Below are 144,179 nucleotides of genomic sequence, written 5' to 3' on the forward strand. Positions count from 1 at the left end.
GTTTCTTCTTAACTATGTGAGTTATACAGTCATGACGCCCACCATGTTTCACAGAGAAGTCCGTCAGTCAGTATTCACAGTAGACGTGAGATTCAGACACTCCACTTCTTTCAATGCATGACCATTCTGTGGTAAATTCCTCTATTTCTGACAAGCCAACCTCACGGAGGAAGGGGGAAATGGTGTGTGAAGTCATGGGGATGAAATTTTTTTAATACAATATACATTACAATATACATTACCTACATAAACATAAAATTAGTCTGTCTATAGAAGTAGGAAAAAGGGAAAATCGAAATATTTATTTATTATAGTTTTCACAACATCAGGTTCAAGTTTTAATCCTGTAAATCGGTAAGCTTCACAGCATATACAACTATAAACAAAAATGTCTGTTTTACATAACATTTGGTGGGGTTTCTACAGGCCAGCAAACGTTTTGGGTTGTTTGCTTGTTTACATATTATTCTGATACAACACGTTGTATATTTGATGACTTTCTGGAGCTCAAAGATGAAACCCTCAGATCCTATAATGCCATGGGACAACTGGTCTGGTTCTTGATCTTTAAATTATGTTAGTTTGGGAACTCCAAGAAAGAGAATTCTGTCATGCTTTCCATGCTCTTTAAGCCTGATATCTGCTATAAGTTGCTGTGTTGCTGCTACTATCATGTATTATGCACTTTCCACTGTATTTAAAGTATTATGGATTTTCTTGTTATTGCATCTTGTATGTGTGATGGTGGTCCACTATGAAAGGTGCTATATAAAATAAAGATTGATTGATAATGAACACTGAACTCAAGACTTTCCACATTTGAATGAATCGACAGAAAATAGCAAAATACAGGCAATTGGCATTTGCAATTTGATCGTAGCACTGCACAGCCAATATGCCCGAACTAACCAAACTCAAAATAGCAACTTCACAGGTCTCACATGCACAAATCCAGACGCTTAGAGATTTGAAACGGCTTTCAATTACTAGACGCTGGCTGGAGTTGCAACAGGAGGCAACTTACAGGTGAAAGGCTTTGGCTCTCTTGACACGCTTGCCATGTTAAAAATCACCCATCTCTTATTTTGTTAAGAAGGTCATTCCGGTATTGCATATTCTCAGTACGTTTGTATCAAGATACCACTAACAAGATTCAGTAAATTGAGAGATTAGGATGCAGTTACACCTAGTTCTGGAATCACCTTCAAAGCCATTTCATCACAGGGAATTTCAGAGCCAAAATGTCACCATATTAGGTTTTAAATCAAAAGAAATCTGCACCAATAGATCTTATACAATTAATATAAGATATGTTGAGTCTTAACAAATTAATTTATTATAGTGCTGGGAGGAACATGGGATTGTCATGTTCGGATATTCGTGTTTTCAAAAAATAATAAAAGACGTTCTATTGCTCAGAACACAGGCAGAGACAAGGGGGGGCGTGGCCCGTGTGTGCGCGCCTTTATTTTATAGCAAGACCTTACAATATGTAACACGTTAAAATAGAAAAATATCCCAGGAGTAAGAATGCGTTGTGTAGGGCTTACGTTACCCCAGTGAATTAACTACAAAAGGATGCAAAATAGCAGTTCAATTTAAACGTTTTGTTTATTCCTGAAATAGTAGATAAAGTTGGCACCGCATTTCATTTATTTTCTACTCTCCCCCAACCCCAACCCCACCTTGCCGTTGTAAAATGAAGGGTCTATTTAAAAACCCACACACACATCCAGCAAGTTGGGCACAGATTAAGCGAGGCAATTCAGAATGACGTGCTTGCCTTTGTCCCATGAGATTAACTCACTCTAAACTAGTGTTCTGCGGTATTTCGGTATATCGAAATATCATAATACAAAAAATTATACAATACTTAATATCGGGGTAAAAAAAAAAAAAAAAAATCGATATCGTTTTTTTTCGATCCCGTCTTTTTTTGGAGATATATCGTCTTTTTATTTTTTTTTTTTTTTTGAGACTTCAAAACAACACTTTATTTGTGTGCTTTAAAAACAATATGAACTTTTTTTGCATACACCGGAAGAAACAGCTGGTTTCTAAAGCCAATTTCACAAGTGTAGTGTGGAACTATTTTGGCTATCCATTAAATGAAAGTGGCACTCCAGTTGAAGGTGGACATCCAAAATGTAGGTGTTTGAAAGAAGTCAAAAACAAGGGAGGAAACGCCACCAATTTATTTAAGCATTTATTTAAGCAGATCGTCACCTGTGTTGAAGTGACGCGACAGCATGTAAGTTACAGTGAAAATAGTTTTACTTTTACTGTAGTTCTTTTGTTTTACATATTGAGATTCTGTAAATTCCATCTCTCCTTCAAAATGTAAATCATGAACCCAATTAGTATTAATATGTTAGTGTGTGTAACAGTATGAAGTTGAAATAGTACAATTTTGTACAATACTATTTAAAAAAAAAAATACTGTGTAAAGATAACGATAGGAATACTCTAAAAGCTGATCAAAATGCCGTTTGTTAGTTCACCAAGATGCAAATATATATTTTGCAGACGTGTCATTAAAACGACTCCATGTTAAAAAATGTTAACACTCTTTACATATTGCTTGGATTTTGCGGTAAACCATTTTTGTGTATGTGTAAAACAATTAGCTTTCATGCTGGAAACAGACTTCTGACTGTTGCAGGTTCAGCACAAAAACATACATTACATACATAGGCTACATAGTTTTTTTCCCCCCATATATAGTTCAAGGCGTACATACGCAGTTCAGCAGGTAAACTATCTGCTCTAATATATAGTTGTAAAAGTCTTTTGTCTAATTTATTTTCTTTGCAAAATTAACATCAACGCTCGCATGATGGTCTGAATAAAATTGCGTAACATTTCCTATGTTTATATAAGTGCACTGGAACATTGTTTTGAAGGAGACGTTTGGCTTGAATAAAATGCAATATAATATTATGTTCTAATAGTGATCAGTACTACAGTATCAAGTTCTATTCCAGAAATATTTCTCATCAGCTGAACATATTTTATAAGATGTATTTGAAGTAATGATTCTCTCTCGATAAAAAGTTTCATTTTTTCATTCCTTAGAGCACTTCTAAGACACTATTGTATATAAACATCTGACCTAGTAATAAAAAGCATGCTTTGAGAAAAGTATGTGTGTTATTTTGTTTTACAGTACTGTAAGTTTTGAAACACCAGTGGGACTGGGTGTTTTTCTTTACACTCATCTAAAACCAGCACAACACGCTTCACCCATAGAGATCACTATGCTTGCGCATAATCTGGTTTGCTTACTTTTTGCTGTCTAAAACTCTTAAATAGACACACAAGAGCTGCTGTAGTCCTGTTTTTATACCGATTCGTTTAATATCTGAGCGTTTTTTTTAAAAACTAAGTGCAAGGTATGTCATTTCTAGCGAACAAACATTTGATTTTTGTATCTGAATACATGTCAAAAATATATACTTGGATATTTGTCCCAGCACTAGTTATTTGTATGCAGACTAACTAGGTTGCCAGATTTAATAAAAAGTACAGCTGGATTTAATATAGAATATTAAACACCTGCTTTGATCATGCCCCAACACCCCTACTTTTGCCATTCTTGCTCCAAAACATAAAACACGCCCCCAGGACACCTGTAGCCAGAGCTTTAGTACCAAAACAAGTAAAATGTATTTAATCTTTACAAGTGCAAACACAACTATATACATACAATAAAATCTACAAAATTAATTATTATTATTGTACAAAATATGTAGTGACAAACAGGTTTTGTTTGTGGCAAGTATTATGCCCATGCAAGTATTCATATTCTCCACATTTAAATGTAAAAAGCTAGCACTGCAGGAGAGTTTATTCCAGGACAGTATGGCATGTACTACCAGGTCTCCAAGTATCACATGAAATAACCAAGTTGATGCAAAACTCTGAAGCCCATTTAGAAGTCTGCATCCAATGTGAATGTTTTCTCTGTTGGTTTGGACATCACTCCCATTCTCTGATACTCTCCTACCCGCTTCTCAAAGAAGTTGGTCTTTCCTTCCAAGGAGATGTTCTCCATAAAATCAAAAGGATTCTCAGCTCTGAAGATCTGCAGGAAAAAAAAGCTTTTAGGAAATAGCCTTTTGCAAGGGTCAAAATAAATTGGTCTGCAATGGAACACTCAAGAAGAGCCTGGTTAAACCATAAATCGAGATGAAATTGAACTATTAAAGCCCCCTTTCGTACTGGCACTCCTACCCGGGTCCCGACCCAGGTTTTGGCTGTCCGGGTCACAATCCCACGTAGTGTGAAACCACGTACCCGGGTCATGCCCGGGTTAACCTGGGTCCCAGCGCAACCCACCTCACTCTCTGACCCGGGTTGAGCGAGATGAAATGCTTGACAGCCGTTTGTGAGCCAACACAATAACAAACAGTTACACCTGCATGAAGGTTTCACTTCTGCAAGAAACACTTCTGTTTAACCATATTTTTGTTGCTTGAGACACACCACGAGCCAGATTGCAGCAGGGCTGTAGAAACATTTGCTTCAAATCAACATTTGGGCCAACGGTTCAATCCAGAGAAGCTTGAAGCGTCTAACAAGCTGCTTCCGGGGCATTGATACCCGCATTGTTTACTTGCGTCACCCAGGTCAACCCTGCTTTACTGGGGCAACAGTGTGGAGTAGTGGTTAGGGCTCTCGACTCCTGACCAGAGGGTCCCAGGTGGGACACTGCTGTTGTACCCTTGATCAAGGTACTTGTATGTAAAAATAATGTGTAAAATAATTTAATTGCATGTAAAAATAATATGATGATATCTTGTAAAAACTGTAAGTCGCCCTGGATAAGGGAGTCTAAGAAATAAATAATAATAATAATAATAATAATAATAATAAAAGCAGAGTGAAATCACATACCCGACCTGCATGACACCGGGTCCTGACCCGGGTAGAGCTTGCCAGTGTGGAAAGGGCATAAGTTTAGAATAAACTTTAAAAGTGCTACAGTCTGTATTCATTTTAAATGAGGCTTTAAAAACTCAAAACATTATTTTGTAGGCTGCTCAAGCAAAGTACAGTGTCAAGACTCATATAAACTTAAATCCAGATGGATTAAACTTATTCCAATTATCCTCATGTCAGTCAAATATAGGACAAGTTAATAAAAAATTACCTTGCTGAAACCCAGCTCCAGCATCAGCCGATCAGCCACAAACTCAATGTACTGTTTCATTAAAGTGCAGTTCATTCCAATCAAGTTCACTGGCAACGAATCTGTTAGAAACTCCTGAAAAAGAAAATAATAAAATCAGTGAAACACAAATCTTTCTGCATCTCCCCCCCCCCCCCCTCCATTGTAAATGCTCTGGCTAAAGGAACAGGAACTTTGTGTGGAAGAACACCACCTTGGCTCCGCTAGCGATTCGTTCACAATGGATACAATACTGTTTCGTAACATGAAAACTAAACTGAATAAGCCATTTTAAATTTAAATCTCTTCAAAAGCGACTCGTCATCACTACAATGGCATGTAAACAAAACTGCAAAACGCCCCGCTGTTTCTCTTGCTACAAAAAAAAAAAAAAAGAACTGGAAATTGTTCGAGCTCTTGAGGAAAAACACCCCACCATACACCTGAATCAGACACAAGTCGCCGAGCAATTTGGTGTCCCTGTCCCCCGTACTTGAGCTGAAACTACTGATGGATTTACCTGTTCTATCCGGACAGCATCCTTGATGATTTCCTTTACTTTTCCTTCCGAGGGTTTATTCACTAGGTGCTTGAACATAAGGCACGCAAAGTCACAGTGCAAACCCTGTAAAAAAAAAAATTAGAGAAACCAATTAAGTCAACAACGGACACTTGAGACAACTGGCAATAAACAGAGGGCTCTAACTGGCCAAAGAGAAAATTGTATAGCAGCAGTGTGGAGTAGTGGTTAGGGCACTGGACTCTTGACCGGAGGGTCGTGGGTTCAATCCCTGGTGGGTGACACTGCTGCTGTACCCTTGAGCAAGGTACTTTACCTAGATTGCTCCAGTAAAAACCCAACTGTATAAGTGGGGAATTGTATGTAAAAATAATGTGATATCTTGTAACAATTGTAAGTCGCCCTGGATAAGGGCGTCTGCTAAGAAATTAATAATAATAATAATAATAATAATAATGTTACAGTATATCGTTAAATACAAACCCAGTACCAGTGTGGATTAAAGGGATAATGGGAGAAATACTGCAAGACATTTTAAAATTGAGCATCAAAATAATTTCATTCACTGCAAGTGCTAAATGGTGCACACGTTGTTCACTGTACTTTTTGCAGGCCAAGTCAAGCTCATGAAAATTTGGGAAAAGGAAAAAATACCAACCCCCCAAATTATGTTTTGTCACAGCAAGTAGAAACCCACCTCATCTCTGCTAATGAGTTCATTAGAAAACGTCAGCCCAGGCATCAACCCTCGTTTCTTCAACCAGAATATCGAAGCAAATGATCCAGAGAAAAAGATTCCTTCAACCGCAGCAAAGGCCACAACACGTTCACCTGAGGCGTAAAGAATTTGTTAACAGCAAGTCAAGTTAAATTAGCTTTTTTCAAATCAGTTAGTTTCACAGTAGTTATAGTCAAGTGAGCAATTAAATACAGGTCATTTCAAGACTAGCAACTCACCATATTGTGCTTCCTCGTTTCCAATCCAGTTCATAGCCCAGTCAGCCTTCTTTCTTACACATGGCAAGGTTTCAATGGCATTAAACAGGTACTCCCTAATGGGGACAAGAGGCAAAAATCAGTTTCTCTTCACCCCCCCCCCAAAAATAATTCACACTTCACTTCATTTTAAAATATAGGTGGTAAACATTTAGTTATTGCAGCCCACCAGTTACACATTTCAGTTTACAGAAAAAAAGCTGCCACGTTTACATGGAAAGACAGAACAGGAATATAATTAATGAATGGACTGAAAAGGGTTAATGCATAAGTTGCTCCAATTTAATATAAACAAAAAAAAAAGTACCTCTCTGTGGGATCTTTGATGTAGGTATCAATAAGCAGACTGTACATTTCAGAGTGGATGTTCTCCATGGCAATCTGGAAACCATAGAAACAACGGGCTTCAGTGACTTGCACTTCCTGGCTGAAGCGTTCCACCTAGCGAGCAAAGAAATGAAATGAGACCAGTTCCAAATGGTTCATGTCACAGGCTGCAGTTACCATTTCAGAAAAGTCTCAAAGCAGCACTTAATACATACCAAATTCTCATTAACTATGCCATCACTCGCAGCAAAGAACGCGAGTACGTGAGAGATGAAGTATCTTTCTTCTTTTCTCAGCGATTCCCAGTGCCCGATGTCTTTGGAGAGGTCAACCTAGTCAATTCAAAAAGTATACCAGAGGTTTTAAATCCAGTCTTCTGCAGCAACACTTATCAATGCAGATTCAGGAGGCGATATACATCAAATATAAGGAACAAACCTCTTCTGCTGTCCAGAAAGAGGCCTTTGCTTTCTTGTACATCTGCCAGATGTCATGGTACTGGATGGGAAAGATGACGAATCTGCGAGGGTTATCTTTCAAGAGAGGCTCTTCCTGGATTGTGTCATTTTTTGACTTTCCCTATACAAAAAAAAAAAAAAAAAAAAAAAAAAAAAGGAAAATTAACTAGTGACATTATGCAAGCCTTAAATATAATTAATAATAATAATAATTTCTCCCCAGGCCTTTTCAGCCGGGCAGGCCGCCCATCAGTGTCAGTCGCCTCCCGGCTGAAAAAACCTGATCCGCCCGTCTTGCAGATGCTACTGTACTGTGCCTTTAACAAGAAGGATTGATTGCGCTTCTAGTGGAACAGATCACTTGCATGTTGGGTGAAAAAAAAAAAAAAAAAAAATCTTGGCACCACTCGACAGCTGTGTTACGTCTTGACAATATTTAACCAAATCAGAGAGTTGAAGGGGCGGGTTTTCTGTGTTAAGCACTTGAGGCACCAAAACGTTAGATAAAAAAAAAAAGACAATGATTGCAGGGTTTTCAAAATAAGCCAGTGATCGGCGCAATCCACCGCCTAATACTATATTTGCGCCGGCTACTTCATTAAAAAAATATTAAGATTATTTTCAGATATTATCATTGTCCATTTTGTCGTATAATTGTACTACAAGTATATATAGTACATATGCACAAAAAAAGCATATTCCTTTTGTTGCAAAATCGTAAAAATATGTACCCAGGTGCTTGTGAGATATTGGGGGTTCATGCATAGAGGCTGTACGAGTAGAAAACGTTCTCATTACGTACTGTTTCATACATGCTAACATTCTGACAATTAAATAGTTCAATATTGAACACTTGATTTGGTATGTTTGTTTATAAATAAGGGTTAAAATTAACTTTTGGGGAGGGGGGCCACAATAAGGTCCTGCAGTGGGCCCCATCTTCCTCTGCCACTGGTGCCAGGATATACCCGTTTTTTGTTTTTTTTTCTTCCCCCCCCAAATACAAAATATCGTTAATATAAAAGTGACTGACTTATTTATGTGCATTAATGCTTGATTATGTCAAGAAACATTTTGCCAGGGCAAGCGCGATACGTTAAAAGCATTGCGAGGGCGCTGTTAAAGTGCTTGACGGGCTCCACAAATGCTCCACTGTTTACTTGTGACATCGTTCCTATCCTTTATATAGTCCTAGAATTTAAAAAGACGCTCGACTCTGCTTAACGTCTTCACTGCGCGCAAAGCATTGCGGTATATTCAGAGAGCTCGGCAGAATTTTTTTTCTAAGCAGTTAATGGAGGCGTAAGAAATTGCTGGTTTTCGGCATGTTAAAGCAAACTTTTGAATTATATTTCACATTTGCCCAAGGTCTTTTGAAGACGGCAATATCAGCAAATTATGACAATATGCAATTATGAAAAATGCTATTTTCTGAGCACTGCCCTGTTCCGCGGCGCATGCGCAGTAAATACAGTTACGGCCGATCGCAGATGTCATCGATGATAATCTCTATCGACAGCTTTCGGGTAACGGGAAATTTAAAAGCTATATCATATTAGATATTGTATTACTATGTGTACGTTAATTGTTTGTGAAATCATTTTATAACAAATACGGATGAACATTACCTATAGTGTTTAAAAAAACAATAACTAATTTGTAAATATAAGTTATGTAATTGTTGCATTTTTGTAAATTTAAAATAATCTGTTATGTACCACTGAAGAGTTATTTGAATAAAATTCGTTTCTCCAAGAATAAATGTTGACTTTATACTTCCCTGCTATTAAAGCACCCGTATTTAATAGCTTATAAACAATAGTGTCAATTAACCTATAAAAATTAAATAAAAATAGTTTAACTTCACTTTACACATAAAACACCGTATATTATGTAATAAATTGTTTAACTGCAATAACCTATTTTTAGATAAATAACTGAAAAGATTGTTACACGGTTTAACTTAATTTCAACTTGCATGCAGTCGTCGCTTCTTTAGAGCGATGTTTCTGCGCATGTGCAACGTAAAGGGTCAGTGCTCAGAAAACAGCATTTCTCATTATTATGTATTGTCAATTTGCTAATGTTGCCGTTTTCTTGGGCAAATGTGAAATCTACTTCAAAAGTTTATTATTTAACATTTCTTACGCCTCCACTGACTGGAGCAATCTAAAGTACCTTGCTACACTGCTGCCCTATACAAAATGCAGAGGTGCTGGATTATTACACACCCGTTTCATGCAACAGTTATGTGATGGTGACCAAACGTGTGTGAGTACAGTTTTGTAAAAAAAAAAAAAAAAGATAAAATGAACAGGTCCATTAAAAATGTATAACGGCGAACAAAAATAGACGTCCATTAAAATGCCCTGAATTTAACGAATAACAATTTTAAATAATTAAGCTAAAAACAAAAAAAAGTTATCTTTCCCAGTCAAATCGTAGTGCATAAATAAACACTAATAATATGTTTCCGTTAAAATTACTCCCGGCTGCACAGAAGATTAAAGTTTAAAGATTATTGCTAGTGTGCCCCCCCGCCCCCAAACAAGCGCGGACTCTGGTGACAATGCCCGGCTGTCTCTTTGGCGCCAAGACAACCCCCTCCACACACAAGCACACCATCGTTTACTTACTTCAGTTTCTTCAAAGATTCTCCTTGCCGTTTTCGATGCTAAAATTCTGGTCGTGTTCATGCTTGGAGGCTGCGATAAAAATAGGCTATATTATACAATCTGCTACATACTAGTATACTACATCCGTTAACATTACGTGATGGCAGCTCAAGTTAATTTCTACAAGATTCCTTATACAAAAAAGTTTACAGAGAACTAAATGTAAAGAGAAAAATACACTTACTGTATTCTCCTTATCAGTCAAAGAAATGTTGGTTATATTTGAAACCATTGCGTTTTCGTTCTTGGAAGACAGAGGAGAGCGAGCAGAAAGCATTTTTTAGAGGATGTAAACAAAAAAAAACTAAACAGGACTGATGTATAAATTGCTATTAAAAAACTGAAAAAATGCGTCTCTTTAACTGAAGTTAAAAGTAAAAAAAACGGCAACTTATAAACCCTATTATCAGTGACCTTTTCTCAATTCCAACAATACTCTGTAGTGAAATGACTTGCTGAATATTTGTGTTCAATTTTATCTCTCAAATCCTTGGCGTCAAAAAAAAGCTGAACCAATCAGAAGGCTACTAGAAGTGACGAAACCGTACAAGAGTTGAAAAACCAAACACACCGTCCAATCATTTTTGTCTTCAGATTGCGGGAAAATTCGAGCTTGTTTTGTAATCTTGAAGAAAAAAACCGCAAAAGAAATGTCGTTTTAATTTAAACAAAACAATACTTACAATATAACAACAACGTAATTGTTTAAAACAAAAGTATGCAATAAATAAAAAGAAATATACACGCTAAACGTTTTAGTAAGCAAGTAAACCATAACCAGTTCACACTAATTCAATAGGACAGAAATAATACGCTTATAAAGTTATTTTAAAGTACTGTATAGGTTAGAATCTATATTCTAGTGTATACATTATCTGTACTAATGAAACTATCCGACTTATCACTGCAGCAACAAGAAAGCAACAGCAATGTATTTATTTATTGAATCGGTACTGGCATTGTTTTAATTTCAGACTGCTTGCTACGTTTAAATAATTGCAGAAGCGTGATCATTTTTTTGTTAACATGTTACTTACTACAAAATTACTCAAGTCAAGAATTTAGGATAGTGAACTAGTAGCTTTTATTATTTTCCAAATATAAAGTGCAAATTTAGGACATGCCCATGTTAAGGAAATTAATCAATTTATAATATACAGCAGTAGTTAGCTGGTCATATTAATATCATTTAATCTGGTTCAAATCTCATTTGCCGCCAGATCTTGAGTAACATATTTTTTGGCGCTCTATTTTTCGATATAGTGAAATCTTCAAGATATAGGAAGTTTTTAGTGCATATACATGTTTTATTTATTTATTTTTCTTTACGATTTTAGTAGTAGCTGATATATCATTCGTTAGTTACACTATAACGGAGGGGGTTGTCTGAATTGCAGATTTACATACAGGATTGCCATTACATTATGTAAGTATTTTCTTGCGCGTTAAAGCTAAAGTAGAACAAAATGCAGGTCCAGTTTCCTTCGTCATTATTAAACGCACATTAATTGGATTAAACAGTCAATATACTTTGTATTAATTAGCTCTTACTGAAGTTATTGTTTTGTTTTCATGGATCTGCACAGAACAAAGGCTGCAGGCGGTAACTTTGCATCAGCTAAAGAACGAAAAGGCCGATTGAGTTTCTTCTTTCACAGTTCTGTGCTCTTTCATTAGAGGTTTATAAGAAATACGGTGTAATATTATTAATAACACTATTAAATTATTACATAATATATTTTTTCTTCAAGCAAACCACAGCACCAACTGGCCATTTAATAATCAACAAACATTTTATTTTTGTCAGGATGGACTTGTTTCACAGGAAGAGTAAAAATGTTGACAGTGACATAAACTGTACCTCCCTCTACCGTTGGGAGGATTAGATGGCAATGGCTTTACATTTTATATATATAATCTCAGTTCCAGTATTTATATAATAAAGATCACAAACTGTAGTGTTAACTAATGATCAGTTTAGTGGTCACTTGTTAAAAGTTGAACAAGTTTGATCCCACCCACCATTGCATTACTTTTGTCTTAGTAGTTTGTTTTTTAAACACAGGACGGGTTATGGGTTTGAGTTGGTGGAGCTAAAAGTTAGTAATGAGATTCAGAAATGTAACTATCTTAATTGCCAGGAAATAGGCTCACAGACAGGACTTGGCTAAGTGAGTCAGTATTGTCACATCAGGCGATACACTCAGCTAAATGAGTGAAAATTACCTATTAACACCCAGAACTCCTCATCTACTGAGCTTTACAGTTCAAGGTAGGTGAATAAATTGAGGGGGTTTTAATTGAACTAAACACTACAGACATGCATACACCCTTATATAAGTTTACCATAATCACAGCAAAGTGTAATGAAGCATAGCAAGGTAAAGCACTATAATAAACACGACAAGCTAGGGTAAACTATCCATTGAAGAACCATGGGAAAAGCATGTGAAAACTGCAAAAAAATACTGTTGTAAACGTTTATAAGGGCTGTGGGGTCACTATAAACCTGGGCTCAACACAGCAAATCAGAACACAAATGAAATATACTTTAATATGTCTGTCTATGGATATTTCTTGTGTTTGTTTTTCAGTCTTTAAAAAGAGAAAAGTAAGACAGGTATACATTCCACTAGTATAACATTTTGAAGCTAAAAATCATCTGTAGAGTTGCCTTGTAGCCTCAAGGACTTGACTGGTTATTTGAATACAGTAATGTATCTGTTTTTTTCTAAGGAGAGTCAGTTATTCAGGGAACAGTGCAACGCAGCAACTTTCTGCCACTGGGTGGTGCTGGTGTTTTCGAAATGAAAACAAATAAGTTTACATTTGGAAATGCATTAGTTGTTTTTCTAAAGAGGGGAACAGAAAACATCATAACGAACAAAGTTTCTCTGGTTAGTCTACATAGCTGCTCTTTGCTGGACTCTTTCCAAAGTTTTTTTTTTTTCTTTTCCCCCAACTAGGCTATTACTATACTATTAGTTTTTGGCCATTTTTATTTTAGTTTTCGTTAACTGAAAAAACACTGATTGAAGTGCAGGAGGTTAGTCAGACAGGATCAGCCTTTTCTGACTGTCTCCTAATGTTGTTTCTATATTATTATTATTATTATTATTATTATTATTATTATTATTATTATTATTATTATTTATTTCTTAGCAGACGCCCTTATCCAGGGCGACTTACAGTTGTAAACAAAAATACATTTCAAGAATCAGAGTACAAGTAATAATACAATTAAGAGCAAGATAAATACAATGACTTTGATTCTAGCAAGTACAAGTATGACAAAATACGATTCAATAACGGAGCAGATAACAGTGTCAGTGATAGTTACATCAGGATATAATTAAATACAAAATACTTATAAACAGAATATAATTAAATACAAAATACTTATAAACAATTCTCTAAATAACCATTGATTTTGCATGTTGTGGAGTTTAGGCCGATGGGTCTAGTTTCCTGATTCCTCCTCATCTGCTAGATACCATTTTTTAAATGAAAATATGTTTGCTATAGCCTGAGAAGCACAATTATGGAATTATTTCACTCACAGACACAAGCCACAGTGCAAATACATCTCTTTCAGCTGTCGCTAAACAACAGAAACCTATGTGGCCAGCCGAGTTTCCTAGCTTAGCGTATAGAGCCTTGTCAAATCAAAATCAAGTTAAACTGCTGAATTAAAAATATCACTAGTTTAGAATTGTAAATCAAGTGCTATTTTTGCTTCAAGATTTATTATTATTATTTATTTCTTAGCAGACGCCCTTAACCAGGGCAACTTACAATTGTTACAAGATACCACATTATTTTTACATACAATTACCCAGTTATACAGTTGGGTTTTTACTGGAGCAATCTAGGTAAAGTACCTTGCTCAAGGGTACAGCAGCAGTGTCCCCCATCTGAGATTGAACCCACGACCCTCCGGTCAAGAGGCCAGAGCCCTAAACACTACTCCACACTGCTGCCTCAGTGATGTCCGCCTGAGCGCACTGCGTGCCTGGCCAGCAGGGTTCGCTGCAGAGTGATGAGGAGAAGCAGTCCCTGCTGGTTTGCCTCCCTAACCTACAGGAGTGCCAGAGCCAATGCAACGCTCCCTTCTGAGTCCTCAGCGAAGAAGAAGTGTTATAATAACTAGAAAGGATGCCGGGCAGAAAAAAAATTAAATGCTTTTATTTCAAGGCAGCTACTTACTTGGTGTAGAATTATCAATAAGAAACCTGTCAGTGGGTCAGCAAAACAGCTAATAGCATACATATATTGAAGCACTTTTTCGGCAGGTTTCACAGACCCGAGATAACATTATTTAGTCCAAGATTAGTGCTAATCGGGCTCTGTGAAACCAGCCATTTGTGTTCAGGGAATATAACTTAATTAAGCTTTTTTGCTTCTGAAAGCCTTTGTATGATGACTTACAGTGCACTCAAACTACTTGTAATTTACACTGGGACAAAGTAGTTAGAAAAAGTCAAGAGCTGTGTACTCTCCTGATAATAGGAAACATGCTCCACGCAGAAACTGGAGTTCTGTTTTAGTAAACCCATTCAAATCGGGTTATACAGTAAAGTATCATCTTAAACAATTAAAACAATTAAAACATTGTCACATTTAAAAAGTTTTTCGTTAAGTATATGGAAAACTACAAAGCGGTGTGTAATTCAATATGTTAACTTAACATGATTTAGCAGGCTTCATTTCACTTCATGAAGAAAAATTAGTTAATTCTATAGGGCGGTGATGCAAAACCTTTGGCCATAACTGTGTGTTCTTGAATTCTAGTATGAAGAAAAATGGCAGGACGGTCCTATTTTAATGATTTAAATAAAGGCAGTATTTTGATCGACTGCTTTTAAGAGGCTCTTGTGCATTTTCTGCATGGGCTTACTTCCAGGAATGGAAAGGAAAGTATTTATAGTAAGGGAGACGGGGGCTAGGAATGTACACAGAGGAGTTGTGTTTCTTGCTGCTGATGGTGTCACATTTTGTTCAGGCGGTTATGATTGGTTTTCCTTTCTTACTCTGTGAGGGACACTGGAACTGGCTACACTATTAAGGCATGGTGCTAGCTGGTCCGTGAGATCTCCCCCTCACAGTCTTATATTAACCTTCTTGAACATTGCTGATCTTTCTTTGTTTATTATGACAACTACTGTCCACATGGTTCTAGGCTAAGACCACCACACTCTTTTCACTTGAAGAAAAGAACAAAACATACTACTCGTGGGGGTTATACACTATACTCAGTTAGAAATGACGTCATGTTTTTTACATTTAACACATTAAACCGTTACTAGTGACCTTCACTCCTGTGAAATTCCCAGAACTGTATAAGCAACTGGAGGCTGCGTTGTACAGGATATCGGCAGGCCGCACGCTTCATAGCCAAGCAGAATGTAACCGTAGCAACCCTGATGTTTTCATCTGGAGGGTTCTATCAGTTTCCGCACCAGTAATGTTTATGACTTAAATTCTTTGTAGCTTTACTGTGCTAAAAAAAAAAATCGTTCACTTGCATTGAAAAAAGGGTTACCTTAGATGCAAAGCATTGAGGCAGAAGTATCTGGAAAGTAAACAGGCAAGGTCATTAAAAAGGTATAGAGAGCATATAAGGATAGATTCCTGGGAGATAATAGGGTTTAAGGCTCCATAAATGAAAGGGGTCAAGTTCAACTGAAACTAGACGTGCTGTTTTATAGCTTTGAAAAGGGTTTCCTGGAGAGTCTTTACAAGCTTGCTGCCTACTGATAAATATTCCTGGGGGGGGAAGGGGGGGCTCTTCAGAGCTACAAATATTAAAAGGCCTCCTAGATTTGTGGACACAGTTCTGTTTTTCCTACAGTTTTCTTTTCTTCTTTAGGTATCTTTTCTATTATCATACAATATAAAAAATACATTATTTAAGGAGGCAAGAAGAATCCACCATTACTTACGATGGGGTTTAAAATAATGACCCTTGAATAAATTTGTCGAAGCAGAAATCACCCCATACACTATTTCTTGTAGTTTGAAATACATTGTTGAAAAAAATAAACAATGTAAGTACTTGTAATACCATTCCCTATGACAGAAACCTAACTGTAACTGAAGCAACCAGGAGAACAGGTTACATGAAAAGGAACTGGGCCATTTTGGCCCAGCAAGCCTACTTATCCCTGTCTCAAAGTCCGTCTTTCTCCCCATATTTACTCTTTCTTAAGAAACCCTTACCATGGTCCTTTCTTTATGACATGGTCGTGATTATTTTGATATTTTAATTTAAGTGTCCTGGGGTTTAATCAACAAGGGCATTGCTAGCAAAGTAAATTCCTTCCCCTAACTCTAGAGCTGTTACAGGGGTTGATATGTTCTGAAGAACAGCATTACAGTGAATAGCAGATCCTTCTCCCCTAATCACTGTGTTACATCACTGTTCTGACCATAGAGCCAATTTAAAAAAGTAAAACTGAGAAAAGAATTATGTTTTAATGAGTTTTACTGAAATGATGAGAGAAAACAGGTAAGAGGAAGAACACACAACCATTCTGATGCACTGTTAAAGTTTTTATTACATCTATTTAAAATATTTAAATAGACTGAATGGAAATATGCAGTCAACTAACAACCCCAGGGAACAGGGAATTGCAGCAAAGTTGTGGGTGGGAGGAAAGCCACAGCAAGCTTTTGATAAAAATGTATGTGAAAAACATTGCCAAATATTTGTCTAATTAGAACGGTTTGGTCTGGAAGACTGTGTATATGCCTCAGCAGAGCCTTTTCAGTGAAAAGCAGTTCATCTGTTTATAAGTTTAGGAGAATAATGAGGGTTACAAGTGCGCCACAACATGATCAGAACTTGACCGCTTAATGAGAATTAATTGTTCGTTTGCATTCCCAACGGTACCACACTTAAAATGTTCTTCATTTTTTGTTCTGTTTTTTCTTTCGCTCAGCATCTTTTAATTCATAAACAGACTGTGCACATGTTTCAGTGCTTTTCATATGCGTATTATATACTGTGGATATAAACTTTGAATTTGATATGTCATTATGAGACCCTCCATTGGAAAGGAATTTTAAAAAGTAAATATTTGCAAAAGAATAATTGAATCTCATAATATACGCAGGAAGGGGGTGTTTTGTTTTTTCTTTGATTTAACCGGAGCTATAAATAGAGCTCTTTCTTTTTCTTTGATTTAACAAGTGCTCTAAATAGAGCTCTTTCTTTTTATCTTTGATTTGATCAGGGTTATAAATAGAGCTCTTTCTTTATCAACCCTACTAAAATGCTCATTAATATTCACCACAGACATAAAGGCTGGAACCATTCTAGAGCCCTAAGTGTTTATTGGTGGGTGGCTTTTGTTGTTCTGTGGCACTGGAAGATGAAAAGTGCAGGTTGTAAATCAGGTCTTTAACTGGACCACCAGCTGCTTTGACAGGGGACTGGGTGAGCCAGAGCTATCCTACCAAGTCATCCGCATTGTGTAACGCAGGGGACCACAAGGAGAAAGCCCCCAAGGCTTAACTCGAGCGAAAACATTGGTAACAGCTAATAAATTGTAATATATATATATATATATATATATATATATATAGAGAGAGAGAGAGAGAGAGAGAGAGAGAGAGAGAGAGAGAGAGATGTACATACACACAGTATGTATGTACAATTACAAATTATTAGCTCTACATTATAATGTTTCATTTTGACGAGAGAAATTGAGACACCAGATGTTTACATGCCTGAAAACATTATTATTATTATTTTGTTTTTTGTAATGTTAAGTTTCCACATTAAAGAGCAAATATAGGGCAATATTCATTTGTAATGGATTCAGGGTTGGTAAGCCATCAGTACGATTACAGAATTTCACCATTTCCAGCATAAAACCAAAAACAGAGTACAGTATTCATTGAGAACATAGAAATTCCCAGTCAATGACAGAGATTTAGCTGAGGACCCTCTGTACTTAAACACAAGCGTTCCACAGCTGAGGTCATGCCTGTGGATGTTCTTTTAACTCTCTCCAGACTCATCACCGCCACATCTGTGAGCTATGAACAACAACATCTGGGTACTCAATCTGAAAAACGCCTTAATCATCCAGAGAGACAGCTTGAGCAAGAAAACGTTTGAGCATTAGTACGGTATACTTAATAACAAGATAATACAATGTTTAAAAAAAATTACAACCAAAAATGACAGCAGGGACAGCCATCTGTTATAAAATTACCCAAACAAATGTAGATATCTTTTTTCACCTCGTTGGATATCACTTTCATCTGTTGAACAGGTCATTCTAATAGTTTACAAAATGAAAGAGGCTGCAAAAGCAGGAAATGGTGGGTGTCTTCTCTATGCAACAGGTTTATTGCTAGGCAACCAGACTGGAGCTTGAAATGAACAGAAAGGTAACCTGGGTACCCAGATATTTGTAACGATTGGTATGCTGTTGGTACCAGGTTTTCTAACCGTGACAACCTATACCAGTAACAGACATTTTAGATAATATTTGATAAGTGTAGGACTTGAAGCAAAGCGGCCATGTGTCAGTGCTAAATGGGCCTACTCCATTATTCCTTTTTGGGATAATTTCTACAAAGAAGACCAGAGCACTGTCATAACATAAAATTAAACAATGACTTCAGTGCTCCTTCCTTTACGACTTAAAGAAACTTGTGTCCTCTTGACCCTACCCTGAACCTGGCCCTGAAAGTGACCTCCCTCTGAAACAGTCAAAGGGTCATCTGTTTCAATGTCCAGTCACTTCTTGGCCTCTTGGAAAGGATGGAAAACAAAGGTGAAAGTGACAGATGTTTTGTCAGGTGTCCACTTGGTCCAAGCCTGACAAAACTCCATACACATACATCCCCTTAAGGCCACCGAATGGAAACGACTTTTATTAATTAATCAGATACTGAACGCCAGTATTGACAGTTGTCTGGACCAACCACTGCCATGGTGAAAAAAAAAACATATTAAAAGCAGGTTTGTTTACCATGGATAAGAACCCCATTGAGTTCTGCATCCTGGGAGGCTGTGTAATGTGTAATCTGCAATGTGTAATGTGTAATGTGCATGAGTCTGTGGTTAAATATCATTATGCAGTCCATTATTTGAGTGAATAAATGCATTATAATTGAACTGCAGACAGGTGGTAGTGGTCCATTTTACAAGCACCCTGGGAGACTTCTTATCCAAACTGTGTTGGTTAAACACTTCATGTATTAAAGTGAATGATTAATCAATCGCTATGGTGACAAAGGTATGTTCTTCTGGCTAGAGCACTACAGCATCTGCTGTAAGTACGTGATATGATTATATTTTAGCCATAATACTGTCAGGCTGCCAAACTAGAGCTCTTCTTTTACTGCCAGTCTCACCCTTAATTTGATTTTCCTGCTGTGGATAATATTATATTACTGGGTTCTCCTCAAAACCAAAGTGCTTTCATAAGCAACTTCAGTGCCAGTTTTCCAAAGATTCCTAGCTTTTTTAAATTGGAAGATCAGATGTTTGGTCATACTATATATATGAATTATGGATGGGTAACTGATAAATACACTAGTGCCACAAGCAGTCACTCCCTTTGTGTGATGACAAAGGGATTACAGTTTTAGAGCACTTCGAAATTTGAATGGGTAATATGCAGTTGTTGATTTACATCCATTTGGTTACCACTTCAGACACTTCAGGCCCAGAATGGGCTTCTTTAAAGACCAGCCTACTTTTACATTTTCGAAATGTTTTCCGATTGGGGTGGCATTATAGGGCAGCAGTGTGGAGTAGTGGTTAGGGCTCTGGCCTCTTGACGAGAGGGTCGTGGGTTCAATCTCAGGTAGGAGACACTGCTGCTGTACCCTTGAGCAAGGTACTTTACCTAGATTGCTCCAGTAAAAACCCAACTGTATAAATGGGTAATTGTATGTAAAAATAATGAGTAAAAAATAATGTAATTGTATGTAAAAAAAATGTGATATCTTGTAACAATTGTAAGTCTCCCTGGATAAGGGCGTCTGCTAAGAAATAAATAATAATATGAGATGAGACAGGGTCTTCAATGGCCACAGAGTAGACAGGTACTCAGTTTAAACAACGTTTGCTTGACAAGTAAAGCTACTCCTATTCCAAGATACAGCATTATGAGAAGCTAACTTTTTATTTTTTATTTTTTTAGGGTTTTAGGCATAATATTCGCACATGTTGGAAAACAACTTAATAACCAACGTCAGTGAAGATGGTCAATACAGATTCTCTTCAGACGTTTCTGTGTACATTCCAACAGTGAAGGTCGACAAACACAGAGGATGGATTGGGTCTGGGTTCTGCCCCAGATGTAATAATGGAACAAGAGCGGAATTCGCTCACTGGTCCTTTGTTGGGAAAGGAGAGCTAAAGAAAGGCTTTGTCGATGATCACTGGGATGCCCCTGATCTGCGCATGGAATGTGCCTCTCTAGCGTCACACAAAGTGTAACTCCAATCAGTCTCCGTCGAAATACCCAGGAGCAATTCAATTAAGAACAAACCAGAAGTGCCCTTTTCAGCCAGGGCAATAAAACGCATCAGTCGAACACAGATGTACAAAATGACCCAGTCATTGTCAGTGACAGGTGGTGTAATGTGAACGCAAGGATGCCTTAAACTTGAGGAATATGCAGGCATTGTAATACATGCTGTCTGCTTTTCTACATGGAATACAACAGAAATCAGGATTATGCTTTTTAAAAGATTAAAAGCATAATTTCCAAAACATGGAAATGAGAAACCCTAGATTAAGGGGGTTAAGTAGCAATTTTGTTTTAGTGTTTTTTTTTTTGTTTTTTTTGGTGTTTTTTGCGGCAAAATTTAATTTGGATCAGTTTGTTCTCAAAGAAAAAAGGACTTTAGAACTTTTGAATATTTCTAACTCTTGTAATTGTTGTTTGAGTTCTTGTTTTCTTCGAGTGTGTTAATATTGAATTTAATAAGTAGCGTGGTCTCTTCACACCTCTGAATACTTATCTGATAAGACAGGGTCTTGAATGGCCACAGAGAGAGGATTATTAGTATGTCATGTTAGTCGAATCCCTGACTTGTAGTCTTTATGTACATATCTTGTAGAAAGTTTCTTAATCACAATAGACAATATAACATATTGAACAGACAGTTAGTGACAGGTTGGCAGTTGTTGTGTTTCATATCCAAGGCTGCACATGTTACTGACACTTCTCAAGGAAAGAAATGCTCAATAGACAGGGACTGTTCTTGAGAATAGAAACTTTGCTATATATTTCCACCACCAGCTTACAGGTATTAGAAGTTGCAATAATTGCAGAATGAGGTACTGCATACAGTACCTCCAGAACAATTTTAACTTTCTTCAGATTTGTCATTCCAAACCAATACATAACCATGGTGGTCCTGTAGAGTATAGAACACCCAAGGCTTCTGATTTTAAATGAAAATGATTACCCATCTTACCGTTGTTTCTATTCACTTTTAATATAGGCTAATGTGCAGAACATACTGAAAGGGGTCATGACCTTAGCTGTAAAACTCAACAAGCACTTGGAATAATGGCAACAACAAACAATGAACCTTTTGAAAAAGATTTAACATCAAATGAATCACTTTTTTATTGTTGTTTGCTAACAGGTCTTCTAAAATGGAAGTTATTTGAAGTACCATGCTTAAGGCTTACTTTAGGTTTATTATTCATATGTTGATTCATATGTCTTATTTATATCTATGTAAATCGATAATTTAACTGCATCACAATCTTAATGTAATCATTATTTTAGCTAACTTTAATACAGAATCATTATACAACGTCAACATTTATCTGATGTTTAATTAGGGTTGTATTGAACACAATCTTAAGTGTACAGCAAGAAAATGGTAGCTCTTTTTCTTGTGGTAAATGAATACACAACTGTTCCTGAATAAAATGGTTAAACATGTTTAAGACATCTCATTTTTGGATAGGGGCGTGCTTCCCGTGGGACGACCACTAGATTCTATTTAGGTTATGTAATCTTTTTTTTTATATATGTGCATTGGAGCACTTTGTTGTGTAAACCTTCTTTTGCGTGAAGGAGACACCGCACTCTCAAGAGTGCAGTCAAACGCCCCCGAGCTGCACAAGCAAGGGCAGCTGAAAGCAGTGTTTTCTTTCCGTCTTCTGCGATACTAACTGAAGAGCGCGGTATGCGGGTCTGTGTAAACAGTGAGGTCTTTTCAGCCAGATGCATCCAGATGGATTGGGAGCACCACGGCAGAGTTTCAGCTTAACTTCAGCGTGAGAACATTTCTTCCAGTTAGCTACTGCTGCTGTGTCAAAAACTATGTTTATCTTTCAACTGTAGACTGTCTTCTGTCTTAGAATAATAGTCAACAAAGTTATTTGGGCAATAAAGTTTGTACCTCGTAATACTTTTTACACTAGTTTTCAAAGGAAAACGTGATGAATGTATTTCTATTTTTTTTATTGTTTTTATTTTATTTTCCTTTGTTCAGTCTTCCCAGTTCTGATGTCAGCCTAAGTGGAGAAGTTACATTTTAACTTACTCAATGTGCGAATCGCCCTTTGGTGGAAGGCAGGGGAATTCAACCACATCTCAGACATCAGAGAAAATGTAACCACCACCAGAATCTCACGCATTGCATTGACTTTGACAACAGCTAAATCACTTATTGTATAATCTCACAGAGGACAACACCATGGGCAGTGGAAGCAGCAGAGAGAAAAAGATTTCATCTGGATTACAAAAAGAAGATCATATGTACATAAATAATAAAGAAAGGAATGGAGGTGACTGTGATCCCAAAGAGGAAAAGCGCTTGTATAAATCCTACAAGATTCAGCAACTTTCCGACTTCAGCAAGTCTAGCAACAGGACTGGCCTGGGCTGCCACAGCGAAGGACACGACTCTGATTTTTCAATCGACGACGATGAAGATGACATAGAAGGGGAACTAGATAGAGTTTTGGCAGAATACGAAAGTCGTGATTTTTACTCGAGCAGAAAACATCAAAATAACTCCTTTCTCAGATCAAACACCTACAGTTTTTGTAATTCAAGACAGGTGTACAAGGAATCTGACTTTAATTCGACGCCTTATATTCAGAAAGTGGACCAGATGAGAACTAACAAACAGACTGCCTTTGGGCTCTTTGGCTCAAAGGACGTACAACACTACGACCGCGTCCAGATGTGTGAAGGCACGGTGGTCAGTCCTTCGGAAAACAACATACCGGTATTTAACAACAGAGACACCTGCAGCCAAAACATGCAGAGAAATGTAAGTGACAAATTAACCAACATAGAGTTGTTAATTCACAAAGTTTCTTAACATCAATTAATCGTATGCCATGTTGATTCTATACTGTCTGTTCACTGGGAAAAATTATTTCTGCATATTGTCCTCCTGCGTTATTTATTACTAGATGTAAAAGTAAGAATCGAGAACGAATTGAATCAGTGGTGTGGCTATAGGCTTATTCACAGATATTTGTTTAGTTACTGTTGTATTTATTAAAAAAACGTTTCTCTATTATTATCAGTTTTCTTATAATTCTCTTAATTTGCCTATTGATACAATAGTTTGTAGCAGTGTTTCGACATGTAAATTGTAACAATTCTGCAGTTCAGGACAGGTTTGTGTATTAATTAAACTGGAATTTATAGCTGACGCTATTTACAGTAGTTAAAAAAAATATGAATGGCTCTTTATCCTCAGTACATTTTTGCTACGCTGTCAGAATTCCTGTCCCATGTACAAGTCTTGTAAAAACAGTTGCCACGCAGCTACCATATGTGTTGCAAAATTAAAATTCTTACATTAAAAATACATTAAACTCATTTTATATAAAACCTAAATATCTACACACTTACACGTACAAATATCTGTAGGCTATTGAAAATCGTAAATATCTCGCAGACCAGTTGTTTAATAAAGGAAACGGTCGACATATTCCGTGCCATGATTCAATTTAAAGACGTAAACAGCATTTTCCCAAGTTCCCAAATTAGATTACTCCATAACGGTTTTTTTTTCTATGATCATTAACAACATAGGGCAGTTTATAATGGAATATATAAATATTTAACCAGTGGTATGCCACAGGGATCAGTATTAGGTTATCTGCTATTCCTAATCTACATTAATGATTTAGAATCTGGTATAGTAAGCAAACTTGTTAAATTTGCAGACGACACAAAAATAGGAGGAGTGGCAAACACCGTTGCAGCAGCAAAGGTCATTCAAAATGATCTAGACAGCATTCAGAACTGGGCAGACATATGGCAAATGACATTTAATAGAGAAAAGTGTAAAGTATTGCATGCAGGCAATAAAAATGTGCATTATAAATATCATATGGGAGATACTGAAATTGAAGAAGGGAACTATGAAAAAGACCTAGGAGTTTATGTTGACTCAGAAATGTCTTCATCTAGACAATGTGGGAAAGCTATAAAAAAGGCCAACAAGATGCTTGGATATATTGTGAAAAGTGTTGAATTTAAATCAAGGGAAGTAATGTTAAAATTTTACAATGCATTAGTAAGACCTCATTTAGAATATTGTGTTCAGTTCTGGTCACGGATATTGCTGCTCTACAAAGAGTGCAAAGAAGAGCGACCAGAATTATCCCGGGTTTAAAAGGCATGTCGTATGCAGACAGGCTAAAAGAATTGAATCTATTCTGGGGTCCAGTTCAAGGGCAGGGCCAATAGAATGTGTGTGGGTTTCTGCACCCTCATTTGCATAAAAGGGTCAGTTTGGGTCACTTTTGTTCCTGGAAGCAGAGTTGCTGTCAGAGCTGTCAACTCTGAACCTGCCAGCGAGAGCAGCATCAATAAAGAGTGTCAGTTTCCCAAGAGCGTCTCCGCTGTCTCTTCTGCCTTGCCGACATGCTACATTGGCGTTAGAAGTGGGATGGAGATCGATCCAGGCAGCATGAAGCAAGAACCGGCAAGATGGAGGAGAGCATCATATTCAAATCGTATTGCATGAAGCAATACGATTAAGGAGGCTGTGTGGTCCAGTGGTTAAAGAAAAGGGCTTGTACCCAGGAGGTCCCCGGTTCAAATCCCACCTCAGCCACTGACTCATTGTGTGACCCTGAGCAAGTCACTTAACCTCCTTGTGCTCCGTCTTTCGGGTGAGACGTAATTGTAAGTGACTCTGCAGCTGATGCATAGTTCACACACCCTAGTCTTTCTGTAAGTTGCCTTGGATAAAGGCGTCTGCTAAATAAACTAATAATAATGAAATTTGATATGGTAAACATTATCTATCAAAATATGCAATTCTGTCCTTATAGAGAATTTTGCAGTCACCTGCACTCTTTCTAGTTTAACCTTGTGGTTAAGTTTCTATTTATTTAATATTTCTTCCTGCTTCACACAGTCCCGCCAGGCTTTATAGGTCTGATTGATGGAAACTATCCTCACAGGAAGTAATTCCCACCCGCGGACAGGTGTGTGCTTTTGGTAACAATTTGGTAACAATACAATCCCTGCCAGTCAGTGTTGCCCTCTCTCTGGGGCAATCATTTTCTGATATGTGACTGAAAACTATGTTGCGTGTGTGTGTGTGTGTATGTTGATTATGTTTCTTTTATTTTTTACCTGTAAACATACTAACGTACCCTCATTATTAATATAAAGGACTCCCAGAAGCAGGGAAAGACCCAAGATTTGAAGAACAACAATTTGGCAGACATGTGAGTACCTTGCTCAACATATTATTCAGTTGCCGCTCAATGTATAAAATCAAGTACATATAATTCATTTAAAAGAAATTCATTCCTCATAACTTCAACACAAATAAATAGCTAGAGAGATAAATAGGAAACAACAAAACATTTGGAATTACCATTTAATCAACACCAGTCTGTCCTCTCTGTGATTACTTAATGTAAAAACTTACGTAAAACAACGGGGATGTTATTGTCTGTAGTGTCGTTCCATGCCAGTAGCCTGGAATAAAACAAAGTATCTATAAATCACACAAAGAAATACATCCGTTAATTATTTATTTGTATTTATTTATTTGCTTTAATGTGTACAACAACCATTTGTTCAACCTTTAAAAGTCTTTCTCTAAAACCATGTGGAAATTGTATTTAATAATGCATGCAATTTATTTTCATCAAGAATATTTTCCTTTTTTTAAGAACCTAGCTTTACTGTTTTATTATTATTATTATTATTATTATTATTATTATTATTATTATTACATAATTGCACATAATTATTTAAAATTATTTTATAGAAACTGACTGTTTTGGGGTGCTTCTGTATAGCTTTCCAAGGATAAAAATAACAGATTACAAATGTCACTGCCATTAAAGTTACAGACTTCCATCCACAGAAGGTGTAATGGAATATCATAACAAGTGGTCCTGCATTGGTCCATGGAAATCCAACTAGCAGTTCACGAGCAGATGGTCTCAATAACAGTTGCTATGGTTTTCTAACTTGTATATTAACAGTAAAGCAGTATATACTATTTTAGGAAGGCATACAATATTATAGGAAGGCGTGCTTCTGTGTTTAGGTTATATGACACTCATGGTGTGACACCCACAGCCTGTTTACTTCCGTCATACACTCCCCTGCAATTACACCTATAATATCACAGAATATTCTACTGCCTTCCTTCTACTCCCTGTCGTTTTCAGATTGCACAGCAGCAGTAAGAATCCAGCCCCAGTTCTCTATGACGGCTTTGAAGAGGAACTCATGTCCAGCATAGAACGAGAGTACAGCTGATAAGCAGATGAAGTCAACATATCAACACAAAGGCACTTTACATTGCATTTGTTCAAAGAGGTGGTGAACTGATTCAAGAAATAACTAAATACAGAATCTGTTTAATGTGTCAAACATGTGATGTTTTGTGTAGGAAAGGCAAGACTCCTTTGGTAATTTGTAATGACAGAATTCTTGACATAGGGCAGGTGTATGACAGCACTGATTCCTGAAAGGTATTGACATTGTTCTGAAGTGAGTTGTGATTATCACTTCTATTCCTTTATTGACTGTTCCTCATGAAATCAGAAATGTGTGCAGTCTTGGATACAGAAGCACCTGCCAACCAAGCGCCTGTTGTAAAGAAGGATCAGATCTGCTGCCTTGCCAGTCAACAATGAAACTGATGTGCAACAGGGATATGCAGCTTTTATAATATGTATATATCTATAACATAATATGCCAGGGATGACATTTGCATAACAAATTCATTAATATTTGTCCATATTGACTGCATGGAAAATATTAATTCCATGGTCTGAAAACTGAGCGAGAACCATTTTATTATGTGCCTCAATCCATTGATATCACAGCACACAAATTAAACATAATGTCGAAACTGAGGGAGAGAATGTTTTTCTAACTCTGCACTCTGGCGTTTGAGTTATTTGAGCCTCTTTCAGTATGCTTCATTTCCTGACTTCGCCCAAAATATCTTAATTGTGCTATGCTAGCCTGAGAAGGCACGCCACTCCACAAAGCCTGAATTATTCAGCTGGAGTTGTGGAGGGAAATCCCAGACGACTCAAATGTCGACCAAGCTGCTGTGTCTGTGTACCTCATTGGCGCCACCTTCTGTATTTTAAAATGAAGTACAACCATTTAGATTTCATTGTATCTATTTGCAGGAAAGCGACAGCTGGTTTATTTCCTATTGATTAATAAAACAAGTTATTCATAAAAATATTATTCATTAAACATTTTTTCAATTTGTAACCAATTTATCAAATGTACTTCTTACAAAAATACATCCCGCTGATATAAGTATGTAATTTAAAGTTTTGTAATCTTTTTTTGAAGCACCATGTCCACTCGTTGTTGTTAGCATGGTTGGAAACGGTTTAGTTTAAGTGTCAGTTATGTTATTACTAATATCAGGAGACTGGTGCAACGAAGTGTTTTAAAACATGAACACTGTTGTCTCTGGGGGTTGTATATAATTGCATTTTTTAAAACCAGTTTCATGAGCTCTGAGGTAGGAATCTCATTGGGCTTGAAAATGTGATAAATGAGAAATCATAAACAAAAAAGTCAGGGCTAACTGCTTTATTGCAAGACCTTCCATTAAATGTGTCAAACCTTTAAAAGGATGTTTAGAAATGCTTTCTTATGCATCCCTAAAGTAAAATGCAGCCTAATGTAATTATTTTATAGTTTCAATAAGATCTATTTAGAGTACCCTGCATTGTTAACATCAGATGTCCACAAAACGACAAAAACTTTCTGTGAAAGTTTGCATTCACTCATTTTTTTAAATAGAAATCCCAATTGATTCAGATATGCAAGACATCCTATGCAAGACATCCTTCTCTTAACAAATATTTTGTGTCTGCTGTTTTCACTGGGCTTTATTATGCGTAATCTAGTTTATAAAACATGTATTCAGTGTGATGATGCGCTATGTAGAAATGTCAATAAAAATTCTGCAATTTACATTGCTTGTTCTACTGTAATGTTTTCCTTTAAATTGATTTATTGCATTGTATATATAAAGGTCAAAGTGAAGGGTGGAGTTGATGTCTCCCAAAGTGTTACCAATATGTAGTCTGGTTGACAAAAATATATAAGCTCTCTTTACAGGGATACTTAAATATAAATAAACACATTTATAGGAGGTCCCATGCGGTTTGATTATGGCTCAAATCACAAGTGGAATTAGTCCACGTTACAAAACCACTGCACAGTTTCACACATTTTTCCATGACTTCTTGAGAGAGGTCAAGTTAATTTAGCACAAATACAAAAAGAAACTAGTCAAATTAATTGTGCCAAGTGGTGCACAAAAGCAGCATTTCAGTAGAATAATCGTAGCATCAGTGGATACAAAGTTTTGGAGTGTGCAGGGTACCAATAGTAAAAGCCTACATACAGCTGGTATACACTGGAAGATACGGTCATTCTGTGAAATGAGCTCACGTTGTGATGAGCAGCAACAGGTGCTGGGTTTATTGTGTTTTAGAAGAAAATAAAAGTAATCAGTAAATAGCCTGTAAGGTTTTAAATATATAGTCAAATGTGTTTCTAGTTTTAAATTTGCATGCAAAAAAGGCTTCATAAGGAACTAGGAGCTCGATATTGACGGATAAAGCAAAACAGAATCAATCCGGAAATGGAAATGCTGATGGAGGAGGAATGTCTCCAATGCACCCACAGTATTGTTCAGGACTCGTGCTTTTATATTGCGTCATAAAATTAACCTCATCATATTGCGTCATCAATTAACCTTTCCAACTATACACTTCCCCATTCAGAGCAATACCTTTGAACTTATTTTGTGCACAAAATGGAATGTGACACTGTGGTATAGCATCTGCTTCGCAAGACAACCAATTACAGTAGCCTACCCTCTCAACACAACTCCACAACCACAGCCTGTGAATCTGGACTCCGATTGGCTGGGTCTTGTTACCGGGTAACAGATGAAAGCCAAAGACCCATCTACCCATTCACTCTCTATACTTGACAACATTTATAACACCTATAGAAAAACCTTACCGTTGCTTAGATCTAGTATAGCAGTACCGAATCACAATATCATGTATATGACTGGTTGATAAATAATTTGATAACAAATAAAATCCACTGACAAAGGTTGAAATGGAAGCACATTGGAATACAGTATATTGTTATTGTTTGGACAGCGACACAGCCAGATGGTTTTCATTAATGATTTAGAAAAGTTAAGCCAGCAACTGATAAGCTAGTATGGTTTTCTACAGAAGCACACTTATTAAACATTGTACAAAAGGATCGAACAGGTATTTGATGGTGCCTATATCAAATTGGTATTATAGCCTTCATTTGCCAGTCAAAGGCAGGGAAGGCCTAATGATAACCGTTTCTCAAGATACTGTTAAAATGTTACTTTCATAATTCTTGTTGCTATGAAATATTACAGCTTTCTTTTGTAAAAATGTTTATTAAATATCATGTAAAGCGATATAGTACATAATCACAGTGAAGGATACAGTCTTTTTACAAATCTTTTACATAATCATAGCATTTTAACATTTGCGTAAAAATATTCCAATTAATAAATGCAATTCAGTACATACTTTCATATAGAGATATACATAGATACATACATTCAGACATTCATACATAAATGAGTACTTCAGACAAAGACTTTGGCAAAAGAGTGCATTCTTTTTTAGAAGATTACTTACAACACAGTAAGCACATTTTTCCTTTAAAAATCGATAAGCAAGTTCAGTGCAAGGTCTGCTTTCCATCAGCTAGTAGCACTCTCTATACAACAAACCGTCAGACTCATATCCGACTGTCATATTTAAGTGGATGGGTTATTTTGAAGCAGGAGCAAACACACCTAGTGGAAGAACATGGTTTGAAGCCGAGTGCTCTGTGGTTATCCTGTTCAGTTTTCCCACTTCAGTTTGCCAGTTCGGAACTCTTTTGGTGGTCATGTGACGGCGAGCATGTTTTGTCAGGTGGTCGCTGCGCATGAAGCGTCGATCACACACGGGGCACACAAACTTCTTCTCTCCGGTGTGAGTCCTGCGGTGGCGTGAAAGCTCATCGGAACGGGCAAACTTTTTATCACAGCCTTCCCAATTACAGCTGAATGGTTTTTCACCTAAAAATAAACAAATACAAAATTACCTAAACAAGGAAAAACCTTTTGTCACATTTTTAATAACCCAACTTAGAACATAACCAGTATACATCTATTAAGGCTTGTACCAGTTTTACTGACATTAAAATATATATTTATTCACGTATTATATACAATACAGATAGATCTAGCATGAAGCAGTACTTACACCCAACCCCGACACCTAGCCTGACCTTCAAACTGATTCGCAGGCCTCCTTCAGCTGTAATTGTACTGTATCTAGTGATATTAACAAGGTGCTGGTATCAAGAACCACCATCTGTTTAGATCATTAACAAGACCCCATGATGCTCCTACTTTTACAGACAAACTTTTCCTCCTTAACTAGTTTTAAAGTGTTGAAATCTATACATGTACTACAAACATCAGCAACTGATTCTGTCTATAGTTATTTCTAATTAACACATTTATGTATACACATTATATATATATATATATATATATATATATATATATATATATATATATATATATATATATAATTTACCTGTGTGAGTGCGAAGATGTGCTTTGAGGTGGGAACTCTTGAAGTAAGTCTTCCTACAACCTGGGAAGTTGCAAACATAATTCCGTCTCCGACAAAATTCCATCTGCGACGTACAGCTGGGACCTGAAGGCAGGAAGACTGGCGCAGGAGCCAGGGGCAGTAACTTTGTGTTCCCAAGGGTCATTACAGTCTGTGGGCACTGAGGAAGCGGTGTAACATGGGATTGTGGAAGGACAAACATGACAGTGCCTTGTGGTACCACTTGGCCTCCCATAAGGAATGGCTGAGAAAAAGGAGACATCTGGGGTAAAATGGGTTTCACCCTACTTGCCTGTGGCTGCGCAGTCTGGATGAAAGTGGGTATCATTCCGGCCTGACTGCCTGCATGGCAGATTACAGGAGGGCTAGCCACAGGAGCAGTAGGCATGGGGCTGGCTGCAATTTTATTTTCAGTTCCCCTGCTATTTTCTGGCATTACTGATGATGGTGCTAGTACAGGCAATGTCTGTTGGTTCTGTTTTTCTGAACAACACATTTCGTTCGCAGCAGGATTTCCCGTACAGTCCTGTACAGTCTTTAAGAAGGTATGTTTGCTGTGCTGCTGGTGCTGCTCTGCTGAAGGAATGTGCTGGCAAGGGGAGCTGTCAGCAGTGTGACGTATTACGCTAGTTGCCATGGCTCTGCAGGGATGGGAGGCAGTCTGTTGCTGGGGTGACTTCACGGCGGAAAAGGCTGTGAAATCTACCGGTGCTGGCCTTGCACAGCCAGATACTGTGCCACTTGATAAACCATTTGAGCATATGCCTGAGTTTGCAATGACAGTTTTTGGTACAAAAAAAGTCAACTGTGAAGATGTAAGGATTGAGGTGGCTGTGGATGCCTCCGCAGAGTTAGGGCTGTGTGGTGGTGTCATACACTAAAAGATAAGAAAATAATAAATAAATTGACCAACAGCAATTTCAGTTTAATGGCTAATTCTCTTTGTTTAGATAAACATACTCAAATCATAAAGTTACATATAATCATAAAGTTAATACATATATGTATTACTTGTATTGTAACACTTGAAATGTATTTGCTTAAGATTGTAAGTCACCCTGGATAAGGGCGTCTGCTAAGAAATAAATAATAATAATAATACTGTGTCAAATATGCAAATGAGTTATCCGGGTCAAGTAGATCCTGGGTGAGTCTTCACAGTGTGCCTAGAATCCACTCAGCTAAAACTGTGCATTTACAACAAGGGTTCTCCTGCACCCCATCCTGGATTCCAGGTATGCTGTATTACTGAAATACAATTTCAACGCATTTGAGCAAGCAGGTCCCTGTTAAATCCCAATGATCACACAGTATGTTTGTAGATATACTATCAAGAGATATTGACACAGCTATAGGAGAGGTGCATTTTATTAAATAGGGCCTGAATGCTCAAACACCTGTACTAAATTGAGGCTAGAGGGTGCAGAACTAGAGTTTCTAACCCTGCAGCTAATCAAGTGTTTTAAAACAAAAGTAACCCAACTTCAGACCTGTATTAGAATTACAAAACTTTCTGAAACTGTTACAATGCAGATATGTGATTTTGAAAGATTGCACTGTACTGTAGTTTCAATATCTCACTGTTACTTACCAGCGATGAACACAAAACAAAGTCCTTATGTAGTTCCACGAGGGTCTCTGTCTGAGTTACTGAGTCACAAGAATCGGAGGCCGGGGTGAGCGGCCTCGCCCTGAACTGGTCCTGCCTGTGCGCCCTCTGACCCCCGGAGCTCATACACAGAAGAGCCTCTACAGCCTCAAAATCATTCTGTTCCAGCGTGCTGCAGGCGGAGCGCTCGCTGTCGTGGCGCTTTCTTTCCATGATAGATTCACAGATATCCATTATGTCAACCTAAACAAAAGAAAATAATGCGTAACCGACTGGTAGTGCAGCTCAAGAGATAAACCTAAAAAAAATGTTTGAATACATTTTCTGTTATAATACTCAAGAATGTACTGCAGTGTACATAGGGCTTTTTAACTGATAAAAAAAACCGATAAAACACCGGAAAAACGCTGGAAATGGTTACTCAATTCATGTTTACGTGACCCCTTTCCCCGTAAAATAAATAAATAAAATACCTCCACAATAAAATAAACTCTTAGTTCTGCTGAGCAATGTCCCTCCTTCCTGACTTGTATCTATCATTGATTCGTTCTGAATACATTAAACCCGCCCCAACTACTGAGTGACAGCACATTCGTACATTTCTATTGGACGACTGTAACACGCTTACGAGATTTAAACTATATTACAGTACGATAGGGAGTATTTAAAACAGAATTACAAATTGTGGTTAAATATAAAAAAAAAATGGCTAAACACGCAATAAAATAACAATATGCCCGTGACCATAAGGATTTCATTGTGGACGACAGCAAAGGAAAGGTACAATTGAAGTGTTTAAATACTGTCGAGATACTATACATATTGTGACAGAAAAGAACGAAAACAATAACGTCATACATTACAGTAGATAAAAAACTAAAGCCCCGAAAAAATAATATTTACATATAACTCGAAAATATCTAAAAATAACCGCCTAAAAATTAAATTAATAAAAACCGAAAAATAGAAGTCCTAAGTATACACCAGACATTTGGAAATAGCTGAAAGCTTTACATTTTTTACAGTAGTATATAATAATGGATTTTTACTGTATCTACACCAAACAATTTCTGTAGCTCAGTAAGTCGTTTTGAGGGCATAGTATTTAGTTCTGTCTTTCAAGGAAGTGACATAGAACCAGCTTTGCTTTTTGTTAAACTGGGACATTCCAAATATTAAAACATGCTGGATGGAAATTAAACAGAACTTTAAAAATATAATTGATGTATCAAATTCTTTCAATCCAAGAAATTGTTTGGGTGACAGATGTGATCAAAGTGGCGACCAAAAAAAAAACCCTATGGTATTATTTTCTTTTTTGTTGGCAAGCTAGGTTATTCTTCGACCATGGATATACTCTCCCCCACCTACTTCTTACAAAGAGTGGAATACAGAACACGCAATCCATTCACAAGAACAGCAGAGCATTAGCAACGCATCTGAGAATGCTTTTTAAAATACGGTCAACATAACCAATCTGTTCATTAAGCAATAACACTGCTAAAAATTTAAAACAAAACTATGTGAAATTATTTTATATAATTATGTTCTCCAAACGTCATACTTCATGAACTGACATGATGATTATTGTATGACAAATGACACCTGAAAAAAAAAAAAAAAACTGGTACATAAACTAGTGCTGTACTAATATTTATGGCTAGTACATAACGGTCCCGTGTTCTCGTGAATAGGTTTAAAACGTCGTGGTGTTGCTGTTCTTGTTTGAAGTACCTTCAGCAAACAGGAAAACTGCTGTAGCTACTCTTGAGTCCAGATCAGGTATAATAGGTCCAGTCTGCAATCCGAGCCACCACAGACAGTGGCTAACACAAGATTATTATAACTGGCACCCTAGTCAAGCTCTGTTTCAGAGTGCGCTGCTAAATGCCGATCTACTTTTACACCACACCCTACAATTTATTCGACAGCACAGAAACCTCCCATTTCAAAATATATGCTGCTGGACTTCAGTGTGACGTCCCAGGGCAAACAACCATGTGAGGCCAACAGGCGTGGATCCATGGGGAAAAAAATAAATAGATCTGGAAATATAGATTTCCAGTATTCACCTCCTGTAACACAAGTAGTTGACTTTACTGAAACCACCCTCACAAATATACGGCAATAACGGTTTTGCCAAACTTAGGCTGGATATGTGCTGTGAATTGCTCTGCTCCATTTGTTTTAACCAAACAGGAAACACATTTCACAATGTGTGGCCACGATTTTAAAAAACGCACATAAACACGATCCGAGCTTTACAGATATTTTTCTTTATATTCCATTCAGCAAAATCTTACTCAAAATGACAATCAACATATACGGTAATATCGCAGGTGTGTGTTTTAGTAGGTTGCATTCGGGACAAAACATTCTAATTATATACATATATATATATATATATATATATATATATATATATATATATATATATATATATATAATGTACAAAAATGACAATATTTAATACAGAAGCGTTTTTTGTTAATCAAAGGTTACAAATGGCAATATAATCTCTGCAAAACTTGACCCGTTACAATTACATAAATCGGCAGTTGTAACGTACAGTAATGTAGTAACAGTTACATTACCTGAAGATCTTTTAGTATCATTTAAAGTAAAAAGCAGGGTAACAATGAAAAACTACAATATAACAACTAGCATTTCCTCTACTGCTAGAGCGGAACAAAAGGCTATTGATGAAATAATATATAATGAAATATGCCATTCATAAAAAATAATAAGCTAATTGCTGCTTACACTCAAATTTGCATGCGATATTACTGTACTTACACAACTCGAGTCTTCCATTTCAGAGCTCTGACAGGGTCAAGCTTTTTAAATAAAAATACACTGTACATTCGCCAAGTTAAAACCAACGCGACCGTCCTACAGTTACACACAATCGGCATTAAACCCTCTGAACCTCAGCTGTGTTAATCACAAAAAAAGAAAAACAAAATATACAGAACCCTAGCGGGTAGCAACACGCCACCAATCAGAACCAAAGGTGTAAAAGCTCTTGACCAATGGGCGAATATATAGCGCGTGATCAGTGCATGATCGCGGGGTGATTGGAGGAAATAGGGTGCGTGGCCCTAGAAGGCGTGTCGGGGGTGTCAGCGGTGTCAGAGTGAACCTGATGAACCAAGAGCATGAAAACTGGGGGAAAGGTCGCAGCGCTGAGGCAGCGAAATCATCACAAATATCTGTCTGTCTCAACGTGCCAGGACAGCACTACATTACAGCAGTACGTGTATGTTTTAGCAGTGTCTAAAAAGCCAACTGCTAAAGTTTTACTCAAATATTTATATGGTCACTTTTTTTTTTCTTGTAAAAGGTAGTGTTCTGTGATACATTTTATGTTATTGTTATTGTAACATTGGCGATTCCATAAAGTTATCATTTACCACCAGTAAAGTGAAATTGCAAAAGCTCGCAGTCTTATTACAAACGGATCTTTAGAAAAGGGAGACAAGAACTTACCTTTACATCCAATGATTTCTTTTTTATTCATGGAACTGCTGCTGTTTAATCAGAGACATTGTTGAAACCCACTCATCAACTCACTGCATTCCCAGTTCCATGTCATAAAAATTCCAGTCACGTGGTGGAAATATAAGACTATAACAGTTGCAGACAAAAGTATTGACACCCTATACTTACTATAATTCAAGAAAACATGTAAAATACAAGTATTTAGTGAACATTAGCCGCTAATGAATACAACTAAGACCAAAATACATATGGGGGTGTTTTAGTAGTTCAGGGACTGGAGACATTCATGTGATTGAAGATTGAATGAATGCAGCATGCATCAAAACATTCTACACAGTACAATGATACCATCTGCTTGTAGGCTGACTAACAGAGTTTATCTTCCAATGCAACAATGACCCAAAGCATACGACTAAATCAACTGTGGAATTTTTGAAGAAAACAAAGATAAAAGTTATTTAGAGGAGAAGGTATACCAGTTATTGTGGCAGATTACTTGAATATATGTTTACTAAACCAATAACTTAACTAGTTGCTCCAATTTGTGTTCTATTACATTCCACAGTAGGTCCCCATCCCCCAGCCTAGAAGCCACTGACATTAGAGCACCCCCAACCATCAAGGAGGTGAGGGGAAGGTCTAGGTGGCAGACACTGGAGATTGTTTTCACCAATAGCCAGCAGGAATGTTTGTCATGGCACTTCATAGGGGGCTAAATCTATCTCTTCATTTATTTATTTATTTATTGTTTTTACCTTTACGATCACATTATGTCCAGATACTTACTGATTACTGCTGATAGAGCCGTTGTCAATTATGGAAGCTTCAGCTAGACTTGAATGCATGCATATCTTATTGTCGTTAGGAAATTATCTCTGCATAATACCTCTACAAAACGAGAAATATGTGAGATTCCAGCTACTTAACTTATCCTATATGTTAATATGTAATGTTCAAATCTGATTACTCACCTTGAACGAGGCGGCCTGCTGCAATAAAAAACTGGCATGCAGCTTTTCAGAGCTATAGATTCACGTGGTAAACAAACACCAAGGAATCATGATTTAATATGGAATAGGAAAGTATTTGTGGACACTGCAGCTTTCATAATTAACTCAATCAAAACAACAACAAAAGCTTTACTTATATAATCTCAACACGGGGTTGGATGCTGTGAGAAACTATATAAAGAAACCAAAGTAAAAAAAAATAATTAAAAAGTTTATTCCATTTGAGATAGTCCTGCCGCTATTGTAATAAGACCCCTTGAAGCAACCACTTAGTCTGGTTAAGGGCCACAGGTTCACCTTGGGATTATTGGACTCAAACAATGGATTGACGAGCACGATGCAGACTTCCTACCTCTCCCTGGAAGGAGGCAGTAATCACAGAGGAACAGTAACAAATGCAACAATTAAAAGAACAAATCCAGAACACAAACGCATTGTGCTATATCGTATTGACAGTGTTATGGCAGGTGTTTCCAATTGACTGTCAGAGTTCTGTCTGCTAAAGTGTATACTCCACACAAGGAGCTTTTTTTTGGCTATAATTTAAAACAGGGAATAATGCACACATATTCCATGGCAGTATATTGCTAATTCTCTTCCTTTACAGATAATGGTATATAAATGTATGCAAGCAGATAACATGAAAAAAAGCATTTTAATTAATTTTAATACCTTACCATCAAATGAGAAAATCAGCATTTATTCATTGTAAGAAAAATGGATGTAACGACCCTGTTAAATTTCAATGCCAATCAATTTATGCCAGCAATGTAAAGACACCACCTGAGACACCACAATTGCCCTAAAAGCAGCAGTTATGCAAGCTGTCAAAGTTGTTGTTGAAAACCTGAAGTGTAACATGACCGTGACCTGCACTTGAACGTGATACTATGAGCAATGCTTGGACAGCTTTAGGCATGCTCCTTGTTTAGTGAGTGGGGTAAACCGAATGAACCTAGCAAAGAAACTAGGGGAAAGGTTACTCTGAACATGCATGCATAAAGGGACTAGTAGAATAAAGGCTGAGGTAAGGCCGGACCGATCAACCTCCAAGGCTGGGAAGTGAGGGACTTCCCCCTAGGGGAAACTAAGGAAGGATAGTGGATGAACGAAGGTCTCCCTTGCTAACTGAGAGGTCAGACTCGGCTGACACTCCGAGGCCACACGGGAAGGCTCGCGATCTATGCAGGAAGAACAAAAGCGCTGGAAAACTGAATGATTTCCATTACACGAGAGTAGATGTTAAAACTTCATGCTGATTTGAACTCGGCTCTCACCAAGATAAGCACCAACTAAGACGTAGCTTTACAGTAAACTAATGTGATCCATCTGTGTCTCCATCCATTTGCGTTTCCTTCCATATGATGATGTAGATATCCTTCTGCATGGTGTTGATGGCTGAAGTGTAAGGCTGGCTCCAGGGATCAGCTTATTTTGCCTCCCCAGCACATCAGCACACACAACGGCTGCAATGCTGGCTCTGGGGATCAACAACAGTGAGGTCTCCCCAGCGCATCAGCATGACAACCATCTGGATTGAGCTAAGTAGGTGTGGCGGAGTGTCCCGCCCCTATGTATTATTATTTGTATTTTTGTTTGCGGCACGGATAAAAGCGCTGCGTCTTTTATTATATATATTTAAAAACCTCGTGAGGATGCATGACTGATCAGCTACTGATTATTTAACTAGCTGACAGTCATGCATCCTTACCAAACGCGTGCAGACTGTGGCCGAGGGGTAATAAGATAATTAACAGCTAGTTAACCCCTCGGCCAGAGTATAAGAATCGGCAGCTGTCCGTGCTGCAAGGGGAGTGTACAGAGGAGAGTTCGGGGAGCGGAGAGAGCGAGTGAGCAGAAATAACGACATTTAAAAACAACTGCTAAACAGCACTTGTTTATTCGTTTGGCCCTTGTGCCTTTTTGTTTTGTGTTTGTTGATTGTTTAAATCTTTTGTTTTGTTTATTTGATTTAATAAATCCACGCTGAATGCTGTTGCATTCAGCTTCACCCGCCCATCCATTGTTTTGGTTTCTGTACTTCCTGGTCCGTGACGTCACCACACCTCACCACTGCGAGCCATCCTGTCACAGTAGGGTACATCTCTGGGGTCTTCAAGTGGGCACCTTCCATCCTCGGTGTTTCGTCGACTAACCCACGACACCTCAAGAGGGCTCGACTGTGATTCTGGCGTCCCAGCATCAGCCCCCTCCATCCCCCACTCAACTCAGCCCAGCTTACTTACCCGTACATCAGCGTTGAGATCCCCAACCAGAATCTTTCCGTCTCAACCACAGCCAGTTGCTGCTCCTCTCTGCTGCTTCAGATAAGTTCTTCACTGTGCGACACAACTCTTGGCCACTGAATCCAACGTCTCTGAGAAACAGGGTTGTAGAGTGTGCCACAAATCCTCGACAACCCACCTCCACTGGGTAAACCCGGACTCTCCATCCTCGCTGTTCTGATTCGGTAGGCTAGTTAAGCATACCGCAGTTTCTTCCTCTCATATGCCTCATCTACAGCATCCTCCCATGGCACTTAACTCAACCAGGTGAACAAGGGGTGCTGATCCAGACCTCAAGACAATATCTGGTCGAAGGTTAGTGGTGGAACCGGTGGAAAAATAAGCCGTTGACCAACATCTGCCAGCATTTTCCAGTCTCCAGCAGCATCCAGTTGTCCTGGCGAGACTTGGTTTTAACATCTTTTCTTGGTGGTTGCTCTCCTGGGCAGAGGAATGTTGTGGAACTGGTGGCAACTTATTGGTCATGTTACGCTTGTCTTCCAATGCTAAGGCCAAACATCACAGCACCTGGTCATGGCGCCAAGTAAACCGTCCTTGGCTAAGAGCCACCTTACATCCTGTCAAAATGTGCCTTAATGTTGCAGGTGATGAACACAAAGGACATGAGGGATCTTCTCCTACCCAGAGGTTTAGGTTCTGTCGTGATGGGAGAACATCATATGTTGACCTGATGAGGAAATTGATCCTGCTCTGTTCCATTGACCATAGGTCTTGCCAGCCAATCTTGCATTGTTCCACACTCTCCCATCTCATCCATTCTCCCTGCTTGGCCTGGGAAACGGCCTTTATGCACCTCATCCTTTCCTCCTGCTTTTTCACCTCGTTGACTACCAGCTTCCTCCGTTGAGCTGGGGCTGCCTTGTGCCATGTAGGAGGAGCTGAACTGAGACCAAGACCCCCTCTTCCATGCTGAACTCCATGATATCACCAATTTGAAGGGCAGCCTTTGCATCTTCCATAGCTTTCTTTGCCGCCCACTTTCTTCCAGTTTTCAACACAGGTGCTGCCTCCCTTACGCATTTGTCGCGTGAATCTACAAATGTCATTTCCAGTCGGACCTTGGCGCACTTAAACTCCTCGGTTAGAGCAGAGACTGGTAGCTGCAGAATTCTTTTACCATAAAGTCCAGCTCTGCTGAGGCAGAGTGGAACTCCCAACCATTTCCTGATGTACGAACTGATTAAAGCTTCCAGCTTCTCTACTGTTGTCAAAGAAACCTCGTACACAGTCAGTGGACACAGCAGCCTCGGCAGTAGACCAAACTGAAAGCACCAAAGTTTTAGTTTGCCTGGTAAAGCGCTGCTGTCTATGCTCTTCAACCCTTCCACTTCTTGTTGTCTAACTTCTCCCACACAAACTGTGTCCTTTAGATCCCCATCGTACCATCTCCCAAGACTTTTCACTGGCTTCTCAGACACTGTTGGTATTGCCTCACCGTTAATGTAGAACATTTTATCTACTACTTTACCTTTAATTATAGAGATGCTCCTTGATTTAGTGGGCTTGAATTGCATTCGTGCCCATTCAATGTTATTGGTTAATTTGCCCAACAACCGATTAGTGCTCCCTGATACCTAATTATTTAAAGTGTTGTAGCTCAAACATAGACCATGTGATCTAGAGAAAACATAGAAGCATGCAGCAGTTTAATCATAGCATTGTATCTGAAATATTTGTGTATCCTATAAAAAAACTAAAAATGGAAAAACAAACAAGATTCTCAGTACAACGAAAGGAAGATCAGTAATACCATTAATAGAGCTGATGGTTAAGCATTGGGTAGCACTCGTCTAAGGAGAATAAGCCCAACAACAATAAATTATGCTATAATACTTCAAGTGCTCGATTGACGTATTACTTGGGAATATCATTTCCAATAACTCAATTTTACCTGGACTATTTTAAGTAAATATTTTGCAGCATTTCAATAAGTAACCTGTGGTGGGTTGTGAAGTGGGAATGCTGGCACCAGCAAGTAAACCAGGCGATCCTTTAGATAGAATGTCAACTCAATTCAGAAAAACAGCAACAGCATTTATGATATCATAAACAGGGTTTATTAAACACAAAATATCTCATCAATGTAAAATTAAAAAAAGCCATATTCAATTGATATAAACATCATTTATATTATACACGCAAAACAAAAGGACATACAACCCATTCACTGTTTTATGACAAATGGTTAAGTACTTTGTGTATAATAAGTATAGCCTTTTACCAAGAAGACTGATATAAAAAAAAACAATGTTTCTATGACCCGAAATATTCATAACAGTGAGACAATGCATGACTGAAGTTACCATTTTGTATGATGTTTAAAAAATCTGTACATGGAACACATTTTGTACCCATTCCTTAACAAAATATTGAGGAGGAGACTGGAGTAAAAAATTGTATAAAACATATATATTTATATTATATATTTAAAATATTGTATTGCACTTACTATACACATAAGAGTGGATACTTCTAGATAGGCTGTAGTAACATGAATCAGACCTCCAGAAATGAGGCAGTAGTAAAAGAGAAACAGATTATGTAACTTTGTAATTTCGGTAATATAAAGACCCTGGCTGGCAACAATTCTGCACACAATTTATGGAAACAGCACACTTAATAACACCATTGACACCTGCATTCCATGATGTTCAAAAGCAGGTCCATATTCCACTCCTCACGGAAAACACTGGAAATGTCAATACAAAGAGCAATGGTGTGCCCCTCCCCCTTGAATTACCACCTCAGCTAATATATATATATATATATATATATATATATATATATATATAAAAAAAATAGTAAACACGCCATGCCAACAAAATGTTAAAATATAGGCTATCCACTTCACCTTGCTTGTCTTTGAAGCTTGCGACCTGTGGTCTTAAACCAGACACAGTATTTGTGCAGAATTCTTTATATTACGGCCATATTAACTGTAATGTACTTTTTTTTTATATTTAGTATTAAACATTTAAGCTTTTCCATAAATATTTTATTGGCAAATCTTTATTTATTTTTTTCCTGACTTATTTATACAAAATTGTTACGAAGAACAAAAATAACACCCTACTGTTACTTCATTGCTCTAAACAGTGGCACGTCTCAATATGCCGCCTCTTTATCAGTGTTCTGAATGACTTAATTGCACACCTTGGATCAATGTAACTGTTAAAAGACCAGCTTGGAAATAAACTCCGTGTTGTTCAGTTCAATAACTGAGGACAGGGTTGAAACAATAGAAATAATATGATATTAAATTAATTAAAAAGAAAAAAAATGAAAAGAGGTATAGAGCAGTGTTAAAGGTTTTAGGATGCTGTTAAGATCACACACATTTTTAAAAAAAATCATAATGTAATTTAGTGCTATTTACTAAAGATTTTGAGGAAACCCTTAGGTGTTTTGCATAATTTGGCATCAAAATATGGACCTTGAACCTCAAAAAGCAAAGTACAGGCAAGACATTCTTATCTTTTATATTTTTACATGATGTTACTATGTTAAACATTATTATTATTATTATTATTATTATTATTATTATTATTATTATTATTATAATATATGGCATGACGTTTAAAACAAAAATGCCAGTTCTAAAGAAATTCCTTCACACAAAAACATGGGAACCAATTTTCCAAATGCCCAGTTGCTACCTGAAAGGCAACAGTAGTGTACTTCAAGAAACAGAAAACAATTCAACTTTATAACGCACAAGAAAATAGATATGTGTAAACTGGTGTCCTCTCTGTACTCCATAACACTTACAGTTAGTGTATTGACAAGCTTCGCAAGTCGGAATATTCATGTACGTGATACCTGATTAATGTACTTTACAATTTTCTACTTCATAAATGCTTGCGTTCTGAATCTCTCCCGACTTATATTTCAGTAAGTGTGAGTTTATAGGATCCTCCCATTTCCTCAATCGCTATCTGGAAGGTGTCTTCGTTGGAGTAATGCTTCACAATGTTGTCATCCATATTAACCAGGATCCTGGAACACATGAAGTAGTGTTAAGTTCAGCTGGCTAAGTCCACTATACTCTTTTATGAAGTTATGAAACTGCTGATGATCAGGTTCCATGGAATATACACGAGTGATAACAAAGGCTATATTATCACTAGCAAGGCTGCCACTGGTTTTCTTGCGTATTTTACTTAAATACAGCTATCTCTTGAAGAGTCAAAAGAACTGAGATTCATGAAAGAGATGAAATGCATAAACTGGCAGGATCCAAGAAAGTGGGGATACACCCTCGTAGGCTTAAGAAAACATCTTTCTGCTGTTTGATAAAAGCTGGTTTTGTTGATGGTATTCAGTAGGTGGCGTGTTGATACTCAGATTTTTTGAGTAATTACCTTTAATACATATTTGTCAGCAGGTATTAAATAAATCAGTGTGTCAAAACAAGAATAGCTGACCTTCCATCATCTTTATTTCCTCCTTCAGTGGAAGACACTGCTTTTCATATATGGCATGGGAACGGTGCTAAGTGTCTAAAAGACCTATTTATCGACAATAGCTTCGGGTCTTTTGAAAAAACACTCTCAGAAATACAATCTGCCCAGAACCCACTTTTTCAGATACCTACAAATTAGAAATGTTGTCAGGAATACAGTAGCACAGTTCCCTGCACGTCCCCCTGAGTCTGCTCTTGACTGTGTGCTTCGATTCGACCCCTACTGCAATGGTTTGATAATTAAATCTTCACACTGTCCTTCACTTTCCAACCTAAAAATATTTTGGGAGCAGGATTTGTGATTCAGTCTCTGGGAGGATGATTGGGAGTCTGCTCTCACTCACGTGCACTCTTCATCGGTTTGTGTCCGGCATGGCCTTATACAGCTTAAAGTTCTGCACCATATTCATGTCTCAAAGGCCAGGCTGGCAAGGATTTATCCCGGTTTAGACCCAACCTGGGACTGATGTGGGTGGGCCCTTGCTACCCTCATCCATATGTTTTGGCCCTGTCCTAATCTAGCTCACTTCTGGACGCCTGTTTGAGACCCTCTCCCAAATCATTCAGCACCCTATTGATCTTAACCCTCAATTGCATTATTTGGTATGACACCAGATGACATTTCTTTAACAAAACTCCAGTCTGACTATTTGGCCTTCTCCACACTACTGGCTAGACGCCTGATTCTGTTTGCCTGGAAACAAGCTGCCCCGCCCACACATGCTCAGTGGCTGAGGAACCTTTTGCAGCATCTAAAGCTGGAAAAAATAAAATATACACTTCAAGGATCTACTGACAATTTTTTATTTTGCTTGGCATGCCCTTCTATCACATACTAATAAACTTAGATTTCCACGGCTCCTGATACCCATCTGTCTACCCTTTTTCTCTCTTCTGAATGCAAACTGATTGCTTGCAATCTCTTTCTTTCATCTTTCACTCTTCCTCTCTCTCCCTTTTCCTGTCTTTGTTTTTCTCTCTTTTGTCTCCTAAATAAATTTTTAAAAAAAAACAATCCTGGCAAATTGAAAATGATTTCATGATGCTATGTATTATATTATTTGAAATGTGTATATTACCTTTGTTATTTTGTAAGTAATTTTGTGTGTAATTTCTTTACTTAACAAAACCAATAAACAAAATTCAAAAAAAAAGAAGAACCGCCCCTTACCAATCTGAGAGGGAATTTGTCCACAGTTAGTATTTACTCACCCTTTTTTGCACTTCTTGTAAACTTTTTCCACTTTTTCTATTGGCACGTCATATTTGTCTGAAACCTAAAACACAACACCCAGCAATTACATTTCACACCGGAATTTTCTAAACCCAATAACACAAAAACATTATTACAGTTATAAAGAGCAGCTCATTGCCTAAATCAGTGGTTCTCAGTCACCTAAGGGTCAGTTAAATAAATTAGGGCTTGAATGGAACAAAGTCCTGAATGGGTATGGACCCTGAGGGTCAGATTTGGGAACCACTGTCTCAAATGGTTCATGCTGTCAAATAATAGCAAGTAAGGAGAATCTGAATAAAACTAAAAAGAAGTCGTCCTGTTCAGGGAGCGCACACAATGAGATCCAGCCCAGGGTGAAGGCTGGCACACACAATGAGATCCAGCCCAGGGTGAAGGCTGGCGCACACATTGAGATCCAGCCCAGGGTGATGGCTGGCACACACAATGAGATCCAGCCCAGGGTGAAGGCTGGCACACACAATGAGATCCAGCCCAGGGTGAAGGCTGGCGCACACAATGAGATCCAGCCCAGGGTGAAGGTTGGCGCACACAATGAGATCCAGCCCAGGGTGAAGGCTGGCACACACAATGAGATCTAGCCCAGGGTGAAGGCTGGCACACACAATGAGATCCAGCCCAGGGTGATGGCTGGCACACACAATGAGATCCAGCCCAGGGTGAAGGCTGGCACACACAATGAGATCCAGCCCAGGGTGAAGGCTGGCACACACAATGAGATCCAGCCCAGGGTGAAGGTTGGCACACACAATGAGATCCAGCCCAGGGTGAAGGCTGGCACACACAATGAGATTCAGCCCAGGGTGAAGGTTGGCACACACAATGAGATCCAGTCCAGGGTGAAGGCTGGCACACACAATGAGATCCAGCCCAGGGTGAAGGTTGGCACACACAATGAGATCCAGCCCAGGGTGAAGGCTGGCACACACATAACGTATAGAACCTCAGTGTCAAGACAGAGAAAGCCTGATTAAATGTGCACTGCAGATATACCAATACACAGGCACATTGCAATTTAACCCACATATATAAACAGTCACATTTACAAAGAAAACAACATTAAAACATTGTAGTCCCCAGAACAGGAATCTGGCAGGTGTCCACTATAGGCTTAACTGCATGCTGAGATTATAGGGCTCTTTTTCTGCTGGCAGCAGTAGTTTTCTCTCCCAGTGGACTATGGCATTCACACACCATTGTTTTTATAACCAGGAAGAGATTTTTTTCCTAACCCTCCTGGCATATTGCCAGGCAGCTCAGGGGCTCTGCTCATTCATTAAAGCTGACTTCATTCACAAGGTTTAACCAATCAAGACCCAGGGACTGAACTCATGATGACCTCCCTGTGTCTGTCTGCGCTGATGACTAAGTCATTGAATTGCTCTGACCTCCCCAGCCTCCCTTTCTGTTGTGAAGATCCAGACTACAGAAAGACTGGATACTTACTGCTTCCATCAGTCCTTTCAGAGATGGGGTCTTCAGCAAAATTGCATCAAAGACTTCCTCAGACTCTTTCCTTACATACAGCAGTACTAAAGGAATGGGAAGAAAATGCATGTTACAAAAACAAGCCTTAAACAACTTGCGAAGATTCAGCTACTGTTACTTGCAGGGTAGTTGCATTACAAGTAAGCATTGCTCTGTGATTAGACTGATGGCTCAGGCTGGCAGGGCAATAATTGCATGAGTGAGAGCATGTGTGTTAAAGTGCATCTCTAATCAGTAACAGCATAGGAGCAAAACATTTTTTTTTTAAAAAACAGGTCAATGGTTCAATTCACATTTTACAGAACAGAGAGAAACACATGCACTGCAAGTGTGTTTTACTTCTTTTTCCTGGTCACCTGACAAGGCCAGCACTCTGTCTGAACAAACTGCAGTCGAGTTTTCCAGGGCATTGACTTGAAAGGGCAAGCGGTTTTGTTGGCACGTGAACTTTCCAGTCACACGTTACAAGAACAAGCAACAACATCAGTTAGGGGTATACTGAAGTTCAGCTGCCCCCCCCCCCCCTTCACCCCACCACTGGAGATCATGCATAAGTAGATCAGCATAACCTCAACTTTGACACTCTCTATAAGTTCTAAGGACTGCCTATACGTTTCATCACCATTTTATGACAGGTTCTGAAGATATAACCATATGTAGGTACATATGGGAGCCTCAACTGTTTCCAGGAACTATTCAACCCCCACAGGGGATTACCAAACTAGTCCGTTCAAATATATAAAGCAAACACCATAGGTCTTTTATTTGTCGTTGTTTTTAAAAATGGGTATCCTATACCAAACCCTTTATTACAATTGCAGTTGTTCAAAGGGTGCCAGGGATCCATGAAAACAAGCTCAAAGTTAAAAGAATAATAACAAATAATTTAAAAAGACATAAAAACCTTTTTTGTGCTCATCAATCCTGGCGACTTTTCTCGAAGTTGCACCGAAGTCTTCATTGGACACGAAGGGTCCCCTTTTCATCCCAGCCCTAAATGAAAGCAAAACTGGACAGTGAGCATCAGCTTGGGCCTTCGAAATCTGCGCTAATGCTACAAAAGCCCCTTTTTTTACAATGCTAACACTACAACATTGCAAACATGCAGCAGTTATTTACAATCAATTATTATTATTATTATTTGTTTATTTAGCGGACGCCTTTATCCAAGGCGACTTACAGAGACTAGGGTGTGTAAACTCAGCTGCAGAGTCACTTACAACTACGTCTCACCCGAAAGACGGAGCACAAGGAGGTTAAGTGACTTGCTCAAGGTCACACAATGAGTCAGTGGCTGAGGTGGGATTTGAACCAGGGACCTCCTGGTTACAAGCCCATTTCTTTAACCACTGGACCACACAGCCTCCTATAATTAAAAACAGTTTCTTTAAAAAAACAAAAAAAACAAATCCTTACCCTTCTGTCATATCTTCTGAGCCAAGTGGCTAAAAATAGAAAAAAAAAGTAACAGTTATTTTGTGCACTCTTAAAAAAAGTTCATTTCTGCACCCCATGATTTTTCATACTGTGGAGGTTTGAGGTTGTAGACTTATTTTGTGACACACTGTCATTTTTATCTGCCCCTGTCCCAGTGTTGTGCTCTGTGTCCACTGTAGAGAACACCACATCAATACAGTAATGGTTTGGGTCTGAATAGTAATATTTTGGGTCACAACAATACAACCAGATACAGTACATTTAAAAAAAAGCTTTAACAAAAGGGCTGGGGGGTGGGGGTGGGGCTTACATGACGCTGCAGGTTCGCGAAGTGGCGGTCAGGGATGAAGAGGATGGGCTGAGTCTCGAATTCACCCATCGCTTTGAAAGTTGTGATGTCAGTCCTTTTGACAATAAGTGGCATCTTGACATCTGAATCTGGAAAGAGAAAGCCAGCCGTGACACCCTGCAACTTCTTGTGGGTGTGCAAACATAGATAAAGATGTGGCTCGATATGCACAGGGCAGCAATTATCATGCAGAGCTGCATGGGTTTCTCATTCTTGTTTATTTATTGAATATTTTAGATACAAAATAATTAAAAACAAGAAGCTTCTCAGTCTAGAAAACGGTTTTGACAGTTTTTTGGTATTTCATTTGCAGGTGGATAAAGTTGTTGTGTGTGTGAAATGTATAGAAAATGTGTTTCGTCTTTTAAAAATACATTAACATCTAAAATACAGTGCAGGGGCTCCCGAGTGGCGCATCCAGTAAAGGCGCTCCTCGCAGGATGTGCCCTATAGCCTGGAGATCGCTGGTTCGAATCCAGGCTATGTCACAGCTGACCGTGACCGAGAGTTCCTAGGGGGCGGCGCACAATTGGCTGAGCGCTGCCCGGGTAGGGAGGGCTTAGGTCGGCAGGGGAATCCACGGCTCACCGCGCATCAGCGACCCCTGTGGCCGATAGGGCGCCTGTGGCTCTGCAGCGGAGCCGCCAGATCTGTGTTGTCCTCCGGCACTATAGGTCTGGTAGCATTGCTGTGGATCTGCAGTGCGAAAAATGACGGCTTGGAAGGAGCACGTTTCGGAGGACGCGTGTTCCAGCCTCCGTTTCCCGAGTCGGCGGGGGGGTTGCGAGCGGTGAGCCGGGGATACAGATAATAATTGGGCATGCTAAATTGGGGTGAAAACCGGGGTAAAAATAATTGGCGACGACTAAATTAAAAAAAATAAATAAATAAAATAAATAAATAATAATAAAAAAAAAAATACAGTGCAGAAGCATTGATTTGCGTAGCACCCAGCCTAACTGTGCCCTACAGCCACAAACTCCCTTGCGGTTATTAACAGGATATTGTTTTCCTGTTTCAGATAGAATAGCACTGTTGTTCCAGTTATAATACCCATCACCCAAAGCCAGTACCCGCCTCATTGTAATATTACAGTAAAGCTGTTGCCAGTGTGCGCAGGCCCTGCATACGTACAGGTACTGAGGGGAGTAGTGGGGTCAGTGCCCTTCCCCTTCCTCCTGGACTGCTTCCTCCTCTCATCCCGGATCTTGCGCTCAGCTCCCTTGTCGCAGAACACTTTGATCTGGCAGAAGGCACGATGGATGGGCTTGTTGCTGCGGTTGTTGTAGCTGTACGTGTCGATCTGGAGGTTGAGAGGAAGGCCCTTGACACCCTTCTGAGAGGAGAAGTCGGTGCTCAGACAGTTCACAGAGATGAAGATCTGCAAGAAATGACACAGAGCGAGCCAGCATAAGCACTGGTGACAACTGGTCTTGTGTGTTCTGAATATCTAGTTTACATATGTTTGTTTAGGGCAGAATTAATCTAGGACACCGTGAACATTGTTAAAAACCTATTGTACAGTATACATCTCTTACACAAGGATACAGGATCCATGAACAGTCCATACCTAAATGAATAAAGATATGTCATACTGAACTGTTTTGCATTTATGAGCCATGGTGAGGTTTTATACCCCAGCACTTATTATGATAGCTCTGTTGTGGTTTTATTTAAGGTTTCGCTGCCTTCCAGTTGATAGGTTTTCGTTTTTTTTTGTTTTTTTGTTATTATGTTCAGTGGTAACCAGTGTATTGTATTTATTTCAGTACTGTGATAGATATGCATGCACCTTCAAAAGGGCAACAGCAACATACGCATATGGCCCCCTGCTGGAAACTTTGTTTATTACTTGTTCAGCGCTTTCAGGATTTATAAAGTTAATGCTTGAAGGCTATGGGAAATCATTTTAACATTTAATGTTTATTGCACAATTAGAGCTATCAAGAATGAATGAATGAATGAATGAATGAATGAATTTTTATCAATAACACTATTAAATAACCAAAATAAAGTGTATATGTATTGTGAGAGACTCACGCTCTCTCGGGTTCGTTTCCAGCGCGTAAACACTGTCCCAACATACAGGAACTTGTTTTAACAGCGTGATTGCGCTGTTTTTATTTACAAAAACATTAAAAAAAAAGGAAAACGACAATTTTTTTGAGTACTTACTAGCTGTTCACAAGTCCCTATACTCACCACTGGACAGCTAAGCTTGTTACCAGTTACAAAAACCTTCAAACAAACACAGTTTACACAGAACACAAACTTAGCCAAACGTCGGTTTAAACAGTACCTAATTAATTCAAACCTCAGCCTCACACACGCTACAGCAGCCCTGAATGATTAAACTGTGAGGTTTTTATACCCCACAATAATTAGACAATTACACAAATCACTAAACACTAATACAATTAATCCATACCAAATGTAGGTTCCCAGGACTACACTTTCTCTGCTCCCTGTCTCACAGTATGCATAGGCCCGACACGGCTTCGATATGCGTCGAATGTACGGACGCCTCGGGGCGTTGTGCGGCACGACAGGTGCCAAATAGTGTGGTTTTGAAAAAAAAACAAAAGTAAAGCATATTCATGTTTCATCATCTTTAGGGCAAAAAAATATTCTTTTTTTAAAATATATTATAATTAAATATATTTACGCCAATAAAGTAGTCTCATTTATAACTTTGAATACACACTAAATTAAGCTGAGTAAATTAATTTTATTGGAACATGTGAAAGAAAGTACAGTGTATTTTTTTACTGAGGACATTGCCATTGAAAAGATACACCAGGGGGCGGAGTTGAGAGTTGTTTTTTCCCGTCACTGACTGCAGAGTGCAGACACACTGTTTACGCAGAACAGACATCTCGGAATTCAGTAATTTTTCAAGTTATGTGTCAGAGGGGTGGATAATGTGCATAAGTGTCTTTTTGTGTTTTTCTGTAAGTTATCGTTTACAAACTGCTAAAAATATACCGAGCATCAAAATAAACTTATCACTATTATAACACATTTATTTTCAGAAAAAAATAAGGTATATAAGATGGACATTGACGAAATGTGTGTTTTTTTTTAAATCACTCTATCATTCATCCTTGACCATGACATGCTTGAGTGACTATGACTGAAGCATATGCACTTAATCACCTAATTAGTGAAACAGTTGATTGGATGTTGATCGGAGTGATTTCAGCTTTTGAATTGCAAGCTTGGATAAAAGCAATAAAGAAAATCACAGAAAAACACCAACATGCCACGTCTGTCAAGAGAGCAGCGCCTTCCTACAATCGGCATGCTGGAGGCTGGACTAGGGCTTGCCAGACACACTCTGTCAATGACAGGCCAAGAACTGGGAGACCAAGTCACAACACCTGCCCACGATGGAAAAATCATTTTGCAGCATCTTGGTGATGTCAATTGTAATCAGCACAATACAAAGTCACTGCACCTGCTCTAAAATAGAGTTTGTCATATTTTGATCACATCTAGTGAATTTTATCCAAATATAAGTGTTAAGTTTCTTTTGATGCTCAGTATACATTATTTGAAGTGACAAAGTCAGGGTGAGTGAGTATAAGACAGCGATTATTATTATTATTATTATTATTATTATTATTATTATTATTATTATTATTATTGCTGCTATCCTCCAGTTCATTTAATCTTCTTCATCCAAATTGGCATGGCTACTTATTACTTTTGGGATTTTTTGCTGGTAATTGGTCATTCGGTTTCATAGTTACTGTGTACATTTGTAACTGTAAGCAAGATGGCTACCGAAACTTTACATTTGTTTCACGTTCCATTGCCAGCCCCGGATTATATTTTTTGCATCTACAGCATTCACTGTGTGTGTGTGTCTGTATATGTGTGTATATATATATATATATATATATATATATATATATATATATATATATATATATATATATATATATATATATATATATTATATATATATATATATATATATATATATATATATATTATATATATATATATATATATATATATATATATATATATATATATATATGGCCTTTTTTTATCAGAAATTGTATTATTACTTATATTTGGATGATTAAATGTTACATTGGCTTACCATAAAATTCAACTCTTTAAAAACTGCAGTAATGTTGGAAAAGTATGGTTGTTTCCATCTATGAACACTAGATGGCAGTACAAATATAGACATTCTAAACTACAATCTGTGGTTCCCTGGCCACTGTTTAAGTGATTCAACAAATAAGAGGAAAACTGATGGCCTTGTTTAGAACTTATCACTGAGGCACCACAGCCATACAAACACTATTGTGTATTGTGCAAACACTAATCAAACAGTTCCTCTTTCAACAAAACAAAAGAAGACCACAGTTTTGGCAGTACCTGTAGCTCATACGCTATGGGATAGAAACACAGGATCTATTGCCTCTAGTCTGCTCCCCACAATCAAACAATGCAGTTCTGTACACAGAGTCAACTGTCCCATGAAAACACCTGCACAGAGCTGCTGTTGGAGGGTTATATCATCCTGAACCCACATCCTGTTTCAAGGAAAACCCAGCGTAAGTCTTTCTTGAGAGAAGTTCATACACATTGAAAAGCGATAAACACTGGCTGCCACCCTGTTCTGCAATCTACAGAGAGGAAGTGAGAAAAAAAGGGAAATGCAAAAGTAGGATAGAATCTTGGGGAGATCTTGAGGGGTGTTCTTCACTGAGGGAAAGTCAACATGCTTGAGTGTGCAGCTCAGAGCTAATCGCCTACATCGCAGTCTTTAGAAAGGGTCAGTATCTCTGGAATTACCACAAGAAGCTCCCATCCAGTCTTGCAAACCACCTTTGTCTACCTGTCTGGTGAAATTCCACTGCAGAACTGTCAAAAACAGTTTTCTGCACAACAAAGTTCCTCATTCTCCGTGGCAATGTTCACAGCTTACCAGAAATACAGTTCAAGTAGCCATCATAAACAAACAGTGCTTTTTGTGATGCCAACTGGGAAATTCAAAGTCCCTCTTTTCCCCCTAACCACTTCGCCACTAACAAAACTGCAGTTTATCTGTGCCTCGTGAGGTCACTTGAAAAAGAGCAGACTTCACTGTGGAAGCAGAGGGAGTTTTCTGCCTGGGGGAGTTTCAGTGTCTGTGCTAAGAGGAGTATCTGTTTTCAAATATAATCCTCCTTAATAAAACTATAATAATAACCGGTTTCTACTCCACAGCCAAGAAAAGCTAAAGTGACATGAAACAATGTGTGCGTTTCAAAAGAAAATCCTACAAACTTCCTCATCTTCAAACTCCAACTAGCATCTCCTGCCACTTTCAACCATTATAGTGAGCGTTAGCTGGCGGGACAAGGGGCCTTGTTATTTTTACAAGACTGTCTATTGTGTGGTACATGAAATGTACCAAGAATAGAAGTCTGGGAGTTTTTCTTTTCCAGCTTAACTTTACCATGTAACTTACTATATATGCATTTAATCAAACTTTCTTTTATACACATTTTTTTTTTTTGGAACCTATCGAGAAAATGTCATGTATTTGAACATATATTTTGGTGAAAATGAAGGTATGCAGTACATCATTTGCTTCAGCATGTGGTTACCTAAAAATGACCCACAAAAATTCGGCCCTAACAGATCTATACATCATTTATTTCTGCCGCCAGGTGACTAGATAGCATCCTCCAATTCAGATTTTTTTCAGATCACAGCAGACTGGAGAAAACCCCTAGAAATGATCACAGAGCAACACTAGTTGTAATTCATGTTGGACTCACCTTTGCTTCATCATTTATGTCCCAGGTGAAGGAGATGGCGTTGTATGAAATCTCTTCAATGTTGCTGATCGTACTGAAGCTTTCTTTGTAATCAGCTGTTCAAAAAAGGATGAAGAATATTAAAACACAAATATACAATATAGTGGAGATACCTGAGGGGATGCAGTGGAGGAGGCTATATTTTCATAATCGCTCACACGAATTTCAGTTGACTTAAAACGTACAACAAGGCTTCTGTTGAACCAGAGCCACAATGCAAATGAAGGTGGAGTAATTGAAAAAAATAAATAAATAAAAAAGTGTATCCAGAGCATGTTCCCTCTTGCAACAATGTTCGTTTTCTGTTCACACAATAGACACTCGTTTCAATCACAGCGCCAACATTGTTGCAGGAGGGAGCATGATCTGGCTTTATCATGCCTATAAAAGAAATACTCTTGATCCTGAAGATTGTTCCCAAGGAAAAGTTAAGAAATGTGTTTCCAGCAGATTTATTGCCATTGTCTAGTTTAAACAGTTTGTTTCATTGTCAATCACAAAAACAGTAACACCACAAAACAATAAACAGTATGCAAATGGTAAATATCTGGGTAATGTGCAATAGGAACACAAACAGCCAGAATTAACCATTCCTGGTGTAGCTCAACTTGTAACATTAGTGACCCACAGTGATACTTAAAAAAGAATAGGACATTTTTTGATAAAAACAATAAAAAAACAATATTTAAAAAAAAACGCCAAAAGAAAATCTGGTTCTATGTTCATTTTGGGGTTCCACTTTGTGCAACAATATGCAAATGTGCTTTTGAGAAAGCAGGGGTAGGTGAAGCCGGCGGATCTCACAACTGTAAGTTTTGAAAGTTTGCTGTAAACAGGCAATTATCTACCACTCACTGTATTTGAGTCATGTTTTTAGTCAAAACATAAATAAAAAAATAAACGTTGCCTTTGCTTTTTTTATTATATTGTACATTGTCAGCTTGTTTGTTTAAAAACAAACATGTTAAAAAAAACAAACACAAAAAACTGCATAACCACCTGGCAAACCTGAAGTGGGCACTTACAAAAAGTTTTTTTTCTGAAATGGGGCCGTACATCTTTTAATTAGCATCTGATTCTGTCACACAGCTCCACTCACTTTGCTTATTTGTATTAAACAAGGAAAAGGTAAGCAGGAGCTGGTGAGCTCTCTGGGTTTGTTACATAATCAAGGACATGTAATCAAACAGAAATAGACCCTGCTTAATTATTTTGTTTCTGTACACCTAGGTGTTACCCCTATGATTTAACTGTTCAAATAAAAAAGAGTAACTGGAGTCATAAGGTGTGAACAGATAAATGAACAGCAACAGCAGAGAAAAAATATGACATGCATTGTGCAACAACCAGTTCATACACTCATTTTTTTTTTTCTTTTGAAGGCAAAGCAGTGACCAGCCTCTGAGCTGGATGATCAAGCCAAGCAAAGGCAATGAGAGGGGAAGTGACCCATCAGTCAATACTCCAGTCACATAAACGTAAGCAACATGTTGCATAGAACGGGTTTACTTAAATAGGTATTTATAGGGGACAACATAGGGGCCTAACTTTCCTGTTTGGGTCTTTGTAACCATGCTAGTGGTCCACTTTGACTCCCTTTTTTACTGAAGTGGAAATGAAGCATGAAAGCAGAAGGTTTCTTACCAATGTCAACGCATCTCTGTTTGGCGGTGTGTTGCCGAGAGTGCCAATATTTCCAGTGCTTGAGCTGGTCGTCCCTGCATTTCTCTTCCCCAAACACAACCATGACGACACTCTGCAAAATAATACAGTGAAATCCTGGCACTAGCATTTGTTTTATTATCCCAGTATGACTTCGAGTACTGTCAAACAGGCAGGGTTACAATAAGGCACCTAACAGTCCTAAAAACTATAGTTATAGGAAGTTAAAAAAAAGTATTTTAATAGTGTTCGACTCGTAAAAGTACAATATCAATACAGGCTGTCTGAGATCGAGAGCACTCACCCGGACTTTGCTGATTGGGGGATGCAGTCCTTTGCCCCTTCCATGCTCCTTCAGTGTGATTGGATAGAACTGCCCCTTGTTCAGGTAGGTCATTGTGCCATCTCCTGACTTCTGCCGAAGGGATTTAGAGGCTTCCAGTGTGTACTCAAAATGATTCCTAAAATAAGAAACCCATACTATTTATTAAAATAAACAAATTAATAACGAAATAAAATACATGTAGTCATTGCCAATGTTTTTTTTTACCCCGGTTTTCTCCCCAATTTAGAATGCCCAATTATTATTTGTATCCCGGTTCACCGCTGCAACCCCCTGGCGACTCGGGAAATGGAGGCTGGAACACCCGTCCTCCGAAACGTGCTCCTGTCAATCCATCATTTTTCACACTGTGGATCCACATCGAGGCCACCAGACCTATAGTGCCGGAGGACAACACAGATCTGATGGCTCCACTGCAGAACCGCAGGCACGCTATCGGCCACAGGGGTCGCTGTTGCGCAGTGAACCGTGGATTCCCCTGCTGAACTAAGCCCTCCCTACCCAGGCGGCGCTCGGCCAATTGTGCGCCGCCCCCTAGGAACCCTGGTCATGGTCGGCCGTGACATAGCCTGGATTCAAACCTGCGATCTCCAGGCTATAGGGTGCATCCTGCACTCCACATGGAGCATCTTTACTGGACGCACCCCTCTGGAGCCCGATAAATACATGTTCTTAATGTCAAAATCATTAGGTGGTATAACCGCTTACAGGGTATAGGATTCTCATCACAAATGTATTCAACAAGACAGAAATGATGACTTACCCTGAGATATTGTCGAATGTATAACCATCCGGCTCCATTCTTAGCTGCAGGTCGCTAGGGAAAGAAAACACCTGAAACAGTCGGAGAGAGAAAGAAGATTGCTGTTTTATATAAAACAAATGATAATAATACATAAGCCAACAACATCCTAGAACAGTATCAAACTTGTGCATTTCCCATGCTTACTATGATTAAGCATGTTCCGATTTTATATATATATATATATATATATATATATATATATATATATATATATATATATATATATAAAATATATATTTTAAGTTTTACAATGAATGTCTGTGTTTTACTATGTTTTTACAATAGTATACAGTAAACTTTTCTAAGGGTAAATACAGAAAAAAACCTTATATTTTTGTTATATAATGAAAGCATGCAACGTTCTAATTTCCAAAAATGAGACCTGTAGACCAGTCACTTCTCTCCCTCTATGCTACCACAACAGAAGTTACGGCTGTCCAGATCCTGCCAGGAAAAAAAAATAAAAAATAAAAAAAGGGTTTTGAAGCGCATTACCCACAATGGATTTTACCTCATGGGCCTCGTCCTTGAATCTCTCTGTGAAGGTGGAGTCTGGCGTCCTGCGTTGGGAGTTCTGCGTCTGGGGGTTGGGACTGAAGTGGTCTGGGTCGAGACGACGGTCAAACACAACGATGCGGCTGTCTGGCTCGGCATAGTGTACACCAGGAGGGATCCCCACCGTGAAGCCGTGGGACGGGGCTTCAGTCTTCAAGGCGTAGTTGGGGACTGTGGCAATGGAGAGGGTTACCATGGTATCCGGGGAGGGGAAGTGGTTCCTCTTGTCCTGCTGGTTTCCAGGCATTACAATGTTGAGTGGAAGCCCCTTTAAAAGCTGGAGTCTGTTCTCTCCTGCCAGCGTGGCTGGTTCTGGCACAGAAACCATGCAGTTCCTGAACAAAGAACATACATATTTGTGTAGGTTTCCTTTCCATGTTGTAATGCACATCAATAATACATACAGATGTTAAGTGAACATGCATTCATAAGGATACGGTCACAGCTGTGCATAGGAGGTTCAACAGCAGAACATTTTAATTCACAATTACCAAACCCATTGGTGGTTCAGTTATTGGAAGAGTTTGTATGCATTTTGTATAAGTAGTGTTCTAATTTACAGAGTATGCCATACATTAAAAATAAAACTACCCACTGACACAGAAATTTCTCACATTTCACACAAAATTCTAAATAGGTTTAAAAGGCCTAATAGTTCATTTGAAATTGCAACTTCAATATATATTGCTGTAAGTTCCATTTTAATATATTGAGCAGTTTATTATTTTTTTTAGGATCTTGTACTGTATGGTCTTATCTGGGTTTGGTTCCCAAGCACGGGTCAAGGTTTTTAAGGAATCTTAAGTGAACTAGCCGAGATACTTACTTTGAAGTCACAATTGCCAATTGTAGTTAGAGTACATTGGTTCACAAAGCCCTAAGGCGAATATGTATAATTTTTATGTTGTTTAAGATTTTCAGCTAAAGATTGGACAGGAGATGAGAACTGGGGGTGGTCGTGGCTTCAGGTGGCTGTTGGTCCACTTAGTAGCCTTTTGTCTTGGTCTTACTCAATTTGTAATCAATACCATCATACCTTTTGGCGAAATCAACATCAGTCAAAATAACTTCTGGTTTTGATGGCGAGAGCGTTCTCTTTTCTCTTGGCACCTAGAGGACATCATCACACGGTTATCATCATGCACCCACTCTTACACAAAGGCATAACAGATGCATTGATCCAGCCTGAAACTGAACTTGCTTTGAATGGGAAATCATACCATGTCTACTTCAAATCTGCTTCTCCTGCCTCCTGCCAAGCCTGATTGAAAGTCATACCTAATTTACTTTCTTTTTTTTTTTTTTACTGTTCCCAAACTGCAAGTACCTTGTAATAATCGTACAGCAACCCCAAGGCCGCTGCGCTGTCGTCATCTCCGTTGATGCTCATCATGGCCTTGGTGGCAGCTGTGAGCGGATTCTCCAGGAAAGACTTCCAGGCCTCGTCCTCGTTGGTGTAGGATCTCCGCTGGCTGTACGGGGTTTCATTCTGCAGCACCAGCACCGCCCTTTTGCTGCAAGTCAGATGTACACATTACTATATACAGCACCAATATACAGGTTTTACAGAGCAGAAGTGTGCCATTTTGCAGTTATCCTACCTCACCCTGCTTCAGCTTAACCATTTTCAATAAATCTATTTTACAGATGCTGGGCACAGAAAATGTGATATGCAGCAGATTTATGTATATGGCCTTGCTTGACAAATGTCATTCTTCACATACAGTAGTAGTATGTATATTCTGTAATATATAAAGGCTGCACCTCCCTCTTGCAGTTTAATTCACAACAGGGAGCAGCATATCTTATGAGCTTTGATAGTCATTCATGGGAACAGGCTTTGCTGCAGATTTCCACCTCAAGAAAGAATTTGTACTTGAAGAGATTATAATAAGAAAGGCCAGGTATGTGTCTATCTATGTGTTTATATAGTAACGTGTGTGCATGCATCATTTACCTCAGATCACTTGCTTTGAGAGGCTCTGCTGAGCAGGTTGCAGGAAATGGTTGGTAGAAACCGCAAGGCAGAGATCATTAAAAGATGAGCAAGGGCTGCAATTATGTTTTCTTTCAGATCAGTAGGGGCCAGATTGAGCAACAAATCACAATGCTGACTGATGTGTTCACTTCCTTATGCTACCTACCTTTATAGCATGACTTGCCTTCAGCAAAAAACGCACACATGCACTTAAAAGTTTTTCTTTTTGTTGTTATTATTATTACATTATTCTTGAATTATTTTTGATCACGGTTGTTGTTTTATCTTTAGAGTGTGTTAAATGTGTGTTTGGCTACTGCTGCTGGAAGGCTCTGGGAAATCTCTGCTGGTTTCAGAAATAAACAAATGCATAAGTAAACCAACACGGGGTAACCCACCTTTATCAGCCTGGGTTATGAATATTTACAGCACATGATAAGTTGAAAATGAGTGGCTGGACTGTGAAAGACTTTAAACCTGTGCTCGTCTCAGGTACTTGTCTTGTAAGGGCCAACCCGTTTAACCAGCGATGGTAACCCAATGAACTCTACAATAGGGGGCCTTCAGTTGATTTGCCAAATAGAAAACACAACTTTAGTCCAAATGTATTTTCTATTACTGTGGAATGCTTTAAATACCCAGGGATACGGCTCAACACAAACTTACAGTAGTATAGTAGATGCATGTGGATTGAGTCAAAACATGGAATTCAAGCATGATGAACAGGATACAATTCTGACTGGACTGGTTTGTCCAGAAAACTGGCCAAGCCAGTCAAGTAAGATTCCTCCTTTCAATCTGCTGTCTTCTGCAAAGACACAGATAGTCAGATATGATCATTCCAGCCCTTGTGCTACTTCTGAAGTGTGATCTCAGAAAGTGTCCCCGATTTGGGTTCTATAATCTGCCAAAATCCTTCTGACAAATAACACACCAAAATGGCTTTGACTTTTGACTACACTCAAAAACAGATTCTCTCTAGGTAACCATTCTATAATTTTCAAATGCAGCATTGACTGCTGCAGTCAACTTGGGAGACTTATACATAACTCACAGAACCTACAATAGCCTGGCAGGCAAAATAATGCTAACATAACAAGATGCAGCCTGTAGAAACTGCCTTGAAATCCTGATTAGAAACATTAGCACTAATAAATATGCCATAGAGAACAGAGCTTTCTCCTCATTTACGAAAGCTCAGACAAATGTCACAAGCAGTTCTAACTAACAGTAACTAACAGTGTCTTAAATGATCTCACATTGAATCACAATGTTGAGAGATCCTGTGCTGTGAAAATGTATAGTTGAACTACACAGAGCTGGTCAAATTGAGTATAGCTGTGGTCACTCTAATCCGTTTGAATTGTAACACCTCGTATAGAGTTCTGTCTAACTGCACAGGGGTTTCAGGTAACAGCAAATCAAGCTGCTCTATTACAGATACTTTTCTGTTGAAGAGTTTTGAATGACTGAATAATGAACACTGAGGCCTACACAATTTCTAAAATGTTTAGAAAAAGAGACTGAAGGACTGGCTCTACGGTCTCTTCAGAAATGTACACGAGTGTTCTTCATTGCTTAAATATTTCCTAATAAAGAGGTCACACTCTATAATAATAACAATAATAATAATAATACAATGATCAGTTCCCAAGTAGTTTCTGTCTATTCTGTTCTTCACAGAATACCATTGATTTCTGCAACCTGGCTGTCCCCCCTGTTTTACGGTCCTCCAACAGATTACCTGTGAATTAGTCAGAGGAATGCATCACAGAGGATAATAAACCAAACCGATTACCGAAAACAGAATTTCCTGCCAGTCAGGTGTAACTAACAGGGGGTTGTGCTCAGACAGGCTCAAGGCCCCGTCAGGTATGTTGTAACTACCAAAAAGATCCATCAGAGAGTTGGGAGAGAAATACATGCAAGACATTATAATAGAGAACACCTCAGGGATTCCTTCTGCAGAGCAAATTAACCTGCGTGTGAGGGAGAGCACATTTACTCAAAAGTATTTACAAGGTACTGCAGGGATTTCTACCAATTAGACTGGGAATTGTTCAGGATGGGGTGCTTAAGGCACAACACCAGAAACCAACTGTAAACGCCTGCCTGTTAGTAGGCCTCATTATGAATGTGTGGAGGGGTGGAGGGAGGAAAGGGGCGGGCGAGGGGGTGTGCAGTGTCATAGTGTTTCACATAATTTAGAACTTTTTTCTTTCTTTAACTGCGGCTTAGCCATGGTGGTGCCAAGTATATTACACAAATAAACAAGCCACAGTAAAGAGGAATCACTTAGAAGCTGTTTGTGCCCAAACATATGTTTCATCAGCTCACCCCGAGTTTAAATTACTTAAACACCCACTTGCAAATACTGTTTCTTCCAAGCCGCAACAAGAACGTGTATTATCACAGAATATTATCTCCTACTTAAAATGTAAATACATGTGTTTTTTTTTTTTTCTCACTACATGGCCACATGGCTAATTTCGTTCGAAATTAAAACGTTTAAATCTTTTTTTTTTTTTTTTTAAGCAACCTGACGTCCTTAAATAACTACCATTCAGTCGTTTTCTTCATTTAACAATTGATTTTTATAACCAGGCATCGAGGCATCATCCGCAACATACAGAATAGTAAAAATGATGACTACGGTGCTAAAAAATATAAGTATTGTCCTGATAGTAGTTGGTATTTAAAGGCGTTTTGTTAGCACAGCTGTTTCAAGATGAATAGAGATCCCGTAGTGTTTTCTTTAATTTAAATGTTTTAAGAACATACAAACGAATGTAATGACGTGAAAGCATTCCATTGCTACCAACAATGAGCAGCGAATGCGCCAGTGTTTTTATTAAAGCGCTGTGTTATTGAAAGCCTGCTGGCAAACCGATTGTTAAAGAGATTTTAAAGAAACCAAGGAACAACGCCTCCAGTGTGCTCCGTTTCACTGGAGCCAAATGTGTTTTTGTAATTTGCTTTATAAGATATGTATCTCAAGAAACTAGTACAGAAACCAACCAAGTAAGATACTAATGTATTACTAGGCTAGATTAAAATCGCACTTATTTAAACATGTAGAAAAACTGCCTAGATAGAGTTAAACCAAAAGAAACACGTACACAAATAAAAGCAAACAAACAAGCAAAAAAAGAAATAAATGAATAAAACGCATTTACAAATTTGACAGAAGTTCTCGTTCAATTAAAAAAAAAATAGAAGAAAAAAAAAATCCATGATTTGTGAAACAAAAAACATAATACGATCGGGGAAAATGTAAAAGCGTTAAACTGTTAATAAGGTTTAACAAAATCTTGCTGAAAAGGTGCAGTGTAAGTAGAAAGTTTTTTTTAAAAAAGAGAACGTCTCAAAACCCAAGTTAGAGCTGTATGGCAGGTGCTCATATTCACCTGCGCGAGCTGCAGGTTGCAACTTGACAGGTGAAACTACAAAACGCATCTACACACTGTCTACACTTGTCACACACGCACCCGAAACTCCCGTCTGCTAAAATCCAAACTGATGCAAGTTTTACCTGAGTCAGGTAAATGAGAAGAAGAAGAAAAAATCTATCAAAAAAGAAATAACTCGTTTATTTTAATCCATCTGCCCAAAATCTGTATCACTCACTGTTCTCCACCTGAACAAACTGAAGTAACAAAAGCACAAAAGAAAGATATATGTTTGGCATAGACAACACACCTGTTCCTCTGGACTTCACAATACAGTGAGATGATGAGAACTTACTTGTCGTGCTCTTGTGTCATCTCGAACGGTGGAACTGGACTTTCTAGTTAGGACGGTAAATCCGATCCGGCCGCTTTATCTGAAACCCTAATTTGAGAAGCAGAATGAGGGATATGTGAGAGGAGTCCTGAAAGAACGGGTTTTGTTCGCTTTTCTCGCTTTTTGGGGTGTATACAGATTGCGAGGCCGGTTTTACATGTGATTGGGATTGGGTTACCTAATGAAGGAGGAGACTGCGCTGTAATAACATTGGTTTGCTGCTTTTCATTGGGTTGCTGCGGTGGGCAGAGCAAATTTGTAAAATTGCTCAGGTGCAAAGTTGGCATGTTGCGGGTTATGAAAGGTGTGACAGAATTTGTAATGCTTTACTTATAAATAGTTTTCTTTTTACTTGTTGCTTTTGCGTGTTTTGGTAAAACCCTGCATTTAAAGAAAAAAATAATGTCGTAAAAAACTGTACCACACTAAAACTACTGTCTCTGTGAATAACTAGTGTTGGATAAAATACTTAATACCGGCAAATCTTAATACCGAAGTTGGACCGTTTGCTTAGCATTTTAGGCATAAGGTGCTGTAATTGGTGTAGTAGAAACCTATAAAGACATCAAGACACATCTGTCGCGTGTAGCATTACTAGCCCAACTATAATCTTAACATTCGTTTTTAGAATAGGACATTTGACACACACAGCATTGACATTAAAGCACAGAACTGGAAGCCAAGTGTTGTGTCCAAGGCGAGCTTCTCTGGTTGAATATATCTTCAAGTAAATATGTGTTCATTGACCTTCATTACTTAAATAAATAAATAAAACATTAGCCTACAGTGTGTCTATCACATTATTTCTGTGTTTGTCTTATTCATTTGGTGTATGCGTGTGAAACGGTTGAAAAAACTGAATGTGGACAAGGGGCGAGTGAAGTGAAGTGAAACAAAATGTTATGTTTAATTGTTTCGTTAAAATAAAAAAGCGTCCTGAAAAGACCAGCAACGTTTCTATTCATGTGTTGATGACGAGGGAGAGGATTAAGGGTCTGAAATTGGCCAAAACCTGAAGATTTAATAAATATACTTGAACGTACCCAATATAGGGGGTAGATGTGAAGCCTAATCGTGACTAGGGTTGCATCTCCCTACTATTTAGTTTACTTCAAAAAGGCATAGATTACTATATTTGAGAAAACATAGGCGCATTTTTCCAAACGAATCAAAATGGGGGGGGGGGGGGGGGGAAGGAAACCAGCTATTCCGCTTTGAATTATAATTAAACGAATCACATTTTGGTCCAAGCATTGTTGCTCGTACAAACCACACATAAGAACCGCCCTTTAGTTTTTTGTCTGCTGGATGCAGATGTAGCGCATTCAGTTAGGCTCTTAACAATGATGTCAGGCCCGTAACTGAGTCTCAAACGGTGATCCTGCACTGTCAAACCAAATATTTAGGAGTTGAACAAATACACTTTTTGCAACATATTTTGATAGATCTTCGTGTTATTTCAGAATATCATTTAAAGCAGACACACGTTTGAAAAATATGTTAAAACATTAAGTTTACATACTGCTGAAGCTGACCAGTCAGTCTGGCGTGTAAGAGACATTATTACCTAGACGACGCCTGGTTTGGTCGCTCCAGGCAAGGGAGGTCTGTATAGCCAACGGGCGAAATTGTAATGTTGTTGCTGCTGTTGTTGTTGGTAAGGGCGCATGCAACAACGTCGTCAGTTGCGGAGGAATAGCCGGTGCAGCAAGTGCTACACAGGGCACCCGACGAGTCTGAAAGGGTGGAGATTATTAATAATAATAATAATAATAATAATAATAATAATAATAATAAAAACATTGATAATTTTCTTCACATTCATGTTTATATCATTGTAGCTACCGGTGTAGTGTTAGAAAGTGGTACATCGTCAGAATGTGGTAGCCTACACATACCAAAACGTGGCCAATGTAATGTCAGAAAGTGGTACGCTGTCAGATTTGGGTACATGTGCAATCAATTTCGATCCAATGGGTGTTTTTCTATTGTCAAACAGAGGTACATTTACCATTAATTATACTTTTTTTTTCTAATGGTGGAAAATATTATAAATTACATTAACAACGATGTAAAAGACTGGAAACTGTGATAAATTAAATTGATGTAAATGATGTAAAAGACTGGAAACTGTGATAAATTAAATTGATGTAAATGATGTAAAAGACTGGAAACTGTGATAAATTAAATTGATGTAAATGATGTAAAAGACTGAAAACTGCATAATTGACCAGATTTGAATGTTTGCTTCCATGCATTCTTGGCGGAAAGAGATTTCCTTTAACCCGATTGGACGAGGGCTTAAATCGCTGACAAAGCACCTCGAATGTCATCTCTCAAACTATGTTTAATCACTGTTCCGAATCAATACGACCGAAAACATGTAAAGACAGAATTCATGTATTTTAACTTAAAATATCTGTTCTTTGTACATGCAACTTGTGTCTGGTTTGAATGACGAGTTGAAATCAAACAACTGCACGTAGTCCAATTACTTTCAGCAACTTTATTTAAGCACATCAAGCTAGGCTTTGACTTTATGAACACACACAGTGAACAAGTAGGCCTAACTGAACAAACAGCGCGATCGGGATTAACACGTGGAGATAACTAGATATTTTGATTACTAACTTTTTATTTGATTTATTTTGCTAATTTTAGGACCTAACGGTAATTTAAATACTGAAACTTACAAACACAAGAACATGTACTCAAATCCAAATACTTTTATTCTTTACAAGTTTTACAAACAGTTCACAAACCACGTTCGCTTTTCTGTACGAGGTACCTGAACTGCAGAACAGCTCCTTTACTATTATCTGGCAAATGGAAATAACCAATAAGCGTCCACCGCTAGGATGAAGCGCGGGTGAATGAGACCTCAGATGGAATTCTGAGCAAACCGCATTACTCGCAGAATAATGAAAACGTTTGTATTTCAACAAAATATTGCACTGCATACAAATGACGAAAAAAAATAAAAAAACTGTAAATGTCAGAACGTCCCTAGATAAAAGATGCCACCAACTCCAATACTTGTGACATGCTACATAGTAAATTTGAGCAAAACATGCTGTATTGTATCAGAATTATCTTCAACCATGTCTACATACTGGAAGAGTTGGCATGTCTGCTTTGTTACTGTTCAATCTTAGCACTTCACATTCAAAAGCCAGCATACAGAAGCTGAAAGCAAATATACAGGAGGAGTACACTTTCATTCCCTACAGTAAATGAATCAGTGACCCCACCCCCCCAACCCACACACACACACAATTTCACCAAAGTTCATGCACAAGTGTATGCAAAGTTTCCATGACTTTGAGATCAACCTCCTGTACAGTATGGCACTGTTAATTCATAAACATGGGATCAAATGAAGCACTCGTCGTCTTCTCTTTCCTGAAGGAGTCGTTGGTGCTTTTGCTTTAAGAAGCAGTCTTTCTGTCTCATGAACCTCAGCATGTAGCAGGGCAGAGTCTACTTTCAACATGAAGGAGAACAGATTAAGTATGAATATGTAACTCCGGGGTAGATGTGGCTCCTCCAACTGGAGATGCCCTTTACAGTACCTGGAAAAAAAAACATAACTGCATTAAATCCCACCAGACTAAATACAATGTCCATTTTTATTTTTAAGCATTTCAAAACTCAAAACAAAGATCAACATTTCATACTGTCCACGCTGCATCACATCTTTCTTTAATGCAACCTGCATTGTCACAGTGTCCACGCTGCATCACATCTTTCTTTAATGTAACCTGCACTGTCACACTGTCCACGCTGCATCACATCTTTCTTTAATGTAACCTGCACTGTCACAGTGTCCACGCTGCATCACATCTTTCTTTAATGTAACCTGCATTGTCACACTGTCCATGCTGCATCACATCTTTCTTTAATGTAACCTGCATTGTCACAGTGTCCACGCTGCATCACATCTTTCTTTAATGTAACCTGCATTGTCACAGTGTCCACGCTGCATCACATCTTTCTTTAATGTAACCTGCATTGTCACAGTGTCCACGCTGCATCACATCTTTCTTTAATGTAACCTGCATTGTCACACTGTCCACGCTGCATCACATCTTTCTTTAATGTAACCTGCATTGTCACAGTGTCCACGCTGCATCACATCTTTCTTTAATGTAACCTGCACTGTCACAGTGTCCACGCTGCATCACATCTTTCTTTAATGTAACCTGCACTGTCACACTGTCCACGCTGCATCACATCTTTCTTTAATGTAACCTGCACTGTCACACTGTCCACGCTGCATCACATCTTTCTTTAATGTAACCTGCACTGTCACACTGTCCACGCTGCATCACATCTTTCTTTAATGTAACCTGCACTGTCACACTGTCCACGCTGCATCACATCTTTCTTTAATGTAACCTGCATTGTCACACTGTCCACGCTGCATCACATCTTTCTTTAATGCAACCTGCATTGTCTGAAGCTTGCATCCCAAGATATTACAACAATAATGACAAATCGCAAGCAGACCCAGAAGCTCAGATTATGTTGATAAGTAAGGAAACTAGGTTCCCCTATTAGTTCATTTACTATTTTAAATCAAAATATTGGACACTCTGTCATAAACAAAATTGATGTCAGACCCAACTATTCTGCCTACTGTTTTTTTTTTTTTTTTTTAACCATTGATAGGTCCCCATCTTCACCATTCAGATTTTTCCTCTATGACCATAAACCCCCAAATCCATAGGGGTCTAGACTCCAGAGTAACAATCTCCGAGCCACACGCAGAAATCAACCCAGCCCTGGCAAATTGTGTACTAAAGAAGCTTACAAAAACATTGGCTACAAAGTAAAAACTACACCTTTCATTTTACAATTACTTCAAGGGACACAAATTTAGATGTCTTGTTGTGAGGCACACTGTGCTTTCTAGAATCTGTTTCCTTCTGATTTTTATTTTAAGCAGGCCTTTCTCTAGCTAGAATTTTTTTTGAAATTGATGACAGTGATAATAGAGCCCCACAGAGATAGGGGAGGGAGTGCTGTTGCAGCAACAGAAGTGTCATGACTTAAACAGACAACCAGTTATAGGGGGATAGTTTAAACAGCAGAGGTCCCCAGGGAAGATACTATCACCACATTTACTGTTTATGAAAACAATGAATCCTTCTGGATGCAGCATGCATCTTTGTCCTTTATGTTGAGCAACCTTCCTCAACAGTTACCTGTATGGGGTTGTTTAGGGAACCACTAGCTGTAATGTATGAAATAGGTTAGCTGTAATTAAAAAGAAATGCTGGTCAAATAAAAAAATACACGTTTTATTGCGTGTCAAACAAATATAATACAATTACTTAAAATAATTCCTCATTTGTTTCGATTCCAAAAATTACATATAAAATTTAATCCAGAACATACATTCCCAAATTATTACCTTTGCACATTCCACCCACACACACATGTACATGTATACAGACACTCAGAGAGTGCACATTCCACCCACACATATATACATGTACAGTGCCGTGAAAAAGTATTTGCCCCCTGTCTGATTTTCTGCATTTTTGCACATTTTTCACATTGTATTTGTCAGATTTTTTTGTGGGTTGTAGTAGTATAGAGGGAGTCTGAGAGAAAAAATGACACCAAAGTTTGGTGCTTCTTTCATTTGTTTGGTGTGCAAGGTAATCAAACATGCAATCTTCAGGTGTGAAAAAGTTATTGCCCCCCCTAGTTAACTCAACCCAATTACAGGAATAATTAGGGTCAGCTGTTTGAGTACTTTGGTTAACAACCAGGCCTGATTTGGGCCAGCCCTGCCCAATATAAATCTGACTAACGTTGGCCCTTACCATCAGAGTGAAGTTGTCAGCACACAGGTTCTAGAGGCACATCATGCCATGAACAAAAGAAATTCCTGAAGACCTCTGGAAAAAAGTTGTTGATGCCTATCAGTCTGGAAAGGGTTACAAAGCCATTTCTAAGGCTCTGGGGCTCCACTGAACCACAGTCAGAGCCATATTGTCCAAATGGAGAAAGTTTGGGACAGTAGTGAATCTTCCCAGGAGTGGCCGTCCTGCCAAAATCTTTCCAAGAGCTAGGCGTAAAATCGTCCAGGAAGTCACAAAGAACCCAAGAACAACATCCAGGGATCTGCAGGCCTCTCTCGCCTCGGCTAAGGTCAGTGTTCATGACTCCATCATCAGAAAGACACTGGGCAAAAATGGGATTCATGGCAGAGTAGCAAGGCGGAAACCATTGCTCACTAAGAACAACATGAATGCTCGTCTCAAGTTTGCCAAAAAGCACCTGGATGATCCTCAAGAGTTCTGGAACAATGTTCTATGAACAGATGAGTCAAAAGTGGAACTTTTTGGCCAGCATGGACCCCGTTATGTCTGGCAAAAACCAAACACTGCATTCCACAGTAAGAACCTCATACCAACGATCAAGCATGGTGGTGGTAGTGTCATGGTTTGGGGACGCTTTGCTGCATCAGGACCTGTATGCCTTGCCATCATTGAAGGAACCATGAATTCTGCTTTGTATCAGAGAATTCTACAGGAGAATGTCAGGCCATCCGTCCGTGAGCTGAAGCTGAAGCGCAGCTGGGTCATGCAGCAAGACAATGGTCCGAAACACACAAGCAAGTCTACATCAGAATGGTTGAAGAACAAGAAATTTAAAGTTTTAGAATGGCCTAGTCAAAGTCCAGACCTAAACCCCAATGAGATGTTGTGGCAGGACCTGAAACGAGCAGTTCATGCTCGAAAACCCACAAATGTCACTGAGTTGAAGCAGTTCTGCATGGAGGAGTGGGCCAAAATTCCTCCACGGCGCTGTGAGAGACTAATCAATAACTACAGGAAGCATTTGGTTGCAGTTATTGCTGCTAAAGGTGGCGCAACCAGTTACTGAGTCTACGGGGGCGATTACTTTTTCACACGGGGGCATTGGGTGTTGCATAACTTTCTTTAATAAATAAATGAAATATGTATCAATTTTTTGTGTTATTTGTTCACTCACAGTCCCTTTTATCTAATATTATGTTTTTGTTGAAGATCTGATAACATTCAATGTCAAAAATATGCAGAAGATCAGACAGGGGGCAAATATTTTTTCACGGCACTGTATACAGACACTCAGAGAATGCACATTCCACCCACGCACATACATGTATACTGACATTCACAGAATGCACATTCCACCCACACACATATATACACACATGTATACACACGCTTCAGTGTTGCGCATGCATGAAATGATGTAATGAAGGATTAGGCATATGCTGTGCTAGGTTACTGTTTACACTCCTACATAAACTTGCAATACATGTACTTGTTAATTAAAGTAGTAAATGTAGTTACCATAAAAGAACAGCTAGCTACCACACCTTTTTTATTTTGCCATACTACTGCAAGTATTTTTTTTTATTATTGTAAGTAAAGTGATCTGTAACAGCAGCTGCATTGGTAAAGTGCATTATGGTACATATCCAAGGATTATTATTGAGATCTGCTGCACCCGTATCTCAAAGACTCTTCTTTACACAGCTCTGACTTTGATTGCCTTTGACTGGCACAGTTTACTTCTCAAACCCAGAGCCAGGTAGATGCCGTTTTTATTTAAAGAAGAAGGAGAAGATTGTGTGTTGACTTTCTGGGATGAAATATCCCATGGGAAGCAGGTTTGATCTGGGATACACAGCAGGTAGCACCCTTGGTGGAGCTATACAAACATATCCAGGATGTCACACAAATGTGATGTAAATAAAAGAGCCTCTCATAATCAAATATTTGAAATACATATAAAAAGTAGACACAGACCTGGTTCAGTCGAGAGCTGTCGCACCAAAAGTCTCTAATATATTTAATTTGCAGCGACAGACAATTCTCAACACTATTCTGACCAGCTACCGAAGAAAAGAAAAGTTAGCAGGACATTCCCCCCTCCAAAACTGCACAAATAACACATGTCTCAAGCGATGATTTCCCTATCACAGATGAATAGTCATTTATCTCTCTAAATCAACTTAAAAACCTTTCAGATTTATCACATTGAAACAATGGCTCTCCAAGGTGCCATACATTATCGAATGAGGTTCTGGACTTAGTACTGGCTGTGCTGGGGCTTCACCGAAGATTGCTTTATTTCTTTTTTCATCTTTTCTTTTTTTACATGGAGAGCACTATCTGGGACTTCTATCTTTGATATTTTCCCAAAACCAAATTTGGGCTTATATTTGCTTTTACAACAGATTTTAGCTGGAACCCACAAGCACACAAATACCTGTAGTGAACTAGAAATTATAACATGGAAAAATGGTCTGATGGAAGTTGCTGGTGCACACAAATTAAAATGAGACAGCACAGTAAATCCTCTGTAATACAACACTGTTTACTAATTTTGACCTAACCATGCTGCACCTCTTTTCAGCACAGCCAATGGGATAAACCGTCACAGCAGCGTACAGTAGTGGAGGGCAAGTCCAGGCTTAAATGCAGAGCACAACTGTTTCTCTCAGTTCAATGTAAACAGCGTATGCAAAAAAAGAAGTTGTATCCCCCCCAGGATATAATGAACACAGTCCAGTCAGTACCAGGACATAGTAGTTTTTTTTTTTGTTTTTTTTTTTTATCACTGCTGGTGGGTCTGCTTATATTAGGATTCTTCACAACCAAAGTGGATTTAATTAAATTGCATCCCATATTTACCATTCACGTTATTTTGTTTAAATCCCCTTAAATACAGCCAGGTCCCGGTGTTGGTCCTTCTAGTCATTTGGGATTAGGGATTACATTTTAACTGAATTTTCCTGTGGTTGGTACACCACTATAGACTACAGCCAACAGTCGCGCCTGCATCCTCCAAACAAACACATGGATGTAAACTCAAACTCCAAAACAAAAGAATCTCTACGAAGCTACAGCAAACAACTTACTCTTTTCTGCACTGTTTGAGTGCAGTGTGCCAGTAGCCGGTGTTCAGGAGATCACAGACAGCACCCTCCTTCAGGAACGCCCTTAGGCTGTGCCCGTGGAAGCATGGCTTATCCTGGCTCTCCTCATCCCAGGTAAACTGGAAGCTGGACGGGGGCTGCTGTGGAGTCCTCGGGACGGATCCAGTGAGCTTCTTGAACTGCTGCTGCAGGTTGACCACCATGCCTGTGCCAAACAGAAACCAGTTACCAGGAGGGTGGGGGGTTATTAGGTGCTAGAGTGACTGTGGAGTGTACAAGGTGACCAAGATTCTGTGTTCAACCACAACAGGATGCATTGCAGAGCCATTTATTGGAAGTCAGGATCAGAGTTAACCCTTGTTAAAATGAATATTTAGGAGGTGCGGAAGTTAAACAAAACAGATTTTACCTTTGTTTTCTTTAATATTCATATCACTGTGATGAATTCCTTTTCAGGCTAAAATTGCATATACATCTCTCCTGCGCAAGGCTTCTTAATCGGACATAACGTTATCCTGACCCCAAGCAAAGCCACGGTGCTCGCGTGCAAATTGACCCCTTAGCAGTCAGGTGGGCGTGCACACAACTCAGGTACCACAGAGATTGACAGACAGATAGGCTAACCTGCCCTTCAGTCAGCTAAGGGCCTTGTGATATTACTTCCAAGATGTGGTCTCTGTACAGGCAAATAACCTGCTTTTGTATTAAGTATAAGACCTGCATGTAAAATGTTCTTCAGAGGAATCATTTTGGGTAGCAAGGCAGAGTAAACAGAAAATCTGGTTTGCTTTGGACATTTAGATTAAAAACTATATTTTCTAATCTTATTCATTTTTGACCCCAATTCTGTATTTATTTTGTCTTCAAGAAGTTGAGATTTTTTTAATTTTTTTAGATGTCATAGTTCCTAAAAATTTTTTTATTATCATCATTTAAATATACATGTGTTACAGGTTACAGCATGTTATTTGAGTGTTATGGTAACTAACATGACTATTGATCGTTATGTCACCTCATGTTTCATAGATCTGTTTTTCACATCAATGGTTATTTTGCCATTAACAATAAATCACACCTCACTGATAAAAATTCCAACTTGCCATGACAATTCCAGTTTTTTTCTATATATATTTTCATTTTTTCCTTGATAACGACATCATGCTATTGTGATGAATATTTTGTGGTTTACAGGAAGGATGGTTAATACTTTTACTCCTAAAAAGGATTCCATGGATTTCACTATTAAATAAATAAATACATAAAAGCCCAGTAATTACTTTCCAAACCTTTAGAGCAGGAACCAACTTTTCTTTGATTTGTCTTTCAAATGAGAAACAGTAACCAACATCAAAAGAAAACAGCATCTCTAAACACACTTTTGGTAAAAACAAATAAAGCAATTCACTATGAAAAATCATACTAAAATCTGGACCGCACATTTCACATTGTGTTCTAAGGGTATGCTTCAGCAATCTCTCTCTCTCTCTTGCCACTCACAATACACACACACAAGCCCACTAGCTATTGTAGAGCCACAGTAAAAAAATAAAATAAAAATGTAATTCCTGTAAAAAGAGAACATCATCATAAGAGAGAAGAGCAGCAGAAACCGACTACACCAACTCTTATTACTCAATGAAGATGTTAAGGGGGCCATAATTATTATTATTTTTATTATTATTATTATTATTATTATTATTAAATGTGCTATATATAGAGGAGATATACATATATATCTCCTATATACAGTATATCTCATATTTATATATAGGGTTGCTTTTTTTTGTTTTGTTAACATCCCAACACAATACTTTACATGTACAACTTTTCCAGGATATTGCTGGATTTTCACCTGGATGGTCATTTATTTTTACAGTCGCCATGTGTCTGGGTGAGCGGTCTCACTGCTCCCTAATCAAAAAGTGTTTTCCTCCAAAGAAATGTCCCCAATACAGAAGTTACCTACGTTTTCTTTTGACCACAACCGATCTTGTTTTCGAGGAGTAGAAGATGGGCTTCTTGCATTGCCACATGTACCTAAATAAATTATTAAAAAAAAGGACATCCCCATATTAGTGTTATTTTCTTAATGTTACTTGCTTTTTATATATATTTTTTCTCATTTATAAAATAACTATAAAATGTCTTTGTCAGGTTCGTAGGCCATCCATCTTTGTATCTGACTTTCTGATGAGAAACAGAGCAGTAGTAATACATATTTGGAAGTGTGTGTTGCGTCAGTTTGAATGAAACATGCAAATGCTACACAGCATCAAGTGAATGTTTTCTATGAGCATCAGCCTCTAGTACAATCTGCCAGCTCTTCATGGATACAAGACTGTGCCTCATTTTAGATACAAGTACAGTTTATACACAGAAACTTTAAAAAAGCCTCTGGTCTACTCTCGTCAAAATTGGATGAGCCATGATTGTTCAAGGAACCAGTCCTGATAAACAAAGATAATGCTAACCCAATCATTACGGAAGTCCCTGGAGCCACATTAGTCATTGTTGTGTAAAGAGATTGGCAACTATAAAACGTATTGATATACGGCTTGTTGGTAAACTGCCCTGTTTTTGCTGAAATGAACTTTAGATAAATTTAGTTCAGGTGAGTGGGATTCTAGCCAACAATTAAAATGACACCGCCCATTTGCTGCACCTATCAACACTCCAGTACAGGGGGTTCATTCTATCTGTTAGACTTCTTTTGTAGAACGTCATGCATTGTTTTAATAGGTAAATGAACACATAAGGATACAAGGCAATGCTACCTGGGGAAAAAAAACAAACAAAAAAAACACACACACACACAAGACCCCAGGTTTTATTTCCCCCTGTAGCTCCAACAATAGTGAAGATCAATACGAAATGCTGCTATGATCAAATCATTTCCGTGCAGAAATAAAATATCTGCATGACATGAACACCTGGCTCAGTGTTACTGTACCTGGCTACATCCTCTTCCACACCCTCATTCGCCTTATCCAAGGCCTGCTTCATTGTCTTGTACCATTTTCGGAAATTAAAAATTTCCACACCTATCAAAGAAAGTTAAATAGCATAATTTAGAATATTTATTGATGACGGTAAAATTACCAAGAAATACTTTGTTGGGGACAAGAAAAAAAAAAAAAAAAAAGTAACTGACATTCATGAATGAGTCGTTTACATTTGTTAAAACATTTAGGAAGAAGTAGTGCATGCACCACATTTAGACTAACAAAAAATCAAGCCACTTCAAATGTAATGGATATAGTGGTCAAGGTTTTGGAACATGATTTATACAACTAGACCATTAGCAGAACAAACTACATTGGAGTTGTGTACACCTTTAAATGTTGCACCCTTAATGAATTATTACTCCACATTATGGGGTTTGTAGGAAGCACCTTTCATCTCCACAATCTGATCAACACATTTTCCATTTAAAATTTCAAAGGGAGGTGTTAACGCCACACTAACCACCTATTAAAATCAACCATACAGGAACTGTGATGATAATATTCAAATACATTTAACCACAATAGCGTTCCTGCAACTGCAACATTTACCAAACATTTAATTACTGTATATAGTCTTAACTACTCCTAAATAGAATATGATAAAGTTTACCACATTCCATTTTTTTTAGCACTTCAAGTAACATCCATCCATCCATCCATCCATCAAAACAGGACCAGGTTGAGGGTTGAGGGTGAATTAAAACACAAAAAGGAAGCAGAATTTGATTGCCTTTGCACAAACATCGCCCCAGTCCCCTCTCAGCCTCAGTTTACATTGTGGCTACTCCATGTGATCCACTGCATTACAAGAAGATATTCAAAGACACGTGGTGAGAGATTCACAGATGAAAACTAAAAGGTTCCTCGATTTGTGTAAAGAGTAGTTAATAAGTTGCAAAGATCACAGTGGCCAATATTGCCGAGTCAGTGCACAATGGTGCGTCAGTTCTCTAAGTTTGGTTTTTTTTTTGGTTAATAGTAATAACATGTGCTTTATGCCCAACTTACTGCTGTGTGGACTCCCAGTGATATAAAATTCTGGTCGTACTGTTCTAAAATAATGATCTGCATTAAGGGTTCTTGTGCTGCTCCTCTTCTCCTTCTGAGCCTGTTTTGGGAAGGACTGATCCTTTAGCTTAAATTATTTGTTTACATTATTTTGGGGGCTTCACCTTTATTTAGCTGCAGTATTCTGTACATACAAAAACTGAATGAGCCCAGGTCCTATTGGAAATAACAAGGCGACTGTCCCACAGCATACCTGTGCTTGCATCAATGTTCTGCATACTCAGAATTCTTGGTGTGTTTTAAGATAGCTGGTTAGCTTATGAGGTGCTCATATCTTTCGAATAAGTGGCATCTAATTGGGTTTGTATGCTAAACAGCCTTCTCTATCAGCAAGTTATGTGTTTTCAGCTCACCTATTGCTAGTGTGTTTGCGGGTCAGTCCTAGCATATCCCTTTCTGACTTCCTGAGGATAGTTAAAATATGTGTATTCTAAAAGGCAGCACTGCATCATGTTTTTCTGATGCATCAGCTACACTGATGATGAAAGATATGATTTATACACTTGCAGGTTCTCATTACCATATTGTTAGTGTCACAACAGCTCATCACTCCTTTGAGACAGCCCTGTGACAATAAAATGTTTCCCCAAACAGTACCTATAACTATATTCTGGTAATCCATGTCAGTAGGTTACTCTGCAATGCTGCTGTGGAAAACCACAAAGCAAACATGTATGTCAGTAACATGCAGGCCCCGCCACGTCTGCAAATTCAAAATTCAAGCCGACTTCGTTTTTTATGATAACCAAAAGTTGATGATTGTGACGTATATATCAATAGTAAAGACAGCACAGTCTGAAACTCCCAATACCTTATCCTAAATAATGCCATTACCAAATTTCATCACAATTCAACAAGCGGTTTTAAAGATATATGCAAAAATGATAGTGCGACATACAGATGGACAAGTGTACGGACAGAGAGACACCCCTACATATCCCCACAATCTAATACTCTCATTAACTTACTCTAAATAATGTCAATAGCAAGTTTCACCACAATTGAATAAGCGTTTTTTAAATGGAAAAATTAAAATTGTGACCTACATGAATAGAGACATTCATCGGCAGGATTTTGTTCAGACATTAAAACAGAGCTGAATTTTAGCAGAGGATACAAATGATAATCACTCTACCATTCAGTGTTGCAAAGTGGTCTACTGCCGTACCTTAACACAGATGCCAAAGGCTACGATTTAGCAGTACTGTGGTGGAGGTTCTGCTATGGCGCTACATCGAAGGGGTATAATTCTACGATTTTTATTAAATAAATAAACGGATACTCCCTGAATGTTTATTACATATTATTTCAATACCATGTGTGTGCTTTCCCATTTAACTTTGAATGAATTGTCCTGAATACTGTATTTCACCGACAGTTTATTGCAGCATTTTAACTGACATACTAAAAGCGCCGAGACGGGTTTCTTAGTAACTGGTTTAGGGGTCCTTCAGACACTGCTGCACAAATGTCACCTTGCTATCATGATCAAATCCCACGTTTACTTGGTTGCTTATCAGTTATTAAAATAGTTATCACAAATCAAACAAAAAATGTCACTCTCCTCCATCTAAATGATTGAGGTTGGCTTGTCAGAAATAGAGAGGAATTTACCACAGAATGGTCATGCATTAAAAGAAGTGGAGTGTCTGAATCTCACGTCATCTGTGAATACTGACTGACGGACTTCTCTGTGAAACATGGTGGGCATCATGACTGTATCACTCACATAGGTAAGAAGAAACACCAGCAAAATCTGACACTCCTCATTACTGTATGTTTGTGCAAAAGGGTTTTGAGGTTTAACTCGCTTTACATAAGAACATAAGAAAGTTTACAAACGAGAGGAGGCCATTCAGCCCATCTTCCTTGTTTGGTTGTTAGTAGCTTATTGATCCCAGAATCTCATCAAGCAGCTTCTTGAAGGATCCCAGGGTGTCAGCTTCAACAACATTACTGGGGAGTTGGTTCTAGACCCTCACAATTCTCTGTGTAAAAAAGCGCCTCCTATTTTCTGTTCTGAATGCCCCTTTATCTAATCTCCATTTGTGACCCCTGGTCCTTGTTTCTTTTTTCAGGTCAATAAAGTCCCCTGGGTTGACATTGTCTATACCTTTTAGGATTTTGAATGTTTGAATCAGATCGCCGTGTAGTCTTCTTTGTTCAAGACTGAATAGATTCGATTCTTTTAGCCTGTCTGCATACAACATGCCTTTTAAACCCGGGATAATTCTGGTTGCTCTTCTTTGCACTCTTTCTAGAGCAGCAATATCCTTTTTGTAACGAGGTGACCAGAACTGAACACAATATTCTAGGTGAGGTCTTACTAATGCATTGTAGAGTTTTAACATTACTTCCCTTCATTTAAATTCAACACTTCTCACAATATATCCGAGCATCTTGTTGGCCTTTTTTATAGCTTCCCCACATTGTCTAGATGAAGACATTTCTGAGTCAACATAAACTCCTAGGTCTTTTTCATAGTTCCCTTTTTCAATTTCACTATCTCCCATATGATATTTATAATGCACATTTTTATTGCCTGCATGCAATACTTTACACTTTTCTCTATTAGATTTCATTTGCCATGTGTCTGCCCAATTCTGAATGCTGTCCAGATCATTTTGAATGACCTTTGCTGCTGCAACAGTGTTTGCCATTCCTCCTATTTTTGTGTCGTCTGCAAATTTAACGAGTTTGCTTACTATACCAGAATCTAAATCATTAATGTAGATTAGGAATAGCAGAGGACCTAATACTGATCCCTGTGGTACACCACTGGTTACCTCACTCCATTTTGAGGTTTCTCCTCTAATCAGTACTTTCTGTTTTCTACCTGTTAACCACTCCCTAATCCATGTGCATGCATTTCCTTGAATCCCTACTGCGTTCAGTTTGAGAATTAATCTTTTATGCGGGACTTTGTCAAAAGCTTTCTGGAAATCTAAATAAACCATGTCGTATGCTTTGCAGTTATCCATTTTCAATGTTGCATCCTCAAAAAAGTCAAGTAGGTTAGTTAGACATGATCTCCCTTTTCTAAAACCATGCTGACTGTCTCCCAGGATATTGTTACCATATAGGTAATTTTCCATTTTGGATCTTATTATAGTTTCCATAAGTTTACATATAATAGAAGTCAGGCTTATTGGTCTGTAATTACCTGGTTCGGTTTTGTCTCCCTTTTTGTGGATCGGTATTACGTTTGCTATTTTCCAGTCTGTCGGTACAACCCGTGTCAAGAGACTGTTGCATGATCTTGGTTAGCGGTTTGTAAATAACTTCTTTCATTTCTTTGACTACTATTGGGAGGATCTCATCTGGCCCAGGGGATTTGTTAATTTTAAGAGCTCCTAGTCCATTTAACACTTCTGCCTCTATTATGCTAAAGTTATTTAAAACTGGATAGGAACAGGTCGACATGTCGGGCATGTTGTCCGTGTCCTCCTTTGTAAAAACCTGTGAAAAGTAATCATTTAATATATTTGCTATTTTTTTTTTCTTCATCTATGATTTTGCCATTTGTGTCTCTTAGACATTTAACCTCCTCTTTGAATGTTTTCTTGCTGTTATAATATTGGAAAAATATTTTGGAAATGGTTTTAGCCCCCTTAGCAATATTGATTTCTATCTCTCTCTTGGCCTTTCTAACTTCCTTTTTGACTTGTGTTTGCAGTTCCAAGTACTCTTTCTGTGTACTTTGTTTTTGGTCCCTTTTAAACGCTCTGTAAAGTGCCTTTTTTTGCTGAATATTTTTTTTTAATTGATCTATTAAACCATTTTGGCCATTTTGTTTTAGATTTAGATTTGTCTACTTTTGGGATGTAATTGTTTTGCGCCTCTAGTACTACATTTTTAAAAAACAGCCATCCTTTTTCTGTGGATGTTTTCTCTATTTTACTCCAATCTAGTCTCTGTTTCATACCTTCATAGTTTTCTTTAATTAACAAATTATTGGATACCACACAGCATTTTGGTAGAGAGAAAAGAAATTTTCTAACCATGGCGTGAACAGCCAAAATATGTGTTTCAACACTGCCCTGTGGAGATGGGGGAGTTCAGGTCGCTTCGTTAATCTGATCCTGGACCTAGCTGGACCAAGCCCACAGGTCACCACTTAGAAATTACTTTCTAGCGCTAAATTTGGGGTTGGATTTGAACCAGCAAACTAAAAAAGGAAAATGATTCTAGATCCACTTACAGTTCTTGATATTTTATCTCCAAAAATGGCTCCTTTTGTCATTTCCAGCAGATCTCTTGAATTTAAAAGGTGCACACGCATGCAGAAGAGGAACATGTACAGCCAATTACCTGCTGTATTCCCCTTTTTATATGCGTGTCATTCATCTGAAATACTATTGCGATGTCCATTTAATCTGCAACACAAATGACTCTGCCAGACGCTTCCATTCTAAATGAATTATTCTACAGAATAAATACCTTCTTTGTTTCTGTTCACTGACTCTGCATCATTAGATAATGACCTGCAAAATAAAAATCCACAATTATAACTCTCTCAAATACTGCACAGTGCAAAACCAACATTCATCCCATATCAAACACACAACCAAAGCTATGGCTGGCTTGTTTTGATAAGAAACAAGTAGGAAGTCTGTAAATCTTGAAGAGCAGGTCTCTTGGACAATTTTTACTGGCAAATTATCAGCCTGTAAGTTGCAGTCCTGGTCAAAAAGTACTGTCCATAAGAGAGTTAAACAAGATAATTAGTAGCACAATGCACTTTCGGTGCTGAAAGTTTTTGGGTAAACTGTGACCTCATCATCTCTAACCTGGATCACAGCCTGGATATCTGTGAACCAGCTGTTTGAGTGAAACACAAGGATGGCAGTTACATCTGCGTTTACATGGTAAACGGAAAATTCCTTTGATGCCATTAACTCATGCGTACCTTGCTTCCCACTGCAAACCGAAAGAGCGCTGACTGTAGTAGAATAGTTTGTTGTTTATTGTAAAGAGCTGGTGGTGGGGACGTGTATTTTTGTTATTTGTTTTTTCAGATATGGAATCTGATATTTTGAGACGGTGTAGATGCTTGTGGGTCTTAATTCAGTGCAATGCGTTCACGCAGAATCGCAGACATGCATGCTTATGTCTTTATTAATATAACAAGGGGACAGATTGAAGATGAGTTGCCCCTCTTTAAATAAAGCAAAAATACTGCGTGTAATTATATATAGATATATATATATACATACATACATACATACATACATACATATACACACAGTACTGTGCAAAAGTTTTAGGCAGGTGTGAAAAAATGCTGTAAAGTAAGAATGCTTTCAAAAATAGACATGTTAATAGATTATATTTATCAATTAACTAAATGCAAAGTGAGTGAACAGAAGAAAAATCTAAATCAAATCCATATTTGGTGTGACCACCCTTTGCCTTCAAAACAGCAACAATTCTTCTAGGTACACTTGCACAAAGTCAGGGATTTTGTAGGCATATAGTCAGGTGTATGATTAAACAATTATACCAAACAGGTGCTAATGATCATCAATTCAATATGTAGGTTGAAACACAATCATTAACTGAAACAGAAACAGCTGTGTAGGAGAAATAAAACTGGGTGAGGAACAGCCAAACTCAGCTAACAAGGTGAGGTTGCTGAAGACAGTTTACTGTCAAAAGTCATACACCATGGCAAGACTGAGCACAGCAACAAGACACAAGGTAGTTATACTGCATCAGCAAGGTCTCTCCCAGGCAGACATTTCAAGGCAGACAGGGGTTTCCAGATGTGCTGTCCAAGCTCTTTTGAAGAAGCACAAAGAAACGGGCAACGTTGAGGACCGTAGACGCAGTGGTCGGCCAAGGAAACTTACTGCAGCAGATGAAAGACACATCATGCTTACTTCCCTTCACAATCGGAAGATGTCCAGCAGTGCCATCAGCTCAGAATTGGCAGAAAACAGTGGGACCCTGGTACACCCATCTACTGTCCGGAGAAGTCTGGTCAGAAGTGGCCTTCATGGAAGACTTGCGGCCAAAAAGCCATACTTCCGACGTGGAAACAAGGCCAAGCGACTCAACTATGCACGAAAACACAGGAACTGGGGTGCAGAAAAATGGCAGCAGGTGCTCTGGACTGATGAGTCAAAATTTGAAATATTTGGCTGTAGCAGAAGGCAGTTTGTTCGCCGAAGGGCTGGAGAGCGGTACACGAATGAGTGTCTGCAGGCAACAGTGAAGCATGGTGGAGGTTCCTTGCAAGTTTGGGGCTGCATTTCTGCAAATGGAGTTGGGGATTTGGTCAGAATTAATGATCTCCTCAATGCTGAGAAGTACAGGCAGATACTTATCCATCATGCAATACCATCAGGGAGGCATCTGATTGGCCCCAAATTTATTCTGCAGCATGACAACGACCCCAAACATACAGCGAAAGTCATTAAGAACTATCTTCAGCGTAAAGAAGAACAAGGAGTCCTGGAAGTGATGGTATGGCCCCCACAGAGCCCTGATCTCAACATCATCGAGTCTGTTTGGGATTACATGAAGAGATAGAAGCAACTGAGACTGCCTAAATCCACAGAAGAACTGTGGTTAGTTCTCCAAGATGTTTGGGCCAACTTACCTGCCGAGTTCCTTCAAAAACTGTGTGCAAGTGTACCTAGAAGAATTGATGCTGTTTTGAAGGCAAAGGGTGGTCACACCAAATATTGATTTGATGTAGATTTTTCTTCTGTTCACTCACTTTGCATTTTGTTAATTGATAAATATAAACTATTAACATGTCTATTTTTGAAAGCATTCTTACTTTACAGCATTTGTTCACACCTGCCTAAAACTTTTGCACAGTACTGTATATATATATATATATATATATATATATATATATATATATATATATATATATATATATATATATATATATATATATTATGTCATCATATGCATAGTTGGCTTTTCAAAGAACATTCTGTATATTGTTTTGTACTCAAATTGTAAGAGCATTTTACACGTATCTATACAGCTCCCTGATACCTTTAGAAATTTTGAAAATAAATAAAATAAATAAAAAATAAGCAGATAATAAGTATGTGATGGTTAATATATTATAATAATGTAATGACATACTGAATTATTTTCCTTCAGTCTGGTCAGGGTAACTTTCTTCTTCAAACCCGATGTCCGCACCACTCTGATGTGAAAGTGCACCCCTTACATAATAAACACATTTCCCTTTTTGTTTTGGCATTTTTGATACTTACTAGTTATATACAGCGCTACACTTAATAAAACATTGAACACAACATCTAGTTTTCATCGTCACTTTAATACGAGTAAAAAGTTGTGTGACTAAACACACCTACAGCACAGAGGTGGGAAAAGCTTGCAAAAAGGAAAATGTACAATATGTGCTTGTTTCCTCTATTTTTAAAATGTTAAACTCAAGTTTTTTTCAATCGCCTCCCCTTACATCGCATGACGTGCACATGATAAAGGCACACTGCTGCTCTGAAGGGGTGCACGATCTCACGGGATGCACCTTCATACGCTACACAGGATCGGTGAAGACAAAGGGTGATTACCCAGCATGTCATTCATAAGGCTGAAGTAAGGAAAGATTGATAGATTCTCCCCACTTCTGTTTGTTTTTTTTGGTTTCTAGACTACACTAGTACTGTGCTTTAAAAACATCAATGACAAACTTGATCCACAGTTCTCTTAAATCCCCCTTCATGATTTTTTCCGCCATCCTTTTAAACACTTCTGCACATCTCTGTTTCTTGCCATCAAGCTGTTTTATGACTTAAAAATCCTTAATAAAAGTAGCTGTGTTTTCTCGCATGTGCCGTCATGTTTACTGCTGTGAGTATTTGTTATTGTGTGTGTCTGTTGTGGTTTACACTTTATAGTCGGAATATGCCGTTTACATTGCTTTATATTCCACTAGTGCAATATGCCACCTCCAATATTCCTCTTCGTATTCCGGATAGGCTGTTTACATGGCAGAATATATATATATTCGGATTATTCAGTATTCCGAACGCTAGTGGAATATTACTGGCCATGTAAAAGCACTGAATGTCAATTCATGATACTAGATGGCCATTATGACCCATAACTCTATAGGCACGACTGTCACAGAATGCAGAGCAACAGTTAAACAGATGGAAATGAGGAACTAGTTTGCCAGGTCTGATACAAATTGTTCTCATAGTTACAATGTTGGGTCTTGGAAGGCTTGATTCTAAAGTTTTCATTACAAAGGGACTGTAGCAGGGCAGAAGAGAGCCCTGCACATAGTTAGTGGGGCAGGGGAAAGCCCTGCTTGTAAATACATGTTTTGTATTGTATTGATATTTAAAACAAGTGTATTGTTTGGTGTTTATTTAAAGCAGGTGATGTTACTGGTGTTGTGTTTAAATGTATTGTGTTTATTTAAAACATGATGGTTTGTTTGTTATTGTTTGGCAGCGTGGATGGGGTTAAAGCCCGATCCCTTGAATGGGACCATCTCTGGATTGATTCATTTATTGCCAAACCAGAGATGGTCACATGTACAAAAACCTGCAGCTTTGGCTGAACAGGGTGGGCGTGTTCAAAGTGGAGAACGAGACAGCGAGGTAGAGAATTAAAAACCAAAAGTAAAAAGATAACAATTGCTACGTGTTTAAGCGCTTTGGGATTAGAAAGGCACTTTATAAATAAAATGTATTATTACGTGTGCTGAAAGCACAGTGCTTGTTTGGTGGTTTATTTTGTATGTGTTTGAGAGTTGTTTTGATTCAACCCTTTATTTTGCTCTGTGAGCGTCGTTTTTGATTCATTTATTTTATTTTTGAATAAAAACGCACTGCAGCGCATCAACCCGCAGTCCTGCCTCCGCGTCAGCTTCCTGGTGTCCTCGTTCAGCCATCCTGTCACAAGGCCCTTCTCTGTTTGTCACAACAGGTAAAGAATGTATAATACACAGAGTAACTATAAATGTAGCCCGGTCCATGTCAAAAAAGTAATTTAATTGTCGTCACATCAAAGTAATTTATAAAACTTTCCCTGTCAGTCACCTGCCATCCTTGAGCCTTCTTTAAGCACACACACTCCACAAACTGGTAAATGAAGTAAAGAAAGAGATGGATAAGAATGAGCTGTGGTTGTTGTAAAGCTATGTATGATGTAACTACTTTTAACAATTTCTAAAATATGATGGGAGGCAAAACCAAATTGTGTCACTAGAATATGGTTTGTTTGTACGACATGATTACAGTAACTGAGACAAGCGTAGAACATGGACGCGATTCATTCATGTGACCTGCGAGCGTGACACACAGCTGCTCATCCACACCATGAATTTAATTTAAAAACAAAATAATTAAATTAAATGATGTATTTAGTGTACTTACCATTCAAATTCGTCATCCAGCTTAAAAATCAGTTTTAAAGTAACTATTACAATGGATGCCGCTTTTATGTCATAGTTTATAGGGATCATCGGTTTAGCCAAGGGGTCAAAGGTTAAGGATGCCTCCTCGCCCATCCCTGTCCTTTTTACCACTCTCCATATGTAGCTGTGAATTTCATCTGGGGAAGCAGTACAGAACAGAATTATATATATATTAATTAATGAGAACACTCTGGACATGTGATGGGAGTAATTCCACAAACACTGTACAGTATAAAACACAAATCAGCTCCAATATACAGAAATGTAATTTAAAATGTACTTTAACAACCGACACTGATTCCACTCACTTGCCTAGTGGCCTTTTTACTATTAAAGCTATTATTTGAAGCAAATACGTGTACTGTATTTCTATTTACTGAAGAAACTTTTACAAGCAATGAAGAAGAAAAAAACCAAGCATGTATAAGAATAAACAAAGCCAAAGGATTAAGCTGTTGCCAGGTCAACTGTAAAGCTGCAGCTTTTAATCTACACATGGCTAACATGTTATTATTGCTCAAGCAAAACGGCTGCCAAAATATGTGTTCCCCCTTTGTGTTTCCAGAATTACTCTCCTGGAAATAAGAGACATTTGTATTGCTGAGATTTATTTGTAGCTTATGTTGTACTGCAAAACCACAACATGGTCTATATATGATCAGCTGAAAATAACTTCAGCCTCTAGATTGCATGCTCTACTCTCAAACAAGCACAGTGACAGATGAATACCTGCAGACCGACAACCAATACCCCAGCACCTGTCGGTTTTGCCTCCACTCCAAACCATTTGATTAAAAGGCCTGTTGCACTCAAGTTAGTAACGATTGCTGGAAGGTAGTGTATGCACTGGGATGAGTAAGAATATTTTAGTGAGGTCCTCATCTAAGATAAAGCCTGGGGATTGCAATTCAAATAGATTGATTTACATACCTGGCAAATTAGCTTCCATGAGGTATTTAATGCAAAGTATATTGGGATGCAAAACACAGTTTTCAGTTATTTCTGGAAAACGGGGCAGGTCCAAAAAAGCTGCAATCTTGTAAATGTGTTGTTGTATGCTTTCACATGACGGGAAGGACTAGGATTAAACACAAAAGAAAAAAAAAACCTTAAACATCTAAACACAGTGCATTTCCCAATTATTTTGTGTTTTTCCATAATTTATTTACTCATTCCGGCCTTTTTCATCACTGTGGACTGAAGTGCAAAACTTATGGATAATGACCTCATGCACGTTACCTGTCAATTAACCCCAGGCTTCAATCGGCACAATGAACCCTCCCTAGTTTAAATCACCTTGCAATTCAACCCTTCTACTACTAAAGCATTGCATAAGTCAAGCATGTCTGATCAGATCTGCGTACAATACCCAAACTCAAGAGAGTCAGGTCAGCGTCTCGCTCTCATTGTACAAGCCTGTGTTAACAGAGGAGCACCTCCCTGAGATTAAATACAGCAATTAAAATAGATTATCACATATTGTGTAAAGAACTGTTCAACCCGACATATTTCCTTACCATGTATTAACCTAGACATTGTGAACAAATTCAAAGCAATGCTGGTGGTGGATCTAACACACTAAATCACCAAGCACCCTATACAGGGTGAATCAGAAAGTACGCCGCACAGGGACTTAACCTGATAGATCATTTTTGTGTTGGTGCAAATTTGTTTAGATAAGGTTATGTAATATTTATAACTTTCAGGCAAGCAGCTCCCAAGACAGAGCTGCAAAGCAGATATCACAACTGGAAAATGGAAGGTGAATATTACAGTATGTAGAAAGAGAGACTCCCAACGTACACCAGTGTATCAAATTTGAAGTCAATAACTTTTTTTTTTCAAAATAAGCTGGCGACCAGCGCAATCCATCGCCTAATACTATATTTGCGAAAGCTACTTTATTAAATATTGAGATTTGAGTATTATCACTCAGTCCATTTTGTCATATTATCATACTGTAAGGCGATACATAGTACATAATAGCTATATATATGTGCACCAAAAAATAAAAGAATAAAAATATGTAACCAGGTGCTTGTCAGAGATATTTGGGTTCATGTATTTACCCATTAGGAGGCTGTGTGGTCCAGTGGTTAAAGAAAAGGGCTTGTAAACAGGAGGTCCCCGGTTCAAATCCCACCTCAGCCGCTGACTCACTGTGTGACCGTGAGCAAGTCACTTAACCTCCTTGTGCTCCGTCTTTCGAGTGAGACGTAATTGTAAGTGACTCTGCAGCTGATGCATAGTTCACACACCCTAGTCTCTGTAAGTCGCCTTGGATCAAGGCATCTGCTAAATAAACAAATAATAATGTATAGAAGCTGTACGCCTTTCTTAAGAAAGGCATGATGGGATATCAGCTGAGCCCTTGTCAGAGGATCTACAAAATTGCAAAATACGGTAACTCCAGTTTAATGTAACAGTTGTGATGGTGATCCAACGTGTGCTTAAAATTAACAGCTGCATTCAAGAAATTTAGAACAAGAACACTTAAGGTTTGTGTGTTGCACACATCGTGCCATGAACAAAATGATCTGAAAACTTAAAATAATTATTTTCATGAAGGGTTGTAATGCAGCAAAAAGCTGAACAATTAAACAAAAAGGAAGTGAAAAGGTTACCATATCAAGCTGAAAAGTTTTTTGTGAACTCCAATAAACCAGCGTTATCTTTCACCCACCTCGCCCCTACGTGCCACGATGAGATCAGTGCCCCCGACTGATCACACACCTTAAAACTAATTGAAAACCCTGGTTTAGTCTACATAACACAGAAACCAAAATCAAAAGGACCAATGGCAAACATCCATTTTTATTAGATGATACTAGTGAGGACCATTAATCAAAACTGTGTACAAATTGAAGAGCAAAAGAATCTCTCAAAACTCTTAGGGTCTAAATTACACAATAGTCAAAGTACACCAAGCAACTCAAAATTGTAAATTAAAAGTTGTTTTTTTTGGTTATAACATTAACAGGTTGATTTTCATTTCACACAGACTGGTACAAAGCTGGCACTTAGTCACATGCCATACAGCAGAGGTCAAGGTTGAAGGTGAAGTTTGCATTGTTTCTATGTTCAGTGACTGATAAAAGTGTCTTTACAATAAATAAATATACAGTACACCATATATTCACACAATCTGGAAGTGTACCTGCCTCGACAGCCCAGTGCAAGACATAAGAGACAGAAACAATTACACAACAATTCTCATTTAGTCACCCAGGCATTTCAAAAGACCAAAAGTGCACTTAACTTTTTTTCCTATGGGAAATTTGCGATTCCTTTTCTCTTTTAGCAGGAGGGAAGATGTAATGATGTACCCAAACCCACTAAATCAACATTTATCTGTATTAATACACCAAACCACAAACGACTGTACAACACATGCATGATTACCTGAATCCTGGCAACAGCTCCAGGAACAAAGGAGGCTGTAACTCTAGAAGTTGACAGGCCAATCCAGGTGGAACGATGATGGATCGAGACAAGTAAGAACAAGCAGAAGTGTCACTTGCACAACTGCCAACGTGCTACAGTGAGAACTAGATTGCAGGCAGAAGCAATCTGCTCACCCACTTGCTAGTTATGGGTGCAACGCATTGAAAAATGAAGAATCAAAAATAAAACAACTTGTAATAACTATACAGAAAAACGTAGCGCCCTTAAGAACGTGGCCCAGATTCAACAATATTCATATGTTACAGCACGTTCTTTGGTTATGTTATTACATTTTAAATACTTTAGAAGTGTCTCCACAAGATCGCTCAGCTGAGATGCTTTCTTGATTTTACTGTTTTACTGCACAATGTCATTGGGCCAAAATGAATCTATGTTGCGTCGAAGTACAAAGCAGAACTGAGCCTTTATTTTTGTAATCAATTGTAACTATGTCCTCAAATATACTATAGGAGATGTGCATTTTTATCAGTAAAATGAAAAAGTGCATCTCCATGACCTATAGTTACGGTATGCATGTGTGACATGTACAGCAAGTATATTTTGTCATTTATGACCTACTTAAATAGAATGTTCACTGGCAACTACAAGCAGCAGCGTTATTGGTAATTTCACATAAGGAAAATATCCCTCATTAAAACAGGTTGTAAACAGGTTGTAGAATGAATATACGGATTACATATCGTTTGCATTGGTTGAGATATGACTGGAGGACACAACAACTATGGCCGCACATTTTTTTTTGTTTATATCAGACAAATGACCATGTTGAAACTTTATCAAGCTAACCATAAAGTAGAGCAGTGTTATCAACATGGCCAGAGCTTAAAACAATGGAGCCGTGAAACGGCTTGGAATGGACACCTGCAAGGGAACTTGAATGTTAGTCTCTCAGTGTTTGGGATTATAAACTAACCATGGGACTTTGATATGGCTTTATTATTAAGCCACAGTTCAAAGTCATATTACGTCAGTGTAATTTCAACAATATTGAAAACAGTTTATGGCATATTATCAAATTGATTAATATTCCCTATTTATAACCATTTTTTTTTTCTTGGGTTTGTTTTATTCCCATACCAGGATACTTTAAGCTCATCCAATTCCCATGAAGAGAGCGGGCTGGGAGATAGGACCCTCATAAGCTATGGGGACACGCATGACATCTAATCGGATGCTGAACATGCCAGGTTATGGGGGTTCAGTAGTCATCTTCCCGCATGAGCCACGTTTTCCTTTTAAATCAGTGCACAAGAAGACCGTGGCCTCATTTACAAAAGCAATTCGTTCAGGTCAGCACTGTATGTACACAAAAGTATAAAGCATATGCAGTACATCACAACACTAAAGCAGCCTATGACAAAGCAATACAGCACCACAGAAACTTTCCAAGATTATGGTGAATACAGCTACAACAACCTAACTAGCGTTATCTACACTAGCAGGAATTCAGCTACAGTAATAGGCTACTTGAGTTAAACAGCCTGGGCTCAGACACAAAGTTATAAATAACAATACAGCAATGACATACAAAGGACCGTAGGAGAAGGGAGGAGCCTATAATGGGCTCAGGCAGTATTTATACAGCCCACTGCAAAGGAAACACAGAAAGAAGGGTAACAGTGTATTGAGATGCTAACAAGAGGCAGGGAGATTTATGGAATCCCCCGGCACCTCCCAGTTGTATAATTAAGTGCAGGTTATAAGAATAGCCACGCCTTAGATAATTGGTTCTGGGAACTGCTCGTTACAAAAAAAAAAAAAAAAAAAAAAACACATGCAGGAAGCTCTCCTAATATGACATGCATACTTAGAATGCAACCAAGCCTTGTGCTGGTTCCACACACTGATAGAAAGCATATTTGGGTTGTGCCTTGCTAACGCCTCGAGGCTAAATCATCTTTTTTTTTTTAATTTAGGAGATTTTATCTGGAAACCCCCATTTCAAAGAAATTCAGGAAACACCACAGAACAAACATGGGATATGTGAGTGAACAGTTTACTGAAGGGCATCTCAATCACTACACTAAAAGAAGCTGACCATCCCAGCACTCAACAAAAGCACCACTCGGCAGGATCAAATGAAATGCATTCAGATTGCTTTTTTTATTTGTTTTCTTTTAACCACAGGCATGTATAGAGTAAACTTGTATCTGCATGTTTATTTTTTATACACACAAAGGAGATGACTTCAGTACTTTAAACAAACAAGGTTTATTGTATACTGCCAAAAGAAAAGAGCTTCCCTGATCAATAAAAAAGTCTAACAATGCATCTTAAATTTCCATTTCTCTACTCTTCTGATTTTTTCTCTTTGCTTAAATCTTTTATTCAATTCCATTCTCTATTTAGTCATGTAGAATCAACTGATTACCAGTTCTCATTTGCAGTGGAGACCTGCACCCACTAACGATACTCTTGTGAAGTCACTAGTCCCCCGCTTACACTAGACACTTTTTGTGTGTGTGGGTGTGGCCCAGCACCAATTTTCAATATGATTTGCACACCTGTATATTGTACATAAAAAACACATTGGACTGTTCTTTAAACAGCAAGGAAACTAATCAGAATCCCTTACATGGTAGAATACTAATCAGATTCCATTGCATGGTAGAATACTAATCAGAATCCCTTACATGGTAGAATACTAATCGGATTCCATTGTATGGTAGAATACTAATCAGAATCCCTTACATGGTAGAATACTAATCAGATTCCATTGCATGGTAGAATGCAGGCCCTGTAATTTTATTTGTTTATTTATTTTTCATAATTAATGTGACCCACTTCCTGTTGATCCTAGTGTTCTTGCCCCCTTTGCAGCCTCCATCAGCAATGTATGTTTGATTCTATGCTATGCCTCCCTTCTTAGCTGTGTAACTATGGCAATCCATCATCAAACTGCCCTACCCTTCAGAGACAGCCAAAGCTTTTGCAAAGCAGCCAGACTTGTCAGTGTTTACTCTGAAGATGAGGTCTTTCATCAGTGGTTTTGCCTGCACTGAGCTTTTTTTCAACAGAAAGTTTCTTTTGCTATTTTATATTTTAAAAAGGACAACGCATGCAAGTCATTCCTTTTGTGATATTCTAAACGTTCTTCATTACGTTAACGTGATAGTGAAATAGGTAACGTTTATTACACGGACATATACGTGCAAGATGCAGCTAGAATGTTATGCAAGAAGCATTGCAGAACGTAGACAAGGACACAAGCAGTCTTGTAACAGCAGTAAGCTGTTGCAAATGATGACACCCCATTTACTGTACTCCACCTCAAAAACATCATACTTCCTTCTATGCAAATCATTTCTTATAGATTGAGGCTCCAAAAACAATACACACTTTAAGAAATGCATCATTAAAAATTGGTTTGTAAGATACGATAACCTTTAAGATGGAAGTCTCATTTTGAGCCGAAAGATTGAATCTCTTAGTTGCGTCACGGGCATGCAGACCCCAAAAAGCTAACTACATACAACCAAGCTATGCCCCGTGCTAAATCTGGATTACAATGAACATGTTGCCATTTTGTATCAGGTGTTACCTTAATGGTTTTAGATATTTAAAATCACAAGTGTCTTACGTCTACCCGGAAGATATGTGTATCTTTTCCATACAACTTCAGCTCCTCAGGAAAGCTCTGATACACATTGATGTAGGGAATGTGACCCTCAACAACAAACCTGCACAAAACAAAGCAGTCAAAGTATTAATGCTAAAGCACTACTGGAAATCAGTGGATTACAGAGTAACTTCTAGCCCAACATTGGATTCAGTAACTTCTTGTGGTTTTTGGTGCATTAGTGGATGTTTGATTTTTAAAATAAATACTAAATAAATTTTTTTTTTAAAAACCATTAGGTCACCAAGCATTACACATTGTCACAAAAAAATAGGACGACAAAATATGTGCAGTTCAATATACGAGTGTCAACAGTCAGATTTGGGGGAAAATGTGTAATTGGAATGGCATAAACCTACATGCGCACTAAAGCTGTACACACAGATTCACCATCATGGAAGAAAAACACTACATGATTACTGAGGAAAAGATTCCCCGACTGAAGGGCATCTTGAATGTTCTGACACAAGGCTCTGACAGTGCAGTGGAGACTTTGTAAAATGACTTCCACAATAAAGTCTTATTTTTTTCTGAAAGCTGTAAATGTTTTTATCCCACAGAAATAAAAATAAAAATGTTACAAGACCACAACAATGTGGTAGCCATGTTAGGTCACAGGTCAGTCTGAAGGTAACCACTCAAAGGTCAGCACTCCCTTACCTCAAGAGCTCGGACAAAGTGATTGATTCCCTCAGCCACAGCAAGGACATGGAACAGAAAGCCAGTGTCATGGGCATGCTCATGAGCATTCTGGTTCGCTGCCGCTGGGGTCTATGAAACCTGCCGTCGACAGATCCCGAGCACACAGAGGTGAAGTCATCTGAAAAACACAAGAGTCACCGGCACTGAACTCTGCCTTAGAATCCAACATGCTGCCCATGTTAATAAAAATCAGACAACTCAAGTAAAGAAGTCACAGTGCACTGGTTATCCGGACTGGTTGACTTGTAACAGTTAGAGTTATGAACCAACCTGACAATGGTGACCTGCTCCGAGACGTAGAGGCTGGGCCACTGTTCTCGTCAGACTGCCCTTCTTCAAGCTCACTCTCAGACAATGAGGACCAGCAATCCAGGGACTGCGAGTCTGAAGACTGAGAAGACTCAGATACCTGGGAGAAGAGTGGGATTTACATTGATATATGTGCTGTTCATATGCGGTTAGTTTAACCCAGACAAAAAATGGTAATGTTAACAAAATGTTATCAACAAAAATTGACGATGTATCTTTACTAAAGCGTTCCTTTGACATTTCATGATTCGATAATTCATGAATTTCACGGTTAAGCCATTTTAACAATTGTACAAGTACTATATTTTACTGTAGAAAAGCCCTAATTCAATCTAGTAGCGGCGTGTCCGAAGCATCTGCACTCGACCAATAGCAGTCAACTCCTGGGTGATGTCACCAGAAATGAAAAACTGGAGATGGACATTGCAGGAGTTATTTATAGGTCTATAATTACTTTGGGAAATTGAATGGGATTTTGTCTCGTCCTCGGTCTTCTCCCACTTTCATAAAACTATAATCCATAAACACAGCTAAAACTAAAGCCTGTCAATAATGTCAAACACTCTGTACTGCAACTATGAAATGAGAAGTTGAAACTTAAAATTGAAAAAAAAGATAAGTCACTTCTGTGAATTATCGACATCCCTGTCCAATTCATATACTGTGTGTTCATTTGTTGTATATGTAGTTTAACGTAGACTATTTCTTACATCATAGTGTTCTTATCTTTTTTTTTTTAAATTTAGTCATCGCCAATGGTTTTTTACCCGGGTTTTCTCCCTAATTTGGAATGCCCAATTATTTTTTTTATCCCGGTACACCGCTGCAACCCCCCGGCGACTCGGGAAACGGAGGCTGAAACGTGTTCCTGCCAATCCGTCATTTTCGCACTGCGGATCCACACCGAAGCCACCAGACCTATAGTGGACAACACAGATCTGAATGGCTCTACTGCAGACCCGCAGGCGCCCTATCAGCCACAGGAGTCGCTGGTGCGCTGTGAACCATGGATTGCCCTGCCGACCAAAGCCCTCCCTACCCGGGCGGCGATCAGCCAATTGTGCACCACCCCCTAGGAACCCTGGTCACGGTCGGCAATGACATAGCCTGGAATCAAACCTGCAATCTTGAGGCTATAGGGCGCATCCTGCACTCCACACGAAGTGCCTTTACTGGATGCACCACTCGGGAGCCCCTGTACTATATTTTTTAAAAAGAAACAACCTATGTTTTCTATGCAAGATTGTCTTTTTCACTTGTAGTGTAAGAAACAGTGAGTATATAGCAACGATATTCGCATTGCACAACTAGTTAACATGACTATGTTATTTGTATATGCTTTGTTTTGCTGATAAAGTCTTTATTAAATGAAAAATATCAAGATGTACCAGTCAGATCTTTTGCTGCATAATCAGTTGCTGTAAAACTGATTTAGTAAGATTATTGACAGATAAAAAGTACAATCACACACACACACACACACACACACACACACAAACATGCACATACAAATATGCATAAACACAACTGCGATTATCTATCTGTTTTATCAGGCACGGTACTAAAGATGATTAAAGACAAAGGTTCTTTATTTCAGAAGACTAAATTCCCTTTTTAAGAAGTTCTAGTCAAATGGAAATTTATGTTCAAACTTATGTACAGTATGAATCTCTTCCCCCTCCTCTTCTGCTGATGTCACTTTCCATGACCTCCTAAACATTTTCTTTGTATATTAGGTCAGAGCAACAGTGGGGGGAGGGAGGGTATTTTCACATTAAATGAAATGCTATAAAGTACTTTTTTTTTTTATTATATCCGAGAAAGGGAATTGGCGCTTGTATATAGAATGAGCTGGTGTGGCACCGTCTACCGTGCGTTCAAAAAAAAAAAAAAATAGCGTGGCGATGCACTGGTGTGTCTAGGCCTTTATAATCAACACATACAAACCCTCACAAGTGAATTTGTACTGCCACCTTGTGGCTGCTGTAATTGGAGGCTCCAATATGCATGTTTTATTTATAGATATAGTTTTAGATACAGGAGGCTGTGTGGTCCAGTGGTTAAAGAAAAGGGCTTGTAACCAGGAGGTCACCAGTTCAAATCCCGGCTCACTCACTGACTCACTGCGTGACTCTCAGCAAGTCACTTAACCTCCTCGTGCTCCGTCTTTCTGGCGAAACGTTGTTGTAAGCGACTCTGCAGCTGATGCATAGTTCACACACCCTAGTTTCTGCAAGTCGCCTTTGATAAAGGCGTCTGCTAAATAAACGAAGAAGAAGAACGTGCTGTGGTAGTTCTCTTATTCAAGCCAATGCTTACTATCCCTCTTCTACTGCGAATAAAAAAATTGGTTCTTACATTAATTCACACATACAGTACCAGTCAAAAGTTTGAGTACATCTGCTTGAAACCAGGTTTTTCATGATTATCTATGCTTTTAACTGTATGAACTTGTCTATAAACACTTAATAGCAGCTTGCAGCTGCAAAATCCAAATTGCTTAGTGGCCAGGCAATTATTGTGCATTGCGGCCTACGTAAGCTTAAGAGCAATGCAAATTAGGGCTGTCAGTTAAGCCTCCAAATAGCAATCGATTAACTAGGCACACAAAATCGAATCGTTCGAATAAATATCGATGATTGTACCGCCCACATAAATTTTCGCTCCATTCCTCCCCCTTCGACTTGATTATTTTAATATCATTGCTGTTAAGAAAAGTCTTGAGCACAACAATTGAATGCGAGGGGTAATAACACCTTGGTAGTGTATATATATATATATATATACACACACATATACATACACACACACACACAACATTCGCAACAAGCCTAAAGCAAGTTTAACATACTACAGGAGTGTTACTAAAATATTTATTCCAAACAGATTACAGTACTTTGGAATGTAATCTATATAAACAAGACACGAGTTTATGAAAAACATATTTTGTTTTTATTCAGTGACAGCTGCAGCATCACGCATTGCATCTTGTTCTACCTAACCTTCACGATCTGTGAAACACACAATCCCTGAAACATCATCATCATCATCATCATAATAATATAAATTGATTTACTTACCACAACATGCATGCCCGCTATGTATACAAGCCTGTCGTCCTGCTCGGGAATCAAGGCGCCGCGCTTTTTTTTTTTTGTTTGTTTGTTTTTTTTACATCGTATACACAGAGGGGTGTACTTACAAAGCATTTTCAAAACTAATTCGCTGGTAGGATGGGCCCAGCAAATCAGATGCTACTTAACACATGCAGGAAAAGAAGAGCACGCCCACTGCTTGTCTGGCAGAAATACTGTAAATAGCAAGGCAGGGCGTTCGGTGTAGTTTCATTGATAAACTTAAAAAATAATGTTGCGCATTACAAAAATGTAATTATTGAATAGATTATCCAGTATTTATATCGATGTATATAATGAGGAATGGAATCGATGTTCAATTTAATTGCAGCAGCCCTAATGCAAATTACTCAACACGCACAGATAATGAGCTGCAATCATGATAATGAGGGTCGCAATGAGCACCACCTGTGCATCAAGCTATTTGCCGGCCACACTTAGAGCCCAGAGGTGAGGTGAGTTAGGAATACAGAGAGTAGTAGATGCTGTATGAGATTTGTGGAGCACGAAAATCAAACCAAACAAAAAAGTAAGGCTGCAACGAAGGGTACATTTTGACCTTTGAAGGTTCGGAACACATCACTACCTTTGATGGTACTTATTTGCATAACGTCACCATAGCTACTTGTTTATATTTGATTGAAAATCCTATTTTACAGGGAAGCCATATAAATTGAATAAAACATTCATATGTAGTTTAAAAATACGTTATATAGAACTGATGATTTTATAATTTCAATATTTATTTACACGTAATTGATGCTGCTTGCACGTAAGCTTGCATTGTAGCAGCACTAACTGCAGCGGACTGAGGCAAAACAAACTTAATTTAACAGTCACTAAAATAATAATAATAATAATAATAATAATAATAATAATAATAATAATAATAATAATAATATGAACTTACAATTGTAAAGTGACCCCACGGACTGGATGTGCCTCCATGATCAACAAACGCTTGAACAGTTTGCATTCAACTTTTTTTTTTTTTTTGGTCGTCTAGGCATTTAACAAAAAACAAATCCCAAACAGCAGAGGGTTTTCGAGGCATTTCTTTCAATACAGCTCACGCTATACAGCGCTTTGTGGTCGAGATGGCGAATGAAGAAATTTTCCTACGGTTAACACGAGCTGGAGGGGGGCGGACTGTGCTCAGTTTTTTCAAAACTAAAATTATTAGTGTTAGAGTATATTTTGTATGTTTCAAACATATTCTACCATAGCACTTCTCTTACACTGTCTTGTACACGAGGTAGTCAGTACATATTTTACTGAAGCACCACACCCGCTATAGGCACCACCCCAGTGCTTTGGCATAATACTTCATATATGACAGTGGCACCATATAGAGTATAACAATTTGGTAGTGGATTTTAATACAACAACTTTAAGTAATATGCATTATACAAATCAAAAGATCGAATTTTGCATGCGAGTGACATTTAATGTGTGACAGTATTCATGCATTTCCAAACGATTTCTGTTATTAAAAAAAACAAAAAAAAAACACGAATGGCGTCTGACGAACCTTCGAAGGTTTAAAACAATCTTCGAATTCCTGGCTAGCGAACAAACCTTCTAATACAGCCCTACAAAAAAAGGATGTCAGAGGAAGGGCAGCAAAGTCCTCTTGGTACACGGAAAAGAAAAGTTTACTGAAGAGGAGCCGAGAGTCCTTACGGCTGAGGTCACTCAACATGAAACGGAGTAGTTTGAAACAGCCTTGGCCAACATCAGTTCTGCTACCAAAGAGGCCATATGGTCCTCTATAGTGGAGAAAGTCAGTGCTGTGGGTGTTACTAGGAGGACAGTCAACCAGGTGATGAAAAGGTGAAATTCAGCTATTAGGTCTAGGATGACCTGCGAAGTGAGACGATAACACCTTCCCACCTCAACAAGAGTCAGGTGTCACAGCATCAGGAAGTGTACCACAGCAGCCATCCTGAGGCCAACGACAGGTCTCTGCAGGTGTCTGCTTTTATACAGCTCTTAGTTACTCAATTCTACAATGGTTTGCACCTTGTAAGAAGAGGTTTTAAGTTTTTGGAGGGTCAGCAATTGCCTAAGTTCAAGGCAAAATCCTTACATCACATTATAATGTTTGTGCCTGTTTAGTATCCAGATCTCTTGCTCCATGCTCTAGGAATCATAAATACTCTTTCAAATGCACTTGATCAAAGGGCATCGGCCGAAGCACGCCCTGTACATACCACTGTCAATTCAGAAATTAACAGTTTGTTTCATAGGGAGAAGGGGTTGTAGCATTCTGTGGCCCGTGGTCCGGACCACTCAGTGCTGTGACGACACAGTGGTCCGGACCACTCGGACCACTTAGTCACAGTTGTCCGAACCACTCGGACCACTCAGTCACAGTGGTCCGGACCACTCCAGCTGTCCCTGTTATGTTATGATTTCACAGTTTCCTTTTCATTTTCTTTATTGGCAGTTATGTTATTTTCCAAATACGTATCTTTCAGTAATACATGCCAGTGTTTAAGTTTATAATAATGTGCTTGGGACCCGTTACCATTATCATGTGTATTTAGAAAATTGATTTTACATTTCCAGAAACGTTATCCTTTATATAAGGTAAATATTTTCTTGTTTTAAAACTTGCCGATATAATATATAGCCTACATATGCATTATGATAGCCTTAACTACAAAATTCACAATGACAATAATAAAACAAACATGGTGTAGCAGGTTCATAGAGATTTAGTTGTTGTAGATATATTGTTTTTAAATGTCTTACGATGTTTTTCTATGTGTTGTTTAAAGTTATGTTCATGTTGAATAGTACTTTTGCACTTTTGACAATGCCAGTGGCTTCTGTTTACTTTTGAAGAACTTTTCATTTCAGCACAATAACAGGGAATGATGCACATGTCTGTGGAAATAAACAATAATAATATATACTACTAATTATAATAATATTGATTTTATCTCCTATTTTGTCATACTTGTACTTGCTAGAACCGAAGACATTGTATTTTATCTTGCTCTTAATTGTATTATTACTTGTACTGTGATTCTTGAAATGTATTTGTTTACGACTGTAAGTCGCCCTGGATAAGGGCGTCTGCTAAGAAATAATAATAATATAGTGCCTTTCATAACCAAATATCTCAAAGCGCTTCACAAATAAGGGAAAAACAGATAAAATAACACTAAAACAACCATGACATATACAAAGTGATCTACAAAATACTATCACAATTAGAAATAAAGAATTTAATAACAGCAGGGGAAAAGGCAATTTAAATAAGTGGCTTATTTAAAGCAACTCATAATCTCTGATCTCAATAGGAGGTGTTTCAATTTCTACACCTAGGTGCGTAGAACAATGTTACATGAGAAAAAAGTTCGGGAATTCGAAAGGATTGTATAATGGTTATTAACCAAAGATATTGATTGAAATAAGAATAACATGTTTAAAGCGTTGCGAGTTTACATAATTAATAATCACAGTGTATCTTCTTCCAATTATTTAACATTAAGAAACAAAAACGACACAAACACAATGTCTTCTGTGTGTGATTACGTCACCTACCAGCCCTACTGCTGCCTATCCCCGTGCACGCTACACTATATATATATATAAAGACGTGTAATTAAAATATGTCAGCATTGTCTATTAGTAAATGTCTGTTTTGCACTGTATTTGTGTTTCTTAATGTTAAATAATTGGAAGAAGATACGCTGTGATTATAATAATTTGAAAGAGTATTTATGATTCCAGGTCTAGTTAAAATGTGTTCTGTTAGCTCTGCCGCTGTACACCTCAATCCCTCCATTCTGACAACCTGTGAAACTGAAATGAACTCCTTTGCCTGACGCGGGAGTAGTTTATGATGTGACGTCACTGACCTTGTTTGAATTTTCAGTATGTAGTGTATGCGATTTCACTATGTAGTGTATGCAACTTCACCATGTAGTGTATGAGGTTTCAAGATTACACTACATGTATTGTATGCGATTTCACCGTGTAGTGTATGTGATTTCACCATGTAGTGTATGAGATTTCAGTGTGTACCGCATGCAATTTCAGTGTGTAGTGTATGAGGTGTCAGTTTGAATTATGTCCCTAACGGCGCCTCATACCCGTCCTCCTCGTATTTGATTAAATTAGCAATACAAGCATACAGTAGGGGTTTGAAAGGGATATCGAATACGAGTCTGTAGAAATTGATTCTAATGAGAGCACACACTACCACACACAGCAGGCCTATCTGCTTCGGCGTTAATAAGTTATAACAATTATTTACTTAGGTACCTGTTCCAAAGGAATTTCCCTCCATCTTTGCTTCTTCAATGAGCGATCATGATAGGAAATGTCACTTATGTCAAAGACACACGGGTGTTCCTGCCACATCTCCACTATCCTTTCCTCAATTTTGAGGCTCCACACCTTGCGGGGCACAGCATTTCTCTTTTTTATTTTTCGGGATAAAAATGCTGCTCTGCCAAGGAGGTGTCAATCACCGGGCTACATATTTTTTAAATGGAAATAATATTATATTCATTTTTTAATACATAAAACCGAAATCCCCACAACACAATTGAGCTCACTAGTAGTAGTATCAACTCGAGGAGACGGCAACATCTTTACAATACCGTTTCAAATAAAAATTCAAATGCCTAAAGTTTCAGACAAGTTCTAGTAGCACATAGACTTTCTGATGATCTGCATTGGTGTATGTGCTTACTACATTTCACTTCATTTGACCGAATCCTTTGTGTGACGAGTGCACTGATAATACTTCTTTGGTTCGGTAAATTAATAGAAGTCAGTGATGAAAAGTGTAGTCGGTTTATAGTCAAAATCTAAACCTTGAACATTTACTGTGCCTTGTTCGTGCTGATATTTTCGAGTTTATTTGTTGTATGTTTTCATTTACTTACAATCACGTTTGCTAGCGATCATTGTTTAGGGTACGGGAGGTTTCTTAGGCCCTGTCCACACTATGCCTTTAAACAGTATTAGTTGCATTTAAGCAGGCTTAAAAGTGCTAAATACGGTTTGCATCTACACTACGCAGCATTTAATACCGGACTCGAGACCACCTCAGGGAGTAGTCTCGAGTCCGGTTCTAATTAGATCGCATCAGGTAGTGCGGTTTATCAGAAGTGTGGACGCTGTAATACCGAACTACATTTTTTGTGTATCCTCCAATATCCCAAAATGCTTTGCGCTATGTTTGGCGAAATACTCAGAGCAGGTGTCTGAAGGACTTGCTATCAGTGTACACTCCGCACTAGGTATTCATTTGTATGCTTCAAAAAATCTGTCAGGACATCTGTTAAACTAGTGGGGAAAATAACAAAAACACAACGTTAAATTAGGCGACTGCAAAAATGAAATGCGAGTTAAAAGTAGGATCAGGGATGAACAAATTACGTAATTTGTCAGCTCTGTTTGAAATAAAATTAAGAGGACCAGAATTAGGCTCACGCAAGATATGAAGGTAAAAGCAAAGATTGTTTTGTAATTAACAGCTTTTTCTGAGTTTAATTATAAAACAGAATCAGCTCAATTTGTTTAAAGGGACTTCATCTGATTAAAAATAAAACCTGAAAACTTCAAGCCCTACTTGTGTGTGTGTGTTCGGATTTACTTTTTCCACAATACTTGTTATATTTCATTTATGCAATATGGACTTCTGTTAATATGGGGCATAACACATTATTTTAAAATAAAATACAGTGCATGGTGGGATACTATCGTATTAATTTCCACGGTTCGTTCAGCTGCTGGGAATTGTAACTGAACTATTCTAATGGTGTGTGGACGCATTAAGCCTGACTAAACATGAAACGGTACTTCAGTGTGGACGCTTTGAGCTGGATTAATTAGAGCGGTTTCAAGTACGGTTCTCGAGATCGGTTATGTAGTATGGACAGGGCCTTATTTAATACTCGGATACACATGGCAGTTTTCAGAACTTGATCTCTGGTATCGTGTTTTTTATTTTTATAGAAAAGACCTTTTTAAGACCTTCAACTGAAAAACGGCCATATTTAAGACCTTTCAAGAACTTAAAAACTGAAAAACTCATTTAAGACTTTTTAAGGATCCGCAGGAACCCCAACATGGGCGTTTTGCAGCCACACTTTGCACGTATCCTTAACCCTGTAAACACCAGTATGTATAATGTGTCTGCTCTTAAAACATTATACACACGTTGTCAAAATGACTGTGATTCTTTTACTTGTATGGATCTGTACCGCACTGACCTTTATGATTCTCATCATGTCTTTCAGAGGTTTTTTGGTGTAGCCTTGTCTACTCTTCTGCAGATATCGGCGCCAAAAACTGCACAGGATTTCATCCTTCAAACACAAAACAAGCCACACAGTTTCATTAGCTCAGGCAACCATTTACAAAACAAGCCACACAGTTTCATTAGCTCAGGCAACCATTTACAAAACGAGCCACACAGTTTCATTAGCGCAGGCCACCATTTTACAACACCTGCCTCAGTAAAGTAAATTATGCAAGTAAAATAATATATAAAGAGACCCAGACCCAGAAACAGTTCAAATAACATTTTGGTTTTGTTCTCTCCAACATACTTTAAACTGTGGGCAGACTCCTAGAGCTTGAATGGCATCAGCTTGCAGCTTCAGTATGAACTGAAACCCCTCACACAAGTACCACTCCCGGCCTTGCTCTAAAGAGAAAACAACAAGGAGTGACCATGTTTTCAAAAAGACACTCTTACTTCAGAACGTGCTTTACAAAGTGGCCAGAACGCTTCAAGGAGAGGGGCCTGGAACGTAAATAAGATCTGATTTTAGACGAGTGCTGTAAACAGACACCATACAATGACAATTAAAGGCCTTACATGTGAGGCAAATAATGCCGCTTCAAGATATAAATGTAAGCAACATACTCACCGAGTTTCGTTTTCTTTCGCAATCCTTTACTGATAGAGAAGATTCTTGCATTGGCAGTAAAGGAATCTGCAGTGGTAACCTCTTTTGTTTTCTGTCAACACAATGACCGCTGTGTGAACTTTCATAACGCAGTGCCTTTTATATTTCAAAAAAAGTTTTCACACACTTGAGTTTGCTATCTTGATGTTGAAAACATCAGCTGATATTAGTAAAGCAAAAACATCACCTTTACAGTTTTTTTTTTTTTTTTTTTAGTCTAGCTTGTCATTGCTAACTACTTGCATACTGGAGTTGAGCAGTATCTTATTCCCAGGAGGGATTTCTGTGCACTAATCATGATTTTACATGTATGCATATGACCTTGAAGTCACCAATGTTTATTTATTTATTTTTAATGCTGTGCACAGATAATGTTTTGTTTTTATTTTCATTAATTGCAGCATTTAGAGCACGTTTCACAAAAATAAATACATACATAAACTAGTGTTGCGACTGCGTTACACATCAAGTTCCCATTAACTCACCTCAATCACATTGTGGCAGGACCTGCAGTAGAACTTGCCTTCGTCAGTGATGCCCCACGTGACCTCAGAACACTGAGCACATGGTTCTCTATAATCTCTCTGCAGGGGGGGGGGTAAATAAATAAAATACTAGTAAGACTTTATACCTTGAACGAGATTGTGTGTGTGTTTAAACGTGCGCACATAAGAACATAAGAAAGTTTACAAACGAGAGGAGGCCATTCAGCCCATATTGCTCGTTTGGTTGTTAGTAGCTTATTGATCCCAGAATCTCATCAAGCAGCTTCTTGAAGGATCCCAGGGTGTCAGCTTCAACAACATTACTGGGGAGTTGGTTCCAGACCCTCACAATTCTCTGTGTAAAAAAGTGCCTCCTATTTTCTGTTCTGAGTGCCCCTTTATCTAATCTCCATTTGTGACCCCTGGTCCTTGTTTCTTTTTTCAGGTAAAAAAAAGTCCCCTGGGTCGACACTGTCTATATCTTTTAGGATTTTGAATGTTTGAATCAGATCGCTGTGTAGTCTTCTTTGTTCAAGACTGAATAGATTCAATTCTTTTAGCCTGTTTGCATACAACATGCCTTTTAAACCCAGGATAATTCTGGTTGCTCTTCTTTGCACTCTTTCTAGAGCAGCAATATCCTTTTTGTAACGAGGTGACCAGAACTGAACACAATATTCTAGGTGAGGTCTTACTAGTGCATTATAAAGTTATAACATTACTTCCCTTCATTTAAATTCAACATTTCTCACAATATATCCGAGCATCTTGTTGGCCTTTTTTATAGCTTCCCCACATTGTCTAGATGATGACATTTCTGAGTCAACATAAACTCCTAAGTCTTTTTCATAGTTCCCTTCTTCAATTTCACTATCTCCCATATGATATTTATAATGCACATTTTTATTGCCTGCATGCAATACTTTACACTTTTCTCTATTAAATTTCATTTGCCATATGTCTGCCCAGTTCTGAATGCTGTCTAGATCATCTTGAATGACCTTTGCTGCTGCAACAGTATTTGCCACTCCTCCTATTTTTGTGTCGTCTGCAAATTTAACGAGTTTGCTTACTATACCAGAATCTAAATCATTAATGTAGATTAGGAATAGCAGAGGACCCAATAGTGATCCCTGTGGTACGTGGTAGACCGTATTTCTCCTCTAAATCAGTACTTTATGTTTTCTACATGTTAACCACTCTCTAATCCATGTGCATGCATTTCCTTGAATCCCTACTGCATTCAGTTTGAGAATTAATCTTTTATGCGGTACTTTGTCAAAAGCTTTCTGGAAATCTAAATAAACCATGTCGTATGCTTTGCATTTATCCATTGTCAATGTTGCATCCTCAAAAAAGTCAAGCAGTTTAGTTAGACACGATCTCCCTTTCCTAAAACCATGCTGACTGTCTCCCAGGATACTGTTACCACCTTTCCATTTCTGTCACGGTGTTACTGAGACTTGACAAGTATTCACAATAAATTCATTCGAGACAAAATGCAATCGATGGTTGCCAGTTTCCTATAAGCTGATTCATAATGTCACTTAACGTTACACTACGATCATTTGTAACACATATGAACATTCGCGATAGCCACTTCAATACACAATGTAAATACAGTTATCGAAACATGGAAGAAGACACATAGGTATGAGATAGTTGAAAAGCTTACTGTATCTTCCTCGTCCATTATTTTATGAAAGAAAGCAAAGACGTTGGATATTTTTTTACTTCTAAACTTTCTAACAAGCTCAAGGTTTCACGTGGAACTTAATAAACAGCGCTGCTTCCGGTGTAGCAATAAAATCCTGCCGAAGTACAACACAATGTTTTCTTCTGTGCATCGCGCGTGTTATCACTGAATAACCAGACAACAATAAAAACGTATTCAGAGTTTAGAAACTGTTCCAAAAAGCTGAAGAGTTAAAAGTAGTTAAGTCCAGAATGTTGTGCGGGTACGGTACACTGAACTCACACACTCAAAATTAGAAAAATCTCCCAATTGTTTGCTTGTTAAGCTTTAATATGTCATTCTAATAAGCATAAAGTGCGGAAAGTACATAAATTATGAATTTATTTTTGACATACAGGGAAAACATTACTGCCTATTACCTTTCAGTTCAGGGCGGTGAGTGTCAGATGTAGTAGCCACTAGGACGCAAAATAACTTAACAACTCACTACACTCAAAAACACAAAATTCTACCAGATTTCTCATCCTTGACCATTATTATATTAATTTAAAGAAAAAAATGTGCTATATATATATATATATATATATATATATATATATATATATATATATATATATATATATAATTTACAAAAAAGATAGTAAAACAAAATACAGTTGCAACATCAATCCAGGCCACATCATATGCGACTTACGCCTAACCACTAAAATTAACCCCTACATCTAAACCTTACCCCTACCACTAAACCTACCCCTAAATCTAACTGTCACTTTCAAACTAACTCTGTTACTATTATTTCAACGCCGTTTCTTTTGTAACCTCTAGCGGCCGCTAGTGGCTACTACACCCGACGCTCACCGCCTTCAACTAAAAGGTAATGCGCAGTAATGCGTTTTAACCTATATTACATAAATAAATTCATAATTTCTGCATTTACCTCATTTCATTTGTGGTAAAATTGCCTATTAAGGGTCAACGAGCAAAATTTTGGCAGAATTTTCTATTTTTGAGTGTGTGAGTTTTAGTGCACCGTAACTCAATTATTGCCATTCTAAAATTGATGCGTTCAAAGAAAAAAGCTTACCTCGAGACTTGCTGTTTTAGAACAAATAGATGCACCAACAAACTCAAAAAGCATGCAACAATATGCACCTGGTGTGCTGCACACTGATGGCTTTAACTTATTTTGAAAGCCGTAATGCAATAATTCATTTTGTTTGTCTTTCATGCAAACGTAAGTGTTATGGGCTTCTTATGAACAACATTTTTTTGTTTTGTTTTGTTTTTTTATATTATATCCAAAGAACAAAACAAAACCTGTAAAAACAAAACAAAGAAAAAATAAATAAACACAGTTTACATATGCTACATAATCTATCAAATACCCAGATTCCAATAAATGGTATCTATACTGTTCAGAGAGAGTGGTGCCAACAGAAACGGGAAATCTATATTTTAATAATAATAATAATAATAATAATAATAATAATAATAATAATAATAACGTAATAAAAGGGGATGATGCAGATACGTGCAAAATTATTTGCGAGTGCAGAAACCCCATAATGCTGGCCTAAATCGTGTTTAACAGCCATAAAGTCAGATTTTACCAGCCGCTAAAAATACAGCCTATGTAAAGAATGGTGTTCACCTGGCGTTCTGCACCCACAAGTCTGGAACTCCTAACCTAGGCCACTCATCGTCTCTACTTGAACAATGCAAGTCTAGAACTCCTAACCTAGGCCACCCATCGTCTCTACTTGAACAATACAAGTCTGGAACTCCTAACCTAGGCCACCCATCGTCTCTGCTTGAACAATGCAAGTCTAGAACTCCTAACCTAGGCCACCCATTGTCTCTGCTTGAACAATGCAAGTCTGGAACTCTTAACCTAGGCCACTCATCGTCTCTGCTTGAACAATGCAAGTCTGGAACTATCTAACCTAGGCCACTCATCGCCTCTACTTGAACAATACAAGTCTGGAACTCCTAACCTAGGCCACCCATCGTCTCTGCTTGAACAATGCAAGTCTGGAACTCCTAACCTAGGCCACCCATCGTCTCTGCTTGAACAATGCAAGTCTAGAACTCCTAACCTAGGCCACTCATCGTCTCTACTTGAACAATACAAGTCTAGAACTCCTAACCTAGGCCACTCATCGTCTCTACTTGAACAATACAAGTCTAGAACTCCTAACCTAGGCCACTCATCGTCTCTACTTGAACAATACAAGTCTAGAACTCCTAACCTAGGCCACCCATCGTCTCTACTTGAACAATACAAGTCTGGAACTCCTAACCTAGGCCACTCATCGTCTCTACTTGAACAATGCAAGTCTGGAACTCCTAACCTAGGCCACTCATCATCTCTGCTTGAACAATACAAGTCTGGAACTCCTAACCTAGGCCACTCATCGTCTCTGCTTGAACAATACATGTCTGGAATTCGTAGCTGGACTGTATCAGAAGACATGAAACTGAGTTAAATGCCTTCCCACTGTCAATATCTGACCATCCATGAAAACAGTGTCTAATTCTTCAGGGAAACTGTGGGTGGAAATGCTCAAATCGGTTCTCTACAAAGACTCAACCCGTCATTTTATTTTATTGACTTTATTTTTTTTTACTTTTTCTGTTTCTGATTATATTGACTTTGATGCTTTGATAGGTCACTAACTACTGTAGTAGTACCTGCTAGTAAATCCCTACCCTGTTATTTCTATACAATTAAACTATTCAGGCCATACTATTCAGCCCTTTTATTATTATTAATTGTTCAAGGACTTTGTAAAAGTTTTCACTTATAAAACTTTTGCCAGCTTCGACTGACTCAAGGGGAATGTAGATGTATAGAAAACCCACCCATCTTCCATATATCTTACAGAAACAAAGGAAGGTTATTATTTGCTCAAATAGGAAAAGCCCTGGTGTGCCCTTGTTCAGCCAGCAGGAGTCACTGTTGTATTTCTGTACAATCAGGAATTTAGCATTTCCTTCCTTGGTACAGCTGCCTCACCTCAATCCAAGATCAATTTTCTTTCTCATAACTCATTTGTATTTGTTTATTTGAAATAGACTGGCTTGCTGTCTTTTATTTCATGAAATAATACATTCTTTCTTGTGACAAAGGCCCACATCCTATAAGTTGCAGTAATGGGCAAGTAGTTACAAGTGTTGACACTGTTGGGAATTCAAGAAGCAATTCACACACTTAAATATTCAATTTCATTGCCAGCATGGCTCTGCGAACAGCAATCCTAACCTCAACCTCCTTTTACGTTTGCCTCTCCCAAGCAAAGTCTTGTGATGTGGACTGATCTATACTGGAGTCTAAATTGAGACCTGAGGCAGCCAGAGATGAACATAGTTAGACGCTGTTACACTGTTACAATTCCATTCCTTTGAACATTTATAGAAAATGAATCACCCCTTTCCCTTCAATTCAATAGCAAGCTGCTGAGCAAATATAAAGCATCCATTGTTTGCCACTATGCAGGGATGGAAATAAGACTCCTATTGCATAGCAGTTTCATCCATTCCAGGTTTTACTACAAGCTTGATTAGCCACAGTGTATAGGTAACAAGCTCAGATTTGTCTTATTAAGTTCATAGTAAAACCAAAAATGGATCAAAATACTAGCAATGGGAGTCTTATTTCTATCCCTACCACTATATATCTTCTAGAGAAAAAATGAAGTCATCTGTTATTGCAATGATCATTAACATGGGTTGTTAGTCGTCACACTCACATCGAGTGTGAAACTGACTCAGATGTTATTACCTTGGGTCAAACAACACAGAGCAACTGTGCAAAACCCTGGTCCTGTCTGCATCGATTACAGTTTTGATTTCACACCCTTCACTGCTTATGACTAGAGCTGCTAAATTGCCTGTCTGTGAGTTGCTAGACATGAAGTAAATTGACTGAAAATTGCATCGCTCCCTATTTGTATAGTGTACCATGCCTGGTCAATTCTGATTGTTCACTTCTCAGCAGCCATGTTGCTTTTCTAGCATCTTTTGTGTTCCTCGCATGGCCCTTCACGTCAGCACACTTACTAATTATGCACCCAGGTTCTGGCTCTTGTATGAAGATATTGTGACTGTCTGTGGCTCTTCAGAATTAGCCCACAGTTAGGATTGTCAGTTAATAATAATCAAATTATTAAAATAGAAAGGTGAACACATCTATAAACGGAATTCAAATGTCATTCGTGCACAGCTGAAGTTCTCTAAATTGAGGTGCTATCCATAAGGAAATGAAACGTAGTATCAGATATCTCCGTTATGACATCGTTTTTAGTATCATTTTCAAACTCTTACTCGTCAAACAGCCGCAGAGACTGGTTTGGTAACACACTCGTCAGAAACTTATTTTTATATGGTCATCTTATAATTAAAGAAAGTGATCCACTTCATATTTCATTTTGAATAAAACGTTTTTATCTTTATTATTAAAACATTGATGCAAAAAATAAAACAACGCGTTTCGACACCAACTGTGTCTTCATGAGGTACAAGCGTAGCATTGAATCTCAGCTCAGTTGGATTAGCATTTATATACACCTGAATTACCCATCAAGTAATTACATCATTAATTAAATACTTAATTGCACAATCACATTTTATCATGCATCCAATTAATTAGCAGAGCTGTAATCTAATCGATGGTTTACTTTGTTTATACCTCTTAAAAATACACATACATAAACAACATCTTTTTTTAATAAAGTATTCGTGTCCCAAAACGATTACAATACAAAATTTAACAAGACAATTACACAATAAATTACATGTTTTGATAAATACACTTGAGTTTTTAAGTATGGGTTAAGGTCTAATGTTTCATTAAGCCCATGAGGTTCCATTGATTTTAGATTGTAAATCCGGAATGTCTCCCTTCTCATAAGTTGTTTAACTATATTTTCACTTCTGTCAGAAAATGTTCTGTATCGAGCCTGTCACTTCAGGCTCGATACAGAACCGTGATTGTGAGTTTTACAGTGTCTCACAATTATCTCCTTAGCCTTTGTAACAGATTGGTTGCACAGTGAAGAAACGTATCATTAGTCACAACAGCGCACTATGGATAAAATATGTCCCATTTGGCACTGGAGACCTTCCCTACAAGGACAATTCTAATAGAGTGGTGTTGTGTCCCCGATGGAAATCCTGTGGCATGCATAAGGGGCAAAGTGGGGAAGTTGCTGCTGTACCCTTGAGCAAGGTACTTTACCTAGATTGCTCCAGTAAACACCCAACTGTATAAATGGGTAATTGTATGTAAAAATAATGTGATATCTTGTAACAATTGTAAGTCGCCCTGGATAAGGGCGTCGGCTAAGAAATAATAATAATAATAATAATAATATATAGACAAATGCAGTTTTCAGGCAACACAATATTTTGAAATATTTCTATTTACAATAATATGCCCTAAACCAGGGGTGTCCAAGCACTCCAGTTAAACATATAAACTTAACTACTTCAGCATCTGGATGGAGGCTTAATTAAACAACGAAACAATTTAGAACAGGGTTGGAACAAAGGCCAGGAGAGCAGAAGGGTCAGCTTTGGACACCCCTGCCCTGAACCTTGACTGGTACAGAGTGTAACCGTTAGCCTGTCCCCCTGCAACATGCTGCCTCTAGTGGAAGTAAAAAATACATCAGTAAGAAACCACAGAAATGGCTGTTTCTTATATCCACTGGGGCAGAGTGTTGTGGATGTGAATGATCTCACTGAGGTGTGCCAGCTGTACCAAGTGTGTTTCAAATGTATAATTCTGAGTTTTAAAAAGTAATCAAAGATGTGATGACTGAAATGATTTACCAGGGGAATCTAAACAAGAACAATACATCAGTTAATATAACTGATATTTCACAGCCACATCAAGTTGCTCTTGACCCCATCAGCACTGCTGCAGGTGCTCCTTCTGCAGTCACTCCTTCACCCCAAGTCAAATACTGACTCTCAAAGAAGGCTTGTGGCGGAGCATCCTTTCTGCTTGTTTAGGAAATGCAAGAGCAACACAGACAGACCACTGACCACTATGTTCACAATTCCACATTTCTTGAGAAGGATGATATTGTACCCAAATAAAACGAGTCATGTTTCCTTTTGAAGGATGTTCTACAGTATATGTAGGGGACAGAGCAATCACAGTATCATTCCCCATCAAATCACTGATATGGAAATTCCCATAGCAAGCAACCAGGACTCTGCTTTGCTTATCCCTTTCCAGGCTATATCTGTAACCATCTGGTTCCATTACAATCCCTTTCATCTTATTTTAGAGGCAAATAGGTTTATCGGAAACAAACTAAAGAACATTATGCTCTGACATGTGAAGCCCAGATTCTCTTCCATTTCAACATTATTTAACACTGGGGCTCAGATACTGGAACCACTATGCCTAATACTAATACCATGAACATGCAGTATAATACAGTATAATATGCTTTCATTTAATTCTGCCCTATGACTGCATGTTTTTCTGTGCAAGAATGCTAGTTTGAAAGTTTTAAACAAGAAAGACTTAGACAACTTCTGAAATGTTCAAATGTTATGCTTTACTCGATTGGTCCATACAAATAGAAGCACAAAACAGCAATGTTTACACACAGGCACCCCTAGTGCTTGTTTATTGACTTTAAGTGAACTAAATGGGTGACTGCATATCAAGTAAATAATTATTCATGCCAAAATGAGGCGTTAGCCATTTTTCTTTGTCTCCTGTGAGGATAAGAGGATCTTCTTGCATGTGATACTGAACGTCACATGACTGTGTGCACCTGTGTAAATACCAATGTCTCTCAACTACCGCTATCGTTGAATCAGAGAAAACCGCAATGTGGCTGAGCAAAGACCAGGCAGCAGTATGACGTTCAAATGGCAAACTAGAGATTTCTTCAGAGAAGGCTCAGTGGATGGGCAGTGAAACTACTGTAGTAAGTGATTAACGGCAGTCCATGTAGACAAAACTCATAAAAGGATTAATAAAAAAAAAAAATGCCACATGTGACAAGTGAGTACAGATGACTGAACAAACCATGTTTTCTACTGTCTGTAATTCAACATGCCTGTTACAGTTGCTCCTTCTATGACTCCAGTTTTATGCAAAGTGCTTACTGTAAGCCCTCTTGGCTATGCAAAGCAGATCCACTTCAAGCTCTGTGGATGCCTTGTCACAAAGGAAAACCGTTTGAATTTTAACCTTTCATGGTGCCGCATATTTCAGAGAAGGGCAACAACAACAACAAAAAAGCTTGTCTTTAACTCTTACAGAAAACGAGGTAACACTCTTGTTTTTCAAGCTCATTGCTATTTTATGAATATTTAATTGTTTATGTTTGCAGTGTTTGTTTAAAATTAGACATGGAAATGAGAAAGCACTGCCTGTTATTGATGCTGAGCTTGCATTGAGCTATACAGTATTTGGGATTGTTTTGTGCTTTTAAGTACCCTCTCTTGAAAACTAATTCAAGCCAACAGATGCTTTCAAAGCTCACGTGGTCCATTTTTTAAAAGAAACTCCGAAATCAATCAAGGTTTGGTTACGTTACCCACCGCCATGCCTCTTACAGGACGTGTTTTGAAGAAACCGTCTGAGGTGTGTTTCATAGGGTCAGCTAGATCCTTCTTTAGTTTACTGTCAACCTGCCCAAGACACCTCCATTACTTCCCATTATGGACTACCTGGGCCTGTTTACACCTGTTCCTTTTCCTACAGATCCAGGCCACAAACATTATAAAGAGATGTAAGGATTTTGCAAGTCATTGTCATTGGCGTCATGATGGCTGCTGTGGTACACTTCCTGATGCGGCGACACTTGACTCTTGTTGAGGCAGGAAAACCATCGGAGGAGAAGGGCAAAACGGAGAAGACTCTGCATATTCAAACCCAGGGTCATTTTGTTTGGGATAGATTATCCTCTCCCCTTATTTAAATAAATATTTTAAATATATTGAGAAATATAAATTTGTATATTACCAAATGTATTCTACAATATATGCCAATATATTTAAATATATTTTTGTTCCATAAGGGTCTGCTTACCTCTCCAGCGGTATCAGCTGTGATGTGGATGGCGGTCCTCCTCCTGCTGCATGCCTGTCTGCGTTGCGAGTTTCGCTTTTGTTCGCCGCCACAGGTCCTGCCACCTTTTCATCACCTGGTTTACTGTCCTCCTGGTGGCATAACTGATGCTTTTTCAGATAACTCAATTTCATGCTGAGTGACCTTATCCAACTCTCAGCTCCTACTCAGAAAACTTTTCTTTTCTTTTCTGTATGCAAAGAGGATTTTTCTGCCCTTCCTCTGAGATAATTTTTTGTTTGGTTTGATTTTCGTGCTCCATAAATCTATACCTCGCCTACTCTGTACTCCTAACTCACCTCACCTCTGGGCGGTAAGTGCGGAATAGCCTGATGCACAGGCAGCGCTCATAGCAACCCTCATTATCATGATTTCAGCTCATTATTTGTGCGTGTTGAGTAATTTGCATTGCTTTTGGCTTACATAGGGCACAGTTCAAAATAATTACCTTGCCGCTAGGCAATTTTGATTTTGCAGCCGCAATTGTTTGCACTGCGCCTATCCTTACATCAGTCCCTTGATGAGCCACCACTGAATCAAACCCGTCCTCAGCAGGGTAAACTGGGGTCTTTCTGCCTGGAGGTTTAGAAATCCTCATTCAGAGCGTTCAGTCACAGTACATTACAGTTACAGACAGTGAGTTGTTCAATACATGATCACTGAAGAACTTTGAGCACTGAAAATGTTGTGGTCTCCTAGAATACATATTAAATGTCTCATCAGAGAGCCTCTGTTTCACTGTGTGTTAAGGTCAGGGCTGTGAAATTCATTGCTGTTTTCCAGAAAATTAACTCAGGTTTAGGCTCATCCCTATTCAAAAACCTGAGACTCACTGCTTTGTTTGTTGTGTTTTACATATTTATTTATATATCTCCTTTAAAACACCCATTTGGGCAACTTTAAAAGAAAATAAACAATTTACAAACAAGTATGCATACATCAGAAATGTCCCTTTCTGCAACGGCAGTGTTCAGAGTGATTTCTATCAACATAGTCTCAGTCTCTGGGTTTCGCAGTCACGGATTCAAGCTACAATGTGTTTGTAGCCATGGAAACCCTCTTAGAATTATCTGAATGGCATCAAGGAGGTAATAGTCATCGTGCTGCCTTAAAGACACGGTGGCCTTGTAGTAAATATTAAAGAGTCTTACCCTTTGTTTGCACAGTATATTATATTTAAGGCCCTTCATTTGCATTTTTTAAATAATTAATTCCTGTCTTCCATGCAAAATTGGGGTTAATTGTGGGGGACTGATAAAAACAACTCTCTTCTTTCCATTTGCCGTGAATGCTAAATATGGCCAGTGACCTTGCAAAGCTGTGTAAATCACTATTTCTTCATAGCTTTTGTGAAAGTACTTTTTAATCTATTTATTAACAGTAAATATAAAAAGCTGTTCTCTCAGAATGCCTTAGCTACAGAACCTGTTGGATCCTGCAAAGTTATTTAGTGGCTCTTTGTTGGTTTTTAGATTTTTTTTTTTTTTTGTATCTGCCTCCTGTAAAACAAAATGAAAAACAAGACAGTGGAGTCTCAAATGAGTTCCAAATATAAGCTTTACTGTAGATGCAGTTTATATACTGTGTAGTATATTGGTTTTGTGCAGGTGTGGACATATTGTGAGACTCTCCCTGGAGGAATCTTCACTGTTACTCCAGTGTACATCCAGGGAGACACGGCTGCCTACTGCAGGTTGACTGTGTTCCACTCCCCATTGGGAAAGTCGCTCCTCAAAGGGCTTCGGATAATGGTGGGGAGGCAGCAAGGACAGTCAGGATAATAGCAGGGGTGAAAAACGCATAATTATACAGTTTTTATAGCAAATGGATGAGCGCCCCTTAAGGTAATTGTTGCCAACAAAGTAATTCCATAAATCTTCGCCGTTTTGCTCTTCTATCAGCTACACCAGTCTCAGATGTGCAGTTTTGAAAGAAACACATGTTATAGCACACATGTATTTTCATTTTAAATCATGTTATCTGGTGCTGCGATAACAGCAGGTGCGAGGCCTAGGGAAGATCTGACCCACACAAATAAATGCTGTTTCTGGTCATAGAGTAGGCCATGTTCACAATATTGCTATCAACATTTTAAAACAAAAACTAAAATAATGAGTCATTTTTGAGCTCTTGTTTGTTGTTACTTGTTTTCTGTAATATTACCAGTTGTTTTTTCCTTTTACAAGAACATAAAAAGATGCAATCTTAGCACTGGGGTTCTCCATTTTATTTCATGTTGGGTCTCCTCTTCTATTCAGTTTTATAGACATGCCGGACACAAAGAGGACCAGTGATGGAGAATATTCCCACACCCCTGCCCTGTGGATCTTTAAAATCAGTATCACATTTTAAAAAACACTGCTGGTTTCAATTTCTGTTGAGCGCAAACTCTATATCTCATACTGGCATCTGATTCCTGACCTGATTCCAAAAACAGAAAACCTGTAACATTTACTGTAGCAAATGGTCTGATGCATGTGTGATAACATCTATAAAAAGAAGAAGAAAAAACACTTGGGACACAGTAGAAAATGTCATTCTTAGCAGAAGCTTCTGAAAATGTAAGGGCTTCACCTTAAGGGGTGTGTGTCCTTCCATTCCCCTCAAAATTGTTTTAATTTTTAATTTTTTTTTTTTTTTATGAAGCTTGGGGTTTATTTTCTTAAATGTAAAACAAGCTCTGGATCCTGCATTGTTTGATTTCCCGCCTGCAGAGGGAGCTCTTCTATATTATTTCGCCCTTTTGGAGCATTGGTCTTCAGTGTAGCTGCAGACTGGCTCCTCAGAGTGACAGCACTGCGGAACATTCCAGCAGTCAGGCCCTGACAGGATTCCGGAAGCTGTGCAATCTGATATCCACTAGCTTTGTTCTTTTAAGTCAAGGTGGTTTGACACCGCCCAGCTGTTCAGATTTCGCAGGAGCTAGGGAATCGTAAGTCTCAGTCTGGCACAGCAATCCCGTAAGAGTTTACATTTTCTGTGTTAAAAAAATAAATTAAATAAAACATATAGCATCAGCAATAATCTTATAATTGCTATTTCAGAGACGAAAATGTCTGTTGTAAACTAAACCAGTGCTGGCTCCAGAGTGGTGATGGGTGGGTCCTGTGCTGAGTAATAAGGAGTATTTTTCCATCCACAGAGTGCAGGTTAATGGAGCCTAGCATTCGTTTTTAATACTCGGGCTGCCTGACTGTGTGGGCATACACAGTGCTGTATGCAGTCAGCAGTATTCAAGCAACATGAAAAGCAATTGCTAGGCCTACAGAAAGGGTATGTGAAAATAACTCTTTATTGGCCAGAATGGGGAAATCTCACAACAACCCTTTTATTTGTATTCAAAAACTGTAAATAGAAGGAAGAAAAACAAAGTAAAAAGAGGGGTGGGGGGAGCAAATGAGCTTGAAGAAATATCACTTAACAAATCACAACACGATCATTTTAGTTGAAAGCTGAAACAGCACAATATTGTTCTGTGTTTAAACAGTCATAATGACATGTGTTGTCTTGTAAGTAATTTGATCACAGATTGTTATAGTAAACATGCACACCGAAGGCCTAGTGGCCTCTGGCTGGAGCTAAGGGTGTTGTCTAGCCTCAATAAACAGACATTTAGGATTCTTAATCTCCTTAATGTCTGTCATTTTACAAAATGGGGTGAAGTTAAACATCTAACTATTCTATGAATGCATTTTCTTTGGGGAAGGGGCCTACTCTAAGGCATATTTTAAACAGCTTTTCTTTTTCTTAAGAAACAATAGAATTAAGAAGAAAGCTGTAGCCCCGGGACAGGGTCAGGTTTAATCATTGCCGTGTGGCCCAACCCTCTGGTTACAGCTCATCTGAGAGGTTAGTCAGTGGGGCCAAGGCTGGTTTCAGGGTGGGTCTCCTGTCTGCTTAGAAAGCAGACTGTTTCTTTAAAGTTTTTCTTTACACCAGAATACATTACATCATTGACATGAGTCAAAGCATAGATCTGCAGCCCTGGTGATATGCATACAAATATCAGGCATGGAAATCTTCATGCATGGAAGTATTTCTTTGTGTGCCTGATCCCTATCGCCTGCCAGACCTGTCTGCCCCCATCAATGACTCCTGTTGTTCTGAATGTTTGCAAATGGTGGAGTTATCAGTGGGGGGGTTGTTGAGATGCCCTGTATTTGCTTAGAAACTTTTTACGTCCCTCAAATTTCCACATGCTTCTGCCGTTCATATTCACTTTAACCCTCCGTGGAAGCTGGGGAATTGAGAAATATACATGTGGCTTTAACTTTGATTTTCAAATGCAGTGCTGTAAATGGTGTCGCTAGGATAATTTGTCACCCACAACCGCAGTATAAAACGCAGTAACAGCAGTACTGCTGGAAGACACTGCAATGGCAAACCTATCGACAAGGAGTCTTTCTACTTATAATTTATATATTCAAAAAAAACTGTTGTAAATGGTTTTTTGTAACTATAGTTTGCTCTGACACTTTCTATTTTTAGTAACATTTTAATTATTTATTTATTTGCATTTATATAGCGCTTTTTATACAAAGGTATCGCAAAGCACTGTACAGTACATAGCAGAAAAAAAGAACAAACCACAATACATTTGTATAGCATGTCACACATACAACTGCCACAGTCAGACCATTTAAATAACAGTGTACACATAATACAAAAGCAGCAATTTTAAAGTTACATTAAAACCCACTAAGATAAGAAAGCCATTTTATAAAAGTGTGTTTTTAGTCTTGACTTGAAAACTGTACCGACCCAGCTTCCCTGACAAACGAAGGCAGAGCATTCCATAATTTAGGAGCTCTACAAGAAAAATCCCTATCTCTCATGTTGCTTTAGTTACCCTAGGAATAACCAGCAGCCCCACATCCTGTGATCAGAGTGTGGTTTGGAAGATACAAGGTCAGTAACTCCTGCAAATAACTAGGTACTAATCCATTCAGGGCCTTGTAAGTTAACAGCAAAATCTTAAAATCAATTCTATACTGCACAGGGAGAGGCCAAAACAGGGGTAATATGTTCACTTTTCCTGGTTTTAGTCCAAATTCTAGCGGCGGTATTCTGTACAAGCTGCAAGCGGGATACCACCTGTTTTGGGACACCAGAAAAAAAGTGCATTACAATAATCAATTCTAGATGAAACAAAGGCATGCATTGGTCTCTCGGCATCAGATACGGAAATAATTGGTCAAAGTTTGGCTATATTTCTCAAATGATGAAAAGATACTTGATACTTCTCAAATGAGAAACTCTTCATTTCTAGTTTAAGTTTTGATGAGAGACTGCAAGGGTCAAGCTCATGTAATCCCACATTTCCTTTTAGTTGGTTTTGTGAGCCCACTAACATAACCTCTGTTTTATCTGAATTCAACATTAGAAAATTCTGTGACATCCAATGCTTGATGTCTGTAAGGCAAGTAGCTAATAACACCCTGGCAGAAGGATTTCCTGGCTTTAGGGACAAATATAGCTGTGTATCATCTGCATAGCAATGGAAGTTCACTCTGTGTCTGCAGATAATGTCACTTAACGGTAGCATATATAATGAAAACAACAAGGGACCTAGAATGGAGCCCTGTGGAACACCACAGACAACTTCCGATAATGCCAATTTTACCTTCCCAATAGAGACAAACTGAAACCTATCAGAAAGATAAGATTTGAACCAGTATAGAACAAGGCAAGACAGACCTACTGTGCTTTCAAGATGATTCAGTAGGATGGAATGGTCTACTGTATCAAAGACAGCACTTAGATCTAGAAGAATTAAAACTGATGGAAAGCCAGTCAAAGCTTATCAGCAGATCATTCACATCTCTGACAAGGGCCATCTCGGTGCTATGTGCAGCGTGAAAACCAGACTGAAACTACCATTAAGAGTTAGAAATTCTTGTAATTGCATTGCAATAACTCTCTTTAGAACCTTATCTAAGAATGGTAGGTTGGAGATTGGCCTATAGTTACTGAGGACTTTAGGGTCCAAATTGTGCTTTAAGCATAGGCTTTACCACAGCTACCTTAAGTGCTGAGGGAAGTATCCCGGAGGAAAGTGAACCATTTATAATTTTAAAAATGTGGGTATTAATAACACCAAGAACATCTTTTAATAGATTTGTAGGAATAGGATCAAGAGAGCATGTAGTAGCTCTCATATGTTGAACCAGCGCTGTCAGTTCCTGCAAGGTAATCAAAGGAAAAGCCCCCATAGTAGCCTTAATAGGAAAAATTCTGTGGAATCTCATTTCTGATGTCTAGTATTTTATTTTTAAAGAAATATAAAAAGTCATTGCAGCTGTGAGAGGAGCCAATGTCAAGAGTAGGACTATTAGGGGAAGGATTAATTCATTTATCTAGGGTAGCAAAAAGAAATCTAGGATTATTTTATTTGTTTCAATTAAATTAGAATATGATAATCTAGCCAATGCCAGAGCTTTCCTATATTTAACCAGGTGCTCCTTCCATGCGATGGAATGAACGTGCAGTTTAGATTCCCACCATCTCCGTTCTAGTTTACAACCCTCATATTTAATTTTACGAGTTGTATCATTAATCCACTGTGCGCTTTTTTTAAAAGACACTCTCCGAGTTTTGATTGGCACTACAGTATCTAAGATACCAGTCAAGGTGGTGTTGTAGGTATTAACCAGCTCATCTACTGATGAGGTCTCAGAGAGTGGCAATGAGCTCAAGACATCAGAAAGCTTAACAGCAGTTGAAGAATTAATTACCCGGGATTTAAATGTATGATCCACAGTCTTTGTAGATACTGGCAGATTCACCTAAAAAATAATGACATGATGATCAGAAATAGTAAGATCTAGGGTTATGATGTTCTCAACAGCTAAACCACAAGAAATTACCAGATCTAAAGTATGGCCACGATTATGTGTAGGACCTTTGACATGCAGGATATAATCTAAGGAATCCAGTATCTTAAAAAATTCCAAGGAGTTAGAATTAGAATCAATGTCAACATGAAGGTTAAAATCACCCAATAAAAGAATCCTATCATATTTGACTGTCACTATAGATAGCATATCCCCAACTTCAGTCAGAAACAGCGGGTTTGACTAAGGTGGTCTATAAATAATTACAATATGAGTAGGTAATGAACTGTTTAACGTCAAGGTTAAAACTTCAAAAGATGAATAACCTTCAACAATTTCATGTTTGATTCTAAGTTCACTATGGAAAACAGTAGCAAGTCTACCTCCCTCTGCTTGATGACCTGCAATGTATTGTACATCAGCTGGTTCATATTTCAATTCCAGCATGCATTTTTTTATGATGACACAGTTCAGATTAAAGGCTCAGACTATCCCAAGTGAAAGTTAGCTTTGCGTGTGAGGCCGTTGCAATGCAATCTAGCAACAAATGATTGTATAATGAGGTTATATAGCCAAGTGTACAACTAAAAATACTAATCTTTGTAATATGCTTTGTTTGTTGCAACTATACATTTTCTGGTTATTTTGAAGACTGTGTAAAATGTACAGTTATTATTATTATTATTATTATTATTATTATTATTATTATTATTATTATTATTATTATTATTATTATTATTCAGATTCAGTCATCTAAGTTGCAGCAACAGCATCAATAAGAGCAACACTGTCATGACCATTCCCTGACCCTTCAATCCCCAGTACAGGACACTGTCTTTACAATCCCCAGTACAGGACACTGTCTTTACAATCCCCAGTACTGGACACTGCCTTTACAATCCCCAGTACAGGACACTGTCTTTACAATCCCCAGCACAGAACACTGTCTTTACAATCCCCAGTACAGAACACTGTCTTTACAATCCCCAATACAGGACACTGTCTTTACAATCCCCAGTACAGAACACTGTCTTTACAATCCCCAGTACAGGACACTGTCTTTACAATCCCCAGTACAGGACACTGTCTTTACAATCCCCAGTACAGGACACTGCCTTTACAATCCCCAGTACAGGACACTGTCTTTACAATCCCCAGTACAGAACACTGTCTTTACAATCCCCAGTACAGAACACTGTCTTTACAATCCCCAATACAGGACACTGTCTTTACAATCCCCAGTACAGGACACTGCCTTTACAATCCCCAGTACAGGACACTGTCTTTACAATCCCCAGTACAGGACACTGTCTTTACAATCCCCAGTACAGGACACTGTCTTTACAATCCCCAGTACAGGACACTGTCTTTACAATCCCCAGTACAGGACACTGTCTTTACAATCCCCAGTACAGGACACTGTCTTTACAATCCCCAGTACAGGACACTCTCTTTACAATCCCCAGTACAGGACACTCTCTTTACAATCCCCAGGTCTGATCAGCGCATTGCTGCACCAAGCTACTGGAGATGCTGGCTGGAAGGGTTTGCTGATCGAGAGGATTGCTTTACCATGCTTTACTGTTGTTATCTGTTTTCTACCATGCTTGCCTATAAATGTTTTCCTACGATTTTACACTTTACTGGAGTAAACTTTGCTGAAGATAAAGTTCTCTTAAAACTATCTTTAAACAAAAGTACAATATATAACGTACAATATGATAGGGTATATTAAAATATTACAGCATGCATGGAGTGATCCGTGGAACTCAAAACTGAAGCCATAATAATTTCATGACCAATTTCATTCCAAGACCCCTGCAGAATAAACTTTTACTTAAGAATTCACCTTGAATGCATGCAATTTAATTTGCTCAGAGAGGAGTACTTTATTGAACTAAAAGGGGCCGTTCATGACCTTTTAAAAGGCAATGACATTTAGTACTGTTTCCTGTATGCATCTCTATAATACACTTGGTCGGTTCATAGATAGGGTGGGGGCGGGGGGCGGGGTACAGCATAGAACTTGACAGGTATGGTAGCAACAGTAGACCACAGGGAGGAGGATGTCATCTTGTACCTTGTGTCAGACAAAAGACTGAACACGCTGTAAACAGCAACCTTTAGGATCGCACAATTGGCAGTCATTTTCTGTAATTATGGCTTGGAGGACAATCCTATATATATATATATATATATATATATATATATACAGTTTGGTTAAACAGCCTTTCTTTATTTGTGATTGTTTTGGTTATTTATTTATGGGTAGTTAACTACCTGATTATCATCAGGCTCTTTTAGCCAATAAGGTTGGACATCTATGTTGTAGTTTGTGCTTCCATGTAGAAAAACAAGCTACAGTCCAAAGGTTGTTCGTTATCACTGTCTCTTGCTCATAATGAAACTGTTTTCTCTGTTCCGTTGGCAGGACTCCAGTCTTACCCAATGCAGAGTTACCCAAGAGGTCTTGTAGATGTTCAGTGCAGGACAGCAGGCTGACAACAGAGGTTTGCAACCCTAAAATCTTTTATTATTATTTTTATTATTAAACAGAATAGAACAGAACAAAGCACAAAATCAAAACTTTTAAAGAAATTGAGTATAGCTGTGTACAGCTAAAAACAAACTCCAGGGTGCAGGATTAATTCTGGCTTCTTTAAACAAAACCATCATGTAGGCTTAGTCAGGGTAGAACACACTTCCCTAGCGCCTCACTCTCAAAAAAAAAAGAGCTCCTCTTCACTCCAACCTACCCCTTTTATACCTGAACTCAGGTAACTCCTCCCCTTGGAACCAACCAAGAACAGAGAAAAAAAAAAAATTAAATACAAATAAATAAGAGCAAACACTTAAATAAGCAATTCTAAATTATAATGCAATACAAAAAGAATTCTAAAATCTAAAACTTGGACTTTTAAAAGCCCATAAAACCCTGTACCTCAGTTAGTTAGCCCCGCCTGCCTTCTATAATAAGACATAATGTAAACTAACTTCACCTGCACCCTCTATACAGGACTTACGGAAACACAGAGGTCATATTAGGCCCCTCTGCACAAAATGCATACCTACCAAGTCTCCCAATATAGAAGTGTGATCTCCCGTCTCCCAGTGAGACTCAAGAAACTGCCACTAAATTTTCTCTAACAAGCAATAAATGCTTTAAAACAAAAGTCCAGTTTTAATGTCCACATAGGTTCAAACAAGGCTGTAGTTTTTATTTTGTTTAAATGGGATGGGACTTGCACCATCACACCCAACCCCATTCAGCTTGGCAGGAAAGATAAAAGATCCCATGTTTGCAGACTGTTAGTATATTTGGTTGTCATACGGCACTTAGTGTATCACTATTTATATTTTTAATTTGAACAGCTAATACGGCTTAGTATATGCATTGTAGCCCTAATGCGGAAGGATATATACAAACATGTACATGGCAGAAATTAAAAACAAAACACAGTGGGGAAAAACAGCTACTAAAAAGCCTCAAAAGCTAGCCAAACATGGGCTGAGTGCTGCTCCCACTAAAAGGGCGGTCCCGCTCCAGGAAGCTTCTCCCTAATACATTGGGGTGGGATTAAAATAACCTAAATTCATCCCTTCCCTAAAGTTGTAACAATTATCCTGGTTAAACACGCAGTGGTTGGTCCTTGGCTATCCACCCTGGCATGAATCTTCACACTGGTGCACAAGGACTGGGACAAACAAAAACAGAACAAAGAAGAACTGAAGACTGGCTTTCCGCCCTCTTTTAAAGGCAGGTGACCAGGCTTAATGTCAATTCTTCAATTGACACCTGGCCGCCTGCTGCACAGTCCTTTCAATTAGACAGGGAGGGGAGTCTAATCTCCCAGCCCTGCCATATCTAATCAAACAAAAAGACATTCTGATGGGCAAATCAAACAAAAACATATTCATTACAGAGGCAGGTCTCACCCCTGCCACAGGCCCATATTCGACAGAAGAACCCCCATCATGGTGCAGACATCTTGTATAAATCTGTGAGGATGATGACAATGTCATCTCATTATTCTCATTATTTCAAGTTTGTGAGAACATTTTAGAAGTAACTTGAACTCTGGAACTCTTTAAGAGCTGAAAACAATTAAAAAGGTCTAATTAAGCAAATTATCGGTTCAATTAAGGGTCTATCTAAGTAATTGAGAGCTCAGTTGGAATGAAAACACCATGTAACAATTTTTTTTTTTTTTGGTTCCTGGGTAGTAAGTGTTATTTCCTAATTGCTTATGCCTCAAAAGTATAGAAAATGGCTATTATTCCCCACAAACTTTGCTTTTGTGACCAGGACAGTGATATTTTGAAATTTACCTATTTTCCAGAACATTCCAGATAGATTCAGTGCTGAGTAAACTTGGAGTAACTTCTAGAACTTTCTAGAACTTTCCAGTAATATAAATAGTAGTATAAATACAGGGGCCTTAAGCCCACCAGTTCAGTTTAGTTCCAGCTGCCTAAGTGGATACATATCTGCATTTTTCTGAGATGGCATCAAGAGGCTGCAAGCATCCAGCAGACGCATTTTGCTATGTCTGCGGCCAATTTATCAAGATAAGAGTGAAAAAGTACTCCGTGGAAGCATCTGCTAAGATGTGTGAGGCCTACAAGGCATATTTCGGCATGCCTGTCGTGGATCAAGACAAACCCTGGGCACCTCATTTCTCCTGCGAGCACTGCAAAAAAAACTCTGGAAGGTAAGAGGGACAATTGTTGCTCGGAATTTTATGTTATAAAATTTGTTAAAATTTTTAAAATTGTAAAAGTTTTAAATTTTAAAATGTTTTACAATTTTAAATGTTATTGAAAAAATATATCATATATGAAAAATGTTGCGAGACTCTCTTACACATTAGTCATGGGTGAAATAAATGTATTTTTGTAGGATGGTACAGAGGGGAAAAGAGAGCCATGAAGTTCGCTATCCCAGGAATTTGGCGGGAACCCACTGACCACTCAAGCAACTGCTACTTCTGCATGGTGGACCCTTCCAAACGTCGGACTGGCAAGAATGCACCTGCTATCACGTATCCGGACCTTCCTTCATCCATCGCCCCGTTGCCACACTGCCATGAGCTCCCCGTACCCACTCCTCTGGAGAGAGAGCAGCCGTCTTTAGAAGAGAGCAGCAAGTCAGAGAGCGAGGAAGACGTTGTAGATCCAGATGACAATTTCAGAGGTGGAGCTGAGGAGAGAAACCCATACTACCCCAACCAAAAAGACCTCAACGACTTGATTAGAGATCTTGGTCTCACCAAGTCCAATGCCGAGCTTTTGACGTCTAGGCTCAAGCAATGGAACTTGTTGGATGAAAGTGTTCAAGTCACAGATCAGAGGAAGCATCACCAACCTTTTTCCAACTTCTTCACCCGTCAAGATGGGCTCTGCTTCTGCCACAATGTGACCAGTCTGTTCGAGGCAATCGGAATCGTCTGTAACCAGAATGAGTGGCGCCTCTTCATTGACAGCTCATCCAGGAGCCTCAAAGCCGTGCTGCTCCATAATGGTAACAAGTACCCGTCTCTTCCCCTGGCTCACTCGGTGCACCTCAAAGAGGATTACAACAGCATCAAGACTTTGCTGGACGCCTTGAAGTATGATGAGTATGGCTGGGAGGTCATAGGAGACTTCAAAATGGTGGCATTCCTGATGGGTCTCCAAGGCGGTTTTACCAAGTTTCCCTGCTATCTTTGCCTTTGGGACAGCAGGGACACCAAGGCGCACTACCACAGGCGGGACTGGCCACAGCGGACCGAGTTCTCTGTGGGGAGGAACAACGTCAAGTGGGAGCCACTGGTGGACCCCCGGAAGGTACTGATGCCACCACTGCACATCAAATTGGGCCTTATGAAACAATTTGTCAGAGCTCTAGATAAGGAGTTGGCAGCCTTCAAGTACCTTCAAGACTTCTTCCCTAAGCTGTCTGAGGCAAAGGTCAAAGCCGGTGTCTTCGTCAGACCACAGATAAAGAAGATCCTGGAGTGCAATGAATTCCCCAAGAAGCTCACTAGTAAAGAGAAAGCGGCTTGGAACAGCTTTGTCGCAGTGGTTCGGGGCTTCCTGGGCAATCACAAGGCCGAAAACTATGTGGAGCTGGTTGAGACTCTGGTGAAGAACTACGGCACAATGGGCTGTAGGATGTCCCTCAAAGTCCATATCCTTGATGCTCATCTTGATAAATTCAAGGAGAACATGGGAGCGTACTCGGAGGAGCAAGGCGAGCGCTTCCACCAGGATATACTGGACTTTGAACGCCGCTACCAAGGACAGTATAACGAGAACATGATGGGAGACTACATTTGGGGGCTGATTCGTGAAAGTGATTTACAGTATAATCGTAAATCTCGAAAAACTACTCACTTCTAAATCTTTTGTAGTCATTTTTGTATTACTTTAGTATAAATACATGTTAATTTGGATTCATATGTTGTTTTTTTCTGACTTTATGTGAACGAAAAGACACAAATGCGCCCGTTTTCTCATTGGAAATAGGTAAATTTCAAAATATCACTGTCCTGGTCACGAAAGCAAAGTTTGTGGGGAATAATAGCCATTTTCTATACTTTTGAGGCATAAGCAATTAGGAAATAACACTTACTACCCAGGAACAAAAATTGTGTTACATAGTGAAACCAGCAGACACGGGGTCCCAGGACCAGGATTGGGAAACCCTGCTCTAAAGCACTGATCTCTCTGCATGCTTTATTCCGAGCCCCAGATTAGCCTTGTGGATCTCCATGAAGACTGCGTAACACCAATCTTGAAGGCACTTGCCGGACATTATCAAAATATAAGCATAGCAGGCAAAATATTAGGAGGTTGTGTGGTCCAGTGGTTAAAGAAAAGGGCTTGTAACCAGGAGGTCCCCAGTTCAAAGCCCACCTCAGCCACTGACTCATTGTGTGACCCTAAGCAAGTCACTTAACCTCCTTGTGCTCTGTCTTTCGGGTGAGACATAACTGTAAGTGACTTTGCAGCTGATGCATAGTACACACACCCTAGTCTCTGTAAGTTGTCTTGGATAAAGGCATTTGCTAAATAAACAAATAATAATATTAGTAAAGCAAATGTAATAAAATGTATAAAATATACCAATTCGCTACACTCACCTTTTCTAAGAGAGACAGTGAGGTTGCAGCCACAGTTCCAAACTGTGTGGATGGTGCAGTTGGTGAATCATTTTCTTTTTTTTTTAATTTAGTTGTCACCAATGTTTTTTTACCCTGATTTTCGCCCCAATTTGGAATGCCCAATAATGATTTGTATCCCGGTTCACCGCTGCAACCCCCCGGTGACTCGGGAAATGGAGGCTGGAACACACGTCCTCCGAAACGTGCTCCTGCCAATCCATCATTTTTCGCACTGTGGATCCACAGCGAGGCCACCAGACTTATAGTGCCGGAGGACAAAACAGATCTGATGGCTCCACTGCAGAACCAGCAGGCGCTCTATCGGCCACCCCCTAGGAACCCCGGCAGTGACATAGCCTGGATTTGAACCTGCAATCTCCAGGCTATAGGGCGCATCCTGCACTCTACGCGGAGTGCCTTTACTGGATGCGCCACTCGGGAGCCCCAGTGATTCATTTTCTAATCAGGTAGGATTTACCTAGCTTCCTCCTGACGAGCCAAGTGCTCACCGTGGCGTTATGTGTAGGCTGAGTCATGCTTCAGTCAGAGAAACGATCCCAAACCGCTGAGGTGATTGCTGAAAGGGATGACTGATGCTGCCTGGAATGCTTTGAAGTGTGTGGAGACAATCCAAAGGGGACTGCCAGGCGAGGGAGGGGTGTGAGGTTTCCCTTCATAACCACTGGACAGCTCCTCTGGACTGTGGGACAACTGCAGCAGGCTTTTTCCTGTGATGTCAGAGAAAGGGGTGTGTAATGTGCTACAGCTCTGGTTTTTATACCTGGTCCTCAAATTCCCCCAGCCTTCCCGGTTTTACGTTTCAACCAGATCTCTGTTGCACTTTTTATATATCTGTATTGCAGTCTGGCGATAAATGCAGACTTTATCACTCGCTGTTAAAAAATCTGGCTATCTGTAGGTGCTGATTTAAAACAATGATTTAGTTCCTGGTTAAAACGAAAACCTGGTGGGTTGAACACCACTGTGTAATGAGACAACAGTCCTGCTCTTTCCAGATTTCCAGATCCTATTATTATTATTATTATCGTTATTTTTTGAAAAAAAAAGAAGCAACTTTATCTGATTAGCATGTTTTCTTGCTTCAAGTGGTGTGTGTATTAAGAGATTCAGTATTAATTAGACTCAATGGCATGCTAGAACATTGTTTTTCCAATGTGTCTTTCAACAATGCAGATAAACTGCTGTGCACAGATCGGCTGATGTTTTAGTAAAACCATTTATATGTACACGGTCTTCTTATTTAATCCTCAATAGGGAGGTCTGCAGTCCTCCAGCAGCAGCAGACACCATGAAACTCAAGCCATCTGTCCTTAGACGCCTCACTGCTGACCAGTTCATTTGCCAATGTAGTGCATTGGCTCCCTGTGAAATACAGAGATGAAAAGTGCTTATTAATAAAATGGAATTGCAACAATTTGATGGCTGTTTGCAAATCTTAATGGTGAATCTTTCATTCTGGTTCAAATTAACTGAATTGAATTGAGTGTCAAATATATACAGTATGTATTTACAAACAGTCATTAAATTGTTGCAATTCCATAATGGCACATTCCAACAATTGTAACTGAGTTTTGGCAAATCACAGACTTAAAGCTTGTTATTGAAAGCAATGGTTTCAAGCAAGCAGGGAACTTGTTTCAACTTGGCTGTCTGACTAAAGCTAGTGATCTTATTGATATTCATTTTTGGTATTAAGGAGCATCTTAAATTGAATACCTTGTATATTTTGTGTTATGTTGTTCATACATTGCAAAACCCAATAATGATGTATTCATGAATTGTATGAAGCCTATATCTTAAGAACCTGTCACTTGAATTCATCAAACCTTCCAGGTACGTTTGTTACAAATAGCAATGCACATACTGTCGATGATATCTTTTCCACTTTTCATTAAGTCTAATAAACTGGTATGTGAAAGGTTTGTTGTTCTTAAAGGGTAAACAGTGATAGGAATGAGACGTTCCAGATTCCACTGGAATATTTACACAGTTCTCATGGAACTAACATTGATATTTGCAGAAAACTGGTATCTTTAATAAAGCAGATGTTTAAATGATACGTTATAACATTTTTTAACAGGATAAAACCAGCAGTAAGAAATTACTAAGAACATTAATTTCCCTGCTTCTAGCTGCAACTATGTTTCTTCTTTCTTTATTAGTTTGATTCCTTTCGGAAGATTGCTTTTGCCCTTGCACTTGCCCCTAAATGGGGCCCTAACATTTATTAGGTCCATGCAAACCTACCTAATTTAACAAAATGTGTCTGCTACCATTATCATCTACAGTCCACAGTCCTATCTGTAAGATCAAAATACAGCTAAAGAAAGAAAGAAAGAAGGGAATCCCATTATTTCCACCAGCCTAATTGTTTCTGTGACGGAGGAGACCTCTTGATTTCCACCCTGCTCATTTGAATGCCATTTTCACTGGGCATTCCTGTCATACAGCATTGAAACGACAGCACTTGTCAGCACAGCTCTCAGTGTAGCGTCTGCACAGATCCCACAAGGTGTGTCGCTTTATTCATTTATCAGTGACTCGCCCACAGGTAAAAGAAAAAGATGCTACAATAAGAATGGAATTCTGTGGAATTTGCATAATCATTGAACAAGGTGGGAGCCGTGGTGGAGTTGACACAGCCGTCTGTCTGCTCCCTCCCTGAAGGCACAGTGATGGAGTTGACACAGCCACCTGTAATCAAATAAGCCCCCTCTTTAAGTGGGAAGTCAAGACAAGACACCCACTTATTATGTAATATGCAAACCTGTACCACCTTGCAATCAGATAGCTCTTTAAAGCAGTAACTGAGAGCTAGTATGAGCTTGCCCTTTATTTAATTTGAATGTTACCAAGGTTTTGTTTAGTTCTTCCATTCAGCCATCTTACTGCTACATGCTAGCTAACATCACTGCAGATCACAATGACACCGGCTGGTGCTTTTTGCTTTGTGAACTGATAGCATGCTTTCACAGTTAAGTAAGTCTTATTCACACATAGGAAAGTAAACAGCTCCGGTATTTTTGCATTTTTGGTTCAAGTAGTTTGACTCATTTTAGATATCTGACCTAGCCCTCACAATCATGTTACCATAAGCTGAATATACATGTACCTACAGTTCAATAGATACTGACTTTAAACTTCACTAGTAATGGCAGGAAAAGTTTGAGTTTTGGTATAGCGAGTGTCTGTATACTTTTTATTATAATAAGAATACGAATTGCAGTACTGTATTCTTTATAATATGGCATATATGGCTATACCACTGACTTTTAAAGACATTGGTGTTTGGTGTTTCTATGACAATGGTCACTTTCTTTATTAAAGAATTCAACTCATGTCAACTCTTACTCTCTGCCAGCCACAGAGCAGTGGGAGTCGGTGGAGTGTAATGTTGGCACGCTGAAGAATATAATAACAATTATCTGGTAAGTATACTGTAAGTGAAGTGCAAAAACACAGACATTTGTATAACTTCTAAACCATGTTACGGGCAGCAGTGTGGAGTAGTGGTTAGGGCTCTGGACTCTTGACCGGAGGGTCGTGGGTTCAATCCCCGATGAGGACACTGCTGCTGTACCCTTGAGCAAGGTACTTTACCTAGATTGCTTCAGTAAAAACCCAACTGTATAAATGGGTAATTGTATGTAAAAATAATGCGATATCTTGTAACAATTGTAAGTCGCCCTGGATAAGGGCGTCAGCTAAGAAATAAATAATAATAATAATAATGTTGCACACTGTTTTTTCTCATGCTTAAACCATGAACTAATTAACTGCTTGGTAACTGCCACCACAGCCAATCCATGTCCATCTTGTACAAACAACCTGGCATTGTCATACCATGAGCGCTGGTAGCGAGCTAAGCTGATTTCATCAAAGATAGCTAAGCTGAGAATTCAACTGGGCCAAACTGAGAAAGGAAAAAGAAACTGGAAGGGTTTTCAGTCGTACAATTGTATAGTACCTTCACTACCAGTTCCTGTGCATAAACTAGGGATCAAATAAGATGTACTGTGCATGGCTCCAGATTACATTGCCAGTGTTTTAACCCTGTAATGCCCAAGCGTTTTTGAAATGAGAAAAGCTAATTTCCCTGTCCGGCAACACATAATGTACTGCATATGGAAAATTAAAAAATAATAATATCATGTGTGATACAGAAATAGGCATTACAGGGTTAATACACTATGCTTTGCTTTTACCATGGTGTATTGAAGTGGTTTAAGAACTAGGAAAAAACAACTAAAGCCCCTTTCACACTGGCATGATCTACCTGGGTCAGAACCTACCCAGGCAAGACCGGGTATCATGCGGGTCAGGTACGCAATTTCACACTGCTTTTGATAAAGTGCAAGTAAACAATACACGTATCAATGCTAGGGAAGCAGCTTGTTATAGACGCTTCCATCCAAGCTTCTCTGGATTGAACCGTCAGCCCAAATGTTTCTTCATCCCTGTTGCAATCTGGCTTATGGCTAAACAGAATAAACAGAAATGTTCCTTGCAGAAGTGAAACCTTCACACAGACGTGGCTGTTTGTTATTACTTTGGCTCACGGATGGCCGTCAAGCATTTTGTCTCGCTCAGCCCGGGTCAAAGCATGTAGACCCACATCCTGAGGTGAGACGCTGGGACCCAGGTTAACCCAGGTACAAGGTTTCACACTACGAGGGATTGTGACCCAGGTAGCCAGGACCCGGGTAGGAGTGCCAGTGTAAAAGGGTCTTAAGGTTAATGTGCAGTCCCTATACAAGTTTCCCATAGTAAAAGCATAGCAAAGTGTAATAAAGCAAAGTGAAAGAATGGTAATGCCCAGTTAAGCATTGTAAAGCACAGACAGAATATTAAAGCATGGTAAAGCATATTAAAAAACATGGCACACCAGGGTAAACTATGGTAAATATATAGTATAACCATGGTTAAAGCATGATGAAAGTGCAAAACACCCACTTTTATATGGGTTAAGAGCCAAGCAGCACTCCTGTTAGATTACTGATGCTGTCCTGTTGTTTCTTCACCTCATACATGAAGAATATCTGATTTCAATGGGAAACTAACAGATGTGGAAAACAGAGATCTGTTGATGTTACAGACATTCTTTCAACAAGGGGGTTGGAGGCAGGGGTCACAGGTAGTAAGAAAGCTCGAGGAATTCCTGTATGTTTATCCCAGAAGATTCAATTGAGATTTTGTATACCACTTGCAATACTTCATTTAGCCCTTTACAATGAAAAGGCAGATCTGTGTGAGCGTGGCCTCCTTTCTCCACAGTCCCAACCTGCTGCAGAATAAGACAGAGACGTGACCCCAATAGAAGCACAATGCTGTGCTCAGATGAGCTGTAACTGAATATAAAATAAATCTTAACAAGGGTCATCCTGTGCAACTATTAAAATGTGATCCCTCTGTGGCTCCTGTGATTCATCAGAAACCAGACTTTGCTGGCTTTTCAGAGGCAGGCACCCTCCTTGCCACTGGGCTAAATAGACATGTTCCTACTTGTTCCAGCAGAATCTGCTATAAAAGCTGAAAAATGAATCAAAGGGAACAAAAATAGCGATGCACTAATTATCACCAAAACTGTTGTCTCTGGTTCAACAAACAATTATTGATGACGATAAACTAGATATTACTTATTTCTAGCTACAATATTTTCATGTTGAAAGAAGCCACAAAATATTTACAACATGATACAGAATGTTTATTACCTGTGGCATTATGAACATGATTGATGATGATATTGTTCAACTTAAAATATAGTTTACATGCATGCTTGTTCAGGGAACTGTTTGAATAAAAGGAAAAGTATTTAGCCTGTAACATTCACACTGAAAAACTATACAAAAAGATATGAACAATTAATCGATCTTCAGTTTTTGGGGAAGGTCCAGTTAATCGTTTTTGATTCTCCCATTTGATTTCCATTTGTATTATACTGACAACATTTTACACAACACAAATATATAAACATGTATTTTCAACATAGGTTAAAAACAGTAACATTCTTTACTTTGTTAAAAATATATATTTAAAAAACATGGGCCACTATACCTTATGCTTAAATGTCTTGTTACAGATAACATTACCACTGCTGGTTTTTAACAATACGTAGCACAGACCCAAACATAGCCAGTACTGCTGTGAGAGCAATGTGAACGTCTAAAAGGTTCTATAATACTGTATCTAGCTATTTGGTTACTTGGTTTTTAAAAATTTCAAAATGATACAATTTTGTAAAACCCCATCTCAGTTACATTAAAATGGATGAAAATTTGTTGAGTTAGACTGCAGTCTTAAACTGCTTACGGCGCTTTCTCTTTAGGAAGTTAAGTGGTTTATGGTGTAACTTTACTTTTTGATTTAACTTAAAACACAAGAGTTTTAATATATATTCATGGTATCTTCCTTTGCTGGAGTCTGATGCTACACTAAGTACTATATATATATATATATATATATATATATATATATATATATATATATATATATATTTTTTTTTTTATTTTTTTATTTTTTTTTAAAGTGACTTTCAGTAGAAACTTCACTGACATGACCTATTTTGTTTGCAGGCAGAAGATGACGCGATTGCGACCAGGTCTGTCTGAACTGCTGATCTAGTTTTCAAAGTAATGAGCTCCTTGAGGTTCCTCCTTCAGGACAGATGCTGACAGTTCTCAGCTTGAAGTTGGCTCTTCAGAATGAACACTTTAAGTTATATAAATACAATCTATTACTAAATTTAAAAAAAAAGTAAACAATAATTCATACTTAACCCTAATACGAAATACTAAATAATCATGAATAGGCATATATATATATATATTTTAAAATGTATCCTACACTGATGTCTAATTCACGTAATACATGTACATGACTGTATTTGAATATCACTAATTAAAAAGTGTAGCTAAAATTTAAAATGCAGTACATTTAAAGCAAGAAGGACAAACAATAACCACTTTCTTCTCCACACAGAAGAATACCGAGGATGTCGTCAGGTAGCCCTGTGAACGTTACTTCATTACACAAATGGATTGTTAATGTTAATGATAGCATTTGAGGCCTGATTTTAGAACTCAAGACAACATGTCACTGTTTTGTTCTTCTTTTGAATGCCTCAGCCACTGTCTGAATGGCAGATGAGGTGCTCTGTAGTTATATTATGGTGGAGTCATTATAGCTTGAGAACAAAAGTCTTTCCTCACATTTCACACAGTTAGAATAAATCACCAGCTGAGCGAAAAAATATAGATAACTGGATTGAAGACAACATTACACAGAAGATTTTCTGACTAGATAACTGCCTCCTCTTTAAAAATATGTTAAGGATTTTAATGAGCAATCTGCCTCACAATTTCAGTGGTACCCTAAATATGATTAATTTACTAACACTGCTGAATGGCTGGGTGGAGCACTTCTCTATTTTACACCCAAAATGATTTTCCTTACTACTGTAAGTAAATGTCTATATACCAAAACCTCAGCTGTTTTGCCAAAGTCCCTTTATTTGTTGAGTAATACACACCTGGTATTTTCAGTTGTGTTTAGGTTACAGGCCACATGTTGCACTGTAGATAGTGCGGCTGCAATGACTCTAAATAACCCAGAAAACGAATTGTGAAAATATATTATTTGTTTCAGATTGCTGTTAATTATGGTTATAGTTAATTACAGGTTTACTGAAAAAGTCGCTTATTCAAGGATTGCAGTGAATGAAAGGATTTCATAGCAATTACCCAGAAAAATGGCTAAATGAAAACAATAGAGACAATCTAACTTGCAAAGTAATTGTTAGGGAACAAAGAGATGGAATACTGAATTACCATTAAGTTAGTTAGGAAACTGCAAGTAGCATTATGATTGTGTACACAAATTACACCTTGCTTGCCCAGAGACAGTCCCAAAGGTGAAATATGATAGTAATTTTATTTAATACAGTGATAGTAAAACATGTAAAACACACATTGTAGTATAACAAGAAAAATCTGCAAATTCAGAGTGTATCAATTATATACTAGTTTTGTATTTAGTAGTGTTTAAAATGGCCCAAGACCAGCAATGGTAAGTCTGTTCTGTTTTTTTGTTGTTGTTTGTTTTATTTTTTACTATGTTTCCATGCACTGTAACACATACTGTCAGGAGATGTGTAAATGAGGCTGCCTTTTCCTGGACTGCTCTAATCCCACTCTTTCCAGCATTCTCGATGTAATAGTATGTAAAATGAATGGAGGAGCAGGATAGCCCCGAGAGAGTGAGAGAGAGAGAGAGAGAGAGAGAGAGAGAGAGAGAGAGAGAGAGAGAGAGAGAGAGAGAGAGAGAGGGAGCGGGGGAGTGAATGTTCTATCTGGTGTACAGGGTTTGTGAAAACAGCTTGCAGCTACTTGGATTTGAAATGGGCTGTTTTCATGGAAAAAAAGCTGGAAGCAGAAATGTGAACTTGTCTGACAGTGCTGACAGAGATGAGGAGGAGAGCAGTCAAACCTACTGCCTGTTCAGGAGTGGGGCATTCATTCTGCTCTGGAACAGACAGAGCTGGTGTTGCTGGCACACTTACATTCAACGCACTGTTGTACTGGATGGGCTATGCTGAGCAAGAAGCAAGGAATGGTGTTTTTTACAAGAAAGGTCATTAAAAATGATGTCACTTCCCTTTAATCATTTAGTCAATTTAATGATAGGCTTTACTGTGATTATAAACTTGTTAGCTTTTTGAAAAATGACAGCTTAATTGCAGTTGAGGAGCAGAGCAGTGGCGTATATGAGAGCACACAAAGAGCCTGGATTGTCTGTCTTTACTCGCACCCCAGAGTGTCCTGTTATTACAGAATTGTGTGTCTTACACTGGTACCCTATTCACACTACTTGAATAATTAGCAATCATCAGGTTTTGAAAGCATCATATTGTAATCACGTGGTTAAAACGTGCATTGATTTTGTGCTATTTAAATAGTGCGGACAGAGTATTGGACTCCCTTTAAATGCTGTGAAAGTCATCATTACAAATCTAAATCTATATGCGTGTGGTAATACTTCGCTTTTTAAAATGTATTGGTTATTTGTTAATACAAAATAAGTGTGTGCCTACTTGACTCCAAGACTTTCATAACTTTGAATCAAGAAAATGACTCTTCTTTCAAGAAAGTGTGTTGTCTCCAGCTTCTTCAGCCTCCTTGATTACATCCCCTTATTATAGGGTGGAACAAACAGCCTTAACACCCAGCTACTAAGAAATCCCACAAGACCCTTCAATGTTATTGTTGCTTTGGCCACGAGGTGTAAACAGCATGGCTATTTGAATGTTTTGCAGTAAATATACTGCATTTAGTGATTTACAGTCTTATTTTTGTGACCTTGAGTAACCCTGTAAAAGAGTCAGTACAGTAACAGGAGGAGGCTGGGTTTGAGATGATCACCATGCACTTCTCTGTTGAACATTGTAACCACTCTGCAGCACAAAGGAGACAAACTTGTTTGCACAAGCATCAAATATATATATATATATATATATATATATATATATATATATATATATATATATATATATATATATATATATATATATATATATATTTATAGAGACACACACACACACACACACACACACACAAAACCACGTGTTGTGGTAATGAGCACATTATTCGCTAAAGAGCTCAGGTGACCACTTGTCTTTTCCAGTCTCTTACTCTTCTGATTCCCTGATTGCTGCCTCAGGGCAGTTTTACAGCCAGGTGTTTCTTCTCTGTAGCCCTGAAATTGGAGATGCACTGCTCTGGAATGTGCTGAGAGAGAGAGAGAGAGAGAGAGAGAGAGAGAGAGAGAGAGAGAGAGAGAGGGGGGGGGGGGGCTGGCCTGCTGCAGGATGAAGTGTCTCACCTTGGTGAAGGTCATGCGAATTCCCAAACTCTGGTTTAAGGAGGAAGCTTTGTCACACCAAGCTTCTGTGTTTAGGTGAATCTCAGGCAGCAGTGCACTTGCTTTGGAGAGGAACTGCATTATTAATACTGCCAGTCACACATGATAAGGGAAACAAGGCCTGATTGCTGGAGACAGATGCTGTGAGGAGCAGTGGTTTGCTGTGCTTTGCAGCTTGTTAGAAAATCAAAGATGTGAGAATCAAATGTACAGATCATTAATACAGTCTAAACCCCCTTTCATTTTGTCATTAAAGTGGTGTGGTTAATGATGGAGTTTAATGTTGTTGCATGGTTCTGGACAGACAAAAATGTGAGAATGTGGCTGGTGCTGTTTATTGAATTATTGTTTCAGTGTTGTAATTATTGATCGATAGTCACCGGTACAAAAAACTGTATGTTTCTGTGTTCGGTGTGTATGTGTGTGTGCGTGAGTGTGTGTGTGGGTGTGTGGGGGGGGGGGGGGGGGCAGGTAGGTATTACTATCAATGTGAGGACAAAATTTGAGAAAATGTCCCCACAAAGCTACTAGTGCTGGGCAGACCAGGACAGTATTTGTTTGTTGGATTTGTGTTTGAGATTTGTTTTTGTGAAAACTTTTATTTCGCTCTGTGAGCAGTGTTTTTGTTTAAATATTTATTTTATTTTTGTGTGAATAAAAACGGCACACCAGTGTGCTTTCATCCGTAGTACCTGCCTGTGTGTCTCTCTGTCAGCTTTCTGGTCTGGGAAAGTCACTACTCAGCCAACCTGTCACAACCTGTAATTTACACAACTTGGAATTTACACAACTTCATGTAACAACAAAAGTAGCTTCTTCTCACATAACTGATTAATATGTTATGGAAATGAAAGTCTGCCATGTAGTCTTTATTGTGATATAGTGAAGGGATGTCCAGGTAAGGATGAGGTAGGGTCCACATTTTAAAGGTACAAACTTTCCTTTACTCTTCACTGATTACAAGCCAGCCTGCTGTAGCAGCTTACTGGTCTCAATGATCATCTCACTGTAAACTCTCCCAGGCTAGCCCACGCAACCCTAACTAATGAAAACTCTTATCCTGCCCACCCAGGAGTCATACACCTATAATAACCCAAATAAAACCTGCAACGACACCCATAGGACCCTTAGCTGTCAATCATACCTCGTAACGTGCTGCAGACATATCCCACCCTCTATCCCAGACACACACACTGGCACATGCCAATCATGTAAAGCCACCCCAGGAACTGGCGGGTCCCTAATCCAGTTTCCTTATTACCCCAATGGGGGTGCAGAAACTTTACACTATTGAAGCTGTATCGCCTTGCTGTAAGTCATTTAGATTTTTGATTTGCAAAATTGCCTATCTTACAGGCTTTGATTGAGGACTAATAGACACATGTTTTTGTATCCAAAACTGCACAAATAACTGATGTTTGTCAAGGTCTTAAAGCGATCATTACAGAACGTGCAATTCTGAAGAACAGACTGTAGATTTACCCCCCAACTTCCCAGAGGGACTTAGAGGCTATAATCATTAAGAAACGGTCACTTCTCTCTCCAGAACAATTGAAACACTAGCCACGTCAAACCTCTGCTGTCCTGGTAGCCCTGCACCCTATTTACTGTGTTCTGGCAGGTGTTTCTTTTATATATATATATATATATATATATATATATATATATATATATATATATATAAAACAATATTGTTGGGAAAGAGTTATTTCTGTCCATTCTTGCCCGCATTCTGGTAATATTTACCACATGCCTGATATTTGTATGCTAATTGCTTTTCTGTGCTACAGAAGGTACAAAAGTGCATGTTTAGTAGACTCCAGTGGGTGTCACATACACAGGTTCTACGCACAGGGCTCATAATTACACATAATTAGAGCAGAAGAAAAGGCTTTGAACTGAATGATAAAGGCCTGATAGCAGCCCCCCCCCCCCCCCCTCCCCGCACTCTTGAACTCTTCCCCCCTCCTCCTCCTCCTACCATTTCCACCCAGCTCGCTACAAGCAGGTGGAGGAGCTGCAGACATCTCTGTCCATCGGTCAGCTCACAACATCTGGCCTGTGGGTTTAAATCAGTGGATATCACAGCGCAATCCATGGTGATGGAGCTCAGAGGCACAAAAAGGTGTGTTTGCTAGGCTTTTATAAAAAACATGGACCTTCTATTTATTAGTTCTGGTTTCATGTTCACGCTTTTACCCACTGCTGTGTAGCTGAAATGAATCCCGTAGTTTTGAGCTATTCAATGTCTTTGATCCAAGACATGCACTCCCCACCTCCCTGGCATAAGGAATGGAAAGGGTGTATTAGCCTTCCTCAGCTCCACCCACATTGCAGAGGGAAGCTGTAATAGCAGTGCTGTAGCTGCACAAGCATCCCTTTGAAACCACACAAGTTTCCTTTAGTGTACTGCAGAAAATGGTATGGCATGAAGTGACTTACTAGGGAGAGGCTTAGAAACATAACTAAAATGCTGATGTCTACAGCTTGTATTGAACTTCCTGTGGTTAACTAACACTGATATCCTTACAATCATCGAAACCCATCCTATACACTTTGTATCTGCTGGAGTGCAGCGCCCATCCGAAAGAAATTTAAAACAAAAATAAATCTGACTGCAGGCATAATTGAAATGTCCTTTACAAACACAAACATAAGAGCTCTGCAAGTCTGCCGCCCTGTAATCAATGTATTCCAGTTTATTGTTGAACGGGGCATGTTCCAAGGCACTGTGGTATTATTATAGATTAAAACAGAAGTCTATGAGCCAGGACAGTGACAGACTGGATATCGCTCCTTATTATTCATGTCACACGACCTTCACTCATCCTTTGTCCTTGCTTAAAGGTAACTTCCTGCTGGTACAACCCCTTTCCTTGCTTTATCATAATTAACATGAGTGTTTAGCTCTTAGAGTGACAAGGCATCATGGGGGCTTAAAGGAAGGAGACAGCTTTTGTGCCTGTGGCTGATTTGTAAACAAATTGGAAAATTATGTTTGTTGTGCATGTTTTTTGTGATGCTGAAAGGATAGAATGTGAACAGGCAAGACCCAGCTGGAAAGTTTGGTAACAGTAAGCTGTGGCAGGGTATAAGCTCTGCACATGTAAATAGGGTGTTTTTGTTTAGTCACATGGTATATAAGGGGAGCCAGTCCTACTGTTTGTTGAAGGAGTTTAGAACGAGTTTTGGGATGACCAGCCTGGACAATCCAAAGCATTTATTTTGAACGAAAGGTGATCATTGTGTTTTGTTTAACCTTTTATTTTGGCCCTCGTGCCCGGTTTCTTTCTTCTTCTGTTTGTTTGCTTTCCTTCTGTTTGTAAATAAATGTGTGCAACAGCACTTTCACTGCAGCTTTTCAGCCTCTGAGTCTCATTCCTGACGCTATCCTGCAAAAAAATATATACAAAACTATGCGTGGTATGAGATTTGGATTTTATGACCTCATTGGTGTTTGCATTCTATAGATTTTGACTTTTTCTAATTTATTTCAATTTAATTTTCATTACATCATCCCACACTAACAATGTAATAGCTCTAATTTAGTTCAATCCACAGGTTTTGTAAGCCACTGGCATGTGATTTGCCTTCTACTATACAAAAAGGAACCTCTCCCACACTCTTTTTTGAGCTTCAGCTGAAGAACAATTTGATTATGAAAGTCCCTGGAGACATCAATGGCTGTGAACACTGTTGGCAATGTTTAGGCTTCTGAAGCAATGGATTGTGGAGGACTGCAGGAAAAACAAAGTTCAAAACATTTATTAGAAACGTTTACCAGAAACCCGGTCCCATGTTTCATCAATAACCAATGAAGTAAAGATCTTGTGTGTATTCTGATTATTCTACTTGTTTTTTTAAGCCTTGTGAAAGTGAAGTTGCAATCCACTGAAGTTACACTGATGAATGTATTAGCTGACACTTTTGCCTACCTGAAACAAAGAGAAAACATACGTCCATCCAAAGTCTTTCAAGGTGCAGGGTAGAAAGATTTTAAAGTTAAACAAACATTGTACCCGCAGACTTATATATTATGCTCCAAAGTGTTTATATTTTATTATACCCAAGATCAACGTTTCGATCTGCAAGAGATCTTCATCAGGACAAAGAACATAACAAACACCACAGTATAGATACAATTGGTTAAATAATGATAGTAAATAACCAACAGACGAGTAAAAGACGACAGACGAGTGGCAGAAGTGTGGAGTAGTGGTTAGGGCTCTGGACTCTTGACCAGAGGATTGTGGGTTCAATCCCTGGTAGGGGACACTACTGCTGTACCCTTGAGCAAGGTACTTTACCTAGATTGCTCCAGTAAAAACCCAACTGTATAAATGGGTAATTGAATGTAAAAATAATGTGATATCTTGTAACAATTGTAAGTCGCCCTGGATAAGGGCGTCGGCTAAGAAATAAATAATAATAAAAGATAATAGCATCAATTAACAAATTCCTCAAAAAAGCCAATTACGTAAAACATCAAATTAAGTATCTAAATTAGCAAATCATCTCCACATACATCAAACATATTGTGTGAAGACATTATAACAAGCACATATGTTTTGAAAAAAATAAGTCTACACAATTATACTTATCAAGCAACAATTGTTAAAAAAATATACACAATCCAAAAATATAAAGCAGCATATACACAATCCAAAAATATAAAGCAGACTCCTCATTAAGACCCCTAGGTTTTGCCTATCTGACCACCTCAGAATTTCTAATTGAGAGATATATAGATGATACACTAGTTTCTTATGGATAGGGCCCTGTAAATTCACAGGAGAATTAGAATGACATGACTAACCTACAATTCAGTCCTAAACCTCAATATGTCCATGTATCCACTCCAGCTAAACTGACCAAAATAATAATTAAGTAATCAACCCATAAAATGGCTATTTAGAAAGCATACCCTAAGTACAAGGGACAATTCTTGCCTGTAAGCTGCCCAGAGCTGCGTTGTCCTCCAGCGCTGTAGCTCTGAGGTGGCTGCATGGTGAGCCTGCAGTGTGTAAAGAAGAGGACAGCGTGTGTTCATCTTCGCCCCTCCCGAGTCAGCACAGGGGTGGTAGCAGTGAGCTGAGCCTAAAAATAATTGGACATTCTAAATTGGGGAAAAAAAAAGCTTGTACATTCTAGGACAAGTCGTCTAGAAACTGTGGTAAATTCAAATCATCAAAATTTATTAACTAAATATTTAATTAACTGAAACTGCATACGTAACATGCATGTTTGTACAAGCGGTACGGAATAGGAGAACAAAGACGCAGGTAATGGCACAGGTGTGCATAACCTGAAATAAATTATACCTGCTAGCACAACCTGAAAACGAGGTATTGTAACATGCATGTGATCAATTCATCTGCTACTAAGGACTCTGGGAACATGTACAACTCCAGAAGTATCTCCATATCACTAAGGGTTTGGATCCATTTTGGGCTGCTGTTTCGTTGTTGCTGTGTCCTTTTAAAAGTGAAAGTATAGAAAAGTAAACTACAGTAGTGAAAGCATGGTAAAGCATGGGTAAGCACTGATATGGTAAAGCATATTAAAAATACATGGCTAGGGCTTCTTTGATTCACATCAGGGCTGAAGACATTTCAATATTTATACTTCACAGGTCTTCCGTTTAGAGAAAGGGAAATGTTATATTAACAATTCATAAGATGTAATGTTTAAACAGAAG

General features: G+C 38.5%; 5 protein-coding genes across 5 annotated transcripts; 1 reads left to right on the top strand and 4 right to left on the bottom strand.

The window, feature by feature from the left end:
• Window positions 1-2,190: 2,190 nt before the first annotated feature.
• LOC117410626 (ribonucleoside-diphosphate reductase subunit M2) lies at window positions 2,191-10,842 on the bottom strand. Its single transcript, XM_034017307.3, has 10 exons — window positions 10,331-10,842; window positions 10,108-10,176; window positions 7,452-7,592; window positions 7,229-7,345; window positions 6,994-7,127; window positions 6,648-6,742; window positions 6,388-6,521; window positions 5,691-5,795; window positions 5,153-5,266; window positions 2,191-4,084 (listed from the first exon to the last, which is right to left on the bottom strand). The coding sequence occupies exons 1-10, from the start codon at window positions 10,421-10,423 to the stop codon at window positions 3,932-3,934; spliced, it is 1,155 nt and encodes a 384-aa protein (XP_033873198.2). The 5' UTR covers window positions 10,424-10,842; the 3' UTR covers window positions 2,191-3,931.
• An 11,336-nt stretch (window positions 10,843-22,178) lies between these two features.
• Window positions 22,179-28,584, top strand: LOC117410850 (uncharacterized). The gene is made up of 4 exons (XM_034017740.3): window positions 22,179-22,414; window positions 22,633-23,418; window positions 25,791-25,846; window positions 26,807-28,584. The coding sequence occupies exons 2-4, from the start codon at window positions 22,837-22,839 to the stop codon at window positions 26,895-26,897; spliced, it is 729 nt and encodes a 242-aa protein (XP_033873631.1). The 5' UTR covers window positions 22,179-22,414; window positions 22,633-22,836; the 3' UTR covers window positions 26,898-28,584.
• Window positions 28,585-29,866: 1,282 nt separating this feature from the next.
• On the bottom strand, window positions 29,867-35,916 carry LOC117410484 (Krueppel-like factor 11). Its single transcript, XM_059025798.1, has 4 exons — window positions 35,721-35,916; window positions 32,907-33,167; window positions 31,277-32,192; window positions 29,867-30,750 (listed from the first exon to the last, which is right to left on the bottom strand). The coding sequence occupies exons 1-4, from the start codon at window positions 35,736-35,738 to the stop codon at window positions 30,458-30,460; spliced, it is 1,488 nt and encodes a 495-aa protein (XP_058881781.1). The 5' UTR covers window positions 35,739-35,916; the 3' UTR covers window positions 29,867-30,457.
• A 6,349-nt stretch (window positions 35,917-42,265) lies between these two features.
• LOC117410522 (grainyhead-like protein 1 homolog) lies at window positions 42,266-63,816 on the bottom strand. Its single transcript, XM_034017127.3, has 15 exons — window positions 63,645-63,816; window positions 59,250-59,436; window positions 58,959-59,032; window positions 57,879-58,257; window positions 57,326-57,396; window positions 56,524-56,680; window positions 56,202-56,313; window positions 54,519-54,613; window positions 49,867-50,113; window positions 48,694-48,821; window positions 48,363-48,391; window positions 47,851-47,939; window positions 46,905-46,990; window positions 45,416-45,480; window positions 42,266-43,737 (listed from the first exon to the last, which is right to left on the bottom strand). The coding sequence occupies exons 1-15, from the start codon at window positions 63,662-63,664 to the stop codon at window positions 43,623-43,625; spliced, it is 1,854 nt and encodes a 617-aa protein (XP_033873018.3). The 5' UTR covers window positions 63,665-63,816; the 3' UTR covers window positions 42,266-43,622.
• A 2,578-nt stretch (window positions 63,817-66,394) lies between these two features.
• Window positions 66,395-106,611, bottom strand: taf1b (TATA box binding protein (Tbp)-associated factor, RNA polymerase I, B). Its single transcript, XM_034019153.3, has 15 exons — window positions 106,449-106,611; window positions 104,774-104,872; window positions 104,250-104,340; window positions 103,926-104,023; window positions 103,587-103,682; window positions 94,175-94,313; window positions 93,863-94,022; window positions 93,164-93,263; window positions 87,049-87,196; window positions 86,078-86,255; window positions 81,141-81,184; window positions 75,578-75,668; window positions 74,594-74,664; window positions 72,610-72,832; window positions 66,395-67,255 (listed from the first exon to the last, which is right to left on the bottom strand). The coding sequence occupies exons 1-15, from the start codon at window positions 106,464-106,466 to the stop codon at window positions 67,042-67,044; spliced, it is 1,770 nt and encodes a 589-aa protein (XP_033875044.3). The 5' UTR covers window positions 106,467-106,611; the 3' UTR covers window positions 66,395-67,041.
• Between the last annotated feature and the right edge of the window lie 37,568 nt (window positions 106,612-144,179).

The sequence above is a fragment of the Acipenser ruthenus genome, chromosome 6 (assembly GCF_902713425.1).
Source record: "Acipenser ruthenus chromosome 6, fAciRut3.2 maternal haplotype, whole genome shotgun sequence".
Taxonomy (NCBI): Eukaryota; Metazoa; Chordata; class Actinopteri; order Acipenseriformes; family Acipenseridae; genus Acipenser; species Acipenser ruthenus.

Excerpts from the sequence above, each read along its gene's own strand:
- LOC117410484 (XM_059025798.1), bottom strand. Across the intron at positions 32,193-32,906 it reads TTGTTTTGTGTTCATCGCTG|TGTATGACACCACCACACAG; the intron begins GTAAGTAACAGT and ends CTTATCTTTTAG. Across the intron at positions 30,751-31,276 it reads ACATCTTCGCACTCACACAG|GTGAAAAACCATTCAGCTGT; the intron begins GTAAATTATATA and ends GTTTATTTTTAG.
- LOC117410522 (XM_034017127.3), bottom strand. The coding sequence starts at position 63,664 with ATGACACAAGAGCACGACAA. Across the intron at positions 54,614-56,201 it reads ACAGAGATGCGTTGACATTG|CTGATTACAAAGAAAGCTTC; the intron begins GTAAGAAACCTT and ends TTTTTTGAACAG. Across the intron at positions 43,738-45,415 it reads TACAAGAAGTGCAAAAAAGG|GATCCTGGTTAATATGGATG; the intron begins GTGAGTAAATAC and ends CATGTGTTCCAG.
- taf1b (XM_034019153.3), bottom strand. Across the intron at positions 103,683-103,925 it reads GAGTCTGCCCACAGTTTAAA|GATGAAATCCTGTGCAGTTT; the intron begins GTATGTTGGAGA and ends TTGTGTTTGAAG. Across the intron at positions 67,256-72,609 it reads CTCAAACAGTGCAGAAAAGA|GTACTGTAAAGGGCATCTCC; the intron begins GTAAGTTGTTTG and ends TTTTTTTTCCAG.
- LOC117410850 (XM_034017740.3), top strand. The coding sequence starts at position 22,837 with ATGGGCAGTGGAAGCAGCAGAGAGAAAAAGATTTCATCTGGATTACAA. Across the intron at positions 23,419-25,790 it reads GCCAAAACATGCAGAGAAAT|GACTCCCAGAAGCAGGGAAA; the intron begins GTAAGTGACAAA and ends ATTAATATAAAG. Across the intron at positions 25,847-26,806 it reads AACAACAATTTGGCAGACAT|ATTGCACAGCAGCAGTAAGA; the intron begins GTGAGTACCTTG and ends TGTCGTTTTCAG.
- LOC117410626 (XM_034017307.3), bottom strand. The coding sequence starts at position 10,423 with ATGCTTTCTGCTCGCTCTCCTCTGTCTTCCAAGAACGAAAACGCAATG. Across the intron at positions 10,177-10,330 it reads TGACTGATAAGGAGAATACA|CCTCCAAGCATGAACACGAC; the intron begins GTAAGTGTATTT and ends TTTTTATCGCAG. Across the intron at positions 6,522-6,647 it reads AAACGAGGAAGCACAATATG|GTGAACGTGTTGTGGCCTTT; the intron begins GTGAGTTGCTAG and ends TTTACGCCTCAG.